Source organism: Cetorhinus maximus, chromosome 5, assembly GCF_964194155.1.
Source record: "Cetorhinus maximus chromosome 5, sCetMax3.hap1.1, whole genome shotgun sequence".
Classification (NCBI taxonomy): domain Eukaryota; kingdom Metazoa; phylum Chordata; class Chondrichthyes; order Lamniformes; family Cetorhinidae; genus Cetorhinus; species Cetorhinus maximus.
In genome coordinates, this window is record NC_135883.1 from 157,963,821 (window position 1) to 158,084,526 (window position 120,706).

The 120,706-nt window shown below is 44.5% G+C and overlaps 1 protein-coding gene across 1 annotated transcript; it reads right to left on the minus strand.

The window, feature by feature from the left end:
* Positions 1 to 41,594: 41,594 nt before the first annotated feature.
* Positions 41,595 to 114,353, minus strand: LOC144680419 (uncharacterized). Its single transcript, XM_078541385.1, has 8 exons — positions 114,231 to 114,353; positions 103,042 to 103,171; positions 93,653 to 93,827; positions 86,496 to 86,649; positions 67,601 to 67,690; positions 58,526 to 58,655; positions 43,344 to 43,369; positions 41,595 to 41,660 (listed from the first exon to the last, which is right to left on the minus strand). Exons 1-8 carry the CDS (start codon positions 114,351 to 114,353, stop codon positions 41,595 to 41,597), a joined length of 894 nt encoding a protein of 297 aa, XP_078397511.1.
* Positions 114,354 to 120,706: the final 6,353 nt, after the last annotated feature.

Sequence of the window (120,706 nt, forward strand, 5' to 3'; positions counted from 1 at the left end):
GATTGGCCACTGAGACAGACTCTGGCTCACAGGGAAGCTAAACAACCGGTATTATTGTGAGTGTGTGGACTTGCTTAGTGGTTTAATAAAGGGGAAATTTTGGTGTAATTTCATCCAAGTTGTTGTGTGCTGTTGATATCCAAGACAAGAACCTTTAGACCAGGAACAGGGTCTTACAGGATTTGGCGAGTTTGCCCAGGAATCATGAAGATGAAGAAATGGCAGAACATACTATGGATGGATTAATCACAAATTACGTGGCAGGGAAATCACCCCTTGAAAAGTGGCAGCTTCTGGTTAAAAGCAAAATACCGCAGGTGCTGGAAATCTGAAATATAAACAGATAATGCTGGATAAACATAACGGGTGTGGCAGCATCTGTGGAGAGAGAAACAGAGTTAATGTTTTGAGTCTGTATGAATCTTCTTCAGAACCTGGAGGGGGATGAGGCAGACAAGATGCTTATTAAACAGGTTCAGACACTGCTCCCCGAATGTCTAGAGAAGGAGGAGAGGGTTCCTTTTAAAGAAGTAGCAGTTATCCAAGGACAGATGTATGAGAAAAGAGCGAGAGCTGAAAAGAGTGAAGACTTTTCGGTTCAGACACCTCACTGTCCTGAGAAATGTGACAAGTTTTTTCAGGAGTCAGATAATAAATTAAAACAATCCGTTTCTGTAAATCCCACCACATGGCAAGTAAGGTGGAGATGTAAAAGAATGTTTGGGGTTAAAGAAAATGGTTCGGGGAAAGTAAAAATTAAGTTGATAGACCTACAGTATAGTTAAGATGCTGTGTGAAAAGGCAAAAAAGAGGAAAGAGATAACTGGTGTGTGAGGAAGTATTTGCTTGAGTATTTTGTTGCGGTATAAAGCATTTTACTGCCTGAATGTGATTGACTTGTGTCTGTAAGTGCTGGGTTAGTGTCGCCGAACTAAAGGATTAGTAACCCTTTGTGTTCTGCTTTGCTTAACGTTTTTTATTCGTGGTTGTTTAATGTGTTTATACATTTATATAATGTTTGAGACTTTAAACTGGCTTCAACTCTAATTTGTTTTTATTCCGCTCCCCCCTGGAGTTCACGATCTGGGGATAATTTATGTACTTTGAGTTTATCTCATTATAGTAGTTCATATTTCTAGGGGCGCATGGAAATATGAAAGTGTGAACGTGATTGTTGAGTGAACCTATGTCAATTTAATATAAAGTTTATTTGTGGATTTGTGGGAACTCAGTGACCAGTTAAATATGAGAATTATAAGCTTGGTCTAGAGGGATGTGCAGTTAGTATTGGAACTTTGTTGCGCTGTCACATCTCTGCCAGATAAACGAGGAGAAATTCTGCAGGAGGTAATGATGTGTTTGGGTGAGAATAAGATTGAGATTCTGGTTCAGTACAGAATGGGTAATGGGAATCATTTCAGCAATTAGAAGTTGATTTAAACAGGAAAAGGTAAGTTAAGCGAAAAAGAGTGGAGAATTCTCATTTTGTATTTTGATGAAGGCATTGTGAGGTTGTAGTGTTCTGTCTTTGAAAGCCTGTGTGTAGCTGTGAGAGAATGCTGAGACTCGACTGCTTGGATTTTATGAGCTGCGAGAAACTCTGTGATTGCTTTTCTTTTGTGTGGGAGCTTACAGGTTCCAGGCATTTTAGACTAAGGATGCTGAAAGTTTTCTTGTGAGAATTCACTGTTTCTTTAGTTATTATTAATTAATTGGAAACGCAATTGAAGAAAGAACCACAAGACCGCTGACTTCATTCATTTGTTCTTTTTTTTAAAGCATTTGTTTTTTGTCTTTGTGTGGGGAATAAACTGATTTTTGTGTGGATGATGTTCGTGTCCCTCAAGCTTTAGTGTTTCTCTTCCCGATATTGTGATTTTTGTGGTAGTATTCATTACTTTAAGTTTAAAAGCTAACAAAAGGGAAGAGTAATTCCGAAAGTACAATTTTCAAGTTATGAACCTGGAGTCATGGTTACTGACCAGAATCATGATTCCAGAGTATTCTTATAAAATTTGTGGGGATTTTAATCCGGATTCAAATTTACACATTTGAGAACGAATTAGTTCAATCGGGTGGATTTGACTCAGGGATATTAAAAGTGATGATGACCAATACTGAGCTGGATTGATCTAGGGTTAGAAACTCTTTGCAAAGCTTCAAGGATTGTCCCTGACACAATTGTCACAAAGGGAAAGGAACATTTTGTGATTGGACTCTGCAAAGAAACAGTTTTGAGAAGATTCAGGTTTTTCCTTTCGAACACAAATTTAAAAAGGGGCCATGACATCATTATGTCCATTTGAGAACTTTTGCTCCGCCCCTTTCCAAGCAGAGAATTCACCCATTCCTGCTAGCTGCTTAAACTCATCACAGGTTCTACCTTGTTCAATCGAAATGTGTTTATATTTATATGTAATGGACATTGCAAAATCTTAAGCTTCTGAATGTCAGCTATGTTTGGATGAATTAACCCATTTTGCCACGAGCAGAATGGATCTTTTGTGTTTTGTTTACAGGTAAGTGCAAGTGGAACAGGATTTGCAGTAGCTTCAAGGATTTGAGAATTTATCTGCAGACTTTCAATGTCACAGCATAGTCATGGACTAAAGGCTTAGTTTTTTTTTCATAAAACAAAGAGAAAGTTGTCTTTAACCCATTCAGTCCATCTGTAATTCCCAGAAACAAAGTGCTTGAGTATGGGAAATCTGATGTAAACACGTTGACCAATGAGTATCAGACTTTTAAAAACCACCAAGCCTGGGCACAAGAAACTGGAATTGATGAATTACTTTTAATTCATATGAGCTGGTGTTCCAAACATCTTGAGGAAAAAATACCTGAAATTCAAAGGGATTCTAGGAAAAGAAAAAATGATATAAACACACAGACTAGGTGGTTATTATGGATAAAGATAAGGTTCCTTTTGAAGAAGAGATGAATTAAATGTGAAAGGAAATCTATCAACCCAATCGTTTGAATTTGGGGCAATTTTGAGATGTGAAAAGTGCCATCTAATTGAGCAAGTAACTTTTGTAAAACTATGATGTCATCTAAGATACAGAACAAAGAAGCAAAACATATTAATGCCTGGAATCAAACAGAAATGCTTGATTTCTGCTTTAAACACGTTATGAGAATATTTTATTAGATGGCAAAGTTTCTCCAGGGCTCATGAATGAGATAGGGTAGTAACTAGTGGGATGTGTGAAATTGAATGAGAGGAAGTAATTGAGGGCGGAAGATAGAGACAAGAGAACACAGCACCAAAAGAGAATTGGAATAATCTATAACAAAAACAGAATTACCTGGAAAAACTCAGCAGGTCTGGCAGAATCGGCGGAGAAGAATAAAGTTGACGTTTCGAGTCCTCATGACTCTTCAACAGAATTGAGTAAAATTAGGAGAGGGATGAAATATAAGCTGGTTTAAGGTGGGGGTGTGGGGCGAGAGAAGTGGGGGTGGGGGGGTGTGGTGGTTGTAGGGACAAGCAAGCAGTGATAGGAGCAGATAATCAAAAGATGTCACAGACAAAAGATCAAAGAGGTGTTGAAGGTGGTGATATTATCTAAAAGAATGTGCTAATTAAGAATGAATGGCAGGACACACAATGTACAGCTCTAGTGGGGGTGGGGTGAAATAAGACTAACAGGGCATAAAAGGTATACATTTAAAAATAATGGAAATAGGTGGGAAAAGAAAAATCTATATAAATTATTGGAAAAAACAAAAAAGAGGGGGAAGAAATGGAAAGGGGATGGGGATGGAGGAGGGAGTTCAAGATCTAAAGTTGTTGAATTCAATATTCAGTCCGGAAGGCTGTAAAGTGCCTAGTTGGAAGATGAGGTGCTGTTCCTCCAGTTTACGTTGAGCTTCACTGGAACAATGCAGCAAGCCAAGGACAGACATGTGGGCAAGAGAGCAGGGTGGAGTGTTAAAATGGCAAGCGACAGGGAGGTTTGGGTTATTCTTGCGGACAGACCGCAGGTGTGCTGCAAAGCGGTCGCCCAGTTTGCGTTTGGTCTCTCCAATGTATAGGAGACCGCATTGAGAGCAACGAATGCAGTAGACTAAGTTGGGGAAAATGCAAGTGAAATGCTGCTTCACTTGAAAGGAGTGTTTGGGCCCTTGGACGGTGAGGAGAGAGGAAGTGAAGGGGCAGGTGTTGCATCTTTTGCGTATGCATGGGGAGGTGCCGTAGATGGGGGTTGAGGAGTAGGGGGTGATGGAGGAGTGGACCAGAGTGTCCCGGATGGAACAATCCCTATGGAATGCTGCCAGTGGGGGTGAAGGGAAGATGTGTTTGGTGGTGGCATCATGCTGGAGTTGGAGGAAATGGCGGAGGATGATCCTTTGAGTGCGGAGGCTGGTGGGGTGATAAGTGAGGACAAGGGGGACCCTATCATGTTTCTGGGAGGGAGGAGAAGGTGTGAAGGCAGATGCGCGGGAGATGGGCTGGACATGGTTGAGGGCCCTGTCAACGACCGTGGATGGAAAACCTCGGTTAAGGAAGAAGGAGGACATGTCGGAGGAAGTGTTTTTGAAGGTAGCATCATCAGAACAGATGCGACGGAGGCGAAGGAACTGAGAGAATGGGATGGAGTCCTTACAGGAAGTGGGGTGTGAGGAGCTGTAGTCGAGGTAGCTGTGGGAGTCGGTAGGCTTGTAATGGATATTGGTGGACAGTCTATCACCAGAAATTGAGACAGAGAGGTCAAGGAAGGGAAGGGAAGTGTCAGAGATGGACCATGTGAAAATGTTGGAGGGTTGGAGATTGGAAGCAAAATTAATATATTTTTCCAGGTCCCGACGAGAGCATGAAGCAGCACCAAAGTAATCATCGATGTACCGGAGAAAGAGTTGTGGGAGGGGGCCGGAGTAGGAATGGAACAAGGAATGTTGCACATACCCCATAAAGAGACAGGCATAGCTGGGGCCCGTGCGGGTACCCATAGCCACACCTTTTATTTGGAGGAAGTGAGAGGAGTTAAAGGAGAAATTGTTCAGTGTGAGAACAAGTTCCGCCAGACGGAGGAGAGTAGTAGCGGATGGGGATTGTTCGAGCCTCTGTTCGAGGAAGAAGCTAAGGGCCCTCAGACCATCCTTGTGGGGGATGGAGGTGTAGAGGGATTGGACGTCCATGGTGAAGAGGAGGCGGTTGGGGCCAGGGAACTGGAAATTGTTGATCTAATGTAGGGTGTCAGAGGAATCACGGATGTAGGCGGGAAGGGACTGGACAAGGGGAGAGAGAAGGGAGTCAAGATAATGAGAAATGAGTTCCGTGGGGCAGGAACAGGCTGACAGGATCGGTCTGCTGGGACAGTCCTGTTTGTGGATTTTGGGTTCTTAAAAGAAGTGTTTAGTCATATAGTTGATGCATTGGTTTTGATTATCCGCCACTCCTTATATTCAGAAAAGGTCCCATTAGATTAGGAGATTACAAATGTAACAGCATTATTCAGAAAGGGAGGGAGACAGAAAGCTGGAAACTATAAGCCAGGTTGCTTAACATCTGTCATCGGGAAAATGTTAGAGGATATTATTAAAGAAGCTATAGCAGGGCACTTGGATAAGTTCAAGGTAATCAGGCAGAGTCAAATGCCACGCTTGGCCAAATGATGCCACACTTGGTCAAATGCTGACTTGATGTCAAAGCTTCACTAGGTTGACACCATATTTTTAGGTATGCCTATTACTGCTCCTGGCAAGCCCTCCTGCTCTCACCACACCTTGGGAGTTCAGCTCCTTTCTCCATGTTTGAACCAAGGCTGTAATGAGGTCAGGAGCTGAGTGGCCCTGGTGGAAACCAAACTGGGCCTCAGTGAGCAGGTTATTCCAAGCAAGCATCCCATGATAGCACTGTTGATGACCCCTTCCATTACTTTACTGATGATTGACAGTGAACTGATGGGGCAGGAATTGGCTGGGTTGGATTAAACCTGATTTTTGTGTACAGGACATAACTGGGCAAATTTCCTCATAGTCGGGTAGATGCCAGCGTTGTAGCTCCATTGGAACAGTTTCGCTGGGAGCACAGAAATTTCTGGAGCAAAGTCTTCAGTACCATAGCCAGAATATTGTCAGGGCCCATAGACTTTGCAGTATCCATTGCCTTCAGCTATTTCGAGATATCATGTGAAGTGAATCAAATTGGCTGAAGACCGACATCTGTGATGATGGGAACTTGGAGAAGGCCAAGATGGATCATCCACTCGGCACTTCTGGCTGAAAATTGTTGCAAATGCTTCAGCCTTATCTTCTGCGCTGATGCACTGGGCTCCCCCTCATTGAGGATGGGGATATGTGTGGAACCTCCATCTCCAGTGAGTTGTTTAATTGTCCACCACCATCCATGACAGGATGTGGCAGGAGTGCAAAGCTTAAATCTGATCTGTTGGTTATAGAATCCCTTAGCTCAGTTCATCGCTTATTGCTTATGCTATTTAACATGCAATTTTTCCTCTGTTATAGCTTCACCAGGTTGACACCACATTTTTAGGTATGCCTATTTCTGCTCCTGGCATGCCCTCCTGCACTCTTCATTGAACCAGGTTGATCCCCTAGCTTGATGGTGATGTTAGAATGGGAGATATGCCAGGCCATGAGGTTACAGATTGTGATTGAGTCCAGTTCTGCTGCTGCTGATGGCCCACAGCACCTCATGGATGCCCAGCCTTGAGTTGCTAGAATGGTTTGAAATTTATCCCATTTAGCATGGTGGTAGTGCCACACAACACAGTGGAGGGTATCTTCAATGTGAAGACGCATTTTGTCTCCACAAGAAATGTGCGGTGGTCACTCCTACCAATACTGTTATGGATTGATGCATCTGTGGCAGGCAGGTTGGTAAGGATGAGGCCAGGTATGTTTTTCCCTCTTGGTTGCCTCACCACCTGCCGCAGGTTCATTCTAGTAGGTATGTCCTTTAGAACTCAGCCAGTTCGGTCAGTAGTGGTGTTATCGAGCCACTCTTGGTAAGGGACATTGAAGTCCCCCACCCAGAGTACATTCTGTGTCCTTGCCACCCTCAATTTTTGGAGTTGTGTGCTGACAAATCCTCAGGGCTTGATGGACTTCATCCTAAGGTCTTTAAAGAAGTGGCTAGTGAGATAATTGATGCATTGGTTTTAATTTTCCAAAATTCCTTAGACCTTGGGAAGGTTCCATTAGATTGGAAAATAGCAAATGTAACTCCTTTATTCAAAAAGGGAGGGATACAGAAATGAACCTACTGGCCAGTTAGCCTAACATCTGTCAGAGGGAAAATGTTCGAAGCTATTATTAAAGATGTTGTAGCAGCACACTGAGAAATGTTTAAGGCAATCAGGCAGAGTCAACATTTATTGGAGTTCTTTGAATGAGTCACATGTGTTGTAGGTAAAAGCGAACCAATGGATGTGCTGCACTTAGATTTTCAGAAGGCATTTGATAAATTGCAACACCAGAGGTTATTTTGGAAAATAAACGCTCATGGAGTAGGTGGTGACATATTGGCATGGATAGAAGATTGGCTAGCTAACAGGAAGCAGAGAGTTGGCATAATTGAATCTTTTTCTGGTTGCTGGATATGGTGAGTGGTAGCCACAGGGATCAGTGCTGGGACCTCAACTTTTACAACTTATATAAATGACTTGGATGAAGGCACATTTGGCATAGTTGCTAAATTTGCTGATGACACAAAGATAGGTAGGAAAGTGAGCTGTGAAGAGAATGTAATGAGGCTACAAAGTGACTTCGATAGGTTACATGAGTGGGCAAAGATCTGGCAAATGAAGTATAATGTCGGCAAATGTGAAATTGTTCATTTTGGAAGCAAGAATAAAAGAGAAGCATATTATCTAAATGGTGAGAGTTTGCAGAGCTCTGAGATGCAGAGGGATCTGGGTGTCCAAGTGCATGAATCACAAAAGGCTAGAATGCAGGTACAGCCGGTAATTAGGGAAGCCAATAGAATGTTATTGTTTTTTGTGAGGGAGTTGATTAGAAAAGTAGGAAGCTTGTGCTTCAGTTGTGCAGGGCACTTGTGAGACCACGTCTGGAGTACTGTGTGCAGTATTTGTCTCCTTATTTAAGGAAAGATATAAATGCATTAGAAGTAGTTCAGAGAAGGTTTACACAACTAATACCAGGAATGGGTGGGTTGCCTTATCAGGAAAGATTGGACAGGTTAATCTTGTATCCACTGGAGTTTAGAAGAGGCAGGGATGATTTGATTGAAATCTTTAAGACGCTGGGGGGTGTGGACTGGGTGGATGTGGAGAGGATGTTCCCTCCTGTGGGAGAATCTGGAACTAGGGGTCACTCATTTCAGTTGGAAATGAGGAGAAATTTTTCCCCTCAGAGGGTGGTGAGTCTTTGTAACTCTCATCCTCAAAAGGCAGAGGAAGCAGATTATTTGAATATTTTTAAAGCAGAGCTAGATAGATTCTTGATTAACAAGGGGGTGAAAGGTTATCAGGGGTAGACAGGAATGTGGGGTTAAGGTTACAATCAGATCAGCCAAGATCTAATTGAATTGCAGAGCAGGCTCGAGGGGCCGAGTGGCCTACTCCTGCTCCTAAATCATTTGTTCATATGTTCAGCTGCTGCTTCTCCTACCAACCTTTAACTCAATTAATTCAGCCCAGATTTCTTCTGACCCCATTGAAGTTGGATCTCCCCCAGTTATTTATTCTTATTCTGGATTGTTATTTGTCCTTTTCCACAATCAGCCTAAACCTTGTGATACAATGATCACTGACCCCTAAATATTCTCCTAATGGCTCTTGATCCACTTGTTCCACCTTATTCCCTAGAACTGGATCCAGCAGATCCCCCTTTCTCATTGGAATGGAAACATAGTGTTGTAGAAAATGTTCCCGAACACACTCCAGGAATTCTTGCACCTTTCTACTCCTACACTACCACTATCGCAGTCTACTCTATAATTTTTGCACCTCTCCGTAATTTTCTTTCAAATTTGTTCCTCTACATTCTTCCAAATAGTTGGTGGCCTACAGACTACACCGAGCAAAGCAATTGCATAATAGTTTTCCTTACCTCCAGCCAAATCGATTCTGTCCTTGGCTCCTGTGGGATATCTTCCAGCCCTGCAATGCTCTCCTTAATCGATATTGTCACCCCTCCCACTTTTCTTCCTTTCCTATCTTTAGGGGCTCGAGCATTGCAAAAAAAGAGACATGCTGTCAAACCTTTTTGTCCTCCACGCATAGGACAGATGCAAGAATTCCAAATTTCGACGGGAATAAAAAATTTATACTGCATGAGAAGAGGGTGCTGATTGGAGTCTGATTAGTGGAGGAATTTCCATAGAGAATACACCATAGAAAGTCAGGAACAGTTATCTGTTCTGTTTAAATTCTGTTTAAATTCAAACCAAGCAAGTCAGCACTGATTGGTCATGTGTTGCCATGGGAATGAACCAGGGAATGTCTGTCCCTCAAGCTTTTGTATGTTTATTTTTGTTTGAAAAGGAGAGGGCCCTGTGTGTGAATATGTGTAGCTTCTAACTTGCGTAAGTGAACCACACTGTAAGCACAAATGATAATCTTAAATTGGATGTTAGTGTAACTCTGAGCGCAATCAGGATTATTTATTAAGTGTTATCCAATCACAGAATCACACCGGAATCACATTTTTATTTTCACAGAGCAGGAGGAGAGACGCACACCATTTTATTTTTTACCCAGTGAATTATATTCTGGAATACATTGTCTGAAAGGATGGTGGAAGCAGCTTTTATATTCTAATGCGATTCAGACATGCACTGAAAGGATAAAGATTGCAGGGCTACAGGGAAAGCCAAGGTGAGTGGAAATAATTGGATTGTGCTTTTCAAGAGCTGGCACAGACACAATGGGTTAAGTGGCCTCCATCAGTGATTCCCTGAAATAGGAAACTGTTTGTATTGGTGGCACGGTTGGGTACCAGCCCGCATAGTTTGAAGATAATTCATTGAGTCATAGATTCATAGAGGTCAACAGCACAGAAAAAGGCCCTTTGGCCCATCGAGCCTGCACCCGTCAAACAAGCACCTAACTATTCTAATCTCATTTTCCAGCACTAGGCCCAAAAGAACTAAAGGGATGTGATAAGTATGGCTTTATCAAATGTGTAATATACCACTAAGAAAAATGTTTTTCAAGAAAGATCACATGATCTTTAATACCCAATAGGAGAGTAGCGCGGGCTTCCTCTGTAGTTAGTAATTAGTCGCGTAGAGATAAAGTTTGAAGTGAAAGCACATGTGTATTTCCTGCTGAATACCTTTGTAAATAAACTAGAAGTTTGACCACCTAAGAAGTGTCTGCTGATCAGCTCTATCAATAGCACCAACTCGACCAACTCTCACAACAAGGGGAGAGAAAGGGAATTTTGTTTTACACCTGTTTGTCACTGTCAAGGTGACCTCTGCCCTGAAATGTTTTCATTCAATGTCGGCTGACACTGGAGATGGTTACAGCTTGAGTCTGTCTGCAATGAATCAGATTGTTGACTCAGTGATGGTGGTCTTGATCACAGAATGAAGGCTTCTATCAAGCTCATTCTCTAGCAGGTTCTGCTGTTAATGAGGGAGCATAGAGTTGATTATTCCACTAAGACAGAACCTCATACTCTTTGCCCCTTGTGAAGGAATACAACTATAAATATGAAGTTATAAAAGACTCCAGCTAAAAATAAGGAATTATAAATTTGAAAAGAGTGATGGTCCACTGAAGTAGAGGTTTAAAAATTAAAAACAGAGTTCATCTGCTGGAAAAAGGTTTAAATGTTTATGAACGTGCCTGAGCATAATTGTGTGGTCAAGGACAACATCATCCTGTGACATATCCTCAAATAGATGATGGTTCTGAAAAAAACAGGAACTGGCCATTACATCACCTCGACAAGGCATTGGTAAATTGTAAGATGCTCCAACCTAACAATGGATAACCTTAAAGATTACTCTAAGTAACTTGTCAACTGAATCCTGGAAACTGGGTTTCGCAAGGGAGTGACCACTGTCTGCACCTCTCAGTATGATGTTTGATTTAAGGATGTAGATGAAAAACAAAGGATCTTGTCCAGCATGAGCGTTCAACAGGCTTCCTGCTGGTTTCGTTCATTGAGGGTATAGGCCTGTCCTGTAGAAAGTGAGTAAGTGAGTCTGGAGAATTGATCATGGAAAACCAGGAGATGGCAGCTGAATTGAACAGGGATTTTGCATCAGTCTTCAGATGGTTCAAGTAACACCCAGGAAGCAGTTATAAACCTGGAAATGGAAGTGGGGAAGGAAATCAGGAAAATTACAGTCACCAGAGAAGTGGTACTGAGTAGATTGTTGGAGCTGCGGCTAACAAGTACCAGGATCCTGATGGACTTCATCCTAGGATCTCATGAGATAGTTAATGCATTGGTTTTAATTTCCCATAACTCCCTAGATTTGGAGAAACTCCCATTAGATTGGGAGATAGTAAGTGTAACCCCTTTATTCAAAAAGGGAGGGAGGGAGACAGTGGAGAACTACAGGCCAGGCAGCTTAATATCTGTCGTAGGGAAAATGTTAGTAACTATGCTTTTTAAAAAATGATAGCAGCGCTCTTGGATAAGCTCAAGGTCATCAGGCAGGGTCAACATGCTTTTATGAAAGGGTAATCGTGTTTAACCTTGGAGTTCTTTATGAAGTAACATGTGCTGTGGATAAAGGGGAACTGGTGGATGTACTTTACTTAGATTTCCAGAAGGTATTTGATAAAGTGTCACATCAAAAGTAATTGCGGAAAATAAGAGCTCATGGTATAGGGGGTGACACATTGGCATGGATAGAAGAGTGGCTGGCCAATAAGAAGCAGAGAGAAGGCATAAATGAGTCTTTTTCATGTTGGCAGGTTGTAACGAATGGTGTGCCACAGGGACCTCAGTTTACAATTTATATAAATGACTTGGATGAAGGAATTGGAGGGATGGTTGAAAAATTTGCTGATGACAAAAGGATAGGTTGGAAAGTAAGCTGTGAAGAGGACATAAGGAGGATATAAAAAGATATAGGTAGGTTCAGTGAATGGGCAAAGATCTGGCCAATCCAGTATAATGTGAGAAAATGTGAAATTGTCCATTTCGACAAGAAGAATAAAACAGAAGCATATTATCTAAATGGCAAGAGATTGCAGAGCTCTAAGATGCAAAGGGATCTGGGTGTCTTCATGCATGAATCGCAAGAGGCTAGAATACAGCTACAGCAAATAATTAGGAAAGCAAATGAAATGTTATCATTTATTGTGAGGGGGATTGAATGAAACTAGGGAGGTTATGCTTTAGTTCCACAGGGCACTAGTGAGACTATATTTGGAGCACTGTGTAAAATATTGGTAACCTTATTTAAGGAAATATATACATGCGTTGGAAGCAGTACAGAGAAGGTTTACCAGACTAATTCCTGGAAAGTGTGGGTTGTCTTATAAGGAAAGATTGGGCAAACTAACTTGTATCCGCTGGAGTTTGGAAGGGTAAGAGGTGACTTGATTGAAACATATAAGATCCTGAGGGGCCTTGATTGGGTGGATGTGGAGAGGATGTTTCCTCTTGTGGGAGAATCTAGATCTAAGTGTCACCCATTTTAAACAGAGATGAGACAAAATGTTTTTCACTCAGAGGGCCGTGAGTTTTTGGAACTCTCTTCCTGGAAAAGTGGTGGAATCAGAGTCTTTGGATATTTTTAAGGCAGAGATGGATAGTTTCTTAACAAGCAAGGGGGTGATAGGTTATCGGCGGTATGTGAGATACTGATTTCAGCTTACTATCAGATCAGCCATGATCTTATTAAATTGCAGAGCAGGCTCAAGAGGCTGAATGGCCTAATCCTGTTCCTTAATCGTATGTTCGTGTATATATATTGGAACTACACAGTAGGATATTTAGATTTGTTGGATTCATTCCAACATCACTCTAAGTGAAGGTATGCTGCTATAGTGTAGTGATGATAGTTCACCCCTTAACTTGGATCGAGGCATCTTGTTAGACTTAAAAGCAAAAAAACTGATGCTGGAAATCCAAAACAAAAACAAAAATAAAAATACCTGGAAAAACTCAGCAGGTCTGACAGCATCTGCAGAGAGGAACACAGTTAACCTTTCGAGTCCGTATGACTCTTCAACAGAACTAAGGAAAAATAGAAGAGAGGTGAAATATAAGCTGGTTTAAGGAGGTGGGGGGGGGGCGGGGGGTGGTAGGCGGGACAAGTAGAGCTGGATAGAGGGCCAGGGAAAGGTGGAGATTGCCAAAAGATGTCATAGACAAAAGGACAATGGGGGGGTTGAAGGTGGTGATATTAGCTAAGGAATGTGCTAATAGGTGACATTAAGGGTAGAAAGCAGGACGAGCAAGGTACAGATAACCCTGGGGGGGGGGGGGGTGAAGGGAAGGGATTGAAACAGGCTAAAAGGTAGAGATAAAACAATGGATGCAAATACATTTAAAAATAATGGAAATAGGTGGGAAAAGAAAAATCTATATAAATGATTGTAAAAAAGGGGGATCGGAAAGGGGGTGGGGATGGAGGAGGGAGTTCATGATCTAAAATTGTTGAACTCAATATTCAGTCCAGAAGGCTGTAAAGTGCCTAGTCGGAAGATGAGGTGCTGTTACTTCAGTTTGCGTTGAGCTTCACTGGAACAATGCAGCAAGCCAAGGATGGACATGTGGGCATGAGAGCAGGGTGGGGTGTTGAAATGGCAAGCGACAGGGAGGTCTGGGTCATGCTTGCAGACAGTCCGAAGGTGTTCCGCAAAGCGATCACCCAGTCTGCCCTTCGGTGTTTCCACAGCCTGTGCCATTTTTCAGAGGACAATGGAGAGCTTATTACAGGGACTACCTCAGGTTGTAGTCTACCTGGACAATGTACTGATAACTGCATTCACTGAAAGGGAACACTTGGTTAACTTAGAGGAAATCCTAAAGCGATTTCTAGAAGCAGGAGTGTACTTGAAGGAGGAAAATGCACTTTTTAAGAAAATGAAGTCATTTATTTAGGCCACCAGGTAGATGCCCAAGGGTTACACCCAGTTGAAGATCGGGTTAAAGCAATCAGAGAGGCACCTGCACCCAAGAACAACTCTGAACTTCAATCACATTTAGGGATGATAAATGACTATGGGCGACTTCTACCAAACTTGTCCACAATTCTAATCCCTCTATTTTCGCTGCTAAGAAAAAAGCAGTGTTGGTTTTGAGAGACACCCCAAAAAGAAGCCTTCATATAGCAAATACCGATGCCCTAAGTCACCTTCCTTTACAAGAGAATGATGGACATGTCCCAATCCCACAGGAGCTCATGTTAGTGATGAATTTTCGAGGTTCCTCACCAGCCTGTGCCAGGCAGATAAGAAACTGGATGAACCATGATCCCGTCCTGTCTCGAGTGAGAGATCAAGTGTTACAGGGTTAGTCCCAGGAACCAGTCTCTGATTTTTCAACCGCAGACAGAAGATGAGCAGTCATGATGGTTTTCTATTATGGGGTGCACGGCTAGTAATTCCTGCACAAGGAAGGGAACCATTTTTAGTAGAGCTACACAGCGCCCATCCAGGGATCTCCCGAATGAAGATGAAAGCACGGAGTTATCTTTGGTGGCCATGGATGGATGGTGATATTGAGAAGGTGGTTAAACACTGTGTGCAGTGTCAACGGCTACAAAAGTTGCCCTTGGAAGCCCCATTACACCCATGGAAGTATCCTGGTAGACCCTGGGTGCGATTCCACATTGATTACATGGGTCCTTTCCTTGGAACCATGTTTCTACTGATTATAGATGCTCATTCCAAGTGTTTAGACGTTTATGAGGTAAAGTCACCAACTTCAGGCACTACTATGGAAAAACTACGCCAGAACTTCACCATCCATGGATTGCCAGAGGTAATCGTCTCAGATAATGGTTTGGCATTTACAAGCGCTGAGTTCCGACGATTTGTCAGGCTCAACGGTATTAAACAAATGAAGACTGCACTGTACTATCCGTCATCAAATGCACTGGTAGAAAGGGCAGTGCAAACATTTAAGGCGGGAATGAAAGAGTTAACAGTGGATTCGTTGGAGACCAAACTTGCTTGTTTTCTATTTCACGACAGAATAAATCCCCCACACTACGGCAGGAACAACACCAACAGGATTACTGATGAGGCACTGTCTTCAGACAAGGCTAAGTCTAATACTTCCCAATTTGGAGGGGAAAGTGGGGAAAATCCAAGGGAATCAAAAAGCGACTCATGATTTGCATCATCTTGTGCGACAATTTACGGTTGAAGAAGCAAAATATGTAAAGATTTTTGGTGGAGGACTGAAGTGGTTACCTGGTAAAGTGAGTTCTGTTAGCGGACCATTGTTGTACCATGTGGAAGTGGAGGACCGGATCACCCGTAAACATGTGGATCATTTAGGAAATAGAGAGATACCCCAATAAAATCATGTTCCACTTGTAACCATTGCTGAGCCAGTGGTTCCTGTTGAAGTTGCTCAGTCAAGGACAGGCCCGAAGTCTCTGTCGGAGTGGAAGACACTGAACTGCAAGTGCCTAATGAGGTTCCTGATGTTAATGAGGTTCCAGAGAATGTGTTTCCGACAAAAGAATCTGAAGTCGTGGATCTGCGACTTTCCACACGGATCAGGAAACCACCTGAAAAACTGAACTTGTAATTTCATAACCTGTGTAAACATTGTAATGTCATGAGATAAAAAGCCTTGACAATACAAAATGTGCAGAAAAGTTAAAGGGGGAGAAATGTAATAATTATAGTTTGGGGAAATGTTGGACAGCAGCTTTAAGATTAATCCTGTGTTGTAAGATCACATGATCTGTGTAAACCAATATGTTAGCAGCGCGGGGAAGCTCTACAGTAGAGTTCTTCTTTAGTTATGTAGTTTGATGCACACGTGCAGTTGCTGCTGCTGTCTTGTATATAAAGTTAAATGTTTCCACGAAGAAAACTAGTCTGAAGATCAACTCTATAACAGATAGTGTCAAATTGAAAGAAAAAATATACAATATGGCAAAGATTAGTGGTAAGGCAAAGGATTGGGAGAGCTTTAAAATCCCAAAAAGATGACCAAAACAAAATAAAGAGGGAGAAAATAAAATTTGAGGCTAAACTAGTAAGTAATATATAAATGGACTGTAAGAGCTTCTTTAAATATATAAAAAGGAAGGAAGAGGCTAAAATGAACATAGGCCCCTTGGAGAACGAGGTTGGGGAAATAATAATGGGGAACCAGGAAATAGCAGAGGAGTTGAATAAATACTTTGCATCAGTCTTCACATTAGAAGACACTAATAGCGTTCCAAAAATACTAAATAATCAAGGGGAAAAGAGGGGAGCAGGGGGAGCAGGGGAGGAAATGAATACAATAACTATCAAAAGTAATAGGAAAACTAATGGGGCTAAAGGCTGATAGCCTGGACATGAAGGGTTGCATCCTAGGATATTAAAGGAAGTAGCTACAGAGATAATGGATGCATTGATAGCAATCTTCCAAGAATCCTTAGACTCTGGAAAAGTCCCAGAGGGTTGGAAAACTGCCAATGTAACACACTTATTCAAAAAGGGTCGGAGAGAAAAAACAGGTAACTAAAGGCCAGTTAACTTAACATCTGTCATTGGGAAAATGTTTGAGTTTATTATAAACAATGTAATAGCAGAGCATTTAGAAATGCATAATATAGTCTAGCAGAGGCAACATGGCTTCATGAAGGGGAAACCATGGCTGACAAATTTATTGGAATTCTTTGAGGTCACAAGCAGGAGAGATAAAGGGGAATCAGTCGATGTAATCTATTTGAAATTCCAAAAGACATTTGATAAGATACCGCACATAAGGATGCTTAATAAGATAAGAGTCCATAGTGTTTCGGGTGGTATATTCGCATGGATAGAGGATTGGCTAACGAACAGAAGACAGAGAGTTGGGACAAGGGGGGCATTTTCAGCATGACAACCTGTAACTAGTGGAGTGCCACAGGGATCAGTGCTGGGGCCACAATTATTTACAATATTCATTCATGACTTGGATGAGAGAAATGAATGTACTATCGCCATGTTTGTGGATGACACAATAAAATGTGGGAAGGTAAGTGGTGAGGATGACACAAAGAGTCGACAGAGGGATATAGACAGGTTAAGCGAGTGAGCAAAAACTTGATAAATGGAATATAATGTGGGAAAATGTGAGGTTATGCACTTTGGCAGGAAGTAGAGAGGAGCTGAATATTATTTAAATGAAGAAAGACTGCAGAAAGCTTCAGCACAGAGGGATATGGGGGTCCTCGTGCATGAATCACAGAAAGCTAGCATCCAGGTTCAGCAGGTAATAGGGAAGACAAATGAAATGTTGGCCTTCATTTCAAAGGGATTGGAGTATAAAAATAAGGACATTTTGCTAAAACTATACAAGGCCCTAGTTCGACCACACCTAGAATGCTATGAACAGTTTTGGTCTCCTTATCTAAGGAAAGATATATGGCATTGGAGGCAGCCCAGAGAAGGTTCATTAAGTTGATCCCGGGTATGGAGGGATTTTCTTCTGAGGAGACGTTGAGTAGGTTGGGCCTGTACTCATTGGAGTTTAGAAAAATGAGAGGCAAACTTATTGAAACAGATCACATTCTTAGGCGTCTTGACAGGGTAGATGCTGAGAGATTGTTTCCCCTTGTGCTAGAGTCTAGCGCCAGAGGGCATAATCTCAGAGTAGGGGACCACCCATTTAAGACAGAGATGAGGAGGAATTTCTTCTCTCAGAGGCTAGTGTATCTGTGGAATTCTTTACTGCAGAGGGCTGTAGAGACTGGGTTGTTAAGTATTTTCAAGATTGAGATACACAGATATTTAATATGTAAGGGAATCAAGGATTATGGGGAAGAGGCAGGAAAGTGGAGTTGAGGATTATCAGACCAGCCTTGATCTCATTAAATGGCAGAGCAGACTCAATATGCCAAATGGCCAACTTCTGCTCCTACTCCGTATGGTCTTATGTCCGCTTGTCAGCCCAAGCCTGGATATTGTGCAGGTTTTACTACAATTAGACATGGAACTGCTTCAGTATCTGAGGAGTCGTGAATGGTGATGAACGTTGTGCAATTATCAGCGAACATCCCCAATTCTGACCTTATGATGGAAGGAATGTCATTGATGAAGCAGCCGAGGATGGTTGGGCAGAGGACATTACCCTGAGGAACTGCTGCAGTGATGTCCTGGAGCTGAGATGACTGACCTCCAACAACCACAACCATCTTCCTTTGTGTGAGGTAAGACTCCAACCAGTGGAGAATTTTCCCCCTGATTCCCATTGACTCCAGTTTAGCTACGGCTCCTTGATGCCACACTAATCAAATGCTGCCTTGATGTCAAGGGCAGTAACTTCCACCTCACCTCAGCATTTCAGCTTTTTAGTCCACAATTGAATCAAGGCTCTAATGAGGTCAGGATCTGAGTGGCCCTGGAGGAACACAAACTGGGCATCAATGAGCAGGTTATTGCGAGGTATGTGCTGCTTGATAGCACTGTTGATGATCCCTTCCATTACTTTTCTGATGATCGAGAGTAGACTGACAGGGCATTAATTGGCCGGGTTGGATTTGTCTTGCATACCTGGGCAATTTTCCACATTGCCGGGTAGATGCCAGCGTTGGAGGTGCACTGGAACATCTTGGCTAAGGGCATGGCATGTTCTTGGGCACAAGTCTTTAGTACGATGGCCGGAATATTTTCAGTGCCCACAGCTTTTGCACTATATAGTACCTTCAGATGTGGAGTGAATCCAATTGGCTGAAGACTGGCATCTGTGAAATTGGGGCCAAGAATGATCATTCACAGGGCACTTTTGACTGAAGGTTGTTGCAAATGTTTCAGCCTTATCTTTTGAACTGATGTGCTGGGCTCCCCCATCATTGAGGACGGCAGATTTCCTTCCCTAAAGGGCATTAGTGAACTAGATGTTTTTTTTTGAACAATCAACAATGGTTTTGTGATCATCTTTAGACTTTTAATTCCAGATTGTTTTTGAATTCAATTTCCACCATCTGCGCTGGCAGGTTCAAACCTGGGTCCCCAGAGCATTACCCTGGTTCTCTGGATTACTTGTCCAGTGAAAATACCACAACCCCATCACCTCCCCATATGTACATTGTCTTTCTGTCTGCAATGAGCAGGGCCCTGTGTATTAATATGTGTAGCTTCCAGTTCATGTAAAAGTGCCACACTGCGAGCCCAACTGACAATCTTCAATTGGTTGTCAGTGTCATTCTTAGCACACTGAGGATTAATTAGCAAATTTTGTCCATTCGCTGAATCACATCTAATGTTGGACACTGTGTTTTGATTTTTGCAAGAAAGGGCTGGTTGGATACGGCCTGTACCCTGCCCATTGTGAACAGCGGCTGGGACATGCTGTTTGATGTGATCCCCTGTCTTTGGCACATCTGGCCTACATACCTAGCATCGCACTAGCACGAGGAATCATATACCACATCGCTCATTTGTGTGATAGGCAGAATGAGTTTTTGTCTTGATGGCAGCATCCAGCTCCTAGTGAATATCACTCTTATTGCTGCTGCACAAATTATTGGGATAACTTGCCTTTCCAGGGTAATCAGAGCACAGGGTGGAGTCTGTTAATATGTGTAAGGAAATTATTATATGCAGCTGCAGATTTAAATAAGGCAAACGTATCATCCACATATCAGAAATGTGGGAGGGATAGTTGATTAGGTGTCATTACATCAAAAACACATTTGTCATGGAAACCAACAAAGATGTTCATGAGAGCTGGGCCTAGAGGGGATCCTAATGCAACACCATCTATTTGGGCCTACGTGGTTTGGTTAAAACTGAAGTCAACTGCATAAGTTGCCAAGTTCATAGGTTCAATTAATGCAGATTCACATAATAGTAATGCCTCTACCAATCAGAGTCCACTTGCCAACCAATCAGCACTCTCTTCTCACACAGTATAAGTTGTTTTCCCCTTATGTTGGTATTCTTGAGGAGTGTCCTGATGAGTGCAATATGAAAAACTTTGACATGTTTCTGTTTTAGCAATGATCATGTTCTCTACTACAAAATAACTACAAATATTAATAGATATCAATTTTTTTTGTAACATGAATAAGATCTGGATTCTCTATTATAGTCAAGAATATACTTACTTCTCCTCGAACTGTCAATGTTGTGATTGATTTACCATAAAAAGTGAATTGCTTTTTCAGTTCCTAAAGCAACTTTAATATAATTTCGAAAGTGTATTGTCTCAGTTCCAGGGAGCAGAGTCGGAGGGCGGAGTTCCAGACCGAGGAGCGTAAAAGCCTTACCTCGGGGATTCGCGGCCTAGTTCCAGGGAGCAGAGTCGGAGGGCGGAGTTCCAGAGAGGTGAGTATAAAAACCTTACCTCGGGGATTCGCGGCCTAGTTCCAGGGAGCAGAGTCGGAGGGCGGAGTTCCAGAGAGGTGAGTATAAAAACCTTACCTCGGGGATTCGCGGCCTAGTTCCAGGGAGCAGAGTCGGAGGTCAGAGTTCCAGAGCGGGGAGTATAAAAACCTTACCTTGGGGATTCACGGCCTAGTACCAAGGAGCAGAGTTGGAGGGCAGAGTTCCAGAGCGGGAAGTATAAAAACCTTACCTTGAGGATTCACGGCCTAATTCCAGGGAGCAGAGTCGGAGGGCGGAGTTCCAGAGAGGTGAGTATAAAAACCTTACCTCGGGGATTCGCGGCCTAGTTCCAGGGAGCAGAGTCAGAGGACGGAGTTCCAGAGAGGTGAGTATAAAAATCTTACCTCGGGGATTCACGGCCTAGTACCAAGGAGCAGAGTTGGAGGGCAGAGTTCCAGAGAGGGAAGTATAAAAATCTTACCTCGGGGATTCGCGACCTAGTTCCAGGGAGCAGAGTCGGAGGGCGGAGGTCCAGAGAGGTGAGTATAAAAACCTTACCTCAAGGATTCGCGGCCTAGTTCCAGGGAGCAGAGTCGGAGGTCAGAGTTCCAGAGCGGGGAGTATAAAAACCTTACCTTGGGGATTCGCGGCCTAGTACCAAGGAGCAGAGTTGGAGGGCAGAGTTCCAGAGCGGGAAGTATAAAAACCTTACCTTGAGGATTCGCGGCCTAGTTCCAGGGAGCAGAGTCAGAGGGCGGAGTTCCAGAGCGGGGAGCATAAAAACCTTACCTGGGGGATTCACGGCCTAGTTCCAGGGAGCAGAGTCAGAGGTCAGAGTTCCAGAGAGGTGAGTATAAAAAACGTACCTCGGGGATTCGCGACCTAGTTCCAGGGAGCAGAGTCGGAGGTCAAAGTTCCAGAGAGGTGAGTAATAAAAAATTACCTCGGGGATTCGCGGCCTAGTTCCAGGGAGCAGAGTTGGAGGGCGGAGTTCCAGAGAGGTGAGTATAAAAATCTTACCTCGAGGATTCGCAGACCTCGGGTCTTAAAAAAAAATTAACAGTGGCGTCACGGTAAATCTGTGACCTGATTGGCTGGTAGAGAATCTAAACTAAATTTGAAACTAAAACATTGTTAAACTAATTAAACCAAATAAATTAATCACTTAATGAATAAGTAGAGGATATCTGGACCAGAATCAGGGGATTACTGTTCTTAGAATTTAGCATTTATATTAGAAATCTAGCCCTAGGGAATGTATAGTTAATAAGGAGTCAATAAGCAGTTATTAGATTTAAATTAATTTATTAAATAGTTCTAGAAATGACAGTTGCTGGGGTGAAGTGCTTCACCTGTGGGATGTGGGAAATCTGTGACCCTTTGAGTGTCCCAGACAACTACATCTGCAGGAAGTGTACCCAATTGCAGCTCCTCAAAGACCGCATGGATCGGTTGGAGCAGCACTTAGATGCACTTAGGAGCACTCAGGTGGCGGAAAGCGTCATTGACAAGAGTTTTGGAGACGTGGTCACACCCAAGGTACAGACAAATAGATGGGTGACCGCTAGAAGGGGCAGGTAGTCAGTGCAGATATCCCCTGTGGCTGTCCCCTTCTCTAACAGGTATACCATTTTGGATACTGTTGGGGGGGGATGGCCTATCAGGGGAAAACAACAGCAGAAGCCAGAGCAGTGGCACCATGGCTGTCTCTGTTGTTCAACAGGGGGGGTCAAAACACAGAAGAGCAATTGTCATAGGGGGCTCTATAGTCAGGGGCTGAGAGATGCGCTTTTGTGTTCGTGAAAGAGACACCAGGATGGTATGTTGCCTCCCTGGTGCCAGGGTCCAGAATGTCTCTGATTGGGTACGGGACATTCTGAAGGGGGAGGGAGAACAGCCAGAGGTCGTGGTACACATTGGTACTAACGACATAGGCAGGAAGAGTGACGAGGTCCTGCAGCGGGAGTTCAGGGAGTTAGGCAGAAAGTTAAAAAACAGGACCTCTAGGGTTGTAATCTCAGGATTACTCCCTGTGCCACGTGCCAGTGAGGCTAGAAATAGGAAGATAGTGCAGCTGAACACGTGGCTGAACAGATGGTGTAGGAGTTTCTGATATCTGGATCAGTGGGATCTCTTCCGGGGCAGGTGGGACCTGTACAAGAAGGATGGGTTGCATCTAAACTGGAGGGGCACCAATATCCTGGCTGCGAGGTTTGCGAGTGTCACTCAGGAGGGTTTAAACTAACATGGCAGGGGGGTGGGAACCAGAGCAATAGGTCAACAGGTGAAATAAATGACTGGGAAACAGTGAATATGGCCAGTAGGACTAAGAGGCAGGGCAGGCAGGGAGAATGAACACAGTGGAACTGGGGGTCTGAAATGCATTTGTTTCAATGCCAGAAGTATAACAGGCAAGGCAGATTAGCTTAGAGCTTGGATTGGTACTTGGGACTATGATGTTATTGCTATTACAGAGACTTGGTTGAAGGATGGACAGGATTGGCAGATAAACGTTCCAGGATTTAGATGTTTCAGGCAGGATAGAGAGGGATGTAGAAGAGGTGGGGGAGTTGCACTGCTGGTTAAGGGGAATATCACAGCTGTACGACAGGAGGACACCTCGGTGGGCTCATGCAGCGAGGCAATATGGGTAGAGCTCCGGAATAGGAAGGGTGCAGTCACAATGTTGGGGGTTTACTATAGGCCTCCCAATTGCCGGCGGGAGATTGAGGAACAGTTATGTAGGCAGATTTTGGAAAGATGTAAAAGCAATAGGGTTGTTGTGGTGGGTGATTTTAACTTTCCCTATATTGACTGGGAATCACTTGTGCTAGGGGTTTGGATGGTGCAGATTTTGTAAGGTGCATCCAGGAGGGCTTCCTGAGACAATATGTAGATAGTCCAACTAGGGAAGAGGCAATACTGGACCTGGAATTAGGGAAAGAACCCAGCCAGGTGGTCGAAGTTTCACTAGGAGAGCATTTCGGGAAAAGTGACCATAATTCAGTAAATTTCAAGGTACTGGTGGAAAAGGAAAACAGGAGTCCTCGGGTTAAGGTGCTTAATTGGGGGAAGGCTAATTATAACAATATTAGGCAGGAACTGAGGAATCTAGACTGGGGGCGGATGTTTGAGGGCAAGTCAACAATTGACATGTGAGGGGCTTTCAAACATCAGTTGATAAGAATTCAGGACCGGCATGTTCCTGGTAGGATGAAGGATAAGCATGGCAAGTTTCAGGAACCTTGGATAACGAAGGATATTGTGAGATTAGTCAGAAAGAAAAGGGAAGCATTCATAAGGGCTAGAAGGCTGGGAACAGATGAAGCCCATGGAGAATATAAAGAAAGTAGGAAGAAACTTAAGCAAGGAGTCAGGAGGGCTAAAAGGGGTCATGAAAAGTCACTGCAACCAGGATTAAGGAAAATCCCAAGGCTTTTTATACATATGTAAAAAGCAAGAGGGTAGCCAGGGAAAGGGTAGGCCCACTCAGGGACAGAGGTGGGAATCTGTGTGTGGAGCCAGAAGAAATGGGAGAGATACTAAATGAATACTTCTCATCAGTATTCACCAAAGAGAAGGACTTAGCAGTCGATTTGTCTAGGGAAGAGTGTGTAGATAGCCTGGATCATGCTGAGATCAAAAAAGAGGAGTTGTTAGGCATCTTGAAGAATATTAAGGTGGATAAGTCCCCAGGGCAAGATGGGATCTACCCCAGAGTACTGAGGGAGGCAAGGGAGGAGATTGCTGGGGCCTTGACAGAAACCTTGTATCCTCACTGGCTACGGGAAAGGTCCCAGAGGACTGGAGAATGGCCAACGTTGTTCCATTGTTTAAGAAGGGTAGAAGGGATAATCCAGGAAATTACAGGCCGGTGAGCCTTACGTCAGTGGTAGGGAAATTATTGGAGAAGATTCTTCCTGACAGGATTTACTACCATTTGGAAGCAAATGGGCGTATTAGTGAGAGGCAGCATGGTTTTGTGAAGGGGAGGTCGTGTCTCACTAACTTGATCGCGTTTTTCGAGGAAGTGACAAAGATGATCGACGATGGAAGGGCAGTGGATCTTATATACATAGATTTCAGTAAGACCTTTGACAAGGTCCCTCATGGCAGACTGGTACAGAGGGTAAAGTCACACGGGATCAGAGGTGAGCTAGCAAGATGGATACAGAATTGGCTTGGTCATAGAAGGTAGAGGGTAGTAGTGGAAGGGTGCTTTTCTGAATGGAGAGCTGTGACTAGTGGAGTTCCGCAGGGATCAGTGCTGGGTCCTTTGCTGTTGGTAGTAGACATAAATGATTTGGAGGAAAATGTAACTGGGCTAATTAGTAAGTTTGCAGACGACACTAAGGTTGGAGGAGTTGCAGATAGTGAAGAGGATTGTCAAAGAATATAACGGGATATAGATCGGTTGGAGACTTGGGCGGAGAAATGGCAGATAGAGTTTAATCCGGACAAATGCGAGGTAATGCATTTTGGAAGGTCTAATATAGGCAGGAATTATACAGTAATGGCAGAATCCTTAAGTGCATTGACGGGCAGAGGGATCTGGGTTTACAGGTCCACAGGTCACTGAAAGTGGCAACGTAGGTGGATAAGGTAGTCAGGAAGGCATATGGAATGCTTGCCTTCATTGGCAGGGGTATTGAGTATAAAAGCTGGGAAGTCATGCTGCAGCTGTATAGAACCTTGGTTAGGCTACACTTGGAATATTGCATGCAATTTTGGTCGCCACATTATAAGAAGGATATGGAAGCATTGGAGTGGGTGCAGAGGAGGTTTACCAGGATGCTGCCTGGTCTGGAGGTTATTAGCTATGAAGAGAGGTTGGATAAACTCGGATTGTTCTCACTAGAGTGACGGAGATTGAGGGGCAACTTTGTAGAAGTTTACAAAATTATGAGTGGCATGTACAGAGTAGATAGTCAGAAGCTTTTTCCCAGGGTGGAAGAGTCAATTACTAGGGGACATAGATTTAAGGTGAGAGGAGAAAACTATAGAGGAGATGTGCGGGGCAAGTTTTTTACACAGAGGGTAGTGAGTGTCTGGAATTTGCTGCCTGAGGAGGTGGTGGAAGCAGGTACGATAGTGGTGTTTAAAAGGCAGCTTGACAAATACATGATTTAGGGTGGGAATAGAGGGATATGGACCCCGGAAGTGCAAAATGTTTTAACTGATGGGCAATATGATCGGCGCAGGCTTGGAGGGCCGAAGGGCCTGTTCTTGTGCTGTACTTTTATTTGTTCTTTGTTCTTTTCTTTGTTAATGTCTCCAAAGATCTATGGTCCTGGTCGTGGGCGTATCAGTACTGGCAACAAGTTCAGGGATCATCACTGCTCATCCCGCACCGCAGGAGGAACTTTGGTACAGCACGGACAGTGACACAGTTAATTCGAAGCCTGGCTGTGGATTGCTGTGGATCTGGAGTCAGATGTAGACCAAACCAGGTAAGGGCATTAGTGAAGCAGATGGGTTTTTGCAACAATCAATGTTAGTTTCAGAGTCACTATTACTGAGAGAAGAGCAGTACTTCTTCAACACAGGCATTCCTGGAAGAGAAGTGGCACTGAATTAAACACTAAGATAAAAGCAAAACACTGCGGATGCTGGAAATCTGAAATAAAAACAGAGAATGCTGGAAAAATTCACCAGATCTACCAGAGAGAGAAACAGAGTTAATGCTTCCAGTCCATATGATCTTTCAAGTAGGGGTGACAGGTGCTTTCCGACCTGCAGAGTTTTTCCAGCATTTTCTGTTTATATTTCAGATTTCAAGCATCTGCAGCATTTTACTTTTATCACTATTACTGAGACAAGCTTTCAATTCCAGATTTTATTATCTGAATTTAAATTTTACCAGCTGCAATAGTGGGATTTAAACACCTGCCTCCACCTGTCTCTGCATTACTCGTTCAGTGATATTACCACTACACCACTATCTCCCCAGAAATAACAAATGCGTAACTCAGCCTTATTTCTGAGTAAGAATCTAACATGAGACCAAATGTTGAAATGCATCACCCTCTTTATTTCACAGTGAGAATACATTCCCGACAGTTTGAAAAACAAAAGAAACAAAAGCTAGAAGACAATGACTAATTGACTCCATGAGAGAAGCCTGTGAATGGGTCACCTGTTAACAGGGGTAATATCTGAATAGGTCATGTTCTCAATCACAGATTCATTCTGTCAATGTTCCGAATGTGAGCTCCCAGTATGGGTGTGAGGAGATGGGAATCTGAACTTTATTCCATGTTCAGTCTCTGGATTCTAATTTTAGATTGGGATTCTTTCTCAGTTTTAAGCTGCTTCAAACCAGAGTGGTCAAATCTTACACTTCAGTTTCCTCATGATTCTAATGAAAATTTAAAGTGCTGGTGGTGTGCATGGGAGACGTGTGTGATCATGCTGCGGGGAAGCTTTTCAGTGGTGATTACTGTTGTCAGCTGACAAGGCAGCAGGTACAGGCGGGTTATAAAAGAGTCTCCTGGACAAACAGGGTCTTCTTCATGACCACAACTTTCCTGCCCAGCTCCATTGCTACTAACAGGAGAATTATTAAGAGCAGAAAGGTGGCATGCGTGTTTTTCAAATTTAAACTTCACTTGTAAGTATTTCACATTACATTGGTTTCTCTTTATTCATGTCGGCACCATCGTTATTTATTGAAACTAATTTAATCAGAAAGCTCAATGTCCTGTCACAGCTTATAGTTGGCACACCTTGATGGTTACAGAAGAATTAGGGACATATCTTTATCATGGAAGATATAATATTGTGTTTTTTGGTTCACTCTTTATTGAATGTTTATGTTGGTGTCCAGTGTTGCACTCACCACTCTGTGGAACATGGCTGAAGTTGCCAGCTCAGCTGGCTCTCCCTTCTATGCATTGGAAAGGAGATTGTCAGAGATCACTCTCCGCAGGGATAATTGGAATGTTGTAGGTGAACTCAAGGACTCAGCCAACCAACAATTAGAAATGGACCCACATGTCCTGATATTGACCTTTAGGTCCCTCATTTTCTTACCTTGACTGCCATTCCCCACCAGCCCAACCCTAACCCCGACCATACCAAGATGCCAGGCCTCTCCTCTTTCACTTCTGCCTGCCCCAAGTCCACCCTCTGCCCTCCTTGGATCTTTCTGTCTTTGATTTCTGTTTTGAAATTGCAATCTGTACATATTGTTCACTGGAAGCTTCCTTACAGAATTATACCCACAGAGGGAGTCTGCAGGAAGAAGTAAAGAGTCCGAAAAAGATGTCTTAATAAAAGGAGCCATGTTGCTCATGCACTTTAATTCTAGGTGCCTCTGGCTGTTTCTATTACCGAGCGCCTCACACACTCTTTAACTCCTGCATGTCCCCGTCCCCTGTCTCAACTCCACATACCCCGTCACCACTGAGTCACTCGAGTCGGTCCTGGGCCTCAATGCAAGCTGCTATTCTCATGCTCCCCTCCCTGAGCCCAGGTATAATGCCAAATCTGACCACTCCATAATTTCATTTGTAACAATTTCAATTCTCTCTGCTCTGAAACACATCCCATTTTCAATTAGATCTTTTCACTTCACCTTTAAGCATTCTGACCAGTATGACTGAGAGAAACATAAATATAATCCATCGCTGTGTCTAGATAGAACATCCTAGAACTATGTCGGTCATTAGAGCCATCTGAATCTCAATTTGTGCACAATTCATTTAGAGCAAGATTATAGAAAAGGCAAATTACTGCAGTGATTAATCCCTGTTCCCCAATGGAGGGCTCACTACCCATGTCCAACTGGGATTAGGCCTGTGTATGTGCAGTGCGGAGATGTTAGACTCATTTCACCATTGCTGCCCACAGAGGTGGTTGGTCAGAAATGAACCTGAAACATGAGCAAATAACTTGGAATTGAAGGAGGAACCTAATTATAAACAATATGAAAAGCAACAGCAGCAGTCAGGGCTCCTCTGTCAGGGACAGTCAGATCTGCCAGGGCTGGATTCTCATGTCTGGTTAACGTGTGGGTAGAAGACCATGTGGCTTCTCCATATTTGGTTGGTTAAGTGAATGGGTAAGAATGTGGCAGACAGAATACAATTTGGGGACATGTGAAGTCAGTCAAATATAGGAAAAATATACAAGTGGAATATTTTGCATGGGTGAGTGACTGGAAAATGTTGGTATTCAGAGTGACTTCGGTGTCTTTACTCATGAAGCATAGAAATGTAATATGCAGTTACAACAAGCAATCAGGAAAACAAATGTTATCTTAGCCTTTATTACAAAGGGAGTAAAGAGAAAAGAAATCTTACCTCAATTATATAGGTGACACCACAACTGTAGTTTTGGCCTCCTTACCTAAGGTTGGATGAACTTTCCTTAAAGGCACTGCAATGCCTGTTTATTAGACAGATTACACACTCGAGGGATAGTGTGGGAAGGTGGAATTGAGGTAGAAGATCAGCCATGATCTTACTGAATGGTGGAGCAGGATTGAAGAGCCTCTGTTTTATTTGACTTTGGGAAAGACAAGGAGGGACAGCCCCTGGTGAGAACCATGATCTGTCTGTCACTGGATAGTGTGGGAGACATTGAGCTGGACACCCGGAAAGAGCCGTCGTTTAGAATCACTGAACAAAACAACTAAAGAGACCAGTTTATGTAAATGAAGAAGAAATGCTCACTGTTGATGCTAACATGGTTGCATAATTTAAAAAAAATAATAAATGCAACAGTGTGTGTGGGAGTCAGAATTAACTGTCAGTAGAGGGCAATGTGCAGAGTTTTCCTCTCAGTGATTTGGGGGCGGGACTCGCTCGCCGAGGGGAAAATGACGCGGGATGATGTTGGGAGGAACCCCCGACATCATCCCTGTCCATTTAAATATTGAGGAAGGCGGGGGCACGAAATCATCTGTCCGCCCACCGACCTGTCAATGGCCAATTAAGGCCATTGACAGGATAATTAAGATAATTAAAGGCCCTGCGCGTCCAACCTTAAGGCTGGCAGGCAGGCCAGGAGCCCCAGTGGGCTTCTGATAATACATGAAACCTCATCCACTGGCGGGATGAGGTTTCATATCCGTTTTTAAAAACTTCAATAAAGTTTACGTGCTTCTTATTAACATGTCCCATCTCGTGTGACATTGTCACATGAGTGGGACATGTTAATAATTTTTCTATTTTTCTATTTTTCAAGTTTTTTACACTTCATTAATCTCCCTGAGAGAGCACTTAGTCTCAGGGAGATGTGCGCTATTTCGTGCGCATGTGCAAAAGAGCGCACTTTGACAGATGAGGAATCCTTACCCCCCTGCACAGGAAGCATATGGTGCTTCCCGTCGGGCAAGGCGCTGGGCGGGCCTTAATTGGCCCGCCCACTCAAAATGGCGGCGGGCCCCTTTTCGGTGGCGGAGTTCGGCTGCCCGCCCGCCCATCAAGGGAAAAATTTTGGTCAATATTTCTAAACAGGGTCTCAGTGCTGAATGCGTCATTGGTGGGATTGTTCAAAACCCCAATACCGGCACATATATGTAATCTGTCTAATGAACAGTCATTGCGTTCCCTCTACGGTAAATATATCCTTCCTTAGGAAAGGAGACCAGAACTTTGCACAGTACTCCAGCTTAAACACAATGTGTAATTAGTGGAAGGTTCAAACAGTTTAAGAATAGAGTTAAGCACATCTCACTGTTTTATATCTATAGGGGTAACAAACCCTACCAGGTAGCTTTTACAATTTTCTAAAAGCTATTTGCATCAGCCCATGTGTGTTATAAAAACTGATGATGAATCCTGGATCAAAGTGTCGATTGTCTTGTTCCAAGTCCTGCTGGAATTCAGTCACAAGTCCTTCATATTGTTGCCCATCAACTTTCTGGTCAAAAGTCCTGTAACAGAATTAAGAATATATAATTTTCATTTTTGTTCCTCCTGACAAAGCCCGTATGGAAGCCAAATGGATTGTCAGGACAATCAGCCCACTGAGGACCCTCCACCATTCAGTTCATCCACAGCTGTAGTAACATAATAGATAAGATAGCCCAATGGGCAGACAAGTGGCAGATTGGATTTAATACAGAGAAATGGCATTCAATGGCATTACCATCACTGAATCCCCTACTATCAACTTCCTGTGGGTTACCATAGACCAGAAACGGAACTGAACTAGCCATATAAATACTGTGACTACAAGATAAGGTATGAGGTTAGAAATCCTGTGGTGAATAACTCACCTCCTGACTTCCCAAAACCTGTCCACCAACTATAAGGCACAAGTCAGGAGTGTGATGGAACACTCTCTACTTGCCTGGATGAGTGCTGCTCCAACAACACTCAAGAAGTTTGACATTATCCAGAACAAAGCAGCCTACTTGGTTAGCACCCCATCCACATACATTCACTTCCTCCACCACTGATGCACAGTAGCAGCAGTGTGTACCATCTACAAGGTGCACTGCAGGAACTTACCAAGGCTCATTAGACAGCCTCCTTCAAACACAAAACTACTACCATCTAGAAGGACAGCAGACACATGGGAGCACCTACACCTGGAAGTTCCCCTCCAAGCAACTCACCATCCTGATAAAAACAAAAAGCTACTGCGGATGCTGGAAATCCAAAACAAAAACAGAATTACCTGGAAAAACTCAGCAGGTCTGGCAGCATCGGTGGAGAAGAAAAGAGCTGACGTTTCGGGTCCACATGACCCTTCAACAGAACTGACTTGGAAACGTATCATCGTTCCATCAGTGTCGCTGGGACAACATTGTGGAACACACTCCAAACTGCACTGTGGGTGTATCTACACCACATGGACTGCAATGGTTCAAGAAGGCAGCTCACCACTACTTTCTCAGAGCAATTAGGGATGGGCAACATATGCTGGCCTAAGCAGTGACGCACACACTCCATGAATGAACTAAGAACAAAGTGGGGTGATGCATTTTGCAGAAGGTATAGGGAGAGGTAATGGAGATATCATGACACAATTCTAAAGAGTGTGCAGGGACAGAGGGACCTTGGGGTGCATGGATCTTTGAATGTGAGAGCACATATTGAGAAAATGTTCAGCAAACTATCTGGCAACTTGGGTTTCATAAGTAGAGGTATTGATTACAAAAGCAAGGAAGTGATGCTGAACCTTTATAAAGATCTGGAAAAGCGACAATTAGCGTATTGCATCCATTGATGGAGACCACAATTTAGGAGGGATGTAAGGTTCCTTGAGGGGGTGCAGAGGAGACGTAATCGAATAGTTCCCTGGGTGGGGGATTTTAGTGACAGGGTTGGGTTGGAGAAGCTGGTGTTGTTCTCCTTGGGGTAAAGGAGGTTGAGGGGTGATTGGATAGAGCTGTACAAGATTCTGACAGGGTTGATAAGGTAGAAAAGGAAAAGCTGCTCTCATTAGCTGATGGTACAAGAACTAGGGGAGACAGATAGAAGACTTTGGGCAAGAGGTTCAGGGGGTATCTGAGGAAAAACCTTTTTATGCAGTGAGTGGTAATAATCTGGAACTCACTGTTTATTAGGGTGGTGGAAGCAGAGATGATGAATGATTTCAGAAGGAAATTGGATGGGCATTTGAGGGGAATAAACTTGCAGGTTCACAGGGTTAAAGGGAGGGTATGGGACTGATTGGATTGCTCTATATAGTCAGCATGGTCTCAATGGGCTGAATTACCTCCTTCTGTGCAGTCATGATTCTATAGGCCAAATTTATTGTGCTCCCTTGAGGCAGGTTTGCTGGCGGAGAGGGCATTTAATTGTTTGTGTTGGTGGCGGGTGGGCACCCTGCTGCCTTACTGCCTCCACCAAGATTAAATTCAGTGTGGGGAGGTTCATGCACGGGCAGCCCAACCCTTCCCAACCCACCATCGATGGAGGCACTTAAATAGACAATTCAAATCCACTTAGAGTCTCTTCTTGTAGCTGATGGCCTTTACCCAGAGGCAGGAGGGTCTGTCACTACGCTGGTTGCTTTCGGATTTTTTGGGGGGGCCATTTTGTTGTCAAGGGACTGTCATCGGGAAGGTGAGTGGAGCCGTGGAGAGCCACCCTTCTGCCCCTTTTTTCTACACATCTCTCCCCCTCCCCCGTGACCACCTTTCCTGCCATCCTCTTCCTGCCATCAGTCACCTGTTATCCTGGGGTCCAGCACTGATCCTAGGCCTCTCAGGAACAGAGCAAACAGCAGCCACTACACCTCCTTGATGCTGACAAGTGCTGAGAGTTGCTGGCCTCTGATTGGCCAGCTGCTTTTGGAGGGCGAGGACTCTGCCTCCTGGGTTCCTTGATCCCAGGGAAGAGCTGCCATTGGCCACCTGAAAGGCACTTAATGCAGCAGGCCCTCCCTAAAGGAGGTGATGCAGGGCCCTTGTCAGCTCTTCTGCAGAGATCTCCATTGCCTACATTAAAATACCACCCTATGAGTCTATGATCCACACCTCTACTCAATTTACTAACTTTAGCTCTGCCCTTTGGAGAAAACTCCCTCACTCATATCCTTCCTTCTACAAGGTCTGATTTGGAAAAGTGAATCTTGGGACAGTACTTTTAAAAGAAGTGTCCTGAAGGAATCACAGGTTTCTTCCCAGTTTTTATGTTGATATGTTGATATGTTCATATTCTATAGAGGGAGTTTTGTACTTTACAGGAATTGAGAGAATGTCCCTTGTGGGACTTCTCACGTGTTGCGACTGCAGAATGCGGTAGCTCATGGACACGTGTGTGATCCAGGGCAAACATGTCTGCAGTAAGTGCCAGAGACTCGAGGAGCTTCGGCTCAGAGTCTTTGAGCTGGAGGCCGAGCTGCAGACACTACGAGGCATCAGGGAGGTGGAAAGTTACTTGGACTCTTCATTCCAGAAGACAATCACACCCCTTAGGATAGGATCATCTGATCTGGTCAGTGGTCAGGGACAGGAGGGTGTCACTGTAAGTGAGGCAGATATGGGATCGAGGAGCCCTGCAATTGTCCAACAGGTTTGAGTTCCTGCAGTTTGTAGGGACAAAAGTGGAAGCTGCAGGGTGGCTGAGCGAACTGACCATGGCACCATCGTACTGGAAGCCAGTCAAGTAGGGGGAGTGGACAGGAATGTAGTGGGTGCAGGGGGAAGTATAGTCAGGCAGATAGGCACAGTTTTCTGCAGCTGAGGGCAAGAGTGCAGAAGGCCGGGTTGCCTGCCAGGTGCCAGGGTTAGCGACGTCTGATTAGGGCTGGAGAGGAACTTGCAGTGGGAGGTGGAGGATCCAGTTGTCATGGCCCACGTGGGGTCCAACGAAATATGTTGAATGAGGAAAGAGGTTCTGCTTAGGAATAATGAGCAGCTGTGGGTTAAATTAAAAAGCAGAACCTCAAATGTAATATTCCCTGGATTATTACCTGAACCACGAGCAAATTTGCATAGGATAAATCAGATTAGAGATTTAAATGGGTGGATCAAAGTGCGGTGTGGGAGAATTGGGTTTTGATTCATGGCCACTGGCACCAGTATTGGGGAAAGTGGGAGCTGTACTGCTGGGACAGTCTGAATCTGAACTGTGCTGCGACCAGTGTTCTGGTGAGTCAAGTAAAGAGGTTGGCAGCTAGGAGTTTAAAATAATTAGTGGGGGCAAGGGACCAAGTATAATAGGATGTGCTGAGAGAAGACAAGTCAGGAGAGCAAGGATGCAATAGGGGAAATGATAGTCGGAGTGTGGCAGGAAGGGACAGAGGGTACAAACTTATAAGTGTGCCAGCAGATAAGACTGGAGGTTGTGAAAATAGTAAAATGATAGAACTAAAGGCTCTGTATTTAATTGCATGGAGCATTCACAATAAAACAAATGGATTGAGAGTCCAAAAATAAATAAATGTTTATGATCTGATAGCCATTGCAAAGACATGGCTGCACGATGACAATGGCTGGGACGTGAATATTTGAGGGTATGTGACATTTCAGGAGGACAGGAGCTCGGAAAACTTTGAGGGGTAGCTCTGCTCATTAAGTTTGGCATTAGTAATTTAGAGAGAGATGACTATAGTTCTAAATATCAAGATGTAGAACCAGTTTGGGTAGAGATGGAAGTCACTTATGGAATTGGTTTATAGGCCCAGGAACAGTAACCACACTGTAGGAGCGGGTATCAGAAAGGAATAATGGGGGCTTGTGACAAATGTGCAGTGTTAACCATGGGTAATTTTAATCTACATATAAATTGGATGAATTAGATTGACACGATGTGTTCATAAGAGTGTTTTTGGGGCAGTATCTTAGAGCAGCACATTCTACAGCCATCCAGAGAGCAGACGATGCTACACCTGGTCATGGGCAGCAAGACAGGATTATTTAATGAACGTAACAGTGAAGGAACATCTAGGCAGCAGTGACCATAATATGATTGAAACAAAAAACTACTGCGGATGCTGGAAATCCAAAAACAAAAACAAAAACAGAATTACCTGGAAAAACTCAGCAAGTCTGGCAGCATCGGTGGAGAAGAGAAGAGTTGACGTTTCGAGTCCAATGACCCTTCAACAGAACTGAGTGTAGTTAGGAGAGGGGTGAAATATAAGCTGGTTTAAGGTGGGGGGTGGGGTGGGGGGAGAGAAGTTGAGGGTGGGGTGGTTGTAGGGATAAGCAAGCAGTGATAAGAGCAGAGAATCAAAGGATGCCACAGACAAAAGGATCAAAGAGGTGTTGAAGGTGGTGATATTATCTAAGAGAATGTGCTAATTAAGAATGGATGGCAGGACACTCAAGGTACAGCTCTAGTAGGGGTGGGGTGGAAAGATTGACACCTTAAACCAGCTTATATTTCACCCCTCTCCTAACTACACTCAGTTCTGTTGAAGGGTCATTGGACTCGAAACATCAACTCTTCTCTTCTCCACCGATGCTGCCAGACTTGCTGAGTTTTTCCAGGTAATTCTGGTTTTGTTTTTGTTTTTGATAATATGATTGAATTTTGCTTTCAGTTTGAGGCAGAGAACTTGGGCCAGAACTTCCGAGAATTGACAACGACTATTGGATTGCCACTCTGCTCCTTTTTCCGACCTTACACAGGAGCTGCACCTTCCTCTCCCGACCTTTCACCTCGGGCCAGGTGAGAAATGCGCAGTGCAGCATGTTCCCGAGGCCTTCAGTCGAGGGCAGCAGAATCATTCGAGAGGAGGCCAGACCCCTTTTTATGGCACCAGCTGCTATAAAGCAGGTAAGTTTAAAGTTTAATGAGCTGGAGAGGCTGGGTCGCAAAGTACATTCAAGGCTGAGATAGACAGATTTTTAATCAGTAAGAGAATCGAGGATTATGAGGAAAAGGCAGGAAAGTGGAATGTGGATTATCAGGTCAGCCATGATCTCATTGAACAGCAGAGCATACTTGATGGGCCAAATGGCCTACTTCTGCTCCTACTTCTTATGATCTTTTGGACCCAGCCATTTTGAGAAGCCAGGGAGAAGGTAAGTGTGCAAAGTAGGTGTGTAGGATTGGGGGAGATCTGGTGGTCAGTGGGGGTGGTGTGGCGGTAGGGTGAGCCTGGGGCTGGCAGGGGAATGGGAGGGTATCCGGGGAGGATGGGGGTTGGTCGTGAGTTGGGGAGGGTTCTAGAAGGTGCTGGGTGAGTAGTCGGGATGGGTAGGGGGTAGTTGAGAGATCAGGAGAGTAGTGGGAGGGTGGTGGGGGGTTGTTAGGGGTGTTGGAAGGGTGGCTGAGTATGCGGGTGGGGGTTTCTAGAGGGGTAGTTGGTGGATTGGGATTGTAGTCAGTGTGCTGCCATTTTGTTGGGGGTTAGAGAGTGTAGTCAGGGGAGTGGGGTGTGGTTGGAGGGTCAGGAGTGCAGTCGGGGGCGATGGGAGGGACCTCGGCTGGTGGTGGGTAGTCAGGTAGTGGGGGAGTAGTCAGGAAGCTGGGGACAATCAGGAGATTCAGGGCATGGTTGGGGGATGTGGGGTGTCCAGGGCAGCCCCTGGGTGTTTCTGGGCGGGGAGGGAGAGGTCAGTACGATAGTTAGCCAGGATTTAGATGTGGTTTTAATTATTCAAACTTTTCCTGAGTAACTATTCTGCTCAGAGAGTTGGAACCATCCAAAGTCTCTGAATTAAATTGGAGCATCGGATGGTTCCCAGTGCAGGGTAATTGCCAATGGGAAGTTTGAACTTGAATACAATCCTTGCATGGGCACTTCCGCGGGATGCCCCAGTGCATCTTCTGGGCTATCTCCTGGGTTTGACGCCCCGGAGAACAGAAGTTATGGGCCAGCGGGTCTAAGACTGATGCGTCAAACTTAAATAAGGGCAATTATGAGGGTATGACGACAGAGCTGGTTAAAGTGCACTGGGGAAATAGGTTTAGAGATAGGTCAGTGGAGATGCAGTGGCAGGTATTTAAGGAGATATTTTATAGCACTCAGCAAAGATACATTCCAGTGAGAAAGAAAGATTCTGGGGAGGGACACACAATCCATTGCCAACTAAGGAAGTTAAAGATAGCATCAAATTGAAAGAAAGAGCATAAAATTCCATGAAGATCAGAAAATTGGACTGGATATAAAAACAACAAAAAATGACTCAAAGAACAATGAAAATAATAAGAAGAAGAAAAATAAAGAGAAATTAGATTATGAGAGAAAATTTGGTAGAAATATCAAAATGAATAATAAGTGTTTCCACAAATATTTAAAAAGGTATAGAATAACTAAGGTGAACGTTTGTCCCCTAGAGAGTGAGTGTGGAATTAATAATGGAAAATACGGACATGGTAGATAGATTTAACAGATATTTTGCATCTATCTTCACTGTAGAGGAAAAAATATCATCCCAGGGATAATTGTGAACCAAGACGTGAAATGAAGGGAGGAACTTGAAACAATTATATTCACAGGGAAAGAGTACTGAGGAAATTATTGGAATTAAAGGTTGATAAGTTCCCAGGGCCTGATGGACTTCATCCTAGAGTCTTAGAAGATGCGACTGCTGAGATAGTAGATGCATTGGTTTTGGTTTTCCAAAATTCCCCAGATTCTGGAAGGGTCCCATCAAATTGGAAAATAGTGAATGTAATTCCTCTTGTCCACTTTGGCAGGAAGAATAGAAAAGCAGCAGATTGTTTAAATGGAGAGAGATTGCGGACTCTGAGGTACAGAGGGATCTGGGTGTCCTGGTAGATGAATCACAAGAAGTTAGTATGCAGATACAGCAAGTGATTAGGAAGGGAAATGTTATCATTATTGCAAGGTGACTGGAATATAAAAGTAGGGATCTTTTGCTAAAGTTCTACAGGGCATTGGTGAGGCAACATCAACAGCACTGTGCACAGTTTTGGTCTTCTTATTTAGGAAAGGACATAATTGCCTTAGAAGCAGTTCAGAGAAGGTTCACTCGACTGATTCCTGGGACGAGATCTCTTATGAGGAAAGGTTGGGCATGTTGGGCCAATTGGAGTTTAGAAGAATGAGGTGATCTTATTGAAACATAGAAGATGATGAGGGGGCTTGACAGAGTGGATGCTGAGAGGATGTTTCCCCTTGTTGGAGAGACCTGAACCTGAGAGCAACGTTTAAAGATTAGAGCTCTCCTATTTAAAATGGAGATGAGGAGATTTTTTTTTTCTCTCAGAGGGTCTTGAGTCAGTGGAACTGTCTTCCCCAGAGAGCAGAAGAGGGTCATTCAATAGTTTTAAGGTAGAGGGAGATAGATTCTTGACTATTAAGGGAGTGAAAGGTATAGAGGGTAGGCAGGAAAGTGACATTGAGGCTGCAATCAGATCAGCCATGATCTTAGTGGATGGCAGAGAAGGCTCCAGGGGCTGATGGCCTACTCCTGCTCCTAATTTGTATGTTTGTATGATCTTGCTGTACACAAATTGCCTGCAGCATTTCCTGCTCTCTACAACTCTACCACTTACTGCCAACCCATATAAAGGATGACCCACACCCAGCTGATATCTCAGATACTCCTCCCACCCCAACTTCTGCTCCTGGAAGGGAAAACTTCAAATGTCTTTGATTGTTTAAAATATGAGGACAGAATCCCTGATCGGGAATTCCTGGAGTGAATTGTTGTTCACAGGGCTCACTGGTTGGGAATTCACAGGCCCGAAGTGCCTGAATTTCTGTCAATAATTTAAATGGAGTAAAAACTAGGCTGTAATTTTCCCAAACAGCAATCTTTGCAATCACAGCTGCTCACTGTAAAAGCTCAATGTGCAATAATAGAGATGACAAAATAGCATCGCAGTTCATTACTCCAGGAGGACAATGTCCACATTGGAGATCGTCCTGTGTCATGACCCTCACTGATAGTGTGAGTTAGTGAGTGTTTAGTGAAGGAACAACTGGGCCCAGCTTGATCCTCTCTGAGATCAGCAAATCACACCGACATTCATCATCCAGACACATATGAGGAAAATGTCCCCTCCACAGTCGATGGGAGGATGGCCAGTAACATTGGAACTGTGCCATTTATGACTACGCACAGAGAGAGTAGATAAAGGGACGTTTAAATTAATTTAATAGAACATCAGAAATCTCAACGAGATGATGATGAATTGAAATGGTTTTGTGTGAGGCACTGATTAACCATAGGACCATAGAAAAGTTACAGTGAAGAAACAGGCCATTCAGCCCATCATGTCTGTGCCAGCCAAAAAAGAGAAAAAAGAAACTAGCCGCTCATTTTAATCCCACTTTCCAACAATAGGTCCGTAGCCTTGCAGGTTACAGCGCTTCAGATGCAGGTCCAGGTACCATTTAAAAGAGTTGAGCTTTTCAGCCTCAATCACCAACTTAAGCAGTGAATTCCAAAGTTTTTCCACATGTCCCCTCTAATACTCCTACCAATCACCTTAAATCTATGTCCTCTGCTAATTGACCCCTCAGCCAGGGGAATCAAGTCTTTCCTGTTTACCCATTCTAGCCCCACATAACTTTGTACACCTCAATTAGGTCACTCCTTAGCCTCCTCCGTTCCGAAGAAAACTACCCGAGCCTATCCAATCTCTCCTCATAGCTGCAATTTTGAAGCCCTGGCAACATTCTTGTAAATCCCCTCTGCACTCTCTCCTGAGCAATTATGTCCTTCCTGTAATGCAGTGACTAGAACTGTACAAAGAATTCCAGCTGTGGCCTAATCATCTCCCAGGGGCTAAGTGCTGCCTCAGGGAGATCGGTTCAAAATGTAAAAAACCTAAAAATAGAAAAATAAAATTTCCCTGACATGTCCCCTCATGTGACAATGTCACATGAGTTGGGACGTGTCCATAATTTTCACAAAAACTTTATTAAAATTTTTAAAAACGTACATGAAACCTCATCCCGCCCGTATGAGGACTTATACTTTTTCTAGTTCACGCCAGGGCTCCTGGCCTGCCTACTGACCTTAAGGTTAGACAGGCAAGTCCTTTAATTACATAATTGACTCTGTCAATGGCCTCAATTGTCCATTGACAGGTTGGCGAGTGCGCAGCTGATTTCGCCGCGCCCCCGCCTACCTGAAAATTTACATAGCACGTGATGATGTCAGGAGTTTCCCACGACTTCACCGCGCATCAGCATGCTGGCCCCGCCCCCACTCGCCGACGCGTAAAATCCTGCCCTTTGTTTCCTGTCGCTGAGCCAATTTTGTAACCAATCTGCCACCTTCCCCTGAATCCAATGGGATCTCACATTTCTGACCAGTCTGCCATGTGGGGAATGTCAAATGCCTAACTAAAATCCATGTAGACAACATCCACTACACTACCCTCATCAATCCTCCTTGTTACTTAATCAAAAATTTCAATTAAGTTAGTAAGACACAATATTCCCTAACAAAACCATGCTGACTTCCATGATCGATCTGCCCCTTTCTAAGTGACAGTTTATCCTGTCTCTCAAAGTTGTCTCCAATAATTTGCCCACCACCAAAGTCAGACTGACTGGCCTGTAATTTTCTGGCATATCCCTCACACCCTTTTTTAAAAATGGTACGACATTCACAAGCCAACAATTTTCTGTGAGCTCGCCTGTGTCTAGTGAGGATTGGAAAGTGATCCTCAGAGCATCTGCGGTTTCATCCTTGGCTTCATGCAACAGCCTGGATACAATCCATCCGGCCCTGGTGGTTTATCCACCTTCAATGATGGCAGTCCCTCCAGTACTTCCTCTCCCACTATGCTTATTTATTGTATCTAATGAGAACATGGATTTGAATTTGTTCTTGAAAATATAAACAACGTGGTGGATGTAAGAATGTCGGAAAAACAGGAGCTAACTCCATATGAACCTGACTAATGTGAATGGGGAGGTCTCGCTGTGTTCTCAGAAGAAGGAACTGCAGATTATGAGATATGAATCATTCCATTATACTATTAATATTGACCAATGTTCCCGTGCACCCAGATGAGCCCAATAATCACAGCCCGACTCTCGGTTGAGTGATGTTGACACAAGAGCTGAGTTAAAGCAATATCAAACTCAATACAAATCAGTAACTAAATTCACCTGATATAGCACCAATCAGCAGGCATACTTCCTAGTTGAACTGTTTGATCTGTTGGTTCTGGTGGACTGATGACTTCAGCAACTATCATAACAGATATCAAGAGTGCCTGTCCCATTGTGCCATTTTCCATGTATCCAGAAACTACCCAAGGTGCAGAGATGGGAACAATTGTACCTGTAGACAAAGAAACACATTGTTACAGCATTGCTCATGGTGAATCAGGGAGACTTTGCTGAGATGTGGAAAACACTGATGTGGCTACATTGAATCATAGACACACAGAATGATACAGCCTCCAGGCAAGCTGCTCCTGTGTTGTTTGGTGGACATATCCCACTAATCACCCTGACCTCATCTTTTCCCACAGACACACACAAAAAATGTATCCCATTATCTCAAGAATTGTCTTTTGAATTTTACTATTGAATTTGCTTCACCACCAGTTCAGACAGTGCTCTCCATATCACAGCGACTCATTGTTTAAATAAATGTTGCACCTGATCCTTTTGCCAATCATCTTAATTCTATGCACTCTGGGTATCGCCAGCTCTGCCACTGGAAACAGTTTCTCCTTATTTACTCTGTCAAAACCCTTCCTGGTTCTGCAAACCTCTCTCAAATCTCCTGGCAACTTTCTCTGCTCGAAGGAAATGACCTCCGACCTCTCCAGTCTCTCCATGTAACTGAGGCCCACCCACACTCCTATCATTCTAGTAAATCTCTTCTGCACTCTCTCCAAGGCCTTGATTTCCTTCTTATCGTAAAGAAACAAAAGTTGTGTCCGGAGGAGGTGTGATTGACAGAATCTGAACAGCTACCGCCTGAAAACAAAAAGAGCAAAACAAGAGAGAAAAAAGGAAACCAGCAAAGAGAAAGGAAAGGAAATGGAGGCAGAGGTTCTGATGAGAGACATTGGAACATGGCAGGAGACTGTGGACAGCAAGATCAGCATGGAAGCAAGGTGGAGAATTAAAATGACAGGTGACCAGAGGCTTGAAGACTGAAGGGATGTGTTTTGCAAATCAATCACCTTATCTTACTTACATTCATACATAGAAATTAGCAGCAGGAGTAAATCATTTGGCTGCTCGAGCCTGCTCCACTATTCAGTAAGATCATGATTGATCTGATTGTGGCCTCAGCTCCACATTCCTGCCTACCCCCTGTACCCTTTGGTTCCCTTGATGGTCAAGGATTTATCTATTTCCACCTTAGAATTATTCAATGACCTGCCTCTACCGCTCTCAGGGGAAGAGGGTTCCATAGACTCATGGCCCTCTGAGAGAAAAAAATTCTCCTAATCTGTCTCTTAAATGGGAAACCCATTATTTTTAAACCATGTCCCCTAGTTCTGGTGTCTCCAACAAGGGGAAATATCCTCTCAACAACCACCCTGTCAAGCCTCCTCAGGGTCTTACACGTTTCAATAAAATCACCTCAAGTCTTCTAAACTTCAATGGACACAGTCCCAACCTGCCCAACCTTTCCCCATAAGATAACCCCTTCATCCCAGGAATCAGTCGTCTGAACCTTCTCTGAATTGCTTCTCAGGCAATTATGTTTCTTAAATAAGGAGACCTAAACTGTACACAGTATTCTAGATGTTGTCTCAACAATGCCCTATACAACTACATGAAAACCATCACAACTTCTATATTCAACTCCATTACTCAAGGAGAGTCTGGGCAGGAGGATTGGGATGGGCACGCTAGAGTTTGAAATAAAATGTGAGAGAAAAAATAAATCAAAGTGTCACATCACTGGAAAGTATGAATTGATTGGCTGGTGAGTAGTGTAGTTTTTTCCCCTATCTCCAAAGTTTCTGAGAGGGTTTAAGGAGCTGGGAAATTAAAAACTGCAACAAAAAAAAAAATTAGGAGAGAAAATGAGATTTAAATAAAACATTTCATTATCTTCCCTCGGTTTAAATGACAACAGCAGAAAGAAGGTGAGTTGTTGGTGAGTCTTTATTTTTTTAAGTGGTAAGCTGCATTAGTGGTAGTAAGTTTTCTTACCTAATAGATAGAGGAATGGCAGGGCAGCTCTGACCTCTTGAATGCACATCCTGCGCTACGTAGGAACTCCAGGATGCTTGTGCAGGAATTGTCATCAGTTGCAGCAGCTCGAGCTCCGGGTTTCAGAGCTTGAGCAGCAGCTGTTATCACTATGGCACATCTGTAAGTTAGAGAGCTTTGCGATAGCATGATTATAGATGTAGTCACTCCAAAGCTTAAGAGTATGTAGAGAGAGAGGGAATGGGTGACCACCAGGCAGTCAAGGAGAAACAGGCAGGTAGTGCAGGAACCCCCTCTGTGCACCACACTGTCTAAATAGTATTCAGTTCTGAATACTGATGAAAATACTGGTTTATGTGGGGACTAGAGTCAACCCAGAAGGAAAAAACAGTAAAAACTGGGAAATAAGAATACTGGTCTGAACTGGTCTTGTATACATTAAAATGGAACACCAGTAAAACTAGGAATACTGGTCAAAACTGTTTTTACCTTTGAGGAAGTCATTAACGGCCCAGCTGTAGAGGGACACATGAAGAACACAGGAAGAGCAATAATAATAGGAAATTCAATCATGAGGGGACAGATTGTTTTTTTCCATGACAGAAGACTTGAATTAGGATGGTGTATTGCCTCTTTAGTGCCAGGGTCAAAGATGTCACTGGCCAACTGCAGAGCACCCTGCTGGGGAAGAGTGAACAGCCAGCAGTCTGGTCCATAGCAGTACCAATGGCACAGGTAGAAAGAGGAATGTGATCCTGCAGTCAGGATTTAGGGAGCTAGGTAGGAAAATAGCAAGCAGGACCTCAAGATTAGCAATCTTCAGATGACTCACAGTACCACAGCCAGGTGAGTATAGAAATAAGAGGACAGAGCAGATGAGTGGGTAGCTGGAAAGATGGACCAGGAAGGAGGGCTTTTTATTCCTGGGACATTGGGAACTGTTCCAGGGGAGATGGGATCTGAACAAGCCAGATGGGTTGCAGCTAAACAGAGCCTGGCCTAATTTACTTGCGGGGTGGTGATTTGTTAATGCTACTGGGGAGGGTTTAAACTAACATGGCAGGGATATGGGAACCAGGGGGTTCCCAAGGTGCACAAAACACTGGGAGAGACGGATAGCACTACAGTGTGAAATAGCAAGTTATTGAAATAGCAAGTTACTATTGCCCTATTACTACTCCAGTCTTCTTCATGTGTCCCTCTACAGCTGAGCCAATGGTGGTGCTAATGGCTTCCCAGAAGGTAAAAACAGTTTTGACCAGCATTCTTATTTCCTAGTTTTACTGGTGTTCCATTTTAAAGTATACAAGGTGGGTTCAGAGCAAGGGGGAGAGTAACATTGTCTAAATTAGCATTACTGTGCATGTATGTGAATCCATGGGGCTGAATTTTGCCCTTGATGGGCGGGCGGGCTCGACCGACTCAGCAGCGGGCGGGCAGCTGATCGCCGCCGCTGAAACGGGCCCCGCCGCCATTTTACGTGGGCAGGGGGGGCATTCCAGTGTGACGCCCGACAGGAAGCGCTGTGCACTCCTGTGCGGGGAGGGGGGGGATTCCCCAACTGCGAGAGTGCGCTCTTTCACACATGCGCACGAAAGAGCGCACATCTCCCTGAGGCTAAGTGCTGCCTCAGGGAGATCACTGAAAACTAGAAAAATTAAAAAATCATGAACATGTCCCCCTCGTGTGAAAGTGTCGCATGAAATGAGACATGTTAATGAAGTACACAGAAATATTACTAAACTTTTTAAAATCCGAAATCAAACCTCATCCCGCCAGTGGATGAGGTTTGTTAAAAAAATCACTTACCCGCCTGCCCGTTGGGCCCATGCGCAGAGCCGAAGTTCACATGGGCCCCTCAAAATCATCGACAATTGGTGACTTAATGGCCTTAAAAGGGCCTTTAATTAACGGCGGGCACGTGTCACGCTGCATAGCGCCCGCCAACCTAAAGATCGCGATGCCGTGAGATTTTAAGCGCTGACGTGCAGGATCCACCACCCGTCAGCCAGAAGATTCAGCCCATGAGTGTGCTTAATAAGATTGGTGAGTTGCAGGCGGAGATAGCCTCATGGTAATGTGACATTGTGGCTATAATGGAGACCTGGCTCAAAGGCGGGCAGAAGTGGGTATTAAATATTCCTGGGTACAAGGTGTTCAGGAAAAATAGGAAAGGGGGAGGGGTGGCAGCATTGATTAAACAGAACATTGCAAAGCTGGATGGGAGTGTGTCCCAGAGGGGTCAAGGACAGAATCTATCTGGCTAGAGCTAAGGAAGAAAAAGTCTCATAATTACATTGTTTGATGTAGTCTAAAGGCCACCAACTAGTCGGGAAGATATACATTTTGCAAGGAGATTATAGAGAGGTGCCAGGATTACAGAGTATTTATAATAGGGAACTTTATCAGAATATAGATTGGGATGGTCGGAGTGGAAAGGATAGTGAGGGGCAAGAGTCCCTAGAGTGTGTTCAGGAGAATTTTCCTCAGCAGTATTTTTCTAGTCCAATGAGAAAGGAGGAAGTGCTTGGCCAGGTTCTTGGGAATGTGATGGGTCCAGTGGATCAGAAGGGGAACATTTATGGGACATTAATCGTTGGGAATAGGTTGATGATGGAAAAAGACAAAGAACAATCCATGGTCAGAATAATTACAGGGGGAAGCCAACTTCAGTGGGGTAAGGGTGGATCTGGCCCAGAAAAACTGGAGTCACAAGTTAGCAGGTGGTTAAACAACAGGCTGCCTTTAGAGAAGAGAGCGTTCAGTCACCATCAAGGTATATTCCCACAGAAGGGAAAGTTAGAGCAAACAAATCCCGAGCTCCTTGGATGACAACATAGATAGAGATTAAGCTGAAAAAGAAAAAGTGTACACATGACAGGTGTCAGGTTGGTAATGCAGCTGTGAACCAGGCTGAATATAGAAGGTTCAGAGGGGAATTGAAAAAGGAAATGAAAGAAGCAAAGGGAGAGAATGAGATGAGGCTGGCAGCTAACATAAAATGGAATCCAAAAGCCTTCTGTAGGCATATAAATAGTAAAGGAGTGGTAAAAGGAGGAGTGAAGCCAATTAGGGATAAAATGGGAATGAATGCGTGGAGGCAGAGGGCAGGGTTGAGGTATTACATGAATAGATTGCATCTGTCTTTTCCAAAGGAGAAGTTTCTGACCAGGTCATAGTGAAAAAGGAGGTAATTCAGACATTTGTAAGGTTTAAAATTGATAAGGAGGAGGTGTTGAATAGATTGTCTTGTTTAAAGTTGATCAGGCAACAGGACTAGATGAGATACATCCAAGAATACAGAGGGGAGTTAGGGAGGAAATTGCAGACGCAATGGCCATAATTATCCAGCCTACCTTAGACTCAGGGGTGGTGCCAGATGACTGGAGAATTACAAATGTTACATGATTGTTCAAAACAGCATATCAAGATAAACACAACTACAGGCCAGTCAGTTTAAACTTGGAGTTGGGGAAACTTCTAGAAAAAATAAGTTGAGACAAAATTTATACTCAATTCGGCAAACATGGGTTAATGAAGGAAAACCAGCCCAGAGCAATTAAGCACTAATCGTGTTTAGCTAACATTTTGATGAGGTAACAGAAAGTGTTGATGAGGTTAATGCTTTTGATGTGGGTGTACATGGACTTCCAAAAGGCATTCGATACAGTGCCGCACAACAGACAGGTGAGCAAAGATTTATCTCATCAAATAAAAGGGACAGTAGCAACTTGGATACAAAATTGGCTGAGCAACAGGAAACAGAAACAGCCTGTTCTTCAGGCTGGAGGAAGGTGCATAGTGGAGTTCCCCAGCGGAGGTGTTTGTTACCTGTGTGGATGAGGAGAAGGACTGCAAGTTGGATGAGCAGATTGACCATGGCACCATGGTGAGGGATGTCATTCAAGTGGGTGAGCAGAGAGGAATGTGGTAGTGATAGGAGACAGTATAGTCAGGGGGATAGATACAGTTCTCTGCTGTTGAGAACATGAATCCAGACAGTTGTCTTGCCTGCCTGGTGCCAGGGTTCAGGATATCTCCTCTGGGCTGGAGGGGAACGTGCAGTGGCAGTGAGAGAATCCAGTGGTTGTGATCCATGTAGGTACCAATGACATAGATAAGACTAGGAAAGAGTTTCTACATCCTGTTTTTATTCATTCATGGGATGAGGGCATAACTGGCTAAGCCAGCATTTATTACTCATCCCTAATTGCCCTTATTCAGAGGGCATTTAAGAGTCAACCACATTGCTATGGGCTGGGAGTCACATGTAGGCCAGACCAGGTAAGGATGGCAGATTTCCTTCCCTTTTGGACATTAGTGAAGTATTTGGGTTTTTACAACAATCGACAATGGTTTCGTGGTCATGATCAGACTTTTAATTTCAGATTCATTCTGAATTCAAATTTCACCATCTGCTGTGGTGGGATTTGAATCCTGGTCCCCGGAGCGTTACCCTGGGTCTCTGTACTACCAGACAATACCACTATGCCACCCCCTCCCCCTGCTTATAGATTATTAGCAGCTGGGGGTTAAATTAAAAGGCAGAACATAAAGATTACAATCTCTGGATTATTACCTGAGCCACGAGCAAATTGGTGCAGGGTAATTGCGATTAGAGATATGAATCCATGGCTCAAAGAATTGGTGTGGGAGAAATGGGTTTCGATTCATGGGGTGCAGGCAGTGGGAGCGTACCATTGTGATGGACTACACTTGAACCGTGCTGGGGCCAGTGTTCTGGTGAATCTTATAACTAAGGTGGTAGAGCAAGCTTTAAACTAAATAATGGGGGGAAGGGGTCATATGTAATGATATACAGTAAAGTAAAGGGACACAACAATGCAATGAAGCAGGGCATAAATTTGGGGAATGAGTTCCAGAGTGTGTCAGGAAGGGACAGAAAATACAACCATAAGAGTGCACCAGCAGATGAAGCAGAAAATGGTAAGATAAGCAGAGTTTTAGGCCTTGCATCTGAATGTACACAGCATTTGTAGCAAAAGAGATGAATTGTTAGCACAACTAGAGATAAATATGGATGACCTGATAGGCATTACAGAGACATGGTCGAAAGGGGACCAAACCTGGGGTCTGAATGGTGAAGCATTTTTGATTTATCAAAATGACAGGAAGCTAGGAAAAGGTGGTGGGGTATCTCTGTTAATTAAAGAGGGCATTAGCTCAATACTGAGAGAAGAACATAGCTCGAAAAGGCAAGGCGTAGAATCAGTTTGGCAAGAGATAAAAAATACTAAAAGGTAAGAGGTCACTTGTGGGAGGAGTTTATAGGCCTCCTCACAGTGGTTACACTGTAGGACAAAGCATACAGGAAGAAATAAATGGGGTAACTAAGAAATGTACTGTGGGCCGTACATTCTAGTCCCAACCAGGGAACAGGTAAAATCTGGTAATGTGCAGTGACACAGGATAAATCAATAACCTCATGGTAAAGTGGCCTCAAGGGATCATGTGATAGAATTTCATGTTCAGTTTAAAATGGAGAAGTGTTGGTCCATGCCAAGTGTTTTAAACCCAGATAATGGTAACGATGAGACTATGAAGGCAGAGTTGGCTTAGGTGAACTTGGAAACTAAAACTTAATACAGTAAAGTTGCATTGACAAAATTGAAGGAGATATTAAAGGGATTGTATCAAATTGAAAGCAACACTGTACAAATGTGCAAAATTAGTGGTAGGTCAGAAGAATGGACAGATTTTAACAACCAGCAAATAATTACTTAAAAGATAATTAAGTGGCAGAAAGTAGAGTATGAGAGAAAGCTCGCTAGTAATCTAAAAACAGGTAGAAAATGTTTCTACACGTCTTTGAATAGGAAAAGAATAACGAAAGCTAAAGAGTGATTCTGGGGAATCGGTAACACAAAACAAAGAAATGGTGGAGGCGTTGAACAGGGATTTTGTGTCTGTTTTCACAGTTGAGGACTTAGAAAACTTCCCAAAGAGCCTTGAGATTCAAGAGTTGACAGGGAGGGATGAACATAATACAATCACCTTGACCTGGGAAAGGGTGCTAGAAAAACTATTAGGCCTAAAATAAAAACAGGAAATGCCGCCAAACTCAGCAGGTCTGGCAGTATCGGTGGCGAGGGAAACAGAGTTAACGTTTTGAGTCTGTATGATTCTTTCTCAAAGTTGAGTCATACGGACTTGAAGCGTTAACTCTGTTTCTCTCTCCACAGATGCTGCCAGACCTGATGCATTTTTCCAGCATTCTCTGTTTTTAGTTCAGATTTCCAGCATCCACAATATTTTACTTTTAAACTATTGGACCATGATGATAGGAGTACGTTTTTAAATTTCTCTGTTTATGTGTATATCCGATGTAGGTAAGGGTAATTTGTGTCTGTCTGTGTCCAGGCTTAATCAAAGTGATAAAAGCAGAATACTGCGGATGCAGAGTTCTGAGGAAGAGTCATACGGACTCAAAATGTTGACTCGGTCTTTATCTCCACAGATGCTGTCAGACCTGCTGAGTTTTTCTGGCAATTTTTGTTTTTAATCAAAGTGAGGTTGTTGGAGTCAGATTCTCTGTAGAGTCTAAGGCACAAAAGCCTAAGGGTGTTATCTTCTTGCATTTTGGAATGAGACCTTATAGTGAGTGTTAAATTACAAGGAAACAGAGTAGGTCTGAAATGAGCATTTGGGGATAAGTTTTTAAATTGATTTGTAGCTGCTGCATTTCAAACGAGTCTCAAAGGTAAAAGAACATTTGCATTTTACAGGAGATTTGTGAGTAAACAGGGGCAGGCGTTTTAAATTTTATGGACCTGAAATAGAGGTAAAATAGGAACATGAAAGGTTTTGATATTTGGGAACCTGAGTTTTCAAACAGATAATTAAAGACAATGGAGAACTCTGAAGAAAGGGGTGAAAAGGTATTTATACAAATGGGTTTTCAGCTGTAGCAGTTGCTGTGGGGGACGTCCCACCGAAGGCCAATCCCAGTGTTTTGGAGTGTGCAGAAAAGCTCTGAAAATCTTTTAATTGAAGAAAGCAGCTCAGCTTTGATCCGGGAGAATATGTGTCCTGAGAAACAGTTTGTTCGAACTCTCCCTTTGGAAGAGCCACATAAATGTGGATTTGTTCTAGGAAGCTCTGGATTGTACTTCTGTTTAAAGTGAAAGCAATTTCTCAGTTTGGGGAATATTTCCTGGATTTTATGGTTAAGAATCTGTAAAGGCTGTTGCGAAAAAATAGTTTTATTGTGTAACTTTGATAAAGCATTTTGGGTATCATTTTGTACGACTTATTTTCTAACTGTATCTTCTATCTTGTGTGTTTAAGATTCATCTTTTCTTTTTTTCTTTTAATAAACATGTTAATTTTTCAATTTTTAAAAGTAATAACTGGAGTCCTGATACTTTTGTGTTCTGTTGCTTTCCCTCCTCGTTTCTACAATACAGAAAAAAAATTACAATCAGCCGAGATGGGTTTCAATCTGAGATCTGGCTTGCTGAGCATTAACATCAGCTGCAGCTGAAACAAGACCTAAAGGTTGAGAAGCCCCCAGTACCGGATGGCCTGCATCCGAGAGTCTTAAAAGAAGCGGTGGCATAGATTAGAGATGCATTAGTTATAATCTTGTAAATTCTTTCAATTATGAAAAGGATCCAGTGGACTGGAAAATAACTAAAGTAACACCTTCATACAAGAAAGGAAGGAGGCAGAAGGCAGGAAAATATAGGCCAGTTGGCCGAACATCAGCCATAGGGAAAGTGCTAGAAAGCATTATTAAGGAGGCTACAGCAGGATACTTGATCAGGCAGAGCCAACATGGCTTTGTGAAAGTGAAATCGTTTTTAACAAATCTGTCCAAATTTTTTGACAAAGTAACACTCAAGGTGGATGAAGGGGAGTCTATGGATGTGTTGCACTTGGATTTCCAAAAGGCATTTGATAAGGGACCCCATCAAAAGTTACTACACAAGATAAGAGCACATGATTTAGTTGGTAACATATTAGCATGGATAAAAGATTGGATGGCTAACAGGAAGCAGAGGGTAGGGACAAACGGGTCTTTTTCACATTGGCAAGCTGTAATGAGTGGAGTGCCAAAGGGTTCAGCGCTGGGGCATCAGCTATTCACAATCTATATCAATGACTTGCATGAAGGGATGGAACGTGAATCCAGTTATTTGATTGTTGCTGGGTCAAAATCCTGGAACTCCCTCTCTAACAGCACAGGGACTGCAGCAGTTCAAGAAGGCAGCTCACCACCACCTTCTCGAGGGCAATTAGGGATGGGCAATAAATGCTGGCCTAGCCAGCAATGCCCACATTCCATGAATGAATTTTTAAAAATGTATGGTTGCTAAATTTGCCAAGGTCACCAAGGTATATAGGAAAGTAAGTTATGAAAAAGAGGTAGTAAGTCTGCAAAGGGATATAAATATTAAGTGAGTGGGAAAAATTTGGCAGATTAAGTGTAACATGGGTAAATGTGAGCTTGTTCATTTTGGCAGGAAGAATAGAAAAGCAGTATAATATTTAAATGGAGGGAGATTGCAGAACCTGGTTGTACAGAGGGATCTAGGTGTCTTCATACATGGATCACATAAGGTTAGTGTGCAGGTACAGCAAGTGATTAGGAAGGCAAATGGAATGTTGGTGTTTATTGCAAGAGGAATGGCATATAAAGGTGAGGAAGTTTTACTACAGCTGTACTGGGCCTTGGTGAGACCATATCTGGGCAGTTTTGATCACCTTATTTAAAATAAGGTATAACTGTTTTAGAAGCAGTTCAAAGAAGGTACACTGGATTCATTTCTGGAATGAGGGGGTTGTCTTATGAAGAAAGATTGAACAGGTTAGTCCTCTATCTAATGGAGTTTAGAAGAATGAGAGGTGATCTTCGTGAAACATACTAGACCCTGAGGGGACTTGATAGAGTGGATACACGGAAAATGTGTCCTATTGTGGGGTGACTAAAACTAGGGAACATAATTTAAAAATAAGAGGAATCCCCTTGAAGACAGAGATGAGGAGAAACTTTTTCTCCAAAAGGATCATTGGTGTGTGGAATTCTCTTCCCCAGAAAATAGTGGAGGCTGCATATTTGAATTTATTTAAGGCAGGGTTAGAAGATTCCTGTTAGACAAGGGAGTCAAGAGTTATGGGGGAGCAGACAGGAAAGTGAAACTGGGACCACAACCAGATCAGCCATGATCTTATTGAATGGTGGAGCAGACTCAAAGTGCCAAATGGCCTGCTCCTGCTCCCATGCTCCTACGTTCATATTGGATGTTCTGTTAGAACTTCCTTATTTTTTACTGCATTTCCCAACATTAATATCATCTGCAAATGTTGGCATTTCCAGGTCATTAATTTGTATCCAAAGTGTAAGACTCCCTGAACCCTGGAGAACACCACTGTAAACTTCCTTCCAGTCTGAAAAACAACTGTCCACCACTACTCTCTGTGTTCTGTCACTTAGCCAATTCTGTATCTAAGCTGCCAACCCCTTTAATCCCATGGGCTTTAATTTTAATAACAGTCTATTATACATTAATTTGTCAAACATCTTTTGAAAGTGTATAGACATAATATCACCTGTACTCTCATCCAACATTAACCATTAAATATCTCAATGAAGTTAATCAAACATGATTTATCTGTAACAAGACAGAATTTCCTGCCACTGAGCCTCAGTCTGGACCCTGCATTCCAGCAGCATCCAGTAACCTGAGAGAGATGCAATGTATCAGCTTCCACAAGGGTACATGTCGACTCCAGTAGTGGGATTCATGCCTGGCGTATGGAGCCTTTATTATACTAGGAAAATTCAGCAGCCACTGCTGGAGTAGGAACATGAGTTTGGAATCCCATCCCACCATGGGCAGGATTTTCTGTGCCCGCTGGAGTCGGCATGATTGGTGGCGTGAGCGGATAATATGGCGCGATTGGTTTCATGACAGCAGTAAACCAGTTTGCGATTGCCCGCTCAGCCCGCTATCGGACATCATTGTAACTCATTAGGAAACTCATGGTAATACATCTGCATATCATTATCAGGCCAGCCCGCCAGAATCGGACCCCCCTCCCCCGCGTCATCCGTCCATGTCAGCAGGATAGTCCGCCAACGTGTTTCACAACAGCACGTAAAAGGAGTGAGCTTGGCGGCCTGCACTTTGAGGGGAACTCGGAGGTGAGTACACAGTAACTTTGTGCAGCTCTCGCGAGGGTCACCTGTTGGACCTCAAGCTTCAGGAGCATCGGGGTGGGGGTTGGGGTTAAGGGCAGCCCTGCCATTGAGGCAACTGGTGGATGGAGGATGGGCAAGGGCAGGCCTGGCATTGAATATAGCGCCCAAGTATTCGGTGTGGGCGGGTGGGATGGGTGAGGGAAGTGGCTACACATTAGGGAACCTGTATAAAGTGGTCATTCCTCTGCAACTGAGACAGCTCAGGTGCAGCCACATTGATATGGTTGGGGTCGGGCTGCTGGCTAACCTGCCCACTCAAGCAACACAGAGGCAGCAAATTACCACCAAGTGCCCCAGAGCTCCACGTACACCACACCCGCCCCACCCGCCCTCAGCCCACCCCACAGGCAGACTGCAAATTCATGAGCATTTTAGTGGGCTGCAGAGCAGTTGGATGACTGCGCATGTTGTACAATCTCCTCGCTAAAGTTGGCCGTGGAGCAGTCACTGCAGGAGACGCTCACAGCTCCTTGCAATGTCAGCATCCCAGATTGGACCCATCTCCCCAATAGCTCAAGCTAATAGGGCAGCCATGCAGCGCACTATTCTCTGACCATCCAAGTGGTGGCCAGCACTCTCCGGGAAGTGTTATGGGGCCATTACACTTAACCAGGACAGGTTCTTAGTGCACCCATGCTAACCACATGTCTCTCACTTTCATCCTGCAGGCTAAGTACATCAGGATCATGGAGCCTGATGAACTAGCTGTGTGCCTGATGGCCTACAGGATGCAAAGACGATGGAGGAGAGAGCGACTGAGGATCCTGGCTGCATAGAGGCAGGAGCAGCAACCTCAGGAAGAAGGGGCAGCTGGTGCTCTAACAAACATCACCCAAGAGCTCCAGCGAGCCATTGCAGGCCAGCGCCTAGCCGCACCCAGGGTCTATAGACGCTGCCTGTCATTCCTGCAGATGACCAAGAACCAGTGTTGCCGAAGACTGCACATGTCTAGGGAACTGGTCGGTCCCATCTGCCGGCTCCTGCAGGATTTGGTGCCACGAGGACATGTAGGGTATCCACTGCCAGTGGCTGTGAAATTGACAGTGGCGCTCAATTTCTACGCCAGTGGCTCTTTCAGGGCTCCACAGGTGACCTCTGTGGGGTATCACAAGCTTCCAACCGCAAATGCATCCATGAGGTCACGGATGCCATCTTCACAAGGACACACAACTCTGTGCATTTCACCAGGGACCAGGACAGCCAGGAAGCAAGAGCGATTGGATTCACCCAGATCTCGGGTTTCCCATAGGTGCAGGGTGCGATTGACTGCACCCGTGTGGTGCTCAGGTCTCCATTGCAACATAGTGGACTATATCAACCACACGTGGTTCCATTCGCTGAATGTGCAGCTAGTGTGCGACCACCAGAAACACATCCTGCAGGTTTGCGCACGGTTTCCAAGGAATGTGCACAATGCCTACATCCTCAGTCAGTCACAGGTCCCTGGAGTTTTGCAGGGTTCACAGAGGCTGCAGGATTGGCTCCTTGGGGACAAGGGCTACCCGCACAGGACGTGGCTGATGACACCCGTGCAGCGGCCTCAGACTGCAGCAGAGCAATGGTATAATGAGGCTCCTGCTGCAACTAGTAACTTGCTGGATCAGAGCATCAGGATGCTGAAGATGAGGTTCTGTTGCCTGGACCAGTCTGGTGGAGCCCTGCAATACAGTCCGCAGAGGGTGACACACATTGCTGTCGTCAGATACGCCCTTTACAACCTGATCCTGCAACATGGAGAGGAGCTGGCTGAGGACGAAATGGAGGAGCTGCACATCTCGTCTGATGAGGAGGACGCCAACGGGGATGAGGGTGAGGGGTTCTCAGAGGCGGCGATGATGGGCATGAAGCCCTTGCACTGACTAGATGAGGCAGGCGTGCTCAGGAGGCCCTCATAGCTGCTAGATTTGTGGAGGATGGTGACGACATACAGTGAGGAGACACCATAGTTCCTCACATCACATCTGTTAATGTTTGACTCCAGTCTGGCTTATGGCAGCGCAAATACCCTCTGTGATAATGCTCCTGTCATGGAGATGCAGTGGAGGCCCTAATAGTTGCTTGATTGCAAGGGGATGATGATGACATACAGTGAGGACACTCCATAGATCTTCACATAGCCTCTGTCAATGTCTGTCTCCTGTCTGTCTGAGGGGCAGGTCGCCTGTGCTCTGTGATCAGGGACATATCATAGAGACACAGCCATGAAACTTTAGAAGCATCTGATCCTTTGTCCACCTTCAGCACCTGAGCCCTTCAGGAGCACAGCGTCACTGGTCACAGATGCTGAAGAGACGGGGGTCAGCCCCTCTTAAAGGTGCTGAGAACACACTGAGAGAATGAGCGAGCTCTGTGGCAGCTGCCCACTACATTCTGGCAGCAATGACAAGCACTGTTGAGGTGCAGACATCAGTAATATTTCCCGGGGTAGAATTTTCCGTTCGTAGTGCGGGTGCGCGCCCGTTCTGAACGTGTGTAAAATGACGCAGGATGACATCAGGCGAGCATCCCGACGTCATCGCTCCCTCACGCGATATTTCAGTGGGCAGGCGGGTGCAGCAGTCGGCAGCTCGTCCGCCGACAATTAACAGGCTCATTAAGGACATTAAAGGTCCAATTGAATGAAATGTTTCACCACCCGTCCGACCTTACGGTTGGTGGGTGGGTGAAAAGGCCAAGCTGCCTTTGGATTTTTTGTGAAACCTCATCCACGGGCGGGATGAGGTTTCGATCAGTCATCCAAAAAAATTTAAATGTTTAAACTAATTTCTAACACATCCCTGCTCATCTCACAGAGTCACATGAGCAGGGACATGTTATTAAAATTTTTACAATCTTTCTTTTCATTCCAAGAATCTCCATCTCCGTGAGGCAGCTCTGAGCCTCAGGGAGCTTTTCCTTTGCTTAACCGTGCGCATGTGTGAACTTCTGTGCTGGCCCTCCTCTCCCCCTACCCCTACACAGGCAGTGCTGAGCGCTGTCCTGCACCTTTCACACCGGGCAGGCCTTAGTTGGCCCGCCAGCGTCAAATCACGGTTGTGGCCCATTCACGGGCAGCTTCCCGACCACTTCCACTTGCCCCCAGCGAGCCCGCCCAATGAGGGCAAATTTCTGCCCCAGGGAGTGTGAGGCCGGACCATCACTTTGCTCTGACGGTTGCACAGAGCAGAGGGAAGAGGCCCTGGACTGAGACACCTGCCTTTATCTTGTGCAGAAAGGTTTCATATCTGAGTGACAAAAACACTGCTCATCAGGACAAGGGGCCATAGGCTGGGAGACATTCTTGAGAGTCGGGTGGGCTGGATACTCTATGAGTCATTTAGATGGATGGGCCTGGAGAGTGCACCTGCTGATCCTCCTCCCTATAGGTGCCCAGGGGCCCCAGGCTGACCCCTTGAGAAGCAGGGGTAGCCGGGCTGAGATCGAGCTGCCTGGCACCCATCTTGCGTACACATTGTTGGAGGCTTACTATGAGCATCAGCAATGGAATTGAGCCCACACAGCAGTGCAGAAGCAACATCCTGGTCCAGTGTTAACCTCAGTGCATTGGCATGTCGGCACTGTCACCTCAGGCTGAAGGCGGACGGACTCCTCCATCATGCCTTACAAACTGAGGAGTGCAGCGGACATCCCTTCCTGATGTTCCTGAGCCTGCCTTTGCAGCTCCAGCAACTGTGACATGACTGAGTCCAGAGGCTCGTCATCTGACTCGGACTCAGCACAATTCTGGCCTCCAGCGGTCCTCCGAGTGCTAGAAACCTCGGGAGTCACTGCCTCCGCCTGCTGTGCGATGTGCTCACCAGATTGTGATCCCAGGGCTACTCTAAGGCTCGGTCCCACCAAAGTGTATCTCTGCGCTGGTGGAGGGTGAGGGTCGGCACTGTGATGGGACTTCAGAGAGGGTGCCTCCAGATTCCTGCACAGAGGTTTCTTCGGGGCTTGTTTGGAGGAGCTGGGTTGTGGACTCCATCGGCTTTTTGGCAGATGTGCTTGCGCAAGCAAGGGGAGATAATTAGTGCACGGCTGTGGCCTGTGAAAGAGAACATGTCATTCACAGCATAGTTGTCTGATGGATGTTGCGCTGCTAGACCCTCACTTGTAAGAGCACCGCTGACCTCACCGTCAGCACAGGACCGGTCCAGATCATCACCGGCCAGCTGGGCGGCTCTGTTTTCAAATTCCGTGAGGACCTTGATTTCAGCCATTCCGCCATTGGGCTCTTGAACCAGCTGTGAATGATGGCCCTATGGATGTGCGATGGGTTTGTGAGTGTGTGTGTTGAAAGCGATGAGAAGAATGGCTTTTCTATTTTTGTTTGCTCATTGGGATGTAGGCGTTGTTGGCTAGGCCGGCATTTATTGCCCATCCCTAATTGCCCTTATTCAGAGGGCATTTTTCAGAGTCAACCACATTTCTGTGGGTGTGGAGTCACATGTAGTCCAGGCCAGCTGAGGATAGCAGATTTCCTTCCCTAAAGGGCATTACTGAAACAGATGGGTTCTTATGACAATCGACAATGGTTTCATGATCATCATCAGACTTTCAATTCCAGATATTAATTGAATTAAAATTTCAAACTCTACCATCTGCTGTGGTGAGAGTTGAACCTGGGTCCCCAGAGCATTACCCTCTGGATTACCAGTCCAGTGGCAATACCGCTACACCACCACCTCCCCTAATTACCCTGGTGTAACGGGGGAGATCTTACCCTGACTTAACCTGTCGGAATGAGGAAGTTCATTCATCCTCTTGCAGCACTGGGTGGCTGTCCTCTATTGAAGGGCGTTGGCACTGACCACCACTGCCACCACCTCCCAAGCCGGGTTAGTGCTGTTGATGCCCTTCCTGTGGCCAGAGTGGGGGTAGAGGACATCCCGGGAGCCCCCACGGCATCTAAACGGTGCTCGAGGGGCGCGTCGCTGAACCTGTGGGCTGCAGTCTTTTCCGTTTCAGGGCCATGTCTTAGGTGCAGCAGTCGTAGTCTGGAAGCACTGAGATGTGTGCCTGCAGCTGGACTTTAAATGTGGTGCCCGGCGTGATGCAGCGGCGGGGTAATGGTGGGAGGGCGAATGACAGCCCACCCGCCATGGAAATAGTGTGTTTCCCGGGAGTACATAAATAATGTGGTGGGCTTGGGATGATACGGCGTGAAAACCCACCATCGTTTTACCTGCCTGCTTCCGCACTGAGTGCGAATCTGGGATGATTCCGCCCCATATGTGGGAAACCTTCCAATTCTGGGAGCATAAAGTCTGCAAATATCAAAGAAATAGCCCAAGTGGCACTTCTACCCACTGGGAACAAGTGAACAAGGAAGCCTCTGGGATTGACAATGGGGGGATTTTTCGGTCAGTGTCTCAGTCTACACACTTAGGTTGAAACAAGACAGATCAAAGATCTAAAGGTTGTTTTCTATCCTTTTGTTATTTTGAGGGAACATTGGATGTACCTGCAGCATTAGAGAAATGTGAATAATTGAAAAGTCTGTCCAGGCTGGTCTCTATTGCACTATTCAAATCCATTCCATGAACCATTGTTCCAATCCATTGGAAATGTAGGAATTCTTCCTCTTCATAATTCTAAGACAAAAAGAGCAGAATGTATTACCATATGACACAACTGAACTCCCTCTGTAAAGCGTCAGTGTTCAGAGGGCATCCTAGTTTCCCAGGTGTGGTAGCAGCATTCATGTCCTGGATGGGCTGGGATTGAAAGAGAGTTAGGAGGTTTGATGGAATTCTTGGCATTAACACTTCCTGGTTCATTTTCCTTTTTCTTTCACTCTTTCAGCTTTAGCGTTTCCTGCACTATTGGCCTTGCTCCTCCCCTTGGGTTTTCAATATAAAAAAAATAGAGAGTGTTACTGGAAACCTTTTACACTGAATCAAGCCCCTCTGAGTGTTCTCAGGGCCAGGGAGAGAAGTCTTGAGCCCTAGTGCTCCGCCTGTCTCCGAGCCCCTTAATCCCACCCCCACCTCCTCCCCCCACCGCCCCCCAACCCTCTTCCCTCAATCATGCAGGATGATTTATCCCCATTCAACATTCTCCAATTAATTCACTAAACAATCACAGAAAGGTCCCAGTAAAATGGTAAATCCCATTGTTAGCATCTGGCTGCAAATATCATCTGATATTTATGCAGCATGGGTCATTAATAGTAAGAGCAAGAATGATATAATGCAGTGTTAGTTTGATTGAATGTCAAATCAAAAGGTGATCCCACTACGACCACTAAACGAACCAGAGATTACAAATATTACTTTAACAGCATTGTATAGTATACCCCATTACTTATTTATAACACTGCAGACGATAACACTGATTTTGTTCACTGCCTCAGCCCTCATTATAATATTCCATGCATTGTCCTTCCTGGCAGTGATGACAGTAAATTAATATTTGTGGAAATATTCTAAACTTGCACCTCAGATTAACTACAGAAGACCTATTCCATTCTATAAAAGCAGTAGAATACTTTATTCTGCCTTAGGTGCATGATATTATTCAATACAATTATTTCACAGAAGGATTATTACTGAATTCTACTTTATCAGTAATCTCATAGGCTAGAAATATCAAATACTTCCTGATCAACAAAGTGCAATGATGGAACAACATGGTCTTCACTGTCAATGAGAAGCATTGGAACCCTAATATGCCTCTGTGCAACACAATATTTAGAAGGCCAGAGGACAAAGTCTGAATGGCTCACATTTGTATTTGTATTTTCTTGTTCAGCAAGTCTGAACACTCTTCTGATTGCTGCTTCTTACTAGGATATATTTTTAATATCTAGTTTGCAACACAACTTCATCATGATATTTCAATGCCTCAAGGAAACATTAAAAGCACCAAGATAGAGTAAGCTAATAGTTAAGTAGATAAAAAGATTGAAATCAAGGGAAAAGGCTCTTAAGAATCACATAGGGTGTAAAATAGATTACTGATTCACTATGAGCCCATTACGCTCTTGTGTCCTTGTAATTCCACTCCACAAAACATGCTCACAGTAAACTTCCATCAGCAAGAAAATAAACAGAACTCCAGAAATGATTCAACTTCCTGACGGCAAGATAATTATGGATGATAAAGGCCATTTGGACCAGCTTATCGGATCCATCCAGAATGACACACAAACATACTATTAGGAGCAGGAGTGAGCCATTTGGCCCATTGAGCCTGCTCTGCCATTTAACAACATTCCCTAAATTATAACAGTGATTACAACTCAAAAGCTCTTAATTGGCTATCAGGCGATTTGAGACATTGTGAAAGGTGCTGTATAAATGCATGTTTAACTTTCTTTCATTACACCTGCATGGATAGGCAGAGTGACTGTAGCAATGGTGATATTGTTGGACCAATGCTGATTCTCTTAGGATAATTAATCACAGAGCAATTGACTAGTGTTAGCAAAGTGGCTACAAAGAAAACACTACATTTACAAAACAATTCAACTCTGTAACAATATAACCATGCCATTCTGACTTCACTGGCACCAACTCATCGTATACCTTAAATGGCATCGGTCCCTTGTATGCTAATGCCACTAACCAAGGATTTGACATTCTGATATCTACCAGCAGCTCAGAAAAATTGTAGAGAGAATCGTTGTTCTGAATGTTTCAGAGTAGAATGATACATGGTACAAACATTCCGTACGGCCATCACTCAAGAACTGGATTGATTCCCCTGCCCCCAGAAGCTGTCGTACAAGTTGTGTTGAGCACTGAATTTACAGCCTATCCACAGGTTCAATATGATGTTGCATTTCATTTGCACTAAATAAATGTCAAAATACAATTTTTTAAAAAATCTCCTTGTTCCTGAGATCTGTGCAAAACAGGGAAATTAAGTGGAAAAGTGTAATTTATGCAGAAGAATCTCTAAAAGGAAAAAAAAAAGTGACAGCAACTTTCAGTGTGACCGAGCACTGGAGTGTGACTTCAACAGAGTCCCGAGAGTTTGGTCAATTGAGGGAACATAAATCTCTTTTTAAATGTCTAATAATGTTTATATTTAGCATTTAACTAAAAAACTGCCAATACTGTTTAAATTCTAAATCTCATCCAGCGGCCCAACCAGGGAGAGAGTATCTAAACACTGGGTGCAGCTGTAGATAGCTTGCAATGTTTTTCTGTACCTGGGCTCAGCTAGTGCCGTTACTTTCAGAGCACATGAATTCAAACATTTCAGTGCAACTTAGCACTGGAGTGTGACCTCATCGCACTGCTGGGAGTTCAGTGAGGAAGGGAGGAAGGTGCAATTCTGTTTTTTCTCACTTTTTCACCTGTAGGAACTGGTCCTTGCTCTACTACATGGGAAGGAGCTAGCTGTTTGGTGAGGATCTGGTCTGTGCTTCAGGTCTATTCTATTCCTAAGGTTTCAAATAGCATAGGAACTGGTGGTGAGATTAATAGAATACATAAAATAAAATAAATAATTCAATAAAATAATTAAGTAGTTAATTAAAACACATAAGGAAGGCAGCACAGGTGATGTGACACAGCTGCAGCATGTGGGATCTCCTGGATACCACTGTCATCCAGGGCAAACACAAAGCCATTCAAGTGGAGCGAGCTACAATGGATATAGTGATAGTCGGGGACAGTATAGTGAGGGAGAATGACACTGTTCTCTGCAGCAAAGAATGAGAGTCCAGGCAGCTGTGTTACGTGCCCGATGTCAGGGATAGGGCTATTTGCTCAGGGCTGGAGAGGAACTTGCACTGGGAGGGGGAGAATCCAGTTGTCATAGTCCATGTACCAATGACATAGGCAGGAGAAAGAAGGAGGAACTACATAGTCAGTGTGAGGAACTAGGCACCAAATTAAGAAGCAGAACTCCAAAGGTGATAAACTCTGGATTATTCCCTGAGCCATGTGTAAATTGGCATAAGGCAAATTGGCTGGGACAAGTGTTCTAGCGAGCTACATAGCTGGGGAAACAGAGAGGGGTAAAACTAAATAAAGGGGGTGAGGGATCAAGCTTGTGTGGGTATTGAAAATCAAGGTGTAGAGACAAGGCAGAGGAGCAAAATAGTAATATAGGAAATGAGGGTTAGAGAATGGCAGGGACAGAGAGAAAAAAAACTTAAGAATACACCAACAGTCAAGGCTATTTATTACAAAGATAACAAAAAGACAAAACCAAAGACTCTGTATCTGAATGCACAAAACATTCAGTACATAGTAAATGGATTGATAGCACACATTGAAGTAAATAAATATGATCTGAGGGTCATTCCGGAGAAGTAGCTGCTAGGATGATAAGGATTGGGTTCTGAATATTGAAGGGCAAATGACATTCAAGAAGAATAGGAAACTCGGTAAAGGTGGAGGGGTAGCACTGTTGATCAAGGATGGCATTGGTGCAATAGTTAGAGATGACCTTTATTCAGGAGATCAGTGTTCAGGAATCGGTTTGGGTGGAAATGAGAAATAGTAGGGCAAAGAAGTCACTCGTGGGAGTGGTCTACAGGTCCTCTAAAAGAAACCACAGTATAGGACAAAGTATATAAGAAGAAATATTGGGTGCTTTTGATAAAGGGACGGGTGACTTTAAACTAGATATAATCTGGAAAAATCAGGCTTGCAGTGATAGCCTGGATGAAGAGTTCATGGAATGCTTTCGAGATTTTTATTTAGAGCAGCAGGACTAAACAAAGAACAGGTTATATTAGACCTAGCGCTGTGTAATGTGACAGGATTAATTAATGACCTCAGAGTGAAGGCACCCTGAGATAGCAGCAACTACAACATGATTGAATTTTATATCCAATTTGAAAGGGAGGAAGGTGGGTCTAAGACTCGTATTTTAAACTTAAATAAGGGTAACTACATGGGCATGAAAACTGATCAAGCTGAAGTGAACTGGGATACTAGGCTAGGGGATAGATCAACAGAGAAGCAGCTGAATGAATTTAAGGGGATATTTCAGAATACTCAGAATAAGTATATTCCTACGATAAGGAAAAAACCTAAAGGGAGGACCGATTATCCATGGTTAACTAAAGAAGTTAAAGAAAGCATCAAACTGAAGAAAAAACCCGATAATTGTGCATCGTTGAGTGGCAGGTCAGGCGATTGGTCAGAATACAAAGAATGGCAGCAAATTACTAAATGGCTTATGAGAAGGAAGAAATTAAAGTATGAGAGGAAGCGAGCTAGAAATGTAAAAACGGATAGCAAGAGTTTCGACAGTAAAGTAAAGGAAGGGGTTATCAAGAGTGCTATCACGGAGCACCTGCTTAGAAATAAGCTGTTCACTGAGGCTGTTTATCAACCTCCCATAGCTCTTTCTGTCCATTATCCAATCCCCTATTCATGCTAATGGCTCACAACATCCAGGGAGTGACAATCGCCTTCGGATTTCCACTCTGCTCCTTTTCACTCACCCAGGTGTAGGGGAGGGTCAGGATGTCGGGAAGGGTAGGGAGCAGTGAGGGGAGGCGGGGGGTATTCACGGGGAGATGGGAGTTCAGGTGATAGTCGACGTGACTGGTGGGATAGTTGGGTCAGTGGGGGTTAGTCAGAGGGCCATCGAGGTAGTAAGTGTGTGGGGGCGGGGGGGTGGGGGGGTGGGGGGGTTGGGGGATGGTCAGGGGTGGGATTGTTTTGGATAGTCATGGATTGGAGGAGGGGCAGTGAGTCCAGTGTTAGAAGGGGTGGGGTGTGGGGGTTAGTCAGGGGGTTGTGGTGTAATAAGGGAGTGGGAGGGTCAGGAGATAATCGTGGGTTGGATGGTGAATGGTCAGAGTGGTGGAAGGTCTTTCTGTCCTCGTTCTGTCTATTATCCAATCTCTCACCCATGCTAATGGCTCACAACCTCCTTGGAGTGGAGGAGGGCCGAGGAGGGCCAGACGGGTGGCGGGGGTCCAGTGGTCGGGGTGGTGGGGTAGTCAGGGAGTGGGGCTGAGTTTGTGGGGCTGTGGGGAAATGAGGAGGTGGGAGGGCCAGGGGTAGGTGGAGGGGGTGGGGAGTAGTCGAGGTGGAGGGAGGTATTTGTGGTATGGGAGGAGTGTCTGGGGTTTGGGTGGTGGGATATCAGATGGGAGCTCGGGGAGTGGGAAGGTTAGTCAGTGGGTCGTGGGCCAATCATGGGGTGAGAGGACCAGAGGGTAGTCTGGGGGGGAGTTGGGTTGTGGTGGGGGGTAGATGGGGCTTGGGGTGGTGGGAGATAGTCACAGTGTGGGCGAAGATCTGGAGTTTGGGTGGAAGGGTTGGGGTGCAGTGAGCGGCTTGGATGGAAATTGGGGGCTAGATAGGTGTGGAGGTAGTCGGAGGTTGGGAAATGTTTGGGATGGGGTGGTTAGTCTGAGGTTGGTTATTGGAGGGGTGGGGGTAGTCGGGAAATGGTTGGGGTTGGGGTGGTTAGTCCGGGGGTGGTAATTGGATGGGTGGGGGCAGTCAGGGGTGGGAGGTTTAGTCAGTTGGGTGGGGGGTTATTTGTGGTTAGTGGGTAGTTGGGGTTGGGGATAGGGGTAGTTGGGCAGTGGGGGGGTGGTCAGGGTTGGGGTGGCGTTTGTTCCAGTGGGGAGTTGGAGGTTCAAAACCACAGGTAGCCAGGAGTTAGAAGTGGGTTTAATCTGTCTAACTTTTCCTGGGTAACTATTCTGCTAAGAGAGTCGGAATCATCCAAAGTCACTGATGTAAATCGGAGTATCGGATAGTTCCCAGTATAGGATAATTGCCCATCGGGAGTTTAAACATTCCTGGACAAATCCTGTGCAGTCCTTGCATGGGGACATCTGCGGTGTGCCCAGCACATCTTCAGGGGAACCTCCTGGGTAAAACTCCCCAGAGATCAGAAGTTCTGGGCCAATTTATATTACCCTAGCAAGGATGGAATGTAATTCTCACAGCCAAACCTGCTTTAAGGACACTGCTGTATTGATGTGACTTTCCAGGTATCTGTGGTGTGGGGGTATCACCTAAAACAAGACTTGGCTTCTTACATATGTAACATATTGAACTTAAGTCTGTTATAAATTTCCGAAATTGGGTTAGATTCAGTGAATACAGGAGTGGGAGGAATGTTCCCGACTCTACAGTCCTTCTCATCGTCCCTCTAACCTCTCTACTACCACGCCAACCGCTCTCTTGACCCTCTGCTGGAGATGGAAACCCTGATATTATGACCACACAAACTGGCAGTGGAGACCAATCAGCCGACAGCAGCTCATGTATGAATCTTAATAAAGGAAATTACGATGGTATGAGGCGCCAGTTGACTATGATGGATTGGGAACGTTACTAAAAGGGATAACGGTGGATAGGCAATGGCAAACATTCAAAAGCACATGGGTGAACTGCAACAATTGTTTATTCCTGCCTGGCGCAAAAATAAAACGAGAAAGGTGGCCAACCCATGGCTTACAAGGGAAATTAGAGATAGATTTCCAGATTTCCACATCCGCAGTATTTTGCTTTTAAATTAGAGATAGTATTAGGTCCAAGGAAGAGCCATACAGATTGGCTAAAAAAAGCATCAGACCTGAGCATTGGGAGCAGTTTAGAATTCAGCAAAGGAGGACCAAGGGATTGATTAAAAAGGGGAAAATCGTAAACTGACTGTAAAAGTTTATTTAGGTATGTGAAGAGAAAAAGATTGGTGAAGACAAATGTAGTTCCCTTACAGTCAGAAACAGGGGAATTCATAAAGGAGAGCAAAGAAATGGCTGACCATATAATACTTACTTTGGTTCTGTCTTCACAAAGGAGGACACAACTAACATATCAGAAATGTTGGGGAACACAGGGTTTAGTGAGGGGAGGAACGGAAAGAAATCAGTATTATTAGGGAAATGGCATTGGGGAAATTGATGGGATTGAAGGCCGATAAACCCCCAGGGCCTGATAATCTACATCCCAGAGTACTTAAGGAAGTGGCCCTAGAAATAGTGGATGCATTGGTGGTCATCTTCCGAGATTCTATAGACTCTGGAACAGTTCCTACAGATTGGAGGGGAGCTAATGTAACCCCACTATTTAACAAGGGAGGTGGAAAGAAAACAGGTAATTATAGACCAGTCAGCCTGACGTTGGTAGTGGGGAAAATTCTAGAATCTATTATAAAAGATTTAATAGCTGAGCACTTGGAAAACAGTGGCAGAATCGTACAGTGTCACCATGGATTCACGAAAGGGAAATCATGCTTGACAAATCTACTGGAATTTTTTGAGGCTGTAACGAGTAGAGTTAATGAGGGGGAGCCAGTAGATGTGGTTTATTTGAACTTTCAGAAGGCGTGTAAATTTAAAGCGCATGGGATTGGGGGTAGTGTATTGAGATGGATAGAAAACTGGCTGACAGACAGGAAACAAAGAGTAGGAATAAACGGGTCTTTTTTGAAATGGCAGGCAATGATGAGTGGGGTACCGCAGGGATCGGTGCTGGGACCCCAGTTATTCACAATATATATTAATGATTTAGATGAGGGAATTAAACGTAATATCTCCAAATTTGCAGATGACACAAAGCTGGGTGGGAGGGTGTGCTGTGAGGAGGATGCAGAGATGCTTCAGTGTGATTTGGACAAGCTGAGTGAGTGGGCAAATGCATGCCAGATGCAGTATAATGTGAATGAATGTGAGGTTATCCACTTTGGTAGCAAAAACAGGAAGGCAGATTATTAACTGAATGGCTATTAATTGAGAGGAGAGAATGTGCAACAAGACCTGGTTGTCCTCGTATACCAGTCGCTGAAGGTAAGCATGCAGGTGCAGCAGGTGATAAAGAAGGCAAATGGTATGTTGGCCTTCATAGCGAGAGGATTCGAGTACAGGAGCAGGGGTGTCTTGCTGCAATTATACAAGGCCTTGGTGAGACCACACCTGGAATATTGTGTGCAGTTTTGGTCTCCTTATCTGAGGAAGGATGTTCTTGCTATAGAGGGAGTGCAGCGAAGGTTTACCAGGTTGATTCCTGGGATGGTGGGACTGACATATGAGGAGGGTTTGAGTCGATTAGGATTACATTCGCTGGAGTTCAGAAGAATGAGGGGGGATCTCATAGAAACCTATAAAATTCTAACAGGACTAGACAGGGTAGATGCAGGAAGGATGTTCCCGATGGTGGGGGAGTCCAGAACCAGGGGTCACAGTCTGAGGATATGGGGTAAACCATTTAGGGCTGAGATGAGGAGAAATTTCTTCACCCAGAGAGTGGTGAGCCAGTGGAATTCGCTACCACAGGAAGTAATTGAGGCCAAAACATTGTATGTTTTCAAGAAGGAGTTAGATATAGCTCATGGGGCGAAAGGGATCAAAGGATATGGGGAGAAAGGGGGAGCAGGAAAATTCATTTGGATGATCAGCCATGATCATAATGAATGGTGGAGCAGGCTCGAAGGGCCGAACAGCCTACTCCTGCTCCTAGTTTCTATGTTTCAGTCCAGTCTCATGTTTCAGGGTTGGGGGGTGCGCTGTCAATTCACCACAGTTTATGTACCCCAAAATTGGGCATTAAATAATTTCCCCTCGTACAAACATGACAGAACGCAGTCAACTCTGAACAATACTTACCGTGTGCTGAATGACTTCTGCGGGCTCAATGCAGTCACTTTCATTACAGAAGTCGATCACCTCTTGGAGCTCATCCTGTGCAGCAAGTTGCTGCCAGAAGAGGACAGACACAGTTAGGAAGAGTCTCAGCATCCTGGTGTCTGCTCAGATCACTGGTGAACCCACTGAATGACTCTCAGCACCTTCAGGTGGATCTGCAGGTTGAGCAGAGAGCTCAGGTCTTTTTACATTTTTTCATGAAGATGATTTTCAATTTTGTTTAGCTGCAGGTAGCACCAATTTGTGTTGAAGAAACGCAATAGCTGATTCATTATGGAAATGTTACTTGACATTAGAAACCATTAACTCTCTGAGTGCCGGTTCCCGGGAAGTCTGAACACTCGGGAAGCTATTTTACAATTGATTCCAGTTCACACACTCAGGATTGTCAACCCTCCCTGTTTGGGAGTCGCCTGGAACGGAAGATTGATCTGCCGGTCGCTGGTGTTAGTGACCCGGGAGAAAACAATTTCTCATTCGGGTTTCTTGTCTGCACAGTTTCATTTCTTGGGTTTCCTGCAATGGCGGAAAGTGGGAACCCAGTGGCCAGGCTGCACTCCAACCGCAGGACAGACCACCATTTCCTCACTGAGTAGGTGAAGCTGGTGTGGGTCTCACTGCCCAATAACTTGAGCATTTCACATCGTTCCTATTTATTTCTTCCCCTCCTCTCCTGAGGTAACTGAGACTGGCTGAGGTACATAACTCTTGGTAACAACTCCCACTGAAGTCCAGTTCCTGACACTGCCTTGGGTTCGCTGATGATTACACGATGTTCAGCAACATTCGCCGCTCCTCAGATACTGAACCAGTCCATGTCCAAATGCAGCAAGACCTGGATAATGTCCAGGCTTGGGCTGACAAGTGGCAAGTAATATTTGTGCCACACAAGTGCCAGGCAATGACCATCTCCAACAAGAGGGAATCTAACCATCGCCCCTTGACGTTCAATGGCATTATCATCACTGAATCCCCCACTATCAACATCCTGACCAGAAACTGAACTGGACCAGCCATATAAATACTGTGGCTGCAAGAGCAGGTCAGAGATGTGAAATCCTGCGACAAGCTACGCAGCTCCTGATTCCCCGAAGCCTATCCACCAGCTACAAGGCACAAGTCAGGAGTGTGATGGAATACTTCCCACTTGCCTGGGTGAGTGCAGCTCCCACAAGACTCAAGAAGCTTGACATTGTCCAGGACATAGCAGCCCGCTTGATTGGCACCACATACACAAACATTCACTCCCTCCACCATCGGCGCACAGTAGTAGCAGTGTGTATCATCTACAAGATGCTTTGCAGGAATTCACCAAGGCTCCTGAGACAGCACCTTCCAACCCCACGTCCACTACCACCTAGAAGGACAAGGGCAGCAGATAGATGGGATCACCACCTAGTTCCCCTCCAAGTCACTCACCATCCTGACTTGGAAATATATCACCATTTCTTCACTGTCGCTGGGTCAAAATCCTGGAACTCCTTTCCTAACAGCACTGTAGGTGTACCTACACCACACGGGCTGCAGTGGTTCAAGTAGGCAGATCACCGCCACCTTCTCAAGGGCAACTAGGGATGGGCAATAAATGCTGGCCCAGCCAGCGAAGCCCACTTCCCTTTATGAATAATTTAAAAAAGCTTTCCTGGCACAGCCTCTCACCGGGTTACTTTATCCCTGGCACTGCTTCTCACTGGGTTACTTTATCCCTGGCACTGCGACTCACCGGGATACTTTATCCCTGGCAAAGCCTCTCACCGGGTTACTTTATCCCTGGCACTGCCTCTCACCGGGTTACTTTATCCCTGGCACTGCCTCTCACTGGGTCACTTTATCCCTGGCACGGCCTCTCACCGGGTTACTTTTTCACTGGCACTGCCTCTCACTGGGTTACTTTTTCACTGGCACTGCCTCTCACTGGGTCACTTTATCACTGGCACTGCCTCTCACCGGGTTACTTTATCCCTGGCACTGCCTCTCACGGGGTTACTTTATCCCTGGCACTGCCTCTCACCGGGTTACTTTATCACTGGCGCTGCCTCTCACTGAGTTTCTGTTTCCTGGGCACTGATTCTCACTGGGGTGCAATTCCCCTGGCACTGACTGACAGGGGTGAAAGGGAACCTGGAATGAGGGGGCACAGTGTAAAAATAAGAAGATGCCTAGGCATGTGCATCTTTTTAATGTTTTGAAGGCTTCCTACTGGGCAAAGAGGACAGGGATAGATAGTACAACCCCTCGAGACTGTCCCTCCATTCAGGCCCAACAGTCTATATGAGTGTCACTCCAGGATCTACTCAAAACCCTTGTCAACCTCTGGTGCAGGTATCCCTTCACCTTCCCCAATTCCACTCACTTTCGGACCTTTTCCCTGACCACATTCCCAATGCGATCCAGTCTCAGCTAATAGCCTTTTAATGGTTCCAATATTATTAGCTCCCGGCAGGGTAAGCCTTCAACTTATTGCTAGCTTAAAGTCCCAACTAAAAGGGGTTCTATGCATTAAAGGAACATAATCTTAGAGTGGGTCCTCAAATACAAGCCTTCTCCTCCAGGAGTTTCAAAGCCCACAAAATTATCTTAGGATGGGACATACATTGAGGCATGTCTTGGTGGACCAACTTCTTTGAAAGTCAACCAATATCAGCTCTTAGACATCTTAATAAGACTTCAGGAGTAGCGTATTTATGCAGATTGCCGAGATAACACATTTTTAAGACTACACGTTTCACCTGTTTCAAAAACATACACATTTTATTAAAGCCCATTTTAGTTTGTAGCTTATACATGAAGTTATAAATGATAATTAAAGCTAAACAAAGCACATTAATAATAGTCTTAAACGCATGAAATTTATAAATCCAACTTACCTGCAAATATTGTTGGATAACTCAAACAGTAGCAATTAATAAAGATATTTACTCATGAATTCAAGATGGTGATATTGAATTTTGATATATCTCTGTCTCAACCCAGGGGAATTCTCAAAAGGGAACACTGACCCTTTATGTTCCAAAGGTGACTGACTGATCTAATCCTCATGGTGTGAACGTTTAAATGCAGTGGGTGGAATCGTCTGTGCCCACTGGCGTCGGGCGTGTTCGGTGCTGTGAGCGGACAATATGGCAAGAAGGCCAAAAATGGGTTCCAGGGAGTTGTGAAACCAGTTTGCGATCGTCCTCTCAGTCCATCGATGGCGGGCGACATTTCCATCCATTGGACATGGGGAACCTCAATGTCGTACACCTACATATCATTGTAAGGTTCACCTGTCAGGCAGAATCCTCCCCCAGCCGGATCGTCCACCCACGCTGATGTGTTTCACAACAGCATATAAAAGGCGTGCACTTGACAGGCTGCACTTTGAGGCAAACTTGGAGGCGAGTGCACAGTAACATTGCAGAGCACTCACCAAGGACGCCTGTTAAACTTCAAGGTTCAGGCGTGTTTTTCAGGGGGTTTGGGGCAAAGGCTGCCCTGCAGTTGAAGGTAGTGCACAAGCCCGTGTGGGGTGGTGGGTGGGCGAGTGGGTAAGGGAAGCGGTCACGCATTAGGGACACCTTGTATAAAGTGACCCTTACTCTGCAGCTGAGACAGTTCAGGAGCAGCCACATTGATATGATTGGAGTTGGGCCTCGAGCTTATCTGCCCACTCAAGCAACACAGAGGCATTAAATTGCCACCAAATGCTCCAGAGTTTATTACCCCTCGGGCACAGAATGTAAACAAATTAGTGTTTTAGTGGACTGCAGAACTGTTGGATGTTTGAGCACATTGTACAATCTCTTTGCTAAAGTTGGCCATGGAGCAGTCACTGGTGAAGGCACTTGCAGCCCTTTGCAATGTCATCAACCCAGTTTGGACCAGTCTCCCCAATGCCCTTTACAACCTGGTGCTGCAACCAGGAGAGGAGCTGGCTGAGGGGGAGATGGAGGAGCTGGAGGACTCCTCCTCCTCCGAGGATGTCAACCATGATGAGGGTGAGGAAGTCCTCAAAGGCGACCATGACGGGGATGAGGCCCTCACACTGGCCAAACGAGGCAGGCGTGTTCGGGAGGCCCTCATTGCCTCTAGACTTGTCGAGGATGATGACAACATGCAGTGGAGAGACACCATAAGATCCTCAAATTATATCTATGAATATTTGAATCCTGTCTGGCATATGGTAGCGCACATACCCTCTGTGATAATGCTCCTGTCATTATTTTTCTCTGAAGGCTGCACAGAGCACAGGCAAGAGGCCATAGACTGAGATACCTGCCTTTATCTTGTGCAGAAACATTTCATATCTGAGTGTCATGAACAGTGCTCGTCAGACAAGGAGACAGAGGATTGGGGTCCTCTGGAGGCTGAGACCTGGATGGCCCCAGCCTGCTTTCGGGGTCCTGCTGTGTGGTGTTGGCACCACCATTGGCCTGTGCAGCTGGAGCTGCTCAGGCCACAAGAAGAGGGGATTCAGATGTGCCGGACACTCCCGACGTCACCTGGATGGATGGCCTCAGAGCGTGCACCTGCTGATCCTCCCCCCTATGGATGCCCAAGGGCCCCTGCCTGACTCCTTGAGGAGAAAGGGTAGACTTACCCTGGTGGAATGGGGGAGGTCATTCATCCTCTTGTGGCACAGGGTGGCAGTCCTCTTGTGCAGGGCATTGGAACTGACCACATTGCCACAGCCTGCCAAGCCGGATTGGTGATGTTGCTGCCCATCCTGCGGCCAGAGTGGGGTTAGAGGACATCACGGCGAGTCTCCACTACGTCCAAAAGGTGCTCGAGAGACATGTCATTGAACTGGGAGGGCTGCAGTCTTTTTTCCATTCAGGACTATGTCTTCTGTGCAGCAGCCGTGGGCTGGAAGCACTGAGAGGTTTTGCTGCAGCTACACTTTAAATATGGTGCCGGGTGTGATGAAGCGGTGAGATGATGGTGTGAGGGCAAATGAGAGCTCGCCTGGCATGGAAACGGTGGCCTGAAATTTTCCGTCGGCGATTTGGGGGCGAGGCCTGCTCGCCGACAGGAAAATGATGTAGGATGACATCGCGAGGAACCCCCAACGTCATCCCGATCCCTTTAAAGTTTTAGGAAGGTGGGCGGACAGCGAAATTGAGGCCATTGACAGGCTAATTAAGTTAATTAAATACCTGCCCGTCCAAGCTAAAGGCCAGCGGGCAGGCCAGGAGCCCCAGCGGGATCCTGATAAAGCATGAAACCTCATCCACTGGCGGGATGAGGTTTCATATCCGTTTTTAAAAAGTCTAATAAAGCTTATGTCATTTTTATTAACATGTCCCATCTCGTGCGACATTGTCCCATGAGGGGGACATCTTAATAATTTCAATATTTATCTATTTTTAGACTTTACTTACCTGTCACTAGTCTCCCTGAGTTAGGACTTTGCCTCAGGAAGCAGCGCACTTTGACAGATGGGGAATCCACCCCCCCACACCCTGCACAGGAAGCGCAAAGTGTTTCCCGTCGGGCAGGCCGCTGGGCGGACCTTAATTGGCCCGCCCACTCAAAATGGCGGCGGGCCCCGTTTCGGTGGCGGGGGTCGGCTGTCCGCCCGCCGCAGAGCCAGTGGGGCCCCCTCACCATCCGAGGGCCAAATTCTGCCCAGTGTGTTTCCTGGGAATGCATAAATAACACGGTGGGTTTGGGACAATAAGCTGTTTTCTGGCTGATGGGTAAAATGTTGTTTTACCCGCCCGCTACCGCACTTAAAGCAAATCTGGAACAAATTCCCCCAGTGCCTGCAGAGACAAAACAAGCTCCTATTGTCTATTTTATTAATAAATCTTATCATTGAAGAATTAGTGAAGGCTAAATGTTTTCTTTCCAACCTGTGTAATGGGGTGTTTTGAAGTGAATGGCTGGTTGGCTCCATTCCAAAAGTAATTTAGCTTCAGGGTTTAACTGTACTCTGTGTTTCTTTCAATTTTGGCTTATACAAATGAACATACAAATTAGGAGCAGGAGTAGGCCACTCAGCCCCTCGAGCCTGCTCTGCCAATCAATAAGATCATGGCTGATATGAATGTAAACTGAAACCAACATTCCTGTCTATCCCAATAACCTTTCACCTCTTTGTTAATTAAAAATCTACCTAGCTCTGTCTTAAAAATATTCAAAGACTCTGCTTCCACCGCCTTTGGAGGAAGAGAGTTCCTAAAGACTCACAACTACCTGAGAGAAAAAATCTCCCCTCCTCTCTGTATTAAATGAGCAGTCCTTATTTTTAAACAGTGACCTCTCGTTCTCGATTCTCCCACAAGGGGGAACATCCTCTCCACATCCACCCTGTCAAGACTCCTCTGGATCTTAAAGGTTTCAATAAAGTCAATTCTTACTTTTTTAAATCCCAGTGGATACAAGCCTAACGTGTCCAGCCTGTCCTCATAAGACAACCTGCCCATTCCTGGCATCAATCTAGTTAACCTTCTCTGAACTGCTTCTAACGAATTTACATCTTTCTTTAATATTCTTTAAATATAGAGAGCGGTGTTGTTCACAATACTGCAGATGATTCATGCACTAGGATCCCCAGATCCCTCTGAATCTCACAGATCTGCAATCTCTCACCATTTAGATAATAAACTTCTTTCTTATTCTCCCTGACAAAATGAACCAGTTCAAATCTGCCCACATTATACTCCATTTGCCAGATCTTTGCCCACTCACTTAAACTACCTATGTCACTTTGTAGCCTCCTTACATTCTCTTTACAATTTACTTTCCTATCTATCTTTGTGTCATCAGCACATTTAGCAACTATTCCTTAGGTCCCTTCATCAAAGTCATTTATATAAATTGTGATAAGTTGAGGCTCCAGCACTGATTCCTGTGGCACAAGAAACATAGAAACTAGGAGCAGGAGTAGATCATTCGGCCCTTCGAGCCTGCTCCACCATTCAATATAATCACTGCTGATCCTCTATCTCAACACTTTCTCTCCATACCCCTTGATGCCACTAATATCCAAAAAATTATCAATTTATTTCTTGAATATACTCAGCGGCCTGGCCTCCACACCCTTCTGTGGTAGAGAATTCCACAGATTGAGCTTCCTCCGAGGGAAGGCATTTTTCCTCATCTCAGCCCTAAATGGCCTGCCCCGTATCCTGAGAGTGTGGTCCCTGGACTCCCCAAACAGGAGAAACATCCTCTCTGCATTCAGTCTGTCTAGCCCTGTTAGAATTTTATATGTTTCAATCAGTTCGCCTCTCACTCTACTAAACTCTAGTTTTCCAGCAATTTTTGTTTTTGTTTCAGATTTCCAGCATCCGCAGTATTTTGCTTTTATCTGGTGAATACAGGCCCAGTCGAACCAATCTCTCCTCACACGACAGTCCTGCCATCCCCGGTATCAGCCTTGTGAACATTGGCTGCACTCCCTCTATGGCAAGTATATCCTTTCTTAGGTAGGGGAACCAAAACTGCACACAACACTCCAGGTGTGGTCTCACCAAGCTAAAAGTAAAATACTGCGGATCCTGGAAATCTGAAACAAAAACAAAAACAAAAAATGCTGGAAAAATTCAGCAGGTCTGACGGCATCTGTGGCGAGGAAGACAGAGTTAACATTTCGAGTCCGTACGACACTTCATCAGAAATAAAGAGAAATAACAATGTCATGAAATATAAGCTGTTTAAGGGGAGTTGGAAAGGTGAAGCTGGTTAGAGGGCCAGTGATAGGTGGAGGCAAAAGAGAGATTGCCAAAGATGTCATAAACAGAAGGTCAAAGGGTTGTTGACGGTGGGGATATTAGCTAAAGGATGTGCTAATGGTGACATTATGAGTAGAAAGCAGGATGAGCAAGTGACAGATGGCCCGAGTGGGGGTGGGGTGGTGGGGAGGGGATCGAAATAGGCTAAAAGGTAGAGATAAAACAATGGATGGAAATAAATTTTTAAAATAATAATAGAAATAGGAAAAAGAAAAAAATATATATATAGAAAACAATAATAATTATAAGAAAAAAAGGGGATCAAAAAGTGGGTGGAGATGGAGGAGAGAGTTCATGATCTGAAGTTGTTGAACTCAATATTCAGTCCGGAAGGCTGTAAAGTGCCTAATCAGAAGATGAGGTGCTGTTCCTCCAGTTTGCGTTGAGCTTCACTGGAACATTGCAGCAGGCCAAGGACGGATATGTGCACATGAGAGCAGGATGGTGTGTTGAAATGGCAAGCGACAAGAAAGTCTGGGTCATGCTTGCGGACAGACTGAAGGTGTTCTGCAAAGTAGTCACCCAGTCTGCGCTTGGTCTCTCCAATATAGAGGAAACCGCATTGGGAGCAACAAATGCAGTAGACTAAATTGAGAGAAGTGCAAGTGAAATGCTGCTTCACTTGAAAGGCGTGTTTGGGCCCTTGGACGGTGAGGAGAGGGGAAGTTAAGAGGCAGGTGTTGCACCTTATGTGGTTGCATGGGAAGGTGCTGTGGGAGGGGGTTGAGGTGTAGGGGGTGAAGGAGGAGTGGACCAGTGTGTCACTGAGTGAACGGTCCCTATGGAATGCCGACAGTGGGACAGTGAAGGGAAAATGTGTTTGGTGGTGGCATCATGCTGGAGTTGGCGGAAATGGCGGAGGATGATCCTTTGAATGCGGAGGCTGGTGGGGTGATCAGTGAGGACAACGGGGCCCCTATCATGGTTCTGGGAGGGAGAGGAAGGTGTGAGGGCGGATGCGCGGGAGATGGGCCGGACATGGTTGAGGGCCCTGTCAACCACCGTGGGTGGGAAACCTCGGTAAAGGAAGAAGGAAGACATGTCAGAGGAACTGTTTTTGAAAGCGGCATCAGTGGAACAGATGTGACAGAGGCGAAGGAACTGAGAGAATGGGATGGAGTCCTTACAGGAAGCGGGGTGTGAGGAGCTGTAGTCGAGGTAGCTGTGGGAGTCAGTGGGCTTGTAATGAATATTGGTGGACAGTCTATCACCAGGAATTGAGAGAGAAATAGGCAACAGCTAATATTTAAGGAACGTATGCATGAATTAGGACAGTTATTCATTCCTGTCTGTTGAAAAATAAAACAGGAAAGGTGGCTCAAACATGGATTACAAAAGAAATGAGGGTTAGTATCAGATCCAAGGAGGAGACATATAAAATTGCCAGAAAAAGCAGCAAGCCTGAGGATTGGGAGCGGTTTAGAATTCAGCAAAAGTGGACAATAAGATTGATCAAGAAGGAGAAAATGGAGTATGGGAGTAAACTTGCAGGGAACGTTTAAAACAGATTGTAAAAGCTTCTACAAACGTATGAAGAGAAAATGACAAATGTAGGTCCCTTACGGTCAGAAACGGGGGAAATTATAATGGGAAACAAAGAAATGCCAGAAAAATTAAACACATATTTTCTGTTCTGTCTTCACAAAAGAGGAAGATGTAGGGAGACAACGTCCAGCGGACCGGCCACCTGAAGGGTGACCCCGTGCATGGGGAGTCACCAAGCACCCGGTACAGTGAGTACGAGCTGTCACTAGTGAATGAATAAAGGTTTCCCACCTGAAGTAGAAATTCTATCCAAGACTGACTTTGTGTTGTTGATACCCAGAGAACAGGTCCCGAACCTTGTAGGGTAGTCAGACTCCCTGCTTCTAGTGTCTTACACCTCCAGGACAGCCGTTGCAGTTCAGAGCTACATACTGCAGACCTGGACAACACCCTGGCTTGTCTGATGAGGGGGTAAGGAAAATTCATGCCACCCAAGTGCCAGGCTTGAACATGAACGATGGCATCACCATTGCTGAGACCACGCATCAACCTCCTGGGTGTCACCATTGAGCAGAAACTGAAGTGACCAAGCTCACAAACACTGTTTCTATCCGCCCAGATTAGAGACTTCATACTGGATCACCTCCTGCACACCCAATCCTCACTTTAAGGCAGAAGTCTGGGTGTAATGTAATCCTCACCACTTTCCTGGATGGGTGAAGGTCCAGCAACACTCCAGGAGCTGACACAACCGTCCACAACAAACCAATCCCTTTAACCAGCAACACATCTATTAGGACACAAAAGCTGAAAAAGGATATCCTCAGATCAAAATGAAAGGTATCTCGATTATTTTTGGTGTAAAAATATTCCACCAATACGTGCATGGGCGACATTTCATGATAGCATCAGAACACAAACCACTTTTGGGTCTGCTTAGCGAGGAAAACCTTATACCACCCATAGCCTCTGCAAGAATACAAAGATGGGCCCGAATTTTGGAGGCATATGAATGCAGCTTTGTACATACTAAATAATCAAGGGGAAAAGAGGGGAGCAGGGGGAGCAGGGGAGGAAATGAATAGAATAACTATCAAATAGTAATAGGAAAACTAATGGTTCTAGAGGCTGATAGCCTGGACATGATGGGTTTCATCCTAGGATAATAAAGGAAGTAGCTACAGAGATAATGGATGCATTGATAGCAATCTTCCAAGAATCCTTAGATTCTGGAAAAGTCCCAGAGGGTTGGAAAACTGCCAATGTAACACCCTTATTCAAAAAGGGTCGGAGAGAAAAAACAGGTAACTAAAGGCCAGTTAACTTAACATCTATCATTGGGAAAATGTTCGAGTTTATTATAAACAATGTAATAACAGAGCATTTAGAAATGCATAATATAATCTAGCAGAGGCAACATGGCTTCATGAAGGGAAAATCATGGCTGAAAATTTTATTGGAATTCTTTGAGGTCACAAGCAGGAGAGATAAAGGGGAATCAGTCGATGTAATCTATTTGAAATTCCAAAAGACGTTTGATAAGGTACCACACATAAGGCTGCTTAATAAGATAAGAGCTCATTGTGTTTGGGGTGGTATATTCGCATGGATAGAGGATTGGCTAACGAACAGAAGGCAGAGAGTTGGGACAAGGGGGGCATTTTCAGGATGACAACCTGTAACACAGGGATCAGTGCTGGGGACACAATAATTTACAATATTCATTAATGACTTAGATGAGAGAAGTGAATGTATTATCGCCACGTTTCCTGATGACATAATAAAATGTGGGAAGGTAAGTGGTGAGGATGACACAAAGAGTCGACAGAGGGTTATAGACAGGTTAAGCAAGTGAGCAAAAACTTGGCAAATGGAATATAATGTGGGAAAATGTGAGGTTATGCACTTTGGCAGGAAGAAGAGAGGAGCTGAATATTATTTAAATGAAGGAAGACTGCAGAAAGCTTCAGCACAGAGGGATTTGGGCTCCTTGTGCATGAATCACAGAAAGTTAGCATACAGGTTCAGCAAGTAATAGGGAAGGCAAATGGACTGTTGGCCTTCATTTCAAAGGGAATGGAGTATGAAAATAAGGAAGCCTTGCTAAAACTATACAAGGCCCTAGTTCGACCACACCTAGAATGCTATGAACAGTTTTGGTCCCCTTATCTAAGGACAGGTATACTGGCATTGGAGGCAGCCCAGAGAAGTTCATTAAGTTGATCCCGGGTAGGGAGGGATTTTCTTCTGAGGAGACGTTGAGTAGGTTGGGCCTGTACTCATTGGAGTTTAGAAGAATGAGAGGCAAACTTATTGAAACAGATAACATTCTTAGGTGGCTTGACAGGGTAGATGCTGAGAAATTGTTTCCCCTTGTGATATAGTCTAGGGCCAGAGGGCATAATCTCAGAGTAAGGGTCTGCCTATTTAAGACAGAGATGAGGAGGAATTTCTTCTCTCAGAGGCTAGTGAATCTGTGGAATTCTTTACCGCAGAGGGCTGGAGGGATTAGGTTGTTAATTATATTCAAGACTGAGATACATAGATCTTTAATAAGTTAGGGAATCAAGGGTTATGGGGAAGAGGCAGGAAGGTGGAGTTGAGGATTATCAGACCAGCCATGATCTCATTAAATAGCAGAGCAGACTCAATGTGCCAAATGGCCAATTTCTGCTCCTACACCGTATGGTCTTATGGCCACTTGTAGGCCCAAGTCTCGATATTGTGCAGGATTTACTACATTTGAACATGGAACTACTTCAGTATCTGAGGATCCGTGAATGGTGATGAACGTTGTGCAATCTTCAGCGAGCATCCCCACTTCTGACATTATGATGGAAGGAAGGTCATTGATGAAGCAGCTGAAGATGGTTGGGCTGAGGACATTACCCTGAGGAACTGCTGCAGTGATGTCCTGGAGCTGAGATGACTGACCTCCACCAACCACAACCATCACCCTTTGTGTGATGTATGACTCCAAACAATGGAGAATATCCCCCCTGATTCCCATTGACTCCAGTTTTGCTAGAGCTCCTTGATGCCACACTCGGTCAAATGCGGCCTTGATGTCAAGGGCAGTTACTTCCATCTCACCTCAGCAGATCAGCTCTTTAGTCCAGGTTTGAATTAAGGCTCCAATGTGTCAGGATCTGAGTGGCCCTGGAGGAACACAAACTGGGCATAAATGAGCAGGTCATTTCGAGGTAAGTGCTGCTTGATAGCACAGTTGAAGATCCCTTCCATTACGTAACTGATGATCGAGAGTAGACTGACGGGGCATTAATTGGCTGGGTTGGATTTGTCTTTCATACCTGGGCACTTTTCCACATTGCTGGGTAGATGCCAGCATTGGAGGTGCACTGGAACATCTTGGCTCGGGGCATGGCATGTTCTTGGGCACAAGTCTTTAGTACAATGGAATTGACTGATACTGACTGGTCCGTCAGTTTTCATTCCTTTTTTGAGACTTTGTAACAGTTTGAAACAACTGAGTGGCTCCATTTCAGAGGGCATTTAGGAGTCAACCACATTGCTGTGGGTTTGGAGTCACATGTAGGCCAGATCAGGTAAGGACGGCAGATTTCCTTCCCGAAAGGGGATTAGTGAACCAGTTGGCTTTTTACAACAATCGACAATGGTTTTGTGATCATCTTTAGACTTTTAATTCCAGATTGTTTTTGAATTCAATTTCCACCATCTGCGCTGGCAGGTTCAAACCTGGGTCCCCAGAGCATTACCCTGGGTCTCTGGATTACTTGTCCAGTGAAAATACCACAACACATCACCTCCCCATGTGTACATCTTCTTTCTGTCTGCAATGAGCAGGGCCCTGTGTATTAATATGTGTAGCTTCCAGTTCATGTAAAAGTGCCACACTGTGAGCCCAACTGACAATCTTCAATTGGTTGTCAGTGTGATTCTTAGCACACTGAGGATTAATTAGCAAATGTTGTCCATTCGCCGAATCACATCTAATGTTGAACACTGTGTTTTGATTTTTTCAAGAAAGGGCTGGTTGGATACGGCCTGTACCCTGCCCGTTGTGAACAGTGGCTGGGACATGCTGTTTGATGTGATCCCCTGTCTTTGACACTTCCGGCCTACATACCTAGCATAGCACTGGCACGAGAAATCATATACCACATTACTCATTTGTGTGATCGGCAGAGTGACCTTTTGAGTTGATGGCAGCATCCTTCTACTAGTGAATACCACTCTTATTGCTGCTGCACAAATTATTGGGTTAACTTGCCTTTCCAGGGTAATCAGAGCATGGGGTGGAGTCCATTTATGCATGTAAGGAAATTATTATATTCAGCTGCAGATTTAAATATGGCAAACAGATCATCCACATATCAGAAATGTGGGAGGGGTAGTTGATTAGGTGTCATTACATCAAAGACATGTTTCTCATAGAACCCAACAAAGATGTTCATGAAAGCTGGGCCTAGAGGGGATCCTATGGCTACACCATCTATTTGGGTATGCATGGCGTGGTTAAAACTGAACTCAACGGCATAAGTTGCCAAGTTCATAAGTTCAATGAATAATGATTTACATAATATCAATGCCTGTACCAAACAGAGTCCACTTGCCAACCAATCAGCACTCTCTTCATATAAAGTATTAACAGCTGATTTCCCTTATATTGGTATTCTTGAGGAGTGTCCTGATGAGTGCAAAATGAAAAGCTTTGACATGTTTCTGTTTTAGCAATGATCATGTTCTCTACTACAAAACAACTACAAATATTAATAGATATCAATTTTTTTTGTAACACGAATAACATCTGGATTCTCTATTATAGTCAAGAATATACTTACTACTCCTAGAACTGTCAATGTTACGATTGATTTACCATAAAAAGTGAATTGCATTTTCAGTTCCAAAAACAACTTTAATATAATTTTAAAGTGTATAGTTTCATAATGTCTTCTGTATCAAACTCGAAAACCCATCTCCATACAATCTTCAGGGGGGAAGTATATTGTTGAGGAGAGATGCCCGGACTCCAGTAATATCCAGGTTGTTATAATCTAGCTTTAAACTTGTTAAAAAGGCTATCTGGAGCATGGTAATAATCTCTGTTAATTCCTTTCCTTTCGGGATAGACCCGTTCTTCAGGCACAGTTAAATATCTGTGAGGCCTGTTTTTCTCTACCTAAAGTGAGAGTGATCATCCGAGCAGCGCGTCTGATCCGGAATAGCCCCAAAGAGGGGCTAGGATTATAATCCACTTCATCCTGACCCAGTTTTGACCCTGTCAGAGGCTACACCATAAACACAATTGTGAGAACCCGAGCTCCCAACCTCTGGGATTCATCCTTCAATTCAGTGGATGTTTCCTGGGAAGGATCATCATGGAGCAGGATATCCGGCTGCCCCATGGATATGCTGCTGCCCCTGCCTGGAATTCCAGGATCAGGACAATTGGAATATATTGTGGCTGTGGTTGTGATGTCCTCACTAACTGGTGTGTCTGTCTGAGTGGGGTTTGGAGGGATATCACTGTGTTATCTTGCTGCTATGTAAGTGGGGCCTCTTCCCTGGAACAAAGACCCTTAAAAAATAACAACACTTGATTTTAAATGTTTTGTTTTTGCAGCAGGGAAAAAGTCCTTTAGATGGAAAGCAGGTCTCACTTCAGCCAGGATCAGACACTGGAATGCTAGTCTCCCAGTTTCCTACAGGGAGAAGCAGCTTTCACACAATGGAGATGGAACTGACAGAAATCCCAATTGATGAGATTCTCCCATCAGTTCAACCTCTTCCTGTGACCCCTGCAATGGAAAGTGTGGAGGGAAGGAGTTCCGGACCTTTCTTGGATGGAAATTTGAACATGTGAGGAAAGGGGAATGAGACCCGGATTAACCAGGTCCCTCCCTAGAATCCTCCCTTACCTGCTCAGTTTGGGAGATTTTCCAAGAAAGAAGAATTTCACAACACCCGGCCGATGATTGATCCATGAATTGTTGTGTGTTGGACTCTGTCTATCCTGGGAGTTTATCAGTGAAATCCCATTGAGAGAGTTGTAAAGCCTGTTCAGAGTGGAGTTTGACAGGTTGAAGTGTCAGGCTGCACGGGATGTGAGCTGTCACCTGGAGAATATGGAATTCACTCTGCAAATGTCACATCTCTCAAGAAATTACTCTCTGTCTCTTCATTCTTTCCTTTTACATCTCAATATTTTGACAGAATCATTTCACTGAAATGTGGAGAGTTTATCTAATATTTTTTATTTATTCATTCAAGGGATGTGGGTGTTGCTGGAAAGGCTCATATATTGTTGCCCATCCTTAATTGCCCTTGATCTAAGAGTCTTGCTGGGACATTCCAGAGGGCAGTAAAGAGTCAGCCACATTGCTGTGGACCTGGAGTCAGATGTAGGCCAAACCAGGTAAGGGCATTAGTGAAGCAGATGGATTTTTACAACATTCAATGATTTTTTCAGAGTCACTATTACTGAAACTAGTATTCAATTCCAGATTTCATTAACTGAATTTAAAGTTCACCAGCTGCAATGGTGGGATTTGAACACGCGCTCCCAGAGCATTAACCTGGGTCTCTGTATTACTAGTTCAGTGATATTATCACGACGCCAATATCTCCTCAGAAATAGCCAATGAGTGACCCAGATTTATTTCTGAGTAAGAATCTAACGTGACACCAAAAGTTGAAATGCATCACCCTCTTTATTTCACAGTGAGAATACATTCCCAGCAGTTTGAAAAATAAAAGACAAACAAAGGCAAGAATACAATGGCTAATTTACTCCATGAAAGAAGCCTGTGAATGGGTCACCTGTTAACAGGGGTAATATCTGAATAGAGCATGTTCTCAATCACAGATTCAGACTGTCGATGTTCCGACTGTGAGCACCTAGTACGGGTGTGAGGAGATGGGAATCTGAACTTTATTCCATGTTCAGTCTCTGGATTTTAATTTTAGATTGGGATTCTTTCTCAGTTTTAAGCAGTTAAGTTTCCACTGCAGGTTCCTCACGATTCTAATGAAAATTTAAAGTGCTGGTGGTGTGAATGGGAGACGTGTGTGATCATGCTGCGGGGAAGCTTTTCAGTGGTGAATACTGTTGTCAGCTGACAATGCAGCAGGTACAGGCGGGTTATAAAGGAGTCTCCTGTAGAAACAGGGAGGATCTTCATCATGACCACAACTTTACAGCCCAACTCTGTTGCTAGTAACAGTAGAATTATTGAGAGCACAATGGTGGCATGTGTGTTTTTCAAATTTAAACTTCACTTGTAAGTATTTCACATTACATTGGTTTCTCTTTATTCATGTCGGCACCATCGTTATTTGTTGAGACTACTTTAATCAGAAAGCTCAATGTCCTGGCACAGCTCATAGTTGGCACACCTTGATGGTTACAGAAGAATTAGAGAGACACAATATTATCTCTTCCACAATAAAGGTGTTTTTTTGGTTCACTCTTTACTGAATGTTTATGTTAGTGTCCAGTGTTGCACTCACCGCTCTGTGGAACATGGCTGAAGTTGCCGGCTCAGCTGGCTCTCCCTTCTATGCATTGGAAAGGAGATTGTCGGAGATCAGTCTCAGCAGGGATAATTGGAATGTTGTAGATAAACTCAAGTACTCAGCCAATCAACAATTAGAAATGGATCCATATGTCTTGATATTGTCCCTTAGGTCCCTCATTTTCTGATCAAAAATTCCCTTTCCCCACCACCCGTACCAAACCCAAGATGCCAGGCCCCTCCTATTTCACCCCTCCCTGCCCCCAACTCCACCCTCTGTCCTCCTAGGAACTTTCTGTCTTTGATTTCTGTTTTGAAATTGCAATCTGTACATATTGTTCACTGGAGGCTTCCTTACAGAATTATACCCACAGAGGGAGTCTGCAGGAAGAAGTAAAGAGTCCGAAAAAGATGTTTTAATACAAGGAGCCATGTTGCTCATGCACTTTAATTCTAGGTGTCTCTGGCTGTTTCTATTACCGAGCACCTCACACACTATTTAACTCCTGCATACCCTCAACCCCCGACTCAACTCCACATACCCCTCCACCACTGAGTCACTCGTGCCGGTCCTGGGCCTCAATGCAAGCTGCCATTCTCATGCTCCCCTCCCTGAGCTCAGGTACAATGCCAAATCTGACTACTCCATAATTTCATTTGTAACAACTTCAATTCTGTGCTCTGAAACACAACCTATTTTCACTGCGATCTTTTCACTTCACCTTTAAACATTCTGACCAGTATGACTGTGATAATCATAAATATAATCCATTGCTGTCAAGATAGAACATTCTGCAACTATATCAGTCACTAGGACCATCTCAATCTCAGCCTGGTCATGATTCATTTAAAGCAAGTTTATAGAAAAGGCAAATTACTGCAGTGATGAATCCCTGTTCCTCAATGGAGCGCCCACTACCCATGTCCAACTGGGATTAGGCCTGTGTATGTGCAGTGCGGAGATGTTAGACTCATTTCACCATTGCTACCCACAGAGTTGGTTGGTCAGAAATGAATCTGAAACATTAGCAAATAATTTGGAATTGAAGGAGGAACCTAATTATAAACAATATGAAAAGCAACAGCAGCAGTCAGGGCTCCTCTGTCAGGGACAGTCAGATCTGCCAGGGCTGGATCCTCATGTCTGGTTAACGTGTGGGAAGAAGACCATGTGGTTTCTCCATATTTGGTTCGTTAAGTGAATGGGGAAGAATGTGGCAGACAGAAGATAATTTGGGGACATGTGATGTCAGTCAAATATAGGAAAAATATAAAAGTGGAATATTTTGCACGGGTGAGTGACTGGAAAATGTTGGTATTCAGAGGGGCTTGGGTGTCTTTACACATGAAGCATAGAAAGATAATATGCAGCTACAACAAGCAATCAGGGAAACAAATGGTATCTTAGCCTTTATTACAAAGGGAGCAAAGAGCAATGAAATCTTACTTCAGTTATTTAGGTTGGTAAAACCATCGTTTTGCTCTCATTACCTAAGGGATGAACTTTCCTTAGAGAGACTGCAATGCCTGTTTATTAGAGAGATTATACACTCGAGGGATGGTGTGGGAAGGTGGAGTTAAGGTCGATAATCAGCCATGATCTTAATGAATGCGGAGCAAGATGGAAGAGCCCCTGTTTTTAGTCGAATTTGGTGAGAAACAAGATCTGTCTGTCACAGGACAATGTGGAGAGACATTGAACTGGACACCTGGAAAGATCCATTGTTTGTAATGATGGAACTAAACAACTAAAGGAACCAGTGTATATAAATAGGGAAGAACTGCTCACTTTTGATGATCATGTGTTGGTATAATTTTGAATGAAGATTAAATGCATCAGTGTGTGTGGGAGTCAGAATTAACTGTCACCAGAGGGCAATATTTCTAAACAGGGTCTCAGTGCTGAATGTGTCATTGGTGGAATTGTTCAAAACACCAATACCAGCACATATATGTAATCTGTCTAATGAACAGTCATTGCATTCCCTCTAAGATAAATATATCCTTCCTCAGGAAAGGAGACCAGAACTTTGCACAGTACTCCAGCTTAAACCCAAAGTGTAATTTGTGGAAGGTTCAATCAGTTTAAGAATAGAGTTAAGCACATCTCACTGTTGATGTCTACAGAGGTGACAAAACCTACCCAAGAGGATTTACTTTCTTTCTGCAACCTATTTGCATGAGCCCATGTGTGTTATATAAAGCAATGAAAAATCTCGGATAAACGTGTCGATTGTCTTGTTCCAAGTCCCGCAGAAATTTTTTCACGAGTTCTTCATATTGTTTCTCATCAACTTTCCTGTCAAAAGTCCTGCAACAGAATTAAGAATGTATGATTATCATTTTTATTCCTCCGGACAAATCCTGTCTGGAATCCAAGTCGATTGTCTGGACAATAGGAACAGGAGTTGGTCATTCAGCCCACTGGGGACCCTCCACCATTCAGTTCATCCACAGCTGTAGTAACATAATAGATAAGCTAGCTGAATGGGCAGACAATTGCCAGATTGGATTTAATACAGAGGAATGACATTCAATGGCATCACCATCACTGAATCCCCCACTATCAGCATCCTCGGTGTTACTGAATATGGTGGCTACAAGAGCAGGTCAGAGGTTAGAAATCCTGTGATGAGTAACTCATTTCCTGACTCCTCAAAGCCTGTCCACCATCTTCAAGGCCCAAGTCAAGAGTGTGATGGAACACTCTCCACTTGCTGGATGAGTACAGCTTCAACAACACTCAAGAGGTTTGACATCATCCTGGACAAAGCAGCCCTCTTAATTGACTCTACATCCACAAACTTTCACTCCCTCCACCACTGACACACAATGGCAGCAGTATGTAATATCTGCAAGATGCACTGCAGGAACTCACCAAGACTCCTTGGACAGTCCAAACCCATAACCACCACCATCTAGAAGGACAAGGGCAGCAGGTACCTGGGAACACAAATACCTGGAAGTTCCCCTCCAAACCTCTCACCATCCTGACTTGGAAATATATGGCCGTTTCTTCACTATAGCTGGGTCAAAATCCTGGAACTCCCTCCCAAACAGCACTGTGGTTGTACCTACACCACATAGAGTGCAGCAGTTCAAGAAAGCAGCTCACCATCACTTTCTCAAGGGTAATTAGGAATGGGCAATAAATGCAGGCCTAGCCAGCAGCACCCACACTCCATGAATGAAACAAAAACAAAGTGAGCTGATGCATTTTGCACAAGCTACAGGGAGAGGCAATAGAGACGGCATGGAACAATTCTAAAGAGTGTGCAGGGACAGAGGGACCTTGGGGTGCATGGGTCTTTGAAGGTGAGAACACATATTGAGAAAATGTTTAGCAAACTACATAGGAACTTGGGTTTCATGGATAGAGGTGTTGAATACAAAAGCAGGGAAGTGATGCTGAACCTTTATTACGCTCTGGAGAGGCCACAAATCGATTATTGCATCTAGTGATGGTCACCACACTTTAGGAGGGATGTGAGGCTCCTTGAGGGGGTGCAGAGGAGACTTACTCGAACGGTTCCCCGGGTGGGGGATTTTAGTGACAGGGATAGTTTGGAGAAGCTGGGGTTGTTCTCCTTGGGGTAAAGGAGGTTGAGGGGTTTTTGGATAGAGCTGTACAAGATTCTGACAGGGTTGATAAGGTAGAAAAAGAAAAGTTGTTCTCATTTTCTAATGGTACAAGAACTAGGGGAGACAGATAGAAGACTTTGGGCAAGAGATTCAGGGGGTATCTGAGGAAAAACCTTTTTATGCAGCGAGTGGTAATAATCTGGAACTCACTGTTTATTAGGGCGGAGGAAACAGAGATGATGAATGATTTCAGAAGGAAATTGGATGGGCATTTGAGGGGAATAAATGTGCAGGGTCACAGGGTTAAAGGGAGGGTATGGCACTGATTGGATTGCTCTATATAGTCAGCATGGTCTCTAAGGGGTGAATAGCCTCCTTATGTGCAGTCATGATTCTATAGGCCAAATTTAATATGCTCCCTTCAGGCAAGTTTGGTCATGGACAGGACATTTAATTGTATGTGAGGGTGGCAGGCAGGCACCCTGCTGCCTTGCTGCCTCCACCAAGGTTAAATCCAGTGTGGGGACGCTCGTGGGCGGCCATCCCAACCCTTCCCAACCCACCATCAATGGATGCACTTAAGTGGACAATTCATGTCAACCTAAGAGCCTCTTATCGCAGCCAAAGGCATTAACCCAGAGGCAGGAGGTGCTATCACTACTCGGGTTGCTTTCCGTGGGAGGGAGCACCTTGTTGTCGAGGGACTGGCATCAGGAAGGTGAGCAGAGTCGCAGGAAGCCACCCCTTTGCACTTTTTTCCTACACACTCAATCCCTCCCCCGTGAGTCCCTTTGCTGCATCCTCTTCCTGCCATCGATCACCTGTTATCCTGGGATCCAGCACTGATCCTAGGCCTCTCAGGAACAGAGCCAACAGCAGCCACTTCACCTTCTTGACCCTGACAAGTGCTGAGAGCTGCTGGCGTCTGATTGGCCAGCAGTTTTTGGAGAGTGAGGCCTCTGCCCCCTGGGGCTCTTGGTCCCAGGGAAGGCCTGTTATTGGCCACCTGAAAGGCATTTAATGCAGCAGGCCCTCCCTAAAGGAGGTGACTCACGGCCCTCAATGACTCTTTAACTGAGATCCCCATCGCCTCCATTGAAATAGCGCCTTATAAGTCTATAATCCACACCTCTACTCTATTTATTTACTTTAGCGCCACCTTTGGAAAAAAAAGTCCCAGTCACATGTTTCCTTCTACAACGTCTGATTTGCAAACGTGAATCTTGGGACAGCAATTTTTTTTTAAAAGTTTCCTGAAGGAATCACAAGTTTATTCTCCGTTTATAGAGTGAGCTTTGTACTTTCTAGTAATTGAGAGAATGTCCTTTGTGGGAATTCTCGTGGGATCTACGTGTTGCGACTGCAGAATGCGGTAGCTCGTGGACACGTGTGTGATCCAGGGCAAACATGTCTGCAGTAAGTTCCAGAGACTCGAGGAGCTTCGGCTCAGAGTCTTTGAGCTGGAGGCCGAGCTGCAGACACTATGAGGCATCAGGGAGGGGGAAAGTTACTTCGACTCTTCATTCCAGGAGACATTCACACCCTTAGGATAGGATCAGCTGATTTGGTCACTGGTCAGGGACAGGAGGGTGTCGCTGTGAGTGAGGCAGATAAGGGATTGAGAAGGTAGAAGCCTCAGCCCTTGCAGATGTCCAACAGGTTTGAGTTCCTGCAGTTTGTAGGGATGAAAGTGGGGACTGCAGCATGGCTGAGTGAACTGACCATAGCACCATCGTACAGGAAGCCAGTCAAATAGGGGGAGTGAATAGGAATGTAGTGGGTGTAGGGGACAATATAGTCAGGGGGTTAGGCACAGTTTCCTGCAGCTGAGAGTGAAAGTGCAGAAGGCTGGATTGCCGCCTGGTGCCAGGGTTCGGGACACCTGATCAGCACTGGAGGGGAACTTGCAGTGTGAGGTGGAGGATCCAGTGGTTATGGTCTATGTGGGTACCTTCCTCACCCGAGCTTCCACCTCGGGCCGGTGAGAAATACGCATTGCAGCGAGTTCCCGAGGCCTTCAGTCGAGTGGAGCAGAGTCAGATGAGAGGAGGTCACACCCCTTTTTACAGCACTAGCTGCCATAAAGCAGCTAAGTTTAAAATACCCAGCCACTTTGAGAAGCCAGGGGGAAGGTAAATGTGCAATGCAAGTGGGTAGGATAGGGAGTTGTCGAGTGGTCAGTGGGGAGGCAGTGTGGAGGTAGAATGGGTCTGGGGTTGGCGGGGGAATGGGAGGAGAGTTGAGGGGGTTGGGGGTTTGTCATGTGATGAGGAGGGTAGTAGGGGGTGTTGGATAAGTAGTTGGTGGGGTGGGGGATATTCGGGAGGTCAGGGGTGTAGTTGTGTGGGTGGTGGGAGGTTGTTGGCAGGTCGGAAGGCTAATTGTGGAGGCTAAGGTTTAGTTGGTGGGTTGGGACTGGGGTGTGATCTTAGGGTCAGGAGGGCATTCGGAAGGTGGTGGGCAGTCAGAGAGTGAGGGATTAGTTTGGGGGCAGTTGGGTGGTAGGAATTTGAGGGGCTAGTTGGGGGATGGGTGTGGGTGTTGGAAGAGGCCCCTGGGTTGTCAGGTGGAGGTGGACAGTACGATAGTTATCCAGGATTTAGATGTGATTTTAATTCTTCTAATTTTTCCTGGGTAACTATTTTGGAACCTTCCGAAGTCTCCGATTTAAAGTGGAGTAAGGAATGGTTCCCAGTGCAGGGTAATTGCCAAAGTTAATTTTGAGCTTCCTGGGGAATTCCCATACAGTCCTTGCATGGTGAGTTCCAAGGGCACCTTATGGATATGACGCCCCGGAGATTGGAAGTTATGGGCCAGTGGGTCTAAGTCTAATGTTTTAAACTTAAATATGAGGGCATGACGACAGAGCTGGCTAAAGTGAACTGGGGAAATAGGTTTAGAGATAGGTCTGTAGGGATGCAGTGGCAGATATTTCTGGAAATATTCCTTAACCCTCAGCAAAGATACATTCCAGTGAGAAAGAGAAATTCTCTGGGAGGAACACACCATCCGTGGCTAACTAAGGAAGTTAAAGGTTGCATCAAATTGAAAGAAAGAACATAGAATTCCATGAAGATCAGAAAATTGGACTTAGTGTATAAAAAAAGAACAAAGAATGACCAAAAGAATAATAAGAAGGGAAAATTAAAATATGAGAGTAAGTTTTTTGGGAATATAAAAATATACAGTAATGGTTACAACAAGTATTCAAAAAGGATTAGAATAACTAAAGTGAGTGTTTGTCCTCTAGAGAGTGAGTGTGGAATTAATAATGGAAAATGAGGACCCGGCAGGTGAGTTTAACAGATGTTATTTTGCATCTGTCTTCACCATAGAGGAAAAAGTAACATCCCAGGAATAATTGTGAATCAAGAGGTGAAAGGGAGGGAGCATCTTAAAACAATTACAATCACCAGGGAAAGATTACTGAGAAAATTATTGGAATTAAAGACTGACAAGTCCTCAGGCCCTGATGGACTTCATCCTAGAGTCTTAGAAGTGGCTGCTGAGATAGTAGATGCATTGGTTTTGGTTTTCCAAAATTCCCTAGATTCTGGATGGGTCCCATCAGATTGGAAAATAGTGAATGTAATTACTCTTGCCCATTTTGGCAGGAAGAATAGAAAAACAGCATGTTGTTTAAATGGAGAGAGATTGCAGACTCTGAGGTACAGAGGGATCTGGGTGTCTGGGTAGATGAATCACAAGAAGTTAGTATGCAGATACAGCAAGTGATTAGGAAGGGAAATGTTATCATTATTGCAAGGTGACTGGAATATAAAAGTAGGGATCTTGGCTACCGTTCTACAGTGCATTGGTGAGACCACATCGAGAGTACTGTGGACGGTTTTGGTCTCCTTATTAGGAAGGGAAATAATTGCCTTAGAAGCAGTTCAGAGAAGGTTCACTCTAAAGATTCCTGGGACGAGATCTCTTATGAGAAAGGTTGGGCATATTGGGCCAGTTGGAGTTTAGAAGAATGAGGTGATCTTATTGAAACATAGAAGATGCTGGAGAGACATGACAGAGTGGATGCTGAGAGGATGTTTCCCCTTGTTGGAGAGACCTGAACTGGTAAGTCTTTCTCTTTGATTTCTCTTTAATTTTTGTAAGTTCAGTCATCTAGTTAAAAGGTTGGTCAGCTAGCTGACTCATCTGACTATGCTACAGTAATCTGTCAATCACCTGAAGCCTGATTAGGGCCTGAATAAGGGTTAATTACTATTTGAATCTTAACTAGTGGTGAGTCAAATCAGCTCTATTTAAGAAAGGGACTAGCTCTAAGCATGCTCCAGTGTACTTGCAGACGAGCAGGAGAGAGAGCACATCCTGAGTGGGGCACAGCCAGAGTTGGTATTCGGAATTTGGTGCAAAGTGGGAATTCGGTGCCTAGGGCTCTTTGCATTTTTTCCTTGCTATCCAACTTCTTAAACCTTCAGAGCATGCTGCAGCAGGAGAGGCTACAAGGGAAAGGAATCACTGGTAAGTAGTGGGTAACGTATTTACTACTTTAATCGCTTAGTTCAAGGTCTTTTTGTGGTTTACAGTTTATATACTCTGCAGTAACGAGGATCAGGAAAGAAGGGCCTGAGAGTAATTGAAACACAAGGTTTAATTTCTAGGGATAAGTCATGGCAGGAGTGCTCAAAGCAGTGGTGTGCTTCTCGTGCTCCATGTGGGAAGCCGGACAGGTGGCTGAGGTGGTGGTGGGGGAGCATTTTAGTGATAGTGGCCACAACATGGTACAGTTTAAGTTTGTTATGGACAAAGAAAACGACAAGTTGCAAAAAAATGTTTTGGATTGTGGGAGAGTGGATTTTAGTAAAATAAGGCAGGATCTGGCCAGGGTAGACTGGGAACAGTTACTTGTGGGGAAATCTATAGAGAAACAGTGGGGGTGTTCAAAAAGGAAATGGGGAGGGTACAGGCTCAACATGTTCCCTCTAGGGTGATAGGAAGGAGTAACAAGCCCAGAGAACCATGGATGACCAGAGATATTTAGGTTACGATGAGAAGGATAGGTTTTTAGCAGGTACAAGGGGAGTAAATCAGCAGAGGCATTAGTGGAATACAGACAGTGCAGGTTGGAGTTTAAGGAAGCAATTGGGAGAGCAAAGAGGAGATATGAGAAAGCTCTGGCTGGTAAAAGTAGGGAAAATCCCAAGATATTCTATAAGTATATCAATGGGAAGAGGATAACCAGGGAAAGAGTAGGGCCCATAAGGGACCAATGGGGCAATCTATGGGTGGAGCCTGTAGAGGATGGTGGTGTGTGTCAGCTTTACCTCTGACTTCTGAGCGGTCCAAATCGCTCCCACTCCCTGGATTTTAGACCTTGGACTTAATTGGGGGTTGTGACAAATTGCAGCAGACAACTGGTTTTGGTGCAAGAAAAAAAAACTGATGTTTTATTTTGGATGAGGCACTGATGAAAAGATGTGAAAGTGGTCTATCAAAAATGCACAACATGGTGGATGTGAGAATGTTGGAAAAACAGGAGCCAACTCCATATGAACCTGACTAATGTGAATGGGGAGGTCTCGCTGTGTTCTCAGAAGAAGGAACTGCAGATTGTGAGTTATGAATCACTCCATTATACAATTAACATTGACCAATGTTCCCCTGTACCCGGATGAGCCCAATAATCACAGTCTGACTCCAGGTTGAGTGATGTTGACACAAGGGCTGATGTAAAGAAATGTCAAACACAATATATCAGTAACTAAATTCACCTGAGATAGTACGAACTAGGAGGTTCTCTTACTATTTTGACCGTTTGATCCGTTGGTTCCGGTGGACTGATGACTTCAGGAACTATTGAAACATATACCCTGAATGTTTGTTCTATTTTGCCACTTGCCAACTGTCCAATAACTCCCCAAGGTGCAGAGATGGGAACAATTGTACCTGTAGACAAAGAAACACATTGTTACAGCATTGCTCATGGTGAATCAGAAATTACAGGTGAGGGGACAGGGTGACTTTGCTTTTCTTTTATTCATTCACGGGATGTGGTCTTCACTGGCTGGGCCAGCATTTACTACCCATCCTTAATTGTCCTTGAGAAGATGGTGGCAAGTTGCCTTCTTGAACCAGCGCAGTCCATGTGGTGTAGGTACACCCACAGTGCTGTTAGGAAGGTAGTTCCAGGATTTTGACCCAGCGACAGTGAAAGAATGGTGATATATTTCCAAGTCAGGATGATGAGTGACTTGGAGGGAAACTTCCAGTTGGTGGCGTTCCTATCTATCTGCTGCTCTTGTCCTTCTAGATGGGAGTGGTCATGGGTTTGGAAGGTGAAAGCTGAGATGAATAAACTGAGATATGGAAAACACTGATGTGGGCATTGAATTATAGACACAGAATGATACAGCCAAGAGGAAGGCTGCTCCTGTGTTGTTTGATGGACTTATCACACTAATTATCCTGACCTCCTCTTTTCCCACATACACACAAAAATATTTCCCATTATCTCAACAATTGTCTTTTGAATTTTACTATTAAATTTGCTTAACTACAAGTTCAGGCAGTGCTCTCCAGATCACAGCGACTCATTGTTTAAATAAATGTTGCATCTGGTTCTGTTGCCAATTATCTTAATTCTATGTCCTCCGGTTATCGACTGCTCTGCCAATGGCAACAGTTTCTCCTTATTTACTCTGTCAAATCCATTCCTGGTTCTGCACACCTTGGATCTCTCAAATCTCCTGGCAAATTTCTCTGCTCTGAGGAAATGACCTCCGACCTCTCCAGCCTATCCATGTAACTGAGGCCAATGCACACTCCTATCATTCTAGTAAATCTCTTCTGCACCCTCTCCAAGGCCGTGATCTCCTTCTTATTGTAAAGAAACAAAGATATGCCAAGAGGAGGTGCGATTGACAGAATCTGAACAGCTACCGCCTGAATACAAAAAGAGCAAAACAAGAGACAAAAAAGGAAACCAGCGAAGAGAAAGGAAAGGAAATGGAGGCAGAGGTTCTGATGAGAGACATTGGAACATGGCAGGAGACTGTGGACAGCAAGATCAGCATGGAAGCAAGGTGGAGAATTAAAATGACAGGTGAGAAGACTGAAGGGACATGTTTAGCAAAGCAATCGCCTTATCTTACTCACATTCATACATACAAATTAGGAGATGGAGTAAATCATTTGGCTGCTCGAGCCTGCTCCACCATTTAGTAAGATCATGGCTGACCTGATTTAGGCCTCAACTCCACATTCCTTCCTACTCCCTGCACACTTTGACTCCCTTGTATGTAAGAATTTATCTATTTCTGCCTTAGAAATATTTAATCACCTGCATCTACCGGTCTCAGGGGAAGAGGGTTCCGTAGACTCACGGCCCTCTGAGAGAAAAACTTCTTATCTCTCTCTTAAATGGTGACGCGTTCCCGATCGTGGGCGCCGACCGGAAGCGCAGCTGTGCGCATCCACCATTCAACTTCCACCCAACTGGGGTCAAATTCAGCCCCATGAGAAACATCCCTACTTTTATATTCCATTCCATTTCTCATGGAGAGTCTGGTCAGGAGCAGTGGAGCTGGGCATGCTGGAGTTTGAAATAAAATGTGAGAGAAAAAATAAATCAAATATCACATCACTGGAAATTATGAATTGATTGCCTGGTGAGTGCTGTAGCTTGTTTCCCTATCTCCAAAGTTAAGGAGATAGTTTAAGCAGCTGGGAAATTAATAACTGCAAAAGAAAAAAATTAAGAAAGGCAATTTGGTTTAAATAAAACATTTGGTTACCTTCCTTATGTTTAAATGACAACAGCAGATGGGAATTGAGTAGCTGGTGAGTCTTTATTATTTTAAGTAGTAAGCTTTATTAGTGGCAGTAAGTTTTCTTACCTAATAGATAGAGGAATGGCAGGGCAGATCTGACGTCTTGAATGCACATCCTGCGCTACGTAGGAACTCCAGGATACTTATGCAGGAATTGTCGTCAGTTGCAGCAGCTCGAGCTCCGGGTTTCAGAGCTTAAGCATCAGCTGTTATCACTATGGCACATCTGTAAGTTAGAGAGCTTTGCGAAAGCATATTTATAGATGTGGTCACCCCACAGCTTAAGGGTATGCAGGGAGAGATGGAATAGTTCACCAACAGGCAATCAAGAATAAAGAGGCAGAAGTCCCCTGAGCGCACCCCACTCTCCAACCAGTATTCAATTCTGAATATTGATGAAAGTGATGGTTTAACTGGGGAGTAGAGTCAGGTCCATAGCGCCACCAGCAGCTCAGCTGTACAGGGGCAAATGAAGAAGACTGGAAGAGCAATAGTAATAGGAAATTCAATAGTTAGGTGACAGATAAGTGTTTCTGTTGCAGCAGACATAAATTTGGATGTTAAATTGCCTCTTTGGTGCCAGGGTCAATGATGTCATTGGCCACTGCTGAGCACCCTGATGGGGAAGAGTGAACAGCCAGCAGTCTGGCCCACAGCAGTGGGTTAATGCAAGCGGGGTTAATGAAGGAAAGTGAGCACAGATTTGTTAAAGCACTAATTGTGTTTAACTAACTTAATTGAGTTTTTCGATGAAGTAACAGAAAGTGTTGATGAAGATAATGGTTTTGGTGTTGTGTACATAGGCTTCCAAAAGGCATTTGACAGAGTGCCACACACCAGACTGCTGAGCAAAGCTTTAGCTTCTGGAATAAAAGGGACAGTAGCAACATGGATAGAAAATTGTCTGAGTGACAGGAAACAGAAACTAGAGGAAGGTGCATAGTAGAGTTTCCCAGTGGAGATTTCCAACTGGTACAAGGTGCTTGCAACCTGTCTGGATGAGCAGGAGGACTGCAAGTTTTATGAGCAGAATGACCCTGGCACCATGGTGAAGGATGTCATTCAAGTGGATGAGCAGAGAGGAATGTGGTAGTGATAGGAGACAGTATCGTCAGGGGGGTAGATACAGTTCTCTGCAGTTGAGCACATTAATTCAGTTGCCTGCCTGGGCTGGAGGTCTTGCAGTGGGAGGGTGATGACCGAGTCGTTGTGAGCCATATAGGCACCAACGACATAGATCTGTATGATAGAGCATACAGGAAGAAATAAATAAGGTGTTTAAGAAAGTTACTGCAATAATCATGGGTGACTTTAATCTACACGTAGACTGGAGAAATCAGAATGGCAAAGTTAGCAGGGAACCAGGAGTTTTTTGGGACAATTTCTTAGAGCAGTAGATTCTAGGGCCAACAAGGGAACAGGTAAGATCTGTGACACAGGATAAATGAATAGGAACAGTGATCACATGGTAGAATTTCATGTTCAGGTTGAAGTGGAGAACTGTGGGTCCATGACTGGTGTTTTAAACCTAAATAAAGGTAACTATGAGAGTGTGAAGTCAGAGTTAGCTAAGGTGAACTGGGAAACTAGGTTAAACTGTAGTACAGTAAAGTTGCAGTGACAAATTCTTAACAAGATATTTAAAGGATAGCCTTACATTCAAAGAAAAACTGTACAAATCTGCAATGATTAGCTGTAGGTCAGAGGCTTGGACAGATTTTAAGAGCTAGCAAAGAATGTCTTAAAAGCGAATGAAGTGGCAGAAAGCAGAGTATGAGAGAAAGCTAGCTAATAATCAATAAATAGTAAAAGTTTCTACACATATTTGAATAGCAAAAGAATAACCAAAGCTAAAGGGTGATTCTGGGGAATTGGTAACAGAAAATGAAGAAATGGTGGAGGCGTTGAACAGGTATTTTGTCTCTATTTTCACAGTGGAGGACTTAGATAACTTCCCAAAGAGTCTTGAAAATCAAGAGATGATCGGGAGGGGAGAATATAATACAATCACCATCACCTGGGAAGGGTGCTAGGAAAATTATTCGAACTAAAATAAAAGCAGAAAATGCCTTAAATACTCAGCAGGTCTGGCAGTATCTGTGGAGAGGGAAGCAGAGTTAACGTTTTGAGTCTGTATGATTCTTTCTCAGAGCTGAATCATACGGACTTGAAGCGTTAACTGTGTTTCTCTCTCTACAGATGCTGCCAGACCCGATGCATTTTTCCAGCATTCTCTGTTTTTAGTTCAGATTTCCAGCATCCACAATATTTTGCTTTTAAACTATTAGACTATGATGATAGGAGTACATTTTTATATTTCTGTGTTTGTGTATATTCTGTGTAGTTAAGGGTAATTTGTGTCTGTCTGTGTCCAGGGTTAATCAAAGTGAGGTTGTTGGAGTCAGATTCTCTGTAGAGTGTAAGGCAGAACAAACTAAGCGTGTTATCTTCTTGCATTTCGTAAAGAGGCCTTATAGTGGGTGTTGAATTACAAGTAAACAGAGTTGGTCTGAAATGAGCATTTGGGGATAAGTTTTGAAATTGATTTGTAGCTGCTGCATTTCAAACGAGTCTCAAAAATACAAAAACATTTGCATTTTACAGGAGAGTTGTGAGTAAACAGGGGCAGGCGTTTTAAATTTTATGGACCCGAAATAGAGGGAAAGTAGGAACATGAAAGGTTTTATTATTTGGGAGCTTGAGTTTTCAAAGAGATAATTAAAGACAATGGAGAACTCTGAAGAAAGGGGTGAAAAGGTATTTATACAAATGGGTTTTCAGCTGTAACAGTTGCTGTGGGGGACGTCCCACCGAAGGCCAACCCCAGTGTTTCGGAGTGTGCAGAAAAGCTCGGAAAACCTTTTAATTGAGGAAAGTAGCTCAGTTTTGGGCCAGAAGAATATGTGTCCTGAGAAACAGTTTGTTCAAACTCTCCCTTTGGAAGAGCCACATACACATGTATTTATTCTGGGAATCATGGATTGTACTTCTGTTTAATATGAAAGCAGTTTCTTAGTTTGGGGAATATTTCCTGGATTTTATGGTTAAGAATCTATAAGAGCTGTTGTGAAAAAATAGTTTTATTGTGTACCTTTGATAAAGGGTGTTATTTTGTAAGATTTCTTTTCTAACTGTATATTTTAACTTGTGTTTCAGTTTCATGTTATTTTTTTTTCTTTTAATAATGATGTTAATTCTTTCAATTTTTAAAAGCAATAACTGGAGTCCTGTACTTTTGTGTTCTGTAGCTTTCCCTCCTCGTTTCTACAATACGGAAAAATAAATTATGATCAGCTGAGGCGGGTTTCAATCTGAGACCTGGTTTGCTGAGCATCAACATCAGCTGCAGCTGAAACAAGACCTAAAGGTTGAGGAGTCCCCAGGACCGGATGGCCTACATCCAGAGGTCTGAAAAGAAATGTTGGCGCAGATAACAGATGCATTGGTTATTATCTTGTAAAATTCCTCAGGGCAGAATTTTCCTCCCGTCGGGTGGCCGCACACCCAACCTGACCCAGGGTAAAATGACGCGTGATGATGTTGGGCGATCGTCCTCACTATTTCGGTCACAGGGCGGGTGTGGGAGTCGGAAGTGCATCCGCCGACATTTAACAGGCTTATTAAGGCCATTTTAGGTCTAATTAAATGAAAGCTTTTGCTGTCCATCCAACCTCAGTTAGCGGGCGGGCAGGCGAAAAGGCAAAGTGGCCTTTGGGTTTCTTGCAAAACCTCATCCACGCGCGGGATGAGGTTTCGATCAGTTATCAAAAAAAATTAAAATGTTTAAACTAATTTCTAACATGTCCCTGTTCATGTGGTGACATCTTGTTAACATTTTTAAATCTTCGTTTTTTTATATTCAAAAATCTTCATCTCTCTGAGACAGCTCTGTGCTTCAGGGAGATTTTCCTGCGCACACCAGCACGAACTTCCACACTCGCCCTCCTCCCCCACACAGGCAGGGCAGCTGTCGCTTTCGTGGCCGCTCCTCTCGCCCAGGCTGAGCCCGCCCGACGAGAGCCAAATCCTGGCCTTAGATTGTGAAAGAATCCAGCAGATTGGAAAACAACTCAAGTAACACTTTTTTATTCAAGAAAGGAGGGAGGCAGAAAGCAGCAAACTACAGGCCAGTTATCCTAACATCTGTCATAGGGAAAGTGCTCAAATCTATTATTAAGGATGTTGATCACGCAGTGCCAACATGGCTTTGTGCAAGGGAAATTGTTTTTAATGAATCTGTTTGAATTTTTTGATGAAGTAACATTCAAGGTGGATAAAGGGGAACCTGTGGATGTGGTGTACTTGGATTCCCAAAAGACATTTGATAAGGTACCACATCAACTGTTACTACACAATATAAGAGCACATGCTGTAGGGTGTAAGATATTAGTGTGGATAAAAGATTAGACGGCTAACAGAAAGCAGAGGGTAGGAAAAATGGTTCTTCATCAGGTTGGCAAGCTGTAACTAGTGGAGTGCCAGAGGTTTCAGTGCTGGGGCCTCAACTGTTTACAATCTATATCAATAAATGAATGCGAACCCAGTTCCTTCATCGTCCCTGGGTCAAAATCCGGGAAGACCCTCTCTAACAACACTGTGGGTGTACCTACACCACAGGGGCTGTAGCAGTTCAAAAAGGCAGCTCACCACCACCTTCTCAAAGGCAATTAGGGATGTACAATAAATGCGGACATTGCTGGCAATGCCCACATCCTGTAAATGAACAAGAAAACAAATGTATAGTAACTAAATTTGCCGATGACACCAAGGTAAGTAGGAAAGTAAGTTGTCAAGAGGAGGTTGTAAGTCTGCAAAGAGATATAGGCAGATTAAGTGAGTGGGAAAAGTTTGGCAGATTAGGGGAAACATAGGTAAATGAGAGCTGGTTCACTTTGGCAGGAAGAATAGAAACGCAGTATAGTGTTTAAATGGAGAGACATTGCAGAACCTGGCCGTACAGAGGGATCTCGGTGTCCTCATACATGAATCACAAGGTTAGTGTGCAGGTACAGCAAGTGATTAGGAAGGCAAATGGAATGTTGGTGTTTATTGCAAGAGGAATGGAATATAAAAGTCAAGAAGTTTTACTACAGCTGTACTGGGCCTTGGTGAGACCATGTCTAGCGTACCGGGCAGTTTTGATTTCCTTATTTTAAAAAAATATGTATAATTTTTTTGGAAGCAGTTCAGAGAAGGTTCACTGATCTCATTTCTGAAATGAAGTAGTTGTCTTATGAAGACAGGTTGAACAGGTTAGTCCTATATCCAGTGGAGTTTAGAAGAATGAGAGTTGATCTTATTGAAACATATAACATCCTGAGGGTACATGACAGGTGATTGTTGTTTCATTTTTAATGGGCTCGCATGATGTTTGTCATTCTCTTCCTGTCCCCGTAACTAGTCTTGAACTGAAAGCCATTGTATGTGTGGAATATTGATGGGTTCGCATAATTACAGATTGTGCTCTTCCTGCCTTAGTCGTTATAGTGATTGTTTACACAAGATTTTGATGGGCTTTAGTTTCGTGTTGATTGTTTTAAAGGTGAAGGGTTTTCAAAATTCCCACATTTTTCATATCATGAACAAGGATATGACTTTTGGACTTATAAACTGCTGAGTTAAGTGTACAACCCTGCAGACAGGAGGCTGGGGCAGCACATTCCGGGCGTGTTGAGTGCAGTGTGGATTGTTTTGCCTGAAACCAGGCAACAAGAGGAGATAGAATATGCATTCTTCCCTTTAATACAATCGACCCAGAGAAAGACTTCATCTCACACGAAACTGTAGCCCATCAAAATCTTGCATAAATAATTAAAGGCACAATCAGTTCAATTATGCGAACCCATTAATACTCCACACATACAATGGCTTTCAGTTCAAAACTAGTTACTAGGCAGGAAGACAATGATAAACATCATGCGAGCCCATTAAAAACAAGGATGCAACAATCACCAGGGACAGGCCACCAAAATCAAACAAAGAACTAACCTTGATTTGGACTGAGATAAGAAATTCAAAAGACAGTATAACTGGGCAGTCAGTTACGAAGGGGAGGGGGAGGAATCAGCTAGCAGACGGGTTGCAGTTTTGAAAGTTGAGGGGGAGAAACCAGCTAGCAGAAGGGAGAGAGAGGGAAACCAGCTAGAAGGCAGTGAGCAGTTAGGAGCAGTTGAAACAGAGTTTAAGCAAGAAGATCTGGGGGTTTGCAGGCCCACAGGCAACATCACGGCGAGGGGCACGAGGTCGCAGGCTCAATTGAAGACAAGGCCGCAACCGCAGCCCTCCACGAAGACCGACCACCCACAACCGTACCCTCCACCCAACTGAAGAACATTCGCAGATTCCACAGACCAGGACCATGTGCGGATGGCAGGCCCCAGAGGACACAAAGAGCGTACCCCAAAACTGCAACCGGCTTACCTGGCTGGATTTCGAACTGTCAAGGGACCCTGGTTGGTGAGCATGATCCCTGACCACTCCAGGTTCAATTTAGTTAGGTTTTGGGGGTGGGACAAGGGTAAGGGGATTTGTAGCGTGATACTCCCTCGTTATGCCGTGTGTTCCCCATTCTTAACTAAGTCTACTTTGTAAGTCTGTATGATCTCAGTGTAATCCTAATGTTATAAGTTCATTTGTGACTTAAATAAACCCAGTTTTTTTCTCTTGCACCAAAACCAGTTGTCTGCTGCACTTTGTCACAACCCCCAAATAAGTCCAAGGTCTAGAACCCAGGGAGTGGGAGAGATTCGAACCACTCAGAGGTCAGAGGTGAAGCTGACTCACACCACCAAAGGGAAGAATGCATAATCTGTCTCCTCTCATTGTCTGGTTTCAGGTAAAAGTCCAAAAGCCATATCCTTGTTGATGATATGAAAAATGTGGGAATTTTGGGAACCCTTCAAGTGGTGCCCGAAGCAAAGTAGGCAAACAAACCTTTAAGTCCAGACAGAGTGGAGCCTGCCAGGTGAACATCGCATATGTGCTGTTGTGAAACACTTCAGCGTGTTTTCCAGCCAAGATGGGCGGACGATCCAGCGGGGGAGGATGATGCCGGCCGGCTGGGCTTATAAACATCTGCTGATCTATCACAATGAGGTTCCCGACGTCCAATGGCAGGGAACACGGCCCGCCATGGGTGGGCTGAGCGGACAATCGCAAACTGGTTTCACGCGGTTGTGAAGCCGGTCACGCCATATTGTCCGGTCACGCCACCGAACACGCCTGATACCAGCGGGCACGGAAAATCCCAGCCAAAGTTTCAAACAAGACACATCAAAGATTGAAGGGTTGTTTTCTAGTCTGTTGTTACCTTGATGGAACATTTGATGTACCTGCAGCATTAGAGAAATGTGAATAATTGAAAAGTCTCTCCAGGCCGGTCTCTATTGCACGATTTATATCCATTCCATGAACCATTGTTTCAAGCCATCGGGGATGTAGGAATTTTTTCTCCTCATAATTCTAAGACAAAAAGAGCAGAATGTATTATCATATGACACAACTGAACTACCCCTGTAAAGCACCAGTGTTGAGAGGACATCCTGGTTTCCCAGGTGCGGTAGCAGCATTCATATCCTGGATGGGCTGGGTTTGAAAGTGTGTTAGGAGGTTTGATGGAATTCTTGGCATTAACATTTCCTGGTTCATTTTTCTTTCTCGTTCACTCTTTCAACTTTGGCGTTGTCCTGCACTATTGGCCTTGCTCCTCCCCTTGGGTATTCAATAAATATCAGAGCGTTATTGACAGCCTTCTACACTGAGTCACTTCCCTCTGAGGGTTCTCAGGGCCAGAGAGAGAAGCCATGAGCACGAGTGCTCCTCCTGTCTCCGGGCCCCTTAATCCCAATCCCACCTACACACTACATGTTTCCCCCCAAACCACGCTCTCCCCATTCAATCATGCAGGTCATTTATCCCCATTCAACATTCACCAATTCATTCACCAAACAATCACAGAAAGGTCCCATTAAAATGATAACTCCCATTATTTGAAGGAAGATGCCAACATCGACTGATATTTATGCAGAATGGGTCATTAATATTAAGAGCTACAATGATACAATGCTGTGCTAGTTTGTGCCCACCCGAAAGGTGATCCCACCACGGCCATTAAACAGACCAGAGTGTACAAATTTTCCTGTAATGTATCCCATTATTTATTTATAACACTGCGGACGATAACGCTGATTTTATTCACTGCTTCAGACCTCATTAACTTATTCTGCACTTTGCATCCTATGGAAGCAGTGACAGTAAATTAATATTTAGGGGAAGATTCAAAACTTGTAACCTAGATAAAGTGCACAAGATCTTTCCTTTATCCTGCCTTGGGTGCATGATATTATTCAATCTAATTATTTTACACAAGAGGTGTAACTGGATTCTACTTTACCAGTGATCTCACAGGCTAGAAATGTCAAATAATTCCTGAGGAACAAAGTGGAATGATTGAACAACATCAGTCTTCACCATCAGTGATAAGCATTGGTGCCCTAATGTGTCTCTTTGTAACACAACTTTTAAGAGGCCAGGGGACAAAGACTGAATGGTTCACATTTGTATTGGGTTTCTTGATCATCAATTCTGAAGACTCTTCTGATTGCTGCTTCTTATTACACTTTATTTTTAATATCTGGTATGCAATACAAATGTATCACAATATTTCAATGCCTCCAGGAAGTCATAAAAACACCAGGATAGAGTGAGCTAATAGGTGAGAAGACAGAATTGAAAAGAACCTCGAGAATTATGTAGAGCGTAAAACAAGTTAATGATTCACAATGAGCTCATTGTCCACTTGTGTCCTTGTAATTTCACCCCACAAAACTTGCTCACAGTAAAGAACCATTACCAAAAAAATAAACAGACCTCCAGCAATTATTCAATACTCTGAACGCAAGGTAATTATGGATGACAAACGTCATCGCGACTGGCTCATCTGATCTGTCCAGAATGAAACACAAACGTACTGTTAGGAGCAGGAGTGAGCCATTTGGCCTGTTGAGCCTGCTCTGCCATTTAATAACATTCTCTAAATTAAAGCAGTGACTACAATGAAAAAGCATTTAATTGGCAATAAGGAGATTTGAGACTTTGTGCAAGATGCTGTGTAAATGCAGCTTTTGTCTTTCTTTCATTACACCTGCATGCAGCAGGCAGAGAACTGGAGCAATAGTGATATTGGAGGTCCAATGCTGATTCTCTAAGGATAATTAATCACAGAGCAATCAACTGGTGTCAGGAAAGTGGCTACAAAAAAAATCACTACATTTACAAAGCAATTCAACTCTGTAACTAATACAAACTTACCATTCTGACTTCTCTGGCACCAAATCACAGCACACCTTAAATGACATCTGCCAGTTTGATGCTAATGAAACTATCCAAGGATTCGTCAGTCAGACAAATGAACATAAGAGCTTATGAATTAGGTACAGCAGTAGGCCACTCAGCCCCTCAAAACTGTCCCATCATTCAATAAGTTCACGGCTGATCTGAATGTAACTTCAGCTCCACATTCTTGCTTTCCCCTAAAACCTTTGACCCCCTTGTTAGTCAAGAATCTATCTAGCTCTGCCTTAAAAATATTCAAAGACTTTGCTTCCACTGCCTTCTGAGGAAGAGAGTTCTTAAGACACACAACCCTCAGAGAAATAATTCTCCTCAGCTCTGTCTTAAATGAGCGACCCCTTATTTTTAAACACTGACACCTAGTTCCAGATTCTCCACAAGAGGAAACATCCTCCCCACGTCAACCCTGTCTGGACCCCTCAGGATCTTAAAGGTTTCAATAAATTTGCTCCTTCCTCATGTAAATCCCAGTGGATACAATCCTAGCCTGTCCAGCCTTTCCTCATAAGACAAGTTGCCTATTCCTGGCATTAGTCTAGTAAACATTCTCTGAACTGCTTGGAACGCATTTATATCTTTTTTTTATATAAGGAGACCAATATTGTGCACAGTACTCCAGATGTGCTCTCACCAAAGCTCTGTACAACTGAATCATAACCTCCCTACTTTTGTTATCAACTCCCCTCACAATAAATGATAACATTCAATTATGTTTCCTAATTACCTGCTCTACCTGCAAACTAAACTTTAATGATTCATGTGCTAGAACACCCAAATCCCTCTGATTCTCAGAACTCTGCAATCTCTCACCATTTAGGTAAAAGTATCTTTTTTAGTCTTCCTACAAGTGACTGATATCACTTTTGCCCACACCATACTCCATTTGCCAGATCTTTGCCCACGCACTTAACCTATCCATGTCACAGCGTAGCCTCTTTACATATTCTTCACAATTGACTTTCCTGCCTATCTTTGTGCCACCAGCAAATTTATCAATCATTCCTTCGGCCGCTTCATCCAAGTCATTTACATAATTTGTAAAAAGTTGAGCCCCAGCAGTGATCCTTGTGGCACACCATTTGTCACACCCTGCTAACCAGTAAAAGATTCACTTATGCCAACTCTCTGCTTCCTATTAGATTCCTCTTTCCATGCCAATATATGTTACCCCCTACATCATGAACTTTTATTTTCTGCAATAACTTTTGTTGTGGCACTTTATCAAATGCCTTCTGAAAATATAAGTACAGTACATTTACCCCTTTATCCACAGCACATGTGACTCCTTCAAATAACTCCAATAAATTGGTTAAATATGATTTCCCTTTTATAAAACCATGTTGACTCTGCCTGATTGCCTTGAATTTTTCTAAGTGCCCTGCCATTATATCTTTCCTAATAACTTCTTATGTTCCTCTAACAGATGTTCGGCAAAGTGGCCAAAAGTTCAATGCTTTCTGTGTCCCTCTCTCTTTGAATAAAGCAGTTATATTTGTTATTTTCCAATCTACTGGAACCTTCCCGAATCTAGGGAATTTTGGAAAATTAAAACTCATGCGTAAACTATCTCATTAGCCACTTCTTTCAAGGCCTTAGGGTGAGGTCCATCCAGACCTGAGGATTGGTCAACCCACAGCCCCAACAATTTGCTCAATCCCACTCCCCTGGTGATTGTAATTTTCCCGGGTTCCTCTCTCCCTTCCATTTCCTGATTTACAGCTATTTCCGGAATGTCACTTGTGTCCTCTATAGTGAAGACCAAAGCAAAATATCTGTTTAATTTGTCCGACATCCCCCAACTTGCCATTATCAATTCCCCAGACACACTCTCTATAGGACCAATGCTCACTTTGTTAACCCTTTTCTTATTTAAATATCGAAAGAAGGTCTTACTATCTGTCTTTATATTATGAGCAAGCTTTCTCTCATACTCTAATTTTCCCTCCTTAAACTTTTTGTCATATTTTGAAGTTCTTTATATTCTTTCCAATCTTCTGACCTGCCACCCGTCTTTGTGTAATTACATGCTTTTTCTTTAAGTTTGATACTGTTTTAGTTTACGACAGATGGTGGGCCCTCCCCTTGGAATGTTTTCTCATTGGAATGTATATATTCTGTGTCTCTGAAATATCCCTTTAAATGCCTGCCACTGAAATTCTATTGACCAATCCCTTAACCTCATTTGCCAGTTCACTTTAGCTACCTTTGCTTTCATGCCCCCATAATTGCCGTTATTTTAGTTTGAAATACTCGTCTTGTTCGCACTCGATTCTCCCTCAGAATGAATGTAAAAGTCAATCATATTATGATCGCTGCTACCCGGGGTGCCATCACTAGGAGGTTATCAATTAATTCAATCTTGTTTCTCAATATCAGGTCTAGTATCGCCTGCTCTCTGGCTGGCTCCAGAATGCACTGTTCTAACAAACTACCCTGAAAACATTCTATCAACTCTCATCTATGTTGCCTTTGCCCATCTGATTTTCCAGTCTTTATGCAGATTAAAATCCCCCATGATTATCACTGTACCTTCCTGTAACAATTAGGAGGCCTGTACACCACTTCTACAAGTGACTTATTGCCTTTAACATTCCTCATCTTAACCCAATCCACTTCTACATCCTGGTTTCCTGAACTTAGGTCATCCCTCTCTAAAGTTTTAACACCATCATTAATTAACAGAGCCAGCCATCTAGCTTTTCTCACCTTCCTGTCCTTCCTAAATGTCACGTACCCTTCAACATTCAATAGCCAATCTTTGACATCCCGTAGCCATGTCTCTATAATGGCTATCTGATTGTACTTACTTATTTCGATTTGCGGTATCAGTTCATCTGCTTTGCTTTGAATGCCTAAGTTGTTGGTACCTACATGGAGCATGAACACTGGATCCTCCCCCACTCCATTGCAAGTTTATCTCTAGCCCTGAGCAGATGGTACCAGGCAGGCAACAAAGCTGTCTGGACTCTCACTCTTCGCTACAGAGAACAGTGTCAATCCCCCTCACTATACTGTCCCTACTACCACTATATTCCTTTTTGCTCCCCCACTTGAATGGCTCCCTGTACCACGGTTCCATGGTCAGTTTGCTCATCCACCTGAAGCCTCCACTCTCATCCAAATAAAGTTAGCAATAGAATAGAACTCACCCACTTACCAGATTCGCACCAAACAGCTTGCTCCTCTCCCTGTAGTAGGGCAAGAACCAATTTCTATGGGCTGAGAATGGTAGAAAAGGAAATGAACAACTCCTTCCTCCAACCAAACTCCAAGTCTTCACTCAATTTGTCAGCTGCATGAAACAACCCTGAATTTATAGTAAACTGAACAGGGGCAACAGTAACTAGATTGAACCAGTTAGCTAATTAACTACTCAGCTCCTACAGCCGAGAGTGAGTTTACCCTGTCTAAACTGCAAGAAAGAACTTAGCCTGCTTACACAGCACTTTCCAGTTACTGCTAATTACCGACTAGATTCGATTCTCAGAGCAAAATTTAAGAACAAAATTAACACTTAAAACTCCCCTCTCACCAAACTCCAAGGGCAGAATGTTTCCCTCCTGGGCGAGCCTCCCTACGTCACCGCGCACTCTCGTGATCATTCACCCGGTGGGTGCGTGCGGGTGCCAGAGCGGTGCCCACCATTAATTAACAAGCCACTCAAGGCCCTGAACAATGCAATTGTCTGAGATTTTTCATTGCCCGAGCGATTTTCTGCTCATTGCACGGGCAAAACAGGCAGGTGGCCAGCTGACATTTCCTCAAACCTCATCTAAGGGCGGGATAAAAAGGGTCAGTAGCATTGCCAGTGTGAGTAGTGAGGAGTTTTGGAGATAGTTTGCAGCTGGTTGTTTATTGGTATTTGGCAGCTTCATCACTGTTCAGGGCCTCATTCTTAGCATTTCCTGGTTCATTTCAGGACTCATTGCTGTCTGCCAGGAGGGTTTAAACCATGTGGTCCTTTCCAGGTATCAGACAACCTTCCTTTACTCTGCTAATGGGGACTGTGGTTTGGCACTAGCAAGGGGGGGACACACACTGAAGGAAAGGGATCTTGATGCAGCTGCATAAGCCACAGATGATGTGTCCAGTGGTGAGTTGGAAGATGAGCACAGAGAGGAGAATGCTGTGGGTGTGGAGCCTGACCTCGGTAACCTCCAGGAAGGCAGAGACAGCAGGGATGCCTTGATCCAACGCTCCTTCAGCGAGGCTACCAAAGATCAGCTTCAAATTCATGCCAGGGCTGCCTCCTCCAAATCGGATGTCTGAAAAGACCCTTTCATTTCAACACAAAGAACACTCAGCAACAAAGTTCTCATCCACCTACGTCCAGAATTACATCCTGGCGTACCCCAACCAATGAATTAAATAGGTGAAGATACTCAGGCCATGATGACAAAACCAGATTTATATCATTTTGACAAGAACAGGCTACTTACATCAAACACTCTGGTCTTAAGCCCCAGACCAGTTTACATTAACTAAACATAAATGAACATAAAATCACCCATGACCTGTCCCTCTTCTGCTCATGCTGCCTTTAACTTACACTTGTGAGTGCTCGCTCTCGGTGCTCCCCCCTCACTGGCACTGGTATCGGAGACAGCCTGCTGACCCTGCCGCCCTGTTGGCCTTGATTACCTTGTCGGTTGTCCTCAGGCCAGTGGCGCCCGTGCTGGCCCTGCCTGGGATGGAGCAGCCAGTGCCACAGCTGGCACCTCTCCAATCACCACAGCCTCACCTGGTGCCATGGTCACTGGTGGAGGGGCGGAGAAGCTGCTGCTGCCACCTGGACCATCCTGAGGAGTTCACAGAGATGGCTGGCAGCTCGTGCTCCAATGTAAGGTCTCTGTGGACCTCCTTGCACAACATTAATGGACATGTGCCTAGATGGGATAATGGGTGCCTCATCCTTCTCCCACACTGACACTTACCACCTGAGGTCAGTTCCTGTGTGAGGGCTTGCAGGTCCAATAGCAACCCTAGGAAACCCTCATTCTGTCCCTGGAGTTGCCTCTCGATGAGAGACACCACTGTCTCAATGGAGGGCGCAGTGCGCTCGCCCATGACGGCCAATGCAGTGCTCATGCTCCAAATGGACTCCTCCATCACGGGGAGCATGGTGCGCATATCCTCATGGATCTCCGCTCGATGCTCTCACACATCTCACTGAACATTCAGCATCTGCTGCCTAATGGATGATTGCAGAGGCTCATTTTCAGCCTTGGACTAAGCATCATCCTGGCCCCCGGCAATCCTCCGACTGCCAGTGCCCTGGGCACTCTCTGCCTCCGCACGCACCTCAAGCGAGTGTGAAGTGCCCTCACCAAAGTGCACCAAATTACTAGCCACTGAACTAATGCCCACCAACGTGCTGGTATCTGCGCTGGTGCCTGCTTCAGAGAGCGGGTGTGATGCAGGTGACAGTGATGCCCGGAGGTTTTCTGCCGTTAGGGGGAGGCCCTTCGAGGTCTACAGATCGGATGTCAGCTGGCGAACCTGAAAAGGAAAAGAAGGACATTTCATTAGTTAAAGTCATCACTCTGTCACTGTGCATGCCAGGCACCCTGGTGAGACACCAGAGATCTGAATCACGGTGCCATTGTCTTCCAATCTTCCACCGATCAATGAGGAAGCCAGGTTCGAGGCTCCCATCAATGAGGAGACTGCACTAGAATGGCTGCACAATCCGAGAGTGTCACCTCTGTGCACTGAGCTCTTACCTTCATCTGGCACCCTCGCCTCTCCGTGCCTGGTTGCACGGGTGCGTGCTGGCTCTCCAGCTCAAGGGTGTCCTGCTCGAACCGGGAGGGCAGCAGCAGGTTGGACGGGCCTCCTCCTGTACGTGACCTCTCTGCTTGGTGCTGGAACAAGTATATTCCTACTGTAAAGAAAAAATCTAAAGGGAGGACCCACTATCCGTGGATAACTGAAGAAGTTAAGGAAAATAATAAACTTAAGGAAAAAGCACATAACTGTGCAAAGATGAGTGGCAGGTCCAATGATTGGTCAGAATATAAAGAATGACAGAGAATGACTAAAAGGTTAATCAGGGAAAAGAAATTAAATTATGGGAAGAAGCTAGAAAGAATTGTAAAAATGGATAGCAAGAGCTTCTACAGGTATTTAGAAAGGAAAAGATTAGGTAAAGTGAGTGCTGGTCCTCCAGAGAGTGAGAATGGGAGTTAATATTAAATAATAAGGAAATGGTGGATGAAATGAAGAAATGTTTTGCTCTGTTTTCGCTATAGAAGATACAAACAAACATTCCAGTAATAGCTGTAAATCAGAATGTGAAAGGGAGAGGGGAACTTGGTGAAATTACAATCACTAGGGAAGCGGTACTGAGATAACTGATGGAGCTGCGGGCTGACAAGTCTCCGGGTCCTGATGGACTTCATCCTCGGGTCGTAAAAGTGGTGGCTAATGAGCTAATAGATGTGTTGGTGCTTATTTTACACAATTTGCTAGATTCTGGAAAGGTTCCTTCAGACTGGAAAGTAGCAAATTTAACCCTTCTATTCCAGTAGGGAGGGAGGCAGAAAACAGGAAACTATAAGCCAGTTAGCTTGACACCTGTCATGGGGAAGGTGTTAGAATTGATCATTAAGGAGGTTATAGCTGGGTACTTAGAGAAACTCAAGGTAAGTGGGAAGAGTCAGCATGGTTTTGAGGAAGGGAAATCATGTTTAACCAATTTTTTGGAGCTCTTTGAAGGAGTAACATGCACTGTGGATAAAGGCCTTCAAATGCCCCTTTCAAATACCCCTTCAAATGTCAGCCACTCTTCTCTATTGATCTAGCCCATAGTCAAGTATCCCAGTTCACTTCAGCTAGCTCAGCTTTCATGCCTATTTGGTTGCCCTTATTTAAGTTAAAATACTGGTCTTAGACCCACTCTTCTCCCTTTCAAATTGGGTGTAAAATTCAATCAGATTGTGGTTGGTGCTACCTAGGGGCACTTTCACTCCGGAGAGACTTTTTTTATTGGTTCATGGGATGTGGGCGTCGCTGACTAGGCCAGCATTTATTGCTTTTGGGGGCTGTTCAGAGTCAACCACTTTGCTTTGGTCTGGAGTCACATGTAGCCAAGCAGATTTCCTTCACTAAAGAAGGGGTAAAACAATGAATAAATGAATAATAAACTTTTGAAATATAAATACAATTTTAAAAATGGATTAAAAGGGGGTGAAAACGAAGGAGATATGTCTTGGTTTGCAGTCGTTGAACTTATTGTTAAGTCCGGAAGGCTGTAAAGTGCCTAATTGGAAGATGAGCTGCAGTTCCTCCAGTTTGTGTTGGGCTTCACTGGAACATTGCAGCAGGCCAAGGACGGACGTGTGGGCCTGAGAGCAGGGTGGGGTGTTGAAATGGCAAGCGACAGGAAGGTCTAGGTCATGCTTGCAGACCGACCGAAGGTATTCCGCAAAGCAGTCACCCAGTCTGCGTTTGGTCTCCCCAGTGGAGAAGAGACTGCATCGGGAGCAGCGAATGCAGTGGACCAAATTGAAGGAGGTGCAAGTGAAGTGCTGCTTCACCAGAAAAGAGCGTTTGGACATTTGGACGATGAGGAGGGAGGAGGGAAAGGGGCAGGTGTTGCACCTTCTGCGATTGCATGAGAAGATGCTATGGGTAGGGGATGAGGTGTTGGGGGTGATGGAGAAGTGGGCCAGGGTGTCACTGAGGGAACGGACCCAACAGAATGATGATGGCGAGAGGTGAGGAGAAGATGTGTTTGGTGGTAGCATCATGCTGGAGTTGACAGAAATGGTGGAGGATGATCCTTTGAATGTGACGGCTGGTGGGGTGAAAGGTGAGGACAAGGGGGACGCTATCATGGTTCTAGGAGGGAGGGAAAGGGGTGAGGGCAGAGGCACAGGGAACATGTCGGACGCAGTTGAGGTCCTGTCAATCACAATTGGGGTTGGGTAACCCTCGGTTAAGGAGGAAAGAAGGCATGTCATAAGTGCCACTTTGGAAGGTGGCACCATGAGGACCCCTCCCATAATTCTTTTCTCGGTACACCGATGACTGTATTGGTGCTGCTTCATGCTCTCGTCCAGACCTGGAAAAATTTATCAATTTTGCTTTCTATTTCCACCCCTCTATCACCTTCACATGATGCATCTGACACTTCCCTTCCCTTCCTTGACCTCTGTCTCTGCTCCTGGTGATAGAATGTCCACCAATATTCAGTACAACCCCACCCACTCCCACAGCTACTTCAACTACAGCTCCTCACACCATGCTTCCTGTAAGGGCTCCATCCCATTCTCTCAGTTCCTTAGCCTCCGTCGCATCTGTTCTGTTGATGCCACCTTCCAAAGGGGCGGGGGTGGGGGCATTGGCGGGGGTGGGGTGGGAGGGTGCCAGTGGTTTCAGTGGGGATTTGGAGGGTCAGTACCACAGGGGGTAGCTCGGATTTAGAAGTGGTTTTAATCTGCCTAACTTTTCCTGGGTAATTATTCTGCTGAGAGAGTCGGAACCATCCAAAGTCATTGATTAAAGTCAGAGCATCGCATAGTTCCCAGTACAGGATAATTGCCCATCGGAAGTTTGAGCATTCCCAGACAAAACCCGTGAAGTCCTTGCATGGGAACTTCGGGGGTGTCCCCAGCACATCTTCAGGGGAACCTCCTGGGTAAAACTCCCCAGAGATCAGAAGTTCTGGGCCAATTTATATTACCCTAACAAGGATGTTGTTTAATTCTCACAGCCAAACCTGCTTTAAGGACACTGCTGTATTGATGTGACTTTCCAGGTATCTGTGGTGTGGGGGTATCGCCTAAAGCAAAACTTGGCTTCTTACAGATGTAACATATTGAACTTAAGTCTGTTATAAATTTCGAGAATTGGGTTAGATTCAGTGTGAACAGGGGTAACAGGAATGTGTCCCGACTCTACAGTCCTTCGCATTGTCCCTCTAACCTGTCTGTTTCCACACCAACCCCACTTTAGACCCGCTGCTGGAGACAGAAACCCTGATATTCTCAGTACACAAGCTGGCAGTGGAGACCAATCAGCCGACAGCAGCTCATGTATAAAATGTTACTGAGACCCAAGGACCAATGTCAGTCCAGTCTCATGTTTCAGGGTTGGGGTTCGGGCATTGTATAATTTCCCCTGGTACAAACATGACAGAATGCAGTAAACTCTGAACTATACTTACCTTGTGCTGAATGACTTCTGCAGGCTCAACGCAGTGATTTTCACGACAGAAGATGTCCACCTTATCATGTGCAGCAAGTTGCTGCCAGAAGAGGACAGACACAGTTAGGAAGAGTCTCAGCATCCTGGTGTCCGCTCAGATCACTGGTGAACGCCCTGAATGACTCTCAGCACATTCAGGTGGATCTGCAGATTGAGCAGAGAGCTCAGACCTTTTATACTGTTTTATGAAGATGATTTTGAATTAAGATTAGCTGCAGGCAGGAACATCATGTATTGAAGAAACGCACTTGCTGATTCCATTAGAAACCATTAACTCTCTGAGTGCCGGTTCCCGGGAAGTCTGAACACTCGGGAAGCTATTTTACAATTGATTGCAATTCACTCATAACATCATGGTTTACCCTGCACCTGCAGAATTAATGAAGCTCCCAGAGGCTTGTTGAACACAAACACATTTAATGGTGTGGTGCCTGGCGTACAAAAAACAAATTAAATGGAAAGATGTTCTCCATCACACCTACTAATAATTAACGGAAAAGTGGAGGAAAAAACTATCACCAGTGATAAGCCCGTGTTGTGCTTTACGTTTTAATTTGCGGGTGTGATGTCCAGGTTCTCCCCATTCGCTGCCACTGGCATTGGAGACCGCCCGCTCACTCTGCTGTCCTGTTGGCCTTGAAGACCTTGGTGGGCATCCTCTGGCCTGTGGAGCCTGTGCTGGCCCCGCCTGGGAGGGAGCAGCCAGTGCCATGGCTGGCGTCTCCCCAGTGCCCACAGACTCATTGGATGCCATGGTCCCTGGCAGATGGGCGGAGGAGCTGCTGCCATCATCCGGAGCGCCCTGAGAGGATCCTGCAGAGATGACAAGCAGCTCGTGCACCAGCGTCAGATCACTTCGGACCTCCCTGATCACCATTGCTGGATGGGCTGAGATACTGGGTGCCCAATACATCTGCCACACTGACAGTGACCATTGAGGTCATTGCCGGGGTGAGGGCTTGCAGGCCCGAGCGCATCCCCAGGAAGCCCTGATTCAGCCCCTGGAGCAGCCTCTTCATGAGAGTCACCACTCTCTCCATGGAGGATGCAGTGCGCTTGGCCATGAGGGTCATTGCATTACTCATGTTCCGCATGGACTCCTCCACAATGGAGACCATGGCACCCATCCCCTCATGTATCTCTGCCAGATCCTCCCGCACACCCTGCTGGACTCACAGCATCTGCTGCCTCAGGGACGACTCCAGAGGCTCATCATCAGCTACCGACTGAGCATGTTCCTGTTCCCCAGCAGTACTGTGACTGCAGGCACCCTGGGCACACTCTGCCTCCGCCTGCAACTCAAGTGAGTGTAAAGTGCCCTCACCGCTGTGCACCGAGATAGTACCCGCCGATCTAATGCCCACCGAGGTGCTGGTATCTGCGCTAGTGCCTGCCTGGCTGAGAGGGTGTGGCAATGGTGCGTTTCTATCGCCTGTGTCCTCTGGGGTGAGCGGTGGGCCTTCAGGCCCCTGACCCTGAGGGGCTTCTGGTGAACCTGAAAGGAAGAACAAGGACATGTCATTAATCAATGAGCTCCCTCCCCCGCCCGCCTCTTCTTGCTGATGTCGTTGTCGTGTATTATACTGGGCGGGCTGTAATTGGCCCACCCGTGTAAAATGGCGGTGCAGAGCCAAACGCAGTCGTTGATCGTGTTCCCGACCGCCAACACCCGCTCCCGTCGTGCCCGCGCGACAACTGGAAAATCTTGGCCCTTATCTCTCAGAGGATAACTCTAGTTTCAGATGGTTTTCATTAAAATTATCTCAAGCCCCATGTTGGGCGCCAGCTGTTAATTGTTCTACTATTTATAACTCCTGGCAAGGTAAGCCAATCCCTTCAACTTATTGCCAGCTTAAAGTCTCAACTAAAAGAGATTCTAAGCATTAAGGGAAGATAGTCATAGACTGGGTCCTCAAATAAAAGCCCTCTCCTCCAGGAGTCTCAAAGCCCACAAAATTATCTCAGGACGGGATACACATTGAGGCACATCTTAGTTCACCAATTTCTTTGCAAGTTAACCAATATCAGCTCTTAGAAAACTTACTAAGACTTCTAGAATAATGTATTTATGTGGATTGGCGAGATAATAAATCTTTCAGACTGCACATTCTATATGCTTCAAAAACATATACATTTTATTGAAGCCCATTGTAGATTATAGCTTATACATTAAGTTATAAATGATAATTAAAGCTAAGCATAAAATGTAAATAATGTATTCCTAAATACACGGAATTTATAAATCTACCTTATCAGCAAATGTTGTTGGATAACTCAAGCATACAGTGACAATTAAGAAAGATATATACTCAGAAATTCACTATGGTCATATCGATTTTTGATATATCTCTGTCTCAACCCAGCGGAATTCTCAAAAGACTGCCCTCTGACCCTTTATGTTCCAAAGATGGCTGACTGACCGAAAGCTAATGGTGTGCACTTTTTCTAGACAGTCTGCAGAGACGAAACAAGCTCCTATTGTCTATTTTATTAATAAATCTTATCAATTTAAGAGTTAGTGAAGGCTAAATGTTTTATTTCCAAACTGTGTAATGGGGTGTTTTGAAATGGCTGGTTGGTTGGCTACCTTCCAAAAGTAATGTCATTTCAAGGTTTAGCTGTACTTTTAAAAAATGTTTGCTTATCTGAAGTGATTTCATGTTCAGACTGACTCTGAGCGTAGATGTCTATTTTGGCTACATTGGCGACAAGGTGGGTGTCGAAAGAATGATTCCTGTTGTGGGTGACTCCAGAACTAAGAGGTGCTATTTTAAAATTAGGGGATGGCCTTTTAGGACAGAGATGAGGAGATTTTTTTTTCTCTCAGAGGGTTGTGCGACTTTGGAATTCTCTGCCTCACAAGGTGGTGGAGGCGGGGTCACTGAATATTTTTAACCCAGCTGCAGATAGATTCTTGCATAAGAACAAAAAACTGCGGATGCTGGAAATCCAAAACAGAAATAAAAATACCTGGAAAAACTCAGCAGGTCTGGCAGCATCTGCGGAGAGTAACACAGTTAACGTTTTGAGTCCGAATGACTCTTCAACAGAACTAAGCAAAAATAGAAAAGAGGTGAAATATAAGCTGGTTTAAGGGGAAGGTGGGAAAGGTAGAGCTGGATAGAGGGCCAGTGATAGGTATTATCTAAGGAATGTGCTAATTTCTATTTCAATCCCTTCACCCCACCCGACCCCCACTAGGGCTATCTGTACCTTGCTTGTCCTGCTTTCTACCCTTAATTAGCACATTCCGTAGTTAATATCACCACCTTCAACACCTCTTTCGCCTTTTGTCTGACATCTTTTGGCTATCTCCACCTATCACTGGCCCTCTACCCAGCTCTAACTGTCCCACCCAACCCCCACTTAAACCAGTTTATATTTCACCTCTTTTCTATTTTTGCTTAGTTCTGTTGAAGGGTCATACGGACTCGAAACGTTAACTGTGTTCCTCTCCGCAGATGCTGCCAGACCGCCTGAGTTTTTCCAGGTATTTTTATTTTTTATGTAGGTAGATTCTTGTTAGGCAAGGGAAACAAAGTGTTTCGGGGGTAGATGGGAATGTGGAATTCAAAACACAAGAAAATCAGCCATGACCTTATTGAATGGTGGAGCAGGCTCGAGGGGCCGAATGGTCTTCTCCTGTTCCTATTTCTTTTGTTCTTATATTCTTCTGTTACATTGGCAAGAATTCAAGTTATCAGCTATCAGCCATCTTAAGTAGTTAAAGTCAATTCTGTCTTTTTATGTTGCTAACCTGATGCTGCTAATCTGGTGCTGCTAATCCTGGGATTAACAGCTTCAAATCTCAGATTTGCCACCTGATCTGTAACTTAATTTACAGCCTCATGCCATGTCCAATCGCACTGCTACCCACCGCCTACCTCCTCATGTCTGCTAGATTCGGGTTTGACTACAAGCTTTGTAACTAACCCAGGGAATAAAGAGTCAGAGAGAATTACAGGTACATTTTGTGTCTCAGGTTGTAAAATCTCCAATTAGTAAAATTCAAGTATTTATTTTGTCCAGGTGCAGATGAAGTCACTTTATGTCTTGTGATGCTATTTTTCTTCATCTATCATTAGTTCTGCATAAAAAGATGCAAAGCACGTTGTAAATGTTACTGAGGAGAGAGGCCAAGAAATGACTTGTTCCTCTCTCAATGCAAAGTAATAAAATCAGCTGAGTACCTCACTCAAAAACAGGGTCATTGTAAATGTGGGTAAGATCTGGACCACCCAATGATCACTGAAGTAAAGCTGCCTCCAAAGACAGATCTGAAATCAAATCCCAATTGTCCTTCCGGACATTTACAGGGCCTACATTTCAGAGCAATAACTGGAGCTGATTTTTGTATTTTAAATTGTTCAAGTGCTCTTCAATCACAAAGGCCTGAAACTTCTGGTCGGTGTGTGGGGGTGGGCCCTGCTCACCCACGGGTAAAATAACACACGGTGATGTCGGGCGTGCGTCCTGACGTCACCGCGAGTCATTCTGATCTTGAGTTTGGCAGGTGCCCAGCGGAATCGGCTGCGCGCCCGTCGAGCTGTCAAAGACCTATTAAGGCCATTTAAAAACGAATTGAAGTAATTAACAGGGCTGCCTGGCCAACCTTAATGTTATCGGGCAGACGAAGAGCCCAGGCGGCCTTCGCATTTTACATGGAAGCTCATCCACGGGCGTTATTAAGATGAAGGCTTTATTAATTTAATAAATTGTTTCATATGAATTGATAAACATATCCAACCTCATGTATCAATGTCACATGAGGGGACGTCTCTGAATAATTTTATTTTTTTGACGATCAATTTTTATGACTTTCCTTAATGTCCCTGAGGCAGCTCCATGTGTGTGAAAGAGTGCAGGCCCCGACTCTCCCTCCTCCCCCCGCCCGCACAAGTAGCCCTGAGCATCTAGGAAAGTGGTGAGGATTACATTACACCCAGATGTCTACCTTGCAGTGAGGATTGGGTGTGCAGGAGCTGATCCAGTATGAAGTCTCTAATCTGGGTAGATAGAAACAGTGTTTGTGAGGTTGGTCACTTCAGTTTCTGCACAATGGTGACACCCAGGAGGTTGATGCTTGGGTCTCGGCAATGGTGATGCCATCGTTCATGGTCACTGCCTAGCACTTGGGTGGCATGAAATTTCTTTACCCCTCATCAGACAAGCCAGGGTGTTGTCCAGGTCTGCTGTATGCAGCTCTGAACTGCAACGGCTGTCCAGGAGGTGTAAAACATTAGAAGCAAGGTATCTACAAGGTTCGGGACCTGCTCTCTGGGTATCAACAACACAAAACCAGTCTTGGATGCAATTTCTACTTCAGGTGGAAAACCTTTATTCATTCACTAGTGACAGCTCGTACTCACTGTACTGGGAGCTTGGTGACTCCCCGTGCACGGGGTCACCCTTCAGGTGGTCGGCCCACTGGACGATATCTCCCCACATCTCCCAGTGAGTGACCAGGCCCCTATCATCCGCCTGCAGTGCTGATGTCTTCTTGGGCTCTGACGTTTATACACTTTTTCTGACTCTGGGCCCTTCCCCTTTGAAACATAAGACGAAACCTTAAAACAGGTCATCTGATTGACCTTCTGTACCTTTGTAATAAGAGGGGGCAAATTAGAGAAAGAGAGAAAGCTAGCTCGTAATATAAAGGTGGGTAGTAAGTGATTCTATGGATATTTAAATAAGAAGAGTTAACAAAGTGAGTGTTGGTCCTTTAGAGAGTGTGTCGGGGGAATTGATAATTGAAAGTCGGGAGGTGGCGGATGAATTAAACAGATATTTTGCTTCGATCTTCACTATAGAGGACACAAGTAACATCCTGGGCTTAGCTGTAAATCAGGAAATGGAAGGGAGGTAGAACGCGGGAAAATTACAATCCCCAGAAAAGTGGTATTGAGCAAATTGTTGGGGCTGCGGGCTGACAAATCCCCAGGTACAGATGGAATTCACTGTGAGGTCTTGACAGAAGTGGTTAGTGAGATAGCTGATGCATTGGCTTTAATTTTCCAGAATTCCCTAGATTTGGGGAAAGTTACATTAGATTGGAAAATAACACATATAACTCCTTTATTCCAAAAGGGAGGGAGACAGAAAGCAGGAACCTAAAGGCCAGTTAGCCTAGCCTCTGTCATAGGGAAAATGTTAGAAGCTATTATTAAAGATGCTATAGCAGGGCACTTAGAAAAATTCAAGGCAAATAGACAGAGTCAACATGATTTTGTAAAAGGGAAATCATGTTGAACCAATTTATTGTAGTTCTTTGAAGGAGTCACATGTGCTGTGGAAAAGGGGAACCGGTGGATGTCCTGTACTTAGATTTCCAGAAGGCATTTGATGAAGTGTCACATCAAAAGATAATGCAGAAAATAAAAGCTCATGGTGTAGGAGGTAACATATTGGCATGGATAGAAGATTGGCTAGCTAACA

What these genes read in the sequence shown, in the direction of transcription:
- LOC144680419 (XM_078541385.1), bottom strand. Translation starts at nt 114,353, where the DNA reads ATGCTGAGACTCTTCCTAACTGTGTCTGTCCTCTTCTGGCAGCAACTT. An exon ending in CCTAGTTCGTACTATCTCAG is followed by an intron (nt 86,650 to 93,652) that starts GTGAATTTAGTT and finishes ATTCTGTTGCAG; the next exon opens with GACTTTTGACAGGAAAGTTG. An exon ending in ACATTTCTCTAATGCTGCAG is followed by an intron (nt 43,370 to 58,525) that starts GTACATCCAATG and finishes GTCCCTCTACAG; the next exon opens with CTGGGCCGTTAATGACTTCC.